The sequence below is a fragment of the Phoxinus phoxinus genome (assembly GCF_949152265.1).
Source record: "Phoxinus phoxinus genome assembly, chromosome: 21".
NCBI classification, from domain to species: domain Eukaryota; kingdom Metazoa; phylum Chordata; class Actinopteri; order Cypriniformes; family Leuciscidae; genus Phoxinus; species Phoxinus phoxinus.
In genome coordinates this window covers 17,103,666-17,246,832 of record NC_136896.1, presented here as the reverse complement: position 1 = coordinate 17,246,832, position 143,167 = coordinate 17,103,666, and the positions used below count along the sequence as shown (strand labels likewise).

The window sequence follows — 143,167 nt, the reverse complement described above, 5'->3', positions numbered from 1 at the left end:
AATTTTGTTAGCTTAATTTTGCAACCATTAGCACTGAAACAAAGGTGAATATAACATACACTGCTGTTGAACACGTAGTTTGCCACGCTTACAGTGAGAGCGGTTTAATGGAGGATCCTGTTCCATGTCAAGCTGCACTTCATCAGAGGATACAATTTAATATAGGCTGTAATGAGGACTGACAGGAAATAAGTATGAATTAAATGAGATCAAAAAGTGCTCCAGCACATGCCTTGATTAAACTTTTAGCGAATGCGTAATTTGGGTATAGCCTATACTGCAATTCGGAAAGGGGAAATGTTGTTCTCCGAGTGTCTTCTAATCTGTTTGTGTACGTAAAATGGTGTTACTACAGGCTAATGGCCCAGCAGTCAAGCGCCAAATATCAGCTTTCATAGCTTTTATGAATTTTAAATTTCGAAATTAGCTCCAGCAGTCACATGAGTGATATCCATTTCATCTGTTTCGCGAGCGGTATCCATTTCATAGGAATGGATCAGCATCCTTCTTTTGATGTTCCCAGCGGTTTTCTGATTGCCATTCGCCGTGTGGATTTTCCATTGTTTATTGATTAGGTGTTCATAAATTGTGAAAGAATATCGCAACGATGAAGTTGTTAAAAGCATTTTTAAATCGATTACTGTTGGCAAGTGGGAAAGTGCTAAAGCAGAGGAGAACTTTAAAATGAGTGAGGGCTTACTGCAAACCCCAGAGTCACATTGAGAGATTACAGGCAGAGCAGCACTGGAGCAGTCAGGATTTATTTCCTGTCCCCTTTGGTTGCAATATTGTGTTTTTAAATTGAATATGGTTATGGTAATGTTTTTGATCAAGGCTACAGATAATTGAGTTGTTTAGATTAGAAAAAGCATTTCTCCACGCCATTATGACATGACTGCCTGGATGGCTAGTGCACAACGTGGCTCGGTCGGCTGTTGCTATAGCCGTATAGAAAATAATGTTTGAATTGTAATGCTGTTCTCGTGTGTCAGAGTCATTTGTCTTTGTTCTGTGCGCTTGTGTCTCGCTGTGTATCACAGGAAAGATGAATGCGGCTAATAGACTGTGACACAACCATTAACTACAGCTGTAATGAAAGTGTAATAGAATCAAACAGTCATTTCTCTGCAGAGCCCCAGAAGATACAGGTAAACGTCTGAAGACCGGACACAAAGGCCTATGCTTTGCCTCCACATTTCGCCCTTGAACTCCCATCAGCCTCACTGGAAACATCAAACACCTGGGGAAAAAAGTGGCTGACTGATCAGCTCCTTTACATATGAAACAAATCCACTGACTGCATTATTCTTTCAGTCTTCGACAAAGGAATAAGGTGTTCTTTCATGTGTGATCTCAGCTTTTGTGAGCTTTTGTCCTTGCTCTGTAGGAAATATTGACTTTAGAGATATTCACTTATTTCATGGAAATGTTACGCATAAGGGACAATAATAAGCTCTTATTATTAAAGGCTGCTGGCCCTCTTCTTTGGACCTGCAATAATGGAGGCACGAGTTTGTCTGGTGAACAATTGTCTTGTCAATGGGGAAATAATTCCCAGAACTAATTTTAATGTTTTTCATATCATTTACATAATATCAATATTTGTAATTACCCCTGGGTTATATCTATGTTTCATGAGATAAAATAAAACCACTTAAGCAGTGCCTCCCGTGTCCAACTGTAATAGTGAAGTGATTTTCACATTGGCTTGACAGATATACAAATGCAAATCAAATTATTGAACTATTATTATTAAAGTCCTAAAGTGATCATCACACTTTAATCAAACAAAATCTAATAAGTAACTTATTAAAGATACATTACCAGTTACAATTCAGTCCCCAGAAAATGTTGCTTGACCATATCTCAATATAATTGACAGGTGTGTTTCGATCACTTGTTAGTTGTCATGGTTAGCACTTGAGTTGTTTCGTGTGCAGTTAATCCATCCTCTGCAAGATTACATGGAGGAGTTTCTGGATCTAAGGCCCTGTTTAGTATTAGCAGTTCCATCTTCGGGATCTCTTTTGATCAGAAAAACCATCAGCTTTACCCATGGAGTAAAAACTCATGGATATGGAAAATGAAAATATGCATGACTGTCTTATTGACATTTTGGTGATATTAACTTGGTGACGACCACTATTGTCAAATACGATTGACAATTAGCATACAGTTAGGATTGGTGGTATGGTTCTGTTCTGGGCAAGAACTCCCTGCACATCCATGCAGCCTAGCATGGATAAGAGCAGGGAGAGCAGCAATAACCCCCTTTAGGGTGAACAGAACAGAACCAACATGAATGTATTGCAGATATCATTAATTCAAGATTTTAAAGTACAACATAATTCGAGAATTTATTCTGATTCAAGGGGAATCAGAATGCCAAATACTGACTGGGCGAGAGGAGGAGCTGGGGTTGGAGGAGGGTATTTAGCTCCTGAGAACGCGGTAGCTGCTGATAATACTGAAGGAGCTTATATACAGTGATAGGCGTCGTATTCCTATAGGTAGACCTGGTTCAGCTGAGAGTCAGCTGATGCGAGCTTGACTAACGTGACCTGCCAGAACTGACGCTATGCTTAATTTTTCTCAGGTATTTACAATCTCTCCAAACTTTATGCTACTCTCCAAACTTTACTACGTGCAAAACAATAAGCAGCAAGAACCAACCTACGAGAATGATTTTGAACTTAAGAAAGCTAATAAAAATATGTTATATATAAAAATATATGCTGAAGCCAGCAAAACATAACGTCCAAATACATCTGTATTAACCCAGGCCCGCTCTGGCCCGCTCTGTCTCGCTCTGTCTCTCACATACACGCACTGTCACCATGTAATGCACTTGTTTATGCCGAATCATTCAAAAACAAATGCCGCAACGTAAAAATCCAAAATCAGACATTTTCCAGAACAGGATCCGGCAAGATCTGGCTCAAATTAAGCATTGCTAACAGTGACAAAGGAGACGTGGAGTTGGGCGGAACCAGTGGCGACTAGGAGACTTGGAGCTGGGCTAAACCAGCAGATACAATGATGACTTGGACTGAGCTATCACAGCAGAGATAAAGATGACTTGCGATTGACAGGCTGAACCAGTGATGACGAAGATGACTTGGGACTGGACGGGACAAGAGGAGACTGCGTAGAACATAAAGTACTACAACATCCAACTCATCTAATAGTACCTCAGTGGGGACTCAGCTTAGCACACTCACTTCAGTGGTGGGAGGATGGGCGGGACTCCACTCCATGCCCTCAAACTCCACTAACTATCATCCATGAGGAAAGTTGTTGCCGGCTCTCACATGTGGTCAGACTCCGAGGTGGGCTCGGGCTCCGGGACGAAGATGCTCTGGCTTTGTGGTGGGCACGGGCTCTAAGTCAGCAGTGGGCTCTGGTTGATGGTCCAACATGGTGGCCATGGCTGAATGCTTGTTCAGCTCCGTGGTGGGCTCCAGTGTGAGGACGTCCTCTGGGTGGATGGGCCCTGGAACGTGAGGAGTGGGCAAGCAGGTGGTATTATTAAATTAATCTTAAACTACCCCCAACTATTGGATACATCTACTGATGCTTACTAACTCAGTCACTGACTGAAGTGCATGACTGTGTAGCTTTCAGCCAGGAGAAGATGTCGTCAGGTGGCGTCCAACTTCCATGGGGTGTTTCAACCCTTAACCACAACAACCTCCAGTTGGCGGGTCGGCAGTGATGGCCAGTCACTGCCCACCTCCTCCTGGCCCCCAGCTAGATTCCTCCCTCCTACTCCAGAGCCAGCAAGACGCTCTTTCTGCTGCCTCACCCAACCTACGGACAGCTGCCTTCCTCTCCCTTCCTACTATACCCAGAGCTGTGAGTGTTTTCCACACAGACTGCGCCGGAAAACCCCTACACCCGACCTCAACCGGGAATAGCCAGGTCTGCCACCCTTTGGCCCTGCACTGCTCAACGAGGTCCTGATACTTGGTGGCTTTTCGTTCATAGGCCTCCTCGCACCCGTCTTCCCACGGGACCGTCAGTTCAATCAGGATTATTTTCCTTGCCTCCTCAGACCATAAGACCATGTCCGGTCTCAGTGATGTTTGCACAACCTGGGGGAAGACTAGTTTCCTTGCCAAGTCCACCCTCATCTCCCATGATTGTGCTGCTTGCAAGAGGCTCTTTTTGTTCTTCTTGTGGGCTGATGGTTTTTCCCCTTCTCTGATGAACTGAATGACTGTTGCCGGCCTTGTACTGGTCTTACGCTTTTTCTGCCTCTCCTGCTCCAAGATGTCCGCCAGTGCACCGAGAACCTTGTCGTGGCGCCACCTGTATCTTCCTTGGCTAAGAGCTGTTTTGCATCCTGCCAGTATGTGCGCCATTGTTCCCCTCCCTCCGCATAGCCTACACAATGGGTCTTCCCTCATTCCCCATCTGTGGAGGTTTGTTGGTGATGGAAGGGTGTCGTACACTGAGCGGAGCAGGAAGGAGATACGAAAGGGCTCCAGTCTCCAGATCTCAGGCCACGTGATCTTCCGCTTCGGCAGGTCCCACTTTGTCCAGGCACCTTGTGTTCCAAGTTCAACGGCCCTAGACCTGCGCCTTTCTTCCTCCAGATGGCGGACCTCGGCTTGAATCATACCCCTTCTCTGCCTTGGGTCTGCTTTTCCCCACTGCTGGAAGTGGGTGGATCCAAGACCTTGCCTCCCTACGCATGGGTTCCCAATGATGTCCTTCAGCTTCAATGCACTTTCAGCTTGTGCCACTGATGTTTCAACCGCCCATTTGCGTCCTGATCTTGTAGTGACACCTGCTCTTCTGACTTTTTCATCAGCGGAGTCTTGGTACATCATCACAACCCGACACTTTGCCACCTTGAACTCTTCCACCACTGATGATAGGGGTAGCTGTACCTGACCAGACCTGGTGTATAGCCCTATTGACGTGAAGCTTGGCGGGATTCCGAGCCACTTGCGAAGATGTTTGTTCACTCGCCTCTCGATTCCTTCCACTGCTGTCAAAGGTACTTCATAGATTGTCAGTAGCCACATGAGTCGTGGTAGCAGACCGTGCTGGAAGAGCCATGCTTTAAACTTCCCTAGCAGTCCTGACCCCTCAATCTTGCTCAGCCACGCGTCTGCCTGTTTCTCGGTCCTGGAAAAGTTTCTACAGGGTTAGGTTTTCAACATTATGATGAAACCTAATAGACACAGTGCATAATCAATGTACTGCTGCAGCATGCAGCCGGGGGTTCCTCGCCAGCATTACTATCAGGAGGTGGTCGTCGAGCCCACTCCTGAAGCAACTCTTCATTGCGTTATTGTTCCAGGGCACACAATAACTAGCCCTGTTTACACCTGGTAATAAGATGCGTTTTGGTGGATCGAATCACAAGTAGAAGAGGGAGACATACCTATTTACACCTGGTGTTTTAATCCGTCTCCCTTTCAACCACTTCTGTCCCAATTTCGTTGAGGGGAGGGTAAATGTATGGTTTTTTTTCAGATCTTTTGGTGTAATGGACAAAATTAGCTTGCGCAATTTACGTATGAACACGCACGGAGATGACGTGAAAACATATGGAGAGTATCATCTTTCGTTTCTGCTCTGACAGTACGCGGAACTCTGTGAGTGCGAGGTACAAATCAGGAATGGTGAGAGAACATTGTGCTTGGAACGTTTTCATCTTCAACCCAAACTTGGGTCTTAATGCTGACAACGTTTAAATTCCTGTCTTGCTAGTGCACTTACCATAATGTTTTTTGTGACTATTCAAACGCAATCCGGTCAAATGCGTTTTCGACTACCTCTGGAAGTGTTTGAAAGTGAACCAGCTCAAAGTGTTTTAGACCCCGTTTACACCTGTATTTAGTGTTGTCCACACCAAAACGCATCTTATACTACTAGGTGTAATTAGGATGGCGGGAGACACAAGCAACAGGAGTTAGATCAGTCAAAATCTGAAATTGATGTAGTGGAAAAGGCAACTGTGTCATCGGTCAGAGAATATCACTGAACAACTGAATGGTTTTTGGTCTCAACATAGCTATTTACGTGACAGAATAATACACTAGGCTGTAGTTAGGCCCCTGTAGAAACTTGTGAATCCGGCAATTTTTCATTTACAAATTAAACATTGGCTTTTGGTCCCGTCCAGCCTCCCACTCCCTCCTCCTCTGCAAATGCCATCCAGTTCCTCCTTCACTGGCTCCGCCCTGCTGCTTAGACCTCCAGGTCTCAAGCTCTGCCCTGGTTTGTCGACCCCCACCTCAGGCCTCCGAGCCCTGGACTCAACCTCGGCAAGTTAACCCATCGGCTCCACCTCAGGCCTCCGAGCCCTGGACTCAACCTCGGCAAGTTAACCCATCGGCTCCACCTCAGGCCTCCGAGCCCTGGACTCAACCTCGGCAAGTTAACCCATCGGCTCCACCTTGGCTCCACTTTCCCTCGGCTCCACAATGGTACGTCATCCCTCAGGCTACGCCAGGCTCTTTCAACCCTCCGGCTCCGATGTTGTCTTTATGTATTATGTGAAACCCTTGAGATTTTTTGTTAAATAAAATTAGACGTCTGTTGCAGCGATTTTTCTCCTCACTGTCATTATGCTCCTCATTCACTAAACCTGACTATAATATATTTTATTATGTTTTTTATAATTATATCCCCAGCTCTTTGAAATACTCGATTCTGATTTGTCATTTGCTGCAGTCAGCAGTCTGATATTTCCTAACATTTCTTCTGATATTTCTGATAGGCTACGTCTTCCATAATAACGCTGTGTAAAACCAGTGTCACACTAGATACTTTTTACTCCATTGACCTCCATTCATATTAATTTGAACACGGCAGACTTCATTCTGAAAGGTTTTGTAAACTCTGACCAATAAAAGATCTAAACATCACACCTCTTGGCTAAATACAAATTACAAAATCCTCTGTAAAGTTGTGTATTTCAAATTTTGAATGTATTGTTTCATTGTTTATCATATAAAAAAAACAAGCCCTAGGACATGACATAATTTCCTGTTTGTGTTGTGTCTAAAGTGATTTTGCAAGTCGTGGCTTAAAGTCTGCATGAAACGGAAGTTGCATATCCAAGTGAAATGGCTTCTCAAATGTGAGAAAATGTTGGGTGGGACTTGATTTTGTCTACTGGGAATTGATAGTTGGATCGTTGTCATTTGCTGGATCATTGAATTTAATGGTTTTGAACAAAGAGGGCACATGAATTAAAAAAAATTATGTGCTCGGATAAATCATTGATAATAAACACTACAACATTCCTTTTAAAAAAAACTGAAAAAGAAAAACAAACAAAACTAATGACTAATTGAAAACCGCAGCTGCTTTCCTGCCTCATATACAAACATAATTTTGGATTTTGGATTTTATTGACAATGACCTGTCAGGGTTTATTTTGTGGACTGACTAACTGGATCCCTTACTTATTATAGTCCTAAAGTTAACCTCACATCTTAATCAAACAAAATCTAAATCATTATTTAGTATCTTAATTTAGTAATTGTCTAAAATCTAATGTAATAATTTGAAATTTTATTAAAGGTGCATATACTAGTTCGACTCGGTCCGTGTATCATCCGATCATTTCATTTCCTATTTGGAATGGAATAACGAGAAATGAAAAAACAGCTCGTTTATTCGTTATTTTGTTTAGTTTAAAAAACGAAAAATTCGATTTTGGCTCGATTTTTTATTTTTCGTTTGTGGTTTACAAATCGGTTTATGGGTTCGATATTTCGTCCGCGCATGTGGGCGGCGCTAAAACGCCCCTTTCATCTGATTGGTCAAACCGCTCCGCCTTCAGGACGAGCTTTTCTTTCTGTCGGCAGAATAAGAGTCAGTACGAGTGCGGCACTAACATTATTGCACTTTAATCAAATAATGTCTGAAACCACCACTCACTTTTAAGTTACTATGCACAATATTTGAAGCAGAAGTATGTTCCAGCGACCCCATTAATGTGAGCTACAGTAGGCTATGACAGATTATTTTAGCATGATGTATTTCTCATTGATAAATAGTGCAAATAGCCTAGTTCCGTCTCTTTGGATAAAAGGGAAGTAGAATAAAAATCAATAATAGGCTGAACTGTAGGCTACTATTATATGTAACACCATTATAGTGTGTAACATTTACCATTCTCGTCTTTTATTTACATCAAAAGGCAGGTGACACATGTAGCCTAAATAATTTTGAAAAATTGAATAGAAATAAAGTTTATATTTATGAATGTAAGCATGTGTAGCCTACTCAGTTCACATGAAAATAAAGAGAAAGAAAAGAGAGAAGCTAAAATCAGTGAACGTTAATACTGTCAAAATTAGCAGGGTTTGGGATTGATTAAAATCATGTCGGTTGAAGAGCACAGCACCTTTAAAATGTTATTAGTTTTATTATAAAACTAATACGATTTTATTACATTCTGAATTGGTCGATGTTTCTCTGAGTTGACTTGAGAAAGCCATGCAGCATATTTTAAACATTATCATTGTTTATTATGAGAAATTGACTTCACTTTAATGCTTCACCAAACTCAGCTCAGACCTCCAGACTGGTCTGACTCGCTTATATCATTTATAACTGGTCAGACATACTTTCCCAAAAAATCCATTGACTTGCATTATCAATGAAGGCCGTAATGGTTAATGCTCTCCACTAGAGGGGGCGACAGGATAATATGTCTTTTCTACTCTCTTTTCCTGTTTGCATCAGTTTAAATGACAAATAAATGCATGAATTTCATTCATAAATAGGCCATATCTGTGTATGCGAAGAAGCTTTATACTTCAAGCTGTACAACTAATTAAAACTTGAACCCTACTTCAAAGTTTGCCACTCTTTGACGTGACAAACTTTGCAAAGTTTGATGTTGTTATTCACACTGGTTTTTGCGTTTAAATTTGTCCATCTGGAACTTTTATTTGTCATGAGCTCTATATTTTAAGATATACTAGAAAAAATATGATTCAATAACACAAGCTCTGTTTTTACTCAGCAAATTTGTTTTCCTTTTAAGTAGGCTATATGGCTTGCCATGTTCTGTTTAGGCTATTGTAGTTTGTAATACTTGTTATATGTGCCTAAATTTATATAGGCCTAACACATTTAAACTTCTGTCTGTCTGTCTGTCTGTCCATCTGTCCGTCTGTCTGTCCGGACATTTATGCACAAATATTTATGCACAAATATTTATGCACAAATAATCTGAAATAACAGATTAAAAAAGGTGGTCTGCTATATTTCTCAAAGGAAGCGGTCGTTGGCATTATACGAGGACATTCTGAATATTATAGCCTATAAAATTAGCTGTCTTAAAAATGCGGATTGATCATTGCAGTTATTCCAGACGCCTCCTGGTGCTATTCGTAGCCTATTGAAATGGTATAATCACGGATTATGAACAGATGTTTTACACAACAAGGATATTATCCCATTGGGTTGTTGGGTTTTCATGTTTTATGGGAACCATGATGATTTTATTACTGTACAAACTGCGTTATCCCTGACGTAGCTAACAGTTATAGATCTACGGACATCTAATGTTAAGGACATGGTAGCCTACAATTCAGCCTATAGGCCTATGTTGATTTTTATTTCCACTTCCCTTTTATCCAAAGAGACGGAACTAGGCTATTTGCACTGTATTTATCAATGAGAAATACATCATGCTAAAATAATCTGTCATAGCCTACTGTAGCTCACATTAATGGGGTCGCTGGAACATACTTCTGCTTCAAATATTGTGCATAGTAACTTAAAAGTGAGTGGTGGTTTCAGACATTATTTGATTAAAGTGCAATAATGTTAGTGCCGCACTCGTACTGACTCTTATTCTGCCGACAGAAAGAAAAGCTCGTCCTGAAGGCGGAGCGGTTTGACCAATCAGATGAAAGGGGCGTTTCAGCGCCGCCCACATGCGCGGACGAAATATCGAACCCATAAACCGATTTGTAAACCACAAACGAAAAATGAAAAATCGAGCCAAAATCTAATTTTTCGTTTTTTTAAATAAACAAAAAAAACGAATAAACGAGCTGTTTTTTCATTTCTCGTTATTCCATTCCAAATAGGAAATGAAATGATCGGATGATACACGGACCCGACTCAACCTTCAGTGGTATTGATGGACTATATTCAAACTATAGTTATCCAGGATGAAAACAATGATTTATCATATTTTCCATTTAATTGCATTTAATAATTGTTGAGGAGAAAAACATGTTTTCCTGCATTAACACATTTCCAATATTATGGATTGCTCAGTTCACACACATTCGTGTGACACATGCAGATGAAGACACATGATTCACGATTAGCATGAAAGAAGAGTGACTGTCACTCATAAGTCGTGATACACTCGAGTGGCTGTTAGAGAAAAGTGACATTTTTTTTCTCTATAGCTATGAGAGCCATAGACAGCAAATTACAAATATCCGGCTTACTAAAGTCATGCAACGCCAACATACTTATATTGATCTTGCCTTCGCACCGAACCCTCATGACAGACAAGTTATAATAAAGATATTTACCTTCAAATGATTATCTCTCTGCTTGAACACACAAACACGCAATTGGATAGATCCAATATATCAAAGAGGGGTCTGGTGATGAAATTCCAGCTTGATGATGAATCTCTCATGGTTGTATATCTGGGGAAATAATACAACCGAATTTAGTCTGATGAAGAAGCACTCCACAATCTAATGATTTAATAATAAAAGATATATAATGTGCAAACCAAAGGGCTTCAAAAGCTCAGATTAATTTCCTTTGTTTAAAATGGTAGATGATTCACCATTAAACGAAACCATAGCAGGTGACTAATTAATTATAAAGCTTCATTACAATATGATAAGCTCCACTGAGAGACATTATTTCTCATTTAAATCATGAAAAGCGAAATACATGAAAACAGAAAAAACATGATAATACACAATCCAAGTGTATCAATTTCTTTGAAGGAAAGCAACATTTTAAGGAAAGTACACTTTATAACTGAAGGACCATGTATCATATATCATTAGAAATATACAGTTCAGTCCAGTATAGCTATTTTCAGTTTATGGAGCTGTAAGATAGATGTGTCACATCTTCTCAAGTATTGTGGGGTCTGCTCGTCGATACCAATCCAACGTGCCAAAAATGGCTGAATTAGAGAATCTTTCTCTGGTTCTTCAAAGGTATTCTAACAATTTTCAAGACCAGCAACTTTAAAGTCTATAAAAATTGATTTGTTTGCCATGGGAGCAGACCCATTTAGACTCTTTGGGGCGTGAAATCTTTGTGAGAAATGGGTTTATCAATCAGAAACACGAAGAGATAGAAAGAAATAGAGGTTTGAGTTAAATATAGACATTGTTTGATGTACCGAATCCCTGCAGTATAAAACAAAGAAAAGAAATACTGCAACTCCACAGAGATAGGTCTGTCCACACTTATGAAATCCAGTAGAAGAGGTTTCCTTAGCAGGGCTAATTATCCGAAATTATTCTGGTGTAGAGTGCACTTTTATTTAATCTACAATAAAAATTGGAAATATAATTCAAATACAAATATTTTAAATAACATTATTATAAAATACATCCCAAGGACACATGCTCTCTATTGTTTAACAAGTTGAAATTGCACATCAGGTTCAGGCATCCTTATGACCCGGAGCTCTGAATTCTCATTCCATCCATCATGTTAAAGAAGAAACCGGGAGAGATGTGAACAGATAGGACATTGCAGACAACTGAAGCTGAAAATATAATTGCATTTTATTGTCTTGCTATTTAGAACTAATTTCAATTGTGAAGGTAAAAAAACGAGACAATGTTTTGATCTACCGTTATAGGGTGTCATTGAGGTGGTGTACAGTCGAGGCTACACTTGAATATAGTTGCTGAGTGAATATATTTTGGCTGTACTGTATACCATCACCCTAATCTCAATCAGGGTGACAGTATCAAATTAACAAATTTAAACAAGGGCATTTATACTAAATATAACAAAATCAATCTAATTTATTCTACAGTAGAATCAAATCAGTGAAGCATTTTTGTGAATTTGTTCATAGCATATGTCCATCCCTAAATTGAATCCTCAGTGTTGCATTGTACAAAACATAAAATACAAATTGCCATGGCCACTGTTGGAAAGAACCAATTCATAGAATGAATCGAACTTTCTGCTAAATATGAATGAGAAGACCCCTTACGGAAATTAGGTGTATAGCGTCAGTTCTGGCAGGTCACGTTAGTCAAGCTCGCATCAGCTGACTCTCAGCTGATCCACGTCTACCAATAGGAATATGACGCCCATCACTGTATACATATATAAGCTCCTTCAGTATTATCAGCAGCTATCGCGTTTCTCATGCAGGAGCCAAATACCCTCCTCCATCCCCAGCTCCTCCTCTCGTCAGTCAGTATTTGGCATTCTGAATCAGAATAAATTAATACATTTAAAATCTTGAATTGATGATATCTGCAATACATTCATGTTGGTTCTGTTCTGTTCACCACTAAGCGGGGTTATTGCTGCTCTCCCTGCTCTTATATAGGCTGCATGGATGCGCAGGGAGTTATTGCCCAGAACAGAACCATAGCACCAATCTAACTGTATGCAATTGCCAATCGTGTTTGATGATAGTGTCCTGACAGGACAAAAATATATGGGAATATTAATGTTCTATTATTTTGGAATTTAAAGGGTTTTCTGGGATGTCTGATTTGGTGGGGTTACAGTTGTGCTGAGTAGAACCTGTGGTTCGGTTGAAGATTGGCCGACATCTACAATTACTTTATTTTAAAAGTAATGGTTGTGCACCCCTCAGCACATTGACAGTCTCGTGGCTGAATACTTTAGTACATGCAGGTGTGCTTGTGTGGTGTTAACTGCTTTGAAAATTGTAAATAATTGAAAAAAAAAAAAAGAAATATATTACATTACATATCTCTATGAGTGTTTATGCTGCATAAGTAAATATGTCTGCAATATATACACATGCAGTACCATATCTGATCACATATACATCTATATATTATGAAGTGTATTACTGAATATAAAATTATATATTAGTAAATACATTGTCACATATATTTCAATATATGAAAAGCGGCAATTCCTTATGTATTATTCAATGTACTGTAATATATTAACACAATATATTATTCTGTAGATTTTTAAATATACTGTTAAACCATTTAATATATTAACGACTCATATATAGGGAAATATATTTTCTTTTCACAAGGGATTCACAGATTCTTTCCATTCTGTAATCTCAGATGGCCAGTCAGTGATTCATCTTTATTGAAACATTAAAATATTGTTGTCCGGGATGGTGTGAGCCCAGAGACTGCAGTGTACAGTGAGTTTTTAGAAGCTTAGCTTATGTGTGATATGAATAAATAGTGTTCATAAACAGCTGTTGAGAGAGTATTCTCAATTGAAACGAGTAGAGGCTTGAACACGGAAACAGTTGCTATTCCTTATGTCACGACTTAACAAGCAGATAAGGGAGAGAGGGGCCATTTAGGTGAGTATACAATAAAAAAAACATGTTTTAGCATTTGGTTGCGCTAATGCTAGCTCTTGCATAAAGTAGCTTGTTACTGAAAAAGTTAGACTGTTATGAAAACAGCTACTTTCATACTACTGAAAAATATAGCATCTCTACTTTTAGATTCTCCCCAACTCTGTATTCCACGATATACAGTCGGAACTGCCCGTTTCATATAGTTTTTAACCTTCATTAACCATTAATACATACAACAGATAAGATTCCAAGTCATTTAACTAATATATGAACATATAGCACGGTTCAGCGGCATCAGTGCTCAGTGGGTTCTCAGACATTGCTCTGAACATTGTGATGTGTGTGTGTGTAGTGGAGGTGGGGGTTGCTAAAGCGATTTGATGAATCACATGTCATCATTTTCCGTCTTGAATTTCAACCCATAAATCTTCTGATCTCTGTCGCCAGTAATTGTTGCTTCATACCAGTGTCCCAAACCTCAGCCCCTGAACTAAAAACCCAATTACTCTTGCATGAAAGCCAGAGTAATTAGCCTTGACTGATAGGTTACCATACCATTATGCTCCTAATTAGGTCCCTATCAGACCCAATAATATATAATATTGTACTTCAGACTCTACATAATCAACCCGGATGACATAACTCAGTGCATAATCATCTGTCTGCAGGAGAGATAAAGCTGTTAACTGATGCTAATGTACTTTTTAAGCAGCTTGGTGTTGACAGGGATTTCCAGTACTGTAAATGGCAACAATTTACTAAGCATATATTTGACATGTGACTGACGTGCCAAAGCACCAAATGGTGTCCGTATCTAAGGGCAAAGAGGACACCGGTGCTACCTAGCTATAACAAAAAACATGTTTTAAGAAATGTTTTGCTAAGTTAAAAATGTCCATGACTCTAAGGAAGCTCAATTTGATAATTTTTCAAACATTATAGAACATTCTTCAACTCTTGGCGACTAGTAAAAAACTGCGAAATAAACTCTCAGCTGGCTGGCTTTTAAAAAAACGTGGGGCTCCCATTGAAAACAATTAGGGAAAAATACGCTAGCCTATAAAAATGCTTTGGTGGACACACAGCCTTATAGAGAATTCCTAGCCAGAATGTTAGCCAAAGTTCTGAGAACGTTTGCTGGGTTACAACCAGTTCTACGCTTGCTAACAGCATTGTGTGCTTTGTGGGCACTTAGTAAAATGAGCCCAGGCTAATGTATCTCAAACGTACCCGCCTGGGACACACAAAGTCACTGTCAGACAGATAGCTTTATTAGCACAGAATTGCAGAAAGGAGAAAATTGATTTAAATTAGGGTTAATAGAACTTGCAGAGAAATCTAAAGCAGCATCCATTAAGTGTCTTTAATTCTCCTTTCATTTTCTCTCTAATCCACCTCCTGGCCTCCAGCCTCTACCCACTGACATGGAGGATAATGAGTACTGGCAGGCGTTAATTGCACCGTCCATTTTACAAAGACCTCATCCTCCAGCCTTGACCATTAGCTCCTCTCTATGAGTGCGAGATCAGGACTGACTGACTGTGTTTGGGGCTGACGACATGTTGGCCACAGAGAACACAGTATTCTGTCTTTCATGTATCCCTCAGGGTTTCTTTACATGGCAGATTTCAGGCTAATTAATATAATTACCGAGCCATTGACCATAAGTTAGACACAAGACTCCCCTCTGTTAATGAAATGCACACGCTGTGTGAAAGCTGAGGAGTCGGACCGGGAACCGCGCTGCAGGAAGATGCTGCTGATGTGATTTTCTTTCTTTTTTTCCCATATGGCACAACATTCTGTTTGGAATCTTCTTAAACATCATCACCATCTGTTTTAAAAGAAGAAAAACAGTTGAGTTGCAATTTATACACAACCGTTCAAAAGTTAGAAGGCAGAAAAAAAGGGGGAAAAAAGAAATGAATCATTTTATTCAGAAAGTAGGCTATGCATTTAATTAAAACATATATAAAAGAGTTCTATTACAAATATATTCTGTCGCACTGAACTCTCTAGTCATCAAAGAATCATGAAAAATAATAATCATGGTTTCCACAAAAATATTAAGCAGCAAAACTGTTTTCAATATTGATATTTAATAAGAAATGTTCCTTGATCAGCATATTTGAACGATTTCTGAAAGACTGTGTGACATTGAAGACTGCAATAATTGATCTTTGCCATAATTAAAATTACATTTTAAAATATATTAAAATATTTGAACATAAAACTGTTGTTATACTATTTCATAATCTTATAGTTTTTAGCGTTTTAGATCAAATAAATGCAGCCTTGGTGAGTGTAAGAGACTTTTAAAAACATGGAAAAATTCTTACCGACTGTCCAATTTTTTTAAATTAAAAAGTATAAAATAGTAAAAATAGTTTATAAAAAGTTATGTGTATTTCCATTTGTAAGACATGCCTTTATCCTCGCAGTATGTTCCTTGCAAAAAGAGTTCCCCCGAATCCAGTGTGCAGATCTTTGAGAGCAGATATGATTACTCTGGGATGTGAAGAGTAATGCGGGGGAACAATAACACAATTCTCTCAAAGGTCTTGAGAAAGCTCTCCACCATCTGCTTCAACCATATGGGTGTACTATATCAAATGAGATATTGCTTTTGAAACACAAATATCTCTACTGCTTCTTAACTAATTCTATTTGGCTTTGCAGCTCTATACCATTACCACAGAGTATTCACAGAGCAGGGCCGGAGTGGAGACAATTCCCGATAGGCTGTGCCTCATTTGGGTGTGATGTAATGTAATGTGATAACCAGCTATGATGATAGAATAAAGACGATTCTCTACAGAAAGTACAATAAGAACATTTTGTAATTTTATTATTATATGATCATTGCCCAATGTGTCATAGTAGGCCATGCATTTGGCAAGCCATGCTTGCAGGATGGCTTTAAGTTCCTTGAAAAATTTAAAAGTATTGTTTTAAAAGACATATAGGATTAATGCGTAGGAAATTGTTCTGTTTATATACACCAATGAGCCAAAACATTATGACCATCTGCCTAATATGCTGCCAAAACAGTGCCGACTCTATGCAATGGTCTCTACAAGACCCCTGTCAAGTCCTGCAACAACGTTTAGGTGGCATGCGTCAAATTTATGTCTGCATGAATAGCCGGACCCAGGGATTCTAGGCAGAACATTGCCCAGAGCATCACACTCCCTCTTCCGGCTTGTCGTCGTCTCACAGGGCATCCTGGTGCCATCACTTCCCCAGGTATATGGCACACACTTACAAGGTCGTCCACAGGATGTAAAAGAAAACGGGACTCATTGGACCAGGTGACCTTCTTCCACTGCTGTACAGGGGTCATCATAGGCACTCTGGTAGGTCTGCTCCATAAAAACAGCAGAGTGTGATTCGCTGTTACCCCTTTTCCACCAGCATGAACCGGGTGCTAGTTCAGAGCCAGAGCTATTGCCAGTTCGGAGTTGGTTCAACTTCCGGACCTTCTAAGAACCGGTTTGCCTTTCCACAGGCTAGAGAGCTTCCACAGAGCCAGATCTTACGTCACTGTATACATCTCATGTTGCCCAGCAACGCTAGCGTGGCAGCGGCAAACAAAAACACACCAGGCTTGTTCGAGATGCATCGGCTTCTCGCAGACCGATCGCCGCATGACATCAAAGCACTGCGAGAGCGATCCAAAAGCACAAGGAGTCGTATGCTCTCCAAACACTCCCACAGCTCTGATTGGTCCGCGCTGCTCCGATGCATCTCGAACAAGCCTTCCATCAACAATGGCGGTCGTGGTGTTACTATTGATGCTCATGGCTTTGCGAACCTAAATCGGCATCCAGATACGGCGAAACCAACATGTTTGTGCAGCTCGCCGTAACTTGCATAGACAGAGATTACAATCGAGCTGCTATTAGCTCGATTAGCTGCTATTTGACGTTAAAAAATGGCAGTCACAAGTTTCTGTTCATCTTGTTGGTCACGGTAACCCTGCCCCCAGTCCCTGATGCAAGCGATTCTTACTTCTAGACCAGCAATGCACTGGTGCTACTTAAGAACCACTTTTCCTGGTTCAGAGCTGGTGCTTTGGGTGTCGAAAGACAAAGAACTGATTTGAAACTATAGGCTCTGGCTCTGAACCAGCACTCAAACTGACTTGATGGAAAAGGGGTATGTGTGACAACTCCTATAACCATCATTACAATTTTTGTAACCCTAACCCACAGTAGACATTCTGTTGGCTCGGACTAGACAGGATAGTCTTCGTTGCCTTCGTGAATCGATGAGCCTTGGGTACCCAATACCCTGTTGTCGGTTTGTGGTTTATGCCTCCTCGGATCATTGTTGGTAAATTCTCACCACTGCTGACCGGGCGCAACCAACAAGCCTTGCCGTTTCAGAGATACTCTGACCCAGTCGCCTTTCCATAAGAATTCGGCCCTTATCGAAGTCACTCAGATCTTCCTGATTCCTGACCATTTGTCCTGTACAGTGATTATGAAAACTGATTGTTTGCTTACCATCTTACAAAGGACATTAAGCACACATCTTATTTTTGTATACTTAAAAATATTTTTGTTTCAAATGAAATATTTTATTGTGATTTACATCAGAACAGGTCGATTTATCTTGCTTATGAATCAGGAATGTATTTAATTTATGTATTATTAGACACATGTATCCAAAGCAACACATATATTATTTCACTTTGTAAAACTATGCTCTATTGCAGGGCTGGGCAACTCTGGCCCTCGAGATCCACTTTCCTGCAGAGTTTATTACCATGCCTTATCAATTTCATCTGCCTGTAATTTCTAGTAATCCTGAAGACCTTAATTAGCTTGTTCAGGTGTGTTTGATTAGGAGTGGAGCTCAAATCTGCATGAGAGTGGATTTCAAGTGCCTTAGTTGCCCACCCATGTTTGGTTGTTTGAGCTACAGCAGGAACAAGCATCTTCGGTCCTGGAGAGTTTAGCTCCAACCCTGATAAAAACTCACCTGCCTGTAGCTTTCTAGAAATCCTTAAGACGTTAGGTGTGTTTGACTTGAAGCGGCGCTGCGTAGACCAATACGTGTATGACATTAAAATACCCCAAAGTTGAACGCACCTATGATTAGCTTGTTCAGGTGTGTTTGAACATTAATGGGCCCCAATAGCCCCTGCTGGTAGGTACACTGACTATACTTTTAAAATGGCAAAAAACATGTATTTTCACAACTAAATATATAGATAAAAATCCAAGCATCATATAAATTAACACATAAATTGCTCATTTTATTGTATTGTATTTTATTTTATTGAAATTTTATTTTTGGAGGCTTGCAGTGTTGTAAATCTAACGGTGCGGATCCATTTGTGCGACACGACTGTTGCGTGGTGTTGCGACGCCTCCCCACATTTGTACTTTGAAATGGGCGTTGCTCAAGTTTACCGCTATAGGCGTGGTTTTGAGCCAGCGGCGAATGTTGAACAAAGAACCCGCGAGAGACTTCCCCCCCCGTCTCCATGTGCTCTACTTCTATTGGATAGTCGCGTCGCGTTCAATGGATTAATTTGCATAAAGATGGGCATCGGCCAGTTTTTTGACGCGCAGCAGTTTTTCAAATGCAGCGCCGCCTTCCCGGAATGCTTTGCGAGTGCGTCAAAGTCGCATGACGTCACCATAATAAAGTGGAGTGCGGCACGACAGAAGTGTCGCACGGACAAGTGGATCTGCACCGTGAAATTGACTTACATATTTTCCTGTCCACTGCCATTTGTCATGTGATCAGTCACATGACATATATTCCTGTAATTCAGTGCCCAAAAGCAAGATGGCATCCTCCATCCGGAGAACCCTGTGCCAACTGACTGATATTGAGATGAATGACAATGCTTACAGATACGATTACATTTTCTCCAGATATTATATACCTCCTTGGTAATATTTCACCAGGAATTCTGCACAATTGTACACGTCAAAATGACTTGACTTCAAGTGTGATTACAGAAGCATACAAGGTCATCTAAAAAATATTGGTAGGTCTCACGATAGGGCTGTCTTTAAGTTTACTTTATCACAAAATATTCTGGGATTTTTTTTTTTTGTACATTTATTGTCTGTGTATACAATACAATTTAATATAAGAATACTTATGTTTGGGGAATCAAATATTTGAACATTTGATTTGGATAATGTTGCAGGCTGATATAAACAGGCCTATCAACAGTGATTAATGTTATAAAAACTACAGCCATGCAACAGATTGAGGGGATCTTAGATTTTGAAATGAGTCGTCGTGAAATATGTCAGATAAGAATATTTAGCACATATCAGTGGTGTTGGACATCCTTCAAATGAGACTTTTTATCACAATGAGCTTCCCACTCAACTTTCAGTCCTCTGCTCAGTCTGTTAGATTAAAATTCAGTTGCTGATGTAGCTCCTTTTGAAGCTCATCTCAATTTGAATTTCATTTTCATGTCTTAACCTTGCAGTCTTAATCAAAACTGTGCTTTATAAGACACATCAGTGAACGAGAGAGCAGGAATCAGTGGCCAGCAGTTAATGTTCAAGTCTCTTCTGATCCACTCAAAGGTCAGTCAAAAATCACACCCCAGGCTTTCGAACCTCATAAAAGCAACCAGTTGTTTAAAAGATGAGATTATTAAGAAGATAATGAATACTGACATTTACTGACAGTGTTTTTTAATAACCTCTCAGGATAAGTGATGGATATTTTGTTTGCAAAAATTGGTTGTTTTGTGATTTTTTTCCTCTCTCAATTTCTTGATCAAGAACTCGTGGATTACTTGTTTGTACATATATATAGTTAGTTTATATTATATATCTCATCTCAAACATGGGCCATTTATAACTAAGCTTAGAAATGACCTCATTAGTCATTCAGGGTCAAAAAAGATGATATCAAAACAAACGAGGGACATTTCCTATTACGAGTGCATCATCTTTGACAGTAATCTATTCCCTCTTCTTGGGTACTAAGAAACCAAGGCCTGCTGTGGCCTCATTGACAGTAGTGTAAATGAGTTATAGATCCATTTCCTCCCTCTACACAAGATCACTGCCAGGTAATTGGGAGGCCAGATCATGAAGAAAGAAAGAAAAATCATTGGCTCTCGCAAACCGGACAGCTCTGTCCCTTCCCCCCTCGTCTCCGGGAGTAATATAGATATTATTTCAGCCTCTGCCCCATTTTCCTTTCAATGAAATTATGATGTCCTCCACCCAGTGTAAAGGGGAGAATTGGATGCAATATGAAAGCTTTATTGATGTAGACAATTACTGTTTGGGCACTACATAGGTCAGGTGGGGAGGAGCTGGAGGGTGTCTTTGTGATTCAAAGCAACCTGGGACTAGTAGGGGAAAGACAAATAATCTGCTAAATAATGTTAGCATCTGACAGATACACAACAGAGATATGTAACAGTACACAGAGTGTGTTCAAATAATGATTGGTTGTTTCTTGTCAAGTATAATAAACTTACTCTTACTAGTTTATTTCAAAAGTTTTTTTCCCCCCTTTAAGTAGGGCTGGCGATGTGGCAAAAAAAAAAAATCACAATATATTTTTCCCATATCACATGATATTGATATTTATCACAATATTTATTTACCATTAATGGGGAAGGAAATGCTTTCCACATATTTGTTAGACCTTGAGAATGAATGTAAACGTGAAAACTTGTTTGATCATAATTGAACTCATAGAGTATAGCTACCTTTTATTTATTTTATTTTAATTATTTTATCTGAATAAAAGCTTAAATTATCTGTTCATCATATAAAGCGATTTGTATAAACCACTCAATTCATATGGATTAGTCTTACAATATCTTTATGAACTTTTTGAAGCGTCAAAGTGGTAGTTGGGTGGACTGTCAATGGAGGGATAGAAATCACTGACATTATTAAAAATATCTTAATTTGTGTTCTGTCGATGAAAGAAAGTCTTACAGGTTTGGAGCAACATGAAGGTGAGTAAATGACAGAATTTTCATTTTTGGGTGAACTATTCCTATTTATGGGTTTAAACATTTAAATTTTGCATGAGATTTACATATTTTAAGACTGAACCGAAAAATGTATGCACAAAAGGATATGAAAAGTAGAAAAAGTCCATTTTAATGTGATTTTCCAACACGATCTCATAGCAATTCGTAAATATTTTAGCCTACGTTTTGGCTAATTGGTAGCTATTTGGTATCAGTTTGTGTGATCTCATATGGTAAAAAAAAAATTTACGGTCAGGTATGTTTAGGGGTGGACATTCATGATAATTTTTTTTCTAATAATTGTATATATCATTGATAAAAAAATCAGGTTGGATTTTCATCGAACAAAATTCAAAAGTTTGAGTTTTAGTCACGCAAAAAAATCAATACTTTGGACACTTGCTCATTCCAATGGACATCTCACGTCTAATTGTAGCAGTTTTATTAGTTACTGGAAACAAACAGAACATTTAATGATGTCATTACTCAAAACTCGCCCTACAGTGCACTAACCTTGAATATGTTTATTACAAGTACATTCACATAAAATGCATTTGATGGAGGGGTGGGAAATGAAAATGTATGCTGCAAGCCATCATTCTGTGTTTTCATCTTACATATATTTCTCTGAAATGAGCTCCATGGCATTTGACTGTGAACGTGTTGAAGGACCCATGCTGCATTCTCTGATGCCTGATCTAATATTGTAGGAGGAAAGTGAGCCTGCAGGGCCAGAGCTAACAGACAGAGGTTCAGCTCCCACGTGTAATGAGAAGTGACCGTATGTGTGTGTGGGTATCTGTTACAAAGCTCTAATTGGATGTTTGATATACCCTGACCTCCTGACAAAGCACACCTCTTCAGGTGAAGAGCACAGGAGGTGCATGCAGCAACATGCTAGACTAAAGTTAAAGGTCTTGTTAAACAAAGGTGGGTATGTTTGGGCGTTTTTTTCCCCGACTACCACATGAGGTAATGTTCTAATTGGATTTCTTCTGGAAAATTCCGCTCTCAGATTGCTGCCAGAGACAGCGTGACCTTTTTGGTCTTAACAATGTGCATTGTCCTTTCATTGAAGAAGGAAGGCGCTTAATTCACATACAGACATGAGGTAAATTGCTCCTTTTGTTTGTTCCATGTCCACTACTTTTGACTACTTTTGTTCTTCAAACAGAGTTCATTTTCATAGAAAGGCGATACTTCTTTTCGTGAACTGACAATGTAATAAGACTATTTAATTTGTGTAAATAAGAAAATTGTATTGCTAAAATATTACTACTATCAACATTTTTATAATACTTTTAAGTTTGCAACACAGTTAAGTCCAGTCCACAAATGTAATGAGGACTTTTCCTGGTTGTATCAGTCTGTGTTTGCACGTTCTAGACAAATTGTCCATCTGTGTATTAGCTGTGAGGATTTTTCAGTGAGTTTTTCTGCAGGTTACACCGTTAACATTGACAAGTGATTTTTAATGTAATATTACAATATTTTATTGCTACCCTTCCTCTTGCTGCCACATCTCTTATTCTCTAAAGATGTGTTTACTGGCATGAGAGCGACACAACCTGTCACTTACATGAGATCACCGCAAAAGCAAGCCACATCAATCAAATCAAGTCCTGCGCGCGCCTACATTTCTTCTTGTTCGAGAAGCTGTTTCAGTCGGATATACGTCACAATATAGGGAAGAAGGTTTGTTCAAAACGATTTCAAAAACAGGAATTAATTGCTGTGTTTGGAGATGCGCAACAAAGTTGACGTGGTTTCGTGTGGAACTAATTTTGTTTGTCAGATGTAGGTTACTCAATATTAACTTCTTGTTTATTTAACTTTTTTATATAAAGAAATATATTGTATGTTAATTGTTTGTGGATTGTTTATGTGTTCCTACCCTTATGAAAAGAAAATACATTTCTCTATATATGAATGATCAATATATTAAATGGTTCAAAAGTATATTTGAAAATATACAGAATAATTTATTGTGTTAATATATTACAATATATTGAAAAATACATTAGGAATTGCTGCTTTTCATATATTGAAAAATATGTGACAATATATTTACTAATATATCATAATGTATGTGATTTTAAATACAGTAATACTATATATGTATATGTGATCAGATATGGTACTGCATGTGTAATATATTACAGATATATTTACTCATTGCAGATATATTTACTCATGCAGCATAAACACACATATGAGAAATATATCATGTAATATATTTCTTCTTTTTTTTACATTATAAAGGTTTAATATTTTCAAGCTAGTTAACAAAAGCACAAGCACACCTTTACTAAAGTATTCAGCCAAGAGACTATCACTGTGCTGAGGAGTACACAACCATTACTTTTTAAATATAATAATTATAGTCTTAATGGAATTTTGGCCAATTGTCAACCGAACCACAGGCTCTACTCTTCAGCACAACTGTTACCCCAAAAACTCAGACATCCCAGAAAACCTTTTAAATTCCCTATAATAGAACATTAAACACTAACAGATCTCCCCCTATATTAATATTGAGCAAAAAAACAAACACTTTTTAACATTTGCTTTAATAGTCAGAGGCAAAGCATGCTCATTCAGTGAATGTGTGTGTATTTATGCGTGAACATACATTCACATTTATATGGGAACATGTATGTGCAATACACAATAAAGGATAACACTTTGTAAATATTACATGTAATGCTATTTTGTCTTCATTTATAAATATGTCATGTCATGTATATACAGCCATACATGGTCAATGCATATGTTGCAGTATATTGAAAAATATAAGCACTAGTTTAGCATATATTGAAATGTATTATGTTATATATCGCATAAAATTTTGCAGTATATATAGATATTTTTGTTCCGTACGGGTATACCATGGATATTTTTTTCATAGGCCTATCCATGATTGGAATACGTAAACTGTTCTGTTGAATGAAGACAAATTTCTCCCAAGGGAGACTTGCTTCTCAAACAAGAAAAAAATTATGCCCCAGGTCACAATTGATTGGATCGTTGTGGTTGATAAATACAGCAATATTCCATAAAAAAAAAAAAAAAAAAAAAAAAAAAAAAGTGGTGTCAATTTTTATTTTGTGGTGACATTAAGTGTTAGCATACAATATTGTTCACGTGTGTCCGTCTTTTGTTCTATTTAGAGTGCATCATTCATCGTGGTCTATGCAAACAATTCAAAAATTGAAGATCAAGATTTTATATTTCAAATGATTAAATAGCCTAATATATTCATTAATTCTGCTCAACTGAATAAATAGATGAATCACCCTCTGTGTAAATGAGTGTAATCATAAAATCAGTGCTTTAAGGAATTGATTATGACAGCTATACATATTGTTCAGACAAATTCTGATCATTTGGCCATTCAAAATCTGGATGCTATCTTTCAAAATGCAGGTCTCCTAAAAGTTAGCATCATGATTTGTTTGAGAAAACTGACACTTTTTATTATTTTATACTTATAAAATATAAAATATACTTAAGTATATTATATTTAGTATAATAAGTATATTTTATATAAGTATATTATATTTTATATAAATATTTTATATTTATATTTACTTTATTTCACATTTATGTAATATTATATTTCATATTTATAATACACAAATGCCTTTAAATCCTTATATCAGCAGTGGCAAAGAATGGAAGCTTGTTTCTGCCACAGAATAAAATAAAAAATAAAAAGGTTATTGCAACTTTTTATCTCACAATTTGTGTTTTTTCTTAGAATTGTGAGTCTCAAAACTCGCAATACTGGGGCTGGCTGCATAAACCGCTAAGACAGTCTTACAAGTAGTCATCCATTTTTTTTCTGTTCATAAAGACTTTTTATACATAAAAATGTAAATTAGTCTAATTTGATACTGAAACTGATTACCCCTATAACTAACTTTTAGTTGGTCATACTAGTTCATAGGACACAGACTTAACTTAATGGCTATGTTTATGCACCTGGCCTCTGCTGGAGACGTGAGATAGACGTTTTTGTGAGATTTCAAAAAAGTTTTTAAAAAGGAACAAATTCAAAATAAAAAAAGTCAGAATTGTGAGGTTTAAAGTCCACATTGTGAGATTTAAACTTGCAATTGCAATAAACAAGTCAGAATTGTGAGGCGCACTTACCTTTTCTATTTTTATTCCATGGTGGAAACAAGCTTCCATAGTAAAGGAAAAGGACACAACATGACATTAGATTTCTCGTGACATTTGATAAGGCAACTTGAGGACACAGAATCACAATCGCTCTTCAATAAAGCTTTTGTGCTGTGAGAGACTAGCAATGCTCCTGTTTACCCTCAGGGAAAGTCCCTCACACTTAAGCAGACAGGTCAGTCTACACTCGAGGAAAGCTCAACCTTCATGAAATCTAGCTCTGTCCTCCAATAGTCATGACACGGAACCTGCTTATATATGTAGCATGCATTTATGTAATAAATGTAATAAATTTATGTAAACATGCTCTGATTTTTAGACCCTTCGTTCTTCATACACATTGTCTCTTTGTAAGACTGATAACAGATATGACACCCGCGTTACACTTCTAGCCCACAAGCCCAATAAAAGACCTCACATTGCCAGAATTTGCATTTTGTCTTCAGACTTCTATACAAGAGACTATTTTTAATCTGGTAATTGGCAAACGCACAAAACCACTTATGTGTGAGAGTGAGACTATTAGGATCCGTTTAGAGTGGCCCTCAAAACATCTAGTTTCTCTCAAGCAAGACATTTCACACCCATTTAAACAATGCTAACAACAGACTCACTGTATATAGAGAGAAATACACAGTTCTCATTTAGTAGCATATTTCTATGAAATGATGAAGTACGTGCTGTGAAATATTAAGAAAAACGCTAAAGCAAGAAAAAAGGTAATCAAGATCTGCCGAGCACAGCCGTTTTACTGTACGGCAGCTGCACGCTGTGGTCGCGAGTATTTCACTGGTTTTCTGTTGCCGTGTCTGCCACACGGTGATGTACTTCATGTAGTGATGTACTAAATAACTGAACTATGAGTCAAGACACCATGACCTGACAGCTCCCTCGGCCTAACTCAGGCAGAACAGCTCTGCCAATGCACTGTAACCTCATGTTTATGCAGGTGTTTGTATCCAGCCTCCTAACAATACACCATGGTGACATTTTGCAGGGAGACAGCCCTGGTAATAAAGGTCTTAGCAAGCAGTGCTACCTGCCACAGCCAAGTGTCTACTAACTTATAACTGCGAGAAGCTGCTAGAAGATAACCTGCCGAGTCAGCATTCATATAATTGCCATATAGGAGCTGTGAGTGGTACGATTGTAGAGAGAAGGAAACAGTCAAGACAGCAGAGAAAAAGTTAGCCTTTTCGAAAGTTCGGGGAAAACTTCATAAAGTAAATTATAATAGCTGTACATTAAAAGCCTGCCAAAACATCCACAAGGCGAGTCTGACATGCTAATCAAGGGCTTGAAATTGTTGTGAATAATACACTATATATTTTAAATTAATTCTTCCTAGCTTTGACTTCAAAGAGTGAGGAAATGACAGTAGAAGAGAAAGGTATATGTGTTTGAGCATTCAAGGTAGCCTACACATCTCACAGATTATCTGAATGTTATTTTAGTATTGTTTATATAGTATTTGTTTATATATATATATATATATATCAGTGGTGGGCCGTCAGGGCCAGCAAGGCCTTCTCTGCTGGCCTAAACACTATGAGAATCACTGACTTGCACTTTATATATTTTTTATGAATGAGTATTACATTATTCCCAATAGTCCGTTCTCATAATTCCATAGCTTTTCTCTTGGTTGCGCTGCTTCCAGTAGTGTATATTTATTTTAGTGCTTTTATCCAATCATATTTCAGTCATCATGTGTTGCCAGGGTCAAATATATCTGCTTCGAGGCCTTCAGAATCGATAGTGCGGGCGCCTGTAGCTTAAATGAATGGCAATGAAACTGTTGCTTTAACCAATCAGATAATCGGTCAGATTTAATCAGCCAATCAGATATCGAGTTGATTGCACCGGGGCCATCTAGCAGGCGTACAATAACGTAAGCATTTTCACGCCCTTTGATTGGATGGTCAGAGCGTGTACTATTATTACTGGTAGTCAGAGCTAGCTAACCGCATCTGTTGCGAACTGTGTAAACTAAAATACCTGTAGATTTAATAGTTTTTCAACCCACAAATTAATGTTTCTTTCCTTCCTCGACCACCAGCAGGTTCAAACCTACCGGAAAAAATCCCTTATTCAGCTTACGCAGAGTCTCGAAACTCTAGCGATCTGTCCCGGGTAAAAACACAACTGACTGCAATGTAAAGTTATGCCAGGACTGATTTTGAAGGCAAAAGTCCCGCTGATCTCAATGATATCGTTCAAAAATCTGTGTGAGAGCTTGTGTCGGCTGTAACGTTACACATCGTCATGTTTTGCGGTGTTTTCCCTGTTTACTGCTTCTATCGAGCAGACACTCAGCACTAAAGCGAATTAAAACTTATGACAGAAATACGACGGGACAGACTCGACTTTCAGCACATTAGCCTCGATGGCGATAGAAAAGGTTGCTGGGACCGAAAAGCACAGACAACCTGTACAACCAAGTAATTCAAATCTTTTTGAGGAAAGAAATTAGGATGGATTTTGTGTAAAAAAAATCAGTTTTGGAGAGTATAATGCATTTTTTGCCCCTGTTTTTGTCCGTGCTGAATATGATTTTCTTCCTAATTTTTCTTGTAAATTTATGATCGAAACAACTTCTTTTTTCCAAACATTAATACTATAGCCATTGAAGGATAAGACAGGGATGAGGATCCGTTTCTGAATTTATAATCGGAACGCAAGAACCACTGTACACAAAAGCCGAACGAACTCGCTCGTTTCTCTCTACCCGGCCTTTCGCGAACTCACCGCATTAACCCTATAACTGCCGGTGCAAAATAAAAACAGGAATTTCACAACAATTATAGAGAGTATGTGCGTGCGCTGCTACACTATTAAAAGTTATTAATTCAGGGTGGACATCACTGAAGGCCTAGGTGTGAAATGCACGGCCCGCCACTGATATATATATATATATATATATATAGATATATATAGATATATATAGATATATATAGATAGATATAAATTTTAATTTGTTAAATGTTCAGTAATTTTAGTACAATGTAAAACAATATTTTTCATAGTTGTATATAAAACTAGAAAATACTATTTCAGTTTTTCTTCTTTGAAGCTAATGTCCGTAGCTTTTCCTCTTTGTCGCCATCTCTGTTCGAAATCTGCAATTGCAGTTATTCGCGGAATTATCAACTTAACGTGGGCTGTGCCTCGGCACGGCACAACGCGGATGAATCCAATGATTTGAGGAGAATGTGCGGCAGTCACCGCGCCGGTGGATACTGGCATTCAGAATCACAGATTCTACTTTTTGGAAGTAGCCTATGACCAAAATATTAATTATTTTTTCACCGGAAAATGTCATCTGAACAAGTAAGTAACATCCAGTAAGGAACTTTTGTTCTGACCAACTAAGGGGGAAAAACATTGCAGTAAATCGCGCTATTTACAAATAACTCTAACGATCGTTTATCACGTCAAACCGTGCAAATTATACTTTATTTTGTTAAATCGTTAACTTTAACAACACCAGCATTGCGTGACTACATGTATTTCAGTAACGTTAGCCTACTCAGTAACTAAATTAATTTAGCGAACAAGAGCGCTGTTACATAACGTTAATTGAACCGTTGAAATTTCGCAACTTACCTGTCCAGCAGAAAAAAAGCCGTCTCTGCGTCCGTTTTGAACCCCTTCCAAACACGGAGTTCACGCCACCTTTCAAATGCCCTTCCGATATCCTTGTTTTCGCATTGAGCCGGTTGCAGTCTCTTTTTTTCGGTAGCCACTCCGAAGTCTTTTGCATTATACAACGGGAGAATCTGCAGTTGTCACTGGTGATTGTCGTTTGAACCTTTCTGGATCCGCCATCAAATTGAAAAGTTTCATTATATCAAGTGCTTTAACTTTAGAAAAGGCTGCCTATAAATCTCCACCACCAGCATCCTCACGCAATATACACAGGTTTCTTGTATACAAACAATACCGGATGCGCGCGCATCCAAGAGGCAAGACCGCTATATGTTATGCCGAGTTCTGTAAAAGAACATTGTAATTAACGTAGATTTCGCATTGTTTGTAAATTCTTGTTGACTCAATAATAAACTGCAATTTCAGAGTTGAATCTGTTTGCTTGTGTTTCATTTGCATATTAATATAACATTATGTAAAAAGTTAGTTAGTTGACTAGTATGAAATTGTCCAACTAAGTTTGCGAATCATAAAAACATGACATACCCTATGCATTTAAGGTTAGTTTACAGCACAACAGCTCCGCGTCATCTCTGCTTCTGCTAGATATAGCCGTAAAGACGGTTGCTTTCTGCCTCTTAGATGCGCGCGCATCTACGTGATGACGTTGCACAGAAACCCGTGTATACCTAACTGTTACTAGCCGACACACCTTCTTTTTGTGTACAGATGTGACGTAATGACGCAAAGACATGCTCGAATTTCCCGCGAAAATCCACCAGCACTGGAATTAAAAACATTAATATTACAAGCTTACCGTTTTGAATCGAGCTAAGGCAAGCATATAGTGTTGAACACTGGCTGGTTATGTAGCTACTTGCTCAAAAAATTATTTTGGATAATTTTTATCCCAAAAAAGTTACGGACTAGAGCTTTAAATGTCTTAATGTTTCCTTGCAATTCTTTGTGAAGCTTGCTATGAGTGAAAATTGTTCATAACAATTGTATTCCACTTATTATTATTTTTATTTCAGTTAGTTGCCACGGCAACATTTCTTATTTGTATGTGTTTTTTAAGTTACATTTTTTTAACCTAATATTTATATTTTATCTTAGCTTTATTTTAATTAACAAAAACAGTTTTTAGGTTTAGTTAACAATAATAACACTGCTATCTGTATCCCTCCCTTAACAATGGTGATTTTTTTTTTTTACTTTTTCAGAGGTCCTAACTATCCAACAATTAAAGTAAAAAAAATTAGAGAGAGAGAGAGAGAGAGAGAGAGAGAGAGAGAGAGAGATTTATACTCAATGAATTGTAGTAAAACTTCTTTAATAGAGTGGTATAGTATTATTAGACTGGTAGAGTTAGTATAATAAGTTGAAATGTAGTTGCAAAGTTACTTAAAGTCAATAGAATATCTGTTGCAGTACCAGTTAGCAGATATTAAGCAGACAGCCTACTAATACTCTAATAAGAGTTAGTAGACATGTAGTTGGAAAGTTACCTAACAGAATGTTCAAAAGGGACCATCAAAATAAAGTGTTACCAAGCAAGATGTTTACCCCTGCTGTAATTACTTCATTATTTTTTTATAAGTTCAGGCGCTGTTCTGTAACCTATTCATGGAAAGAGTCGTCTATACTCAAGGGACCAACCCTCCGACCAATGGTGATCATCACTGACTCCTCACAAGGTTAAAATAGCAGACGGTGATGAATAAGAAGGTGAGTGGCCCACATTCAGCACCCTAATCATCAGCACTCACACAAAAAATTATTCCATTGAATAATACATAGCCTATTAATCTTCAACAGAATGATTAGCCAAAGGTATAAGGTAGATCTCACCAGTCAAAACTATAAGCACACGTCGTGCAATCCTGTTCGCACAATTAGAATTTGCTAATTGATGTGCTAATACAACAACCCCTCTTCAAATTATGAGATATGCAAATTAACTCTCAGATGCAACAGTAATATTCTCGGCTGTACAGTCGGATTCATGAGTGAATAAGTCCTACATTTATTCAAATCATCCAGCTGAGTTCCTTCGCTTAGCGATGCTAGTCTTATGACTACAAACAAAGAATACTTGGCTGTCATTTTCAGTTGAATATATATATATATAGTACTTGAGCAAAATAACAAACAGTGTGGCACAGATGACTGTTATTTGGACAGGGCAAGGAGGTTGTTACTATAATCACTGCTGACCAGCCATCCTTAGGGATGCACATTAAAACCCACACACTGGAATAAACACAAGCCTAACGAAATCATTTGAGCTAGAAAGCTTCACTGTCAAACCTCACACTCATTAAAACCATCCGCGCAGAGCTAATTATAGTTTTATATGGGGCCTGTAGTGCGCAACTTATTTCTCTGGTTCATCCACTCAAGACATAAACATTGCATGATTCGGTTATGTGACCTCTCACTTCACGACGCTCGCTTAAACAAACATATAGACGAAAGAGGTGTAGTTGCAAAATGTTGCTATAAATAAAAAAGGTAAAGACAGAAGGGAAACAGAGTGGGGGCAGCGTAAGAGTGCAGGGACAGGCAGATCTTTCATAATGTTATTGCTCTGGCTTATTTTAGTCTTGTGTGTTACCACATATCTGCTGGCCCAAGAGTACAATCTCTTCATGAGTACACTGTTTACCTCTTCTGCTATCATAAAAATCATCCTATTTCTAGCTATCATAAGACTGTTTGTTTATTGTAGCTGACTGCATATGAAGGTTAAACAAAAATATCCTGTTTTACTTTAGAAAATGTCAAAATGTATTTTTCATCTTTATAATCGTCAGTATCAATCAATCTGAAATCTAAAATAGTAATCTTTTCTATGTGTGTATATTTTTTTCTAAGTCGTGCTAACATATTTTTTTTTAAAGTTGTTTAAGTGTAAAACCCAAGATTGTCCTTTAATATGCTGCACTTTATGCACAAAATAATGTTTTTAAATTGTCACGATTATGTTCAGTTGGTTTTACTTTCATGGACTTTTAGTTTGTTTTTGTCTGTTTCCTGTTTCCTTTGTTTTAGTTGTCCCACCATTGATATTCATTTCATTATCACAGCTAATTATTATTAAGTTGAAGTTCATTATCATTGAGTATTTAAGTTCCTCATTTCCTGGGGGCTGTTCCATAAACCAAGATTAGAGTATAAGCCAGACTTATTTTGGTTAGTCAGACTTATTGTCGGTTGATTCTGTTTCATAAAGCAAACTTAAAATAGTTCAAACTCAGTTACCCTGGCAACTTATGCTGGGAAACTAGCCTGGTCCAGGGCAGGCTAACTGTCAGGCTAAGCCTCAGTTGTTGCACAGATCCTCTAACACTGACCAATAGGAACACAATTACTGACAATCTCTCATACCATTATTTGACTTTATTACCCACTATCAGTCCAAAAATAAATATACAGTAAAGAAAATCAACTTAAGGCTACAATGATAAATTAGACAATATAGACCTAAAAACATATATATGTCGGGGTTTATACATACATACATACATATATATATATATATATATACATAAAGGCTATATCCTACAGGTTTTCTTTTCTTACTGGCTGAATGTTTTGTGATTTAATTAGATAGTTTTAAAAATTTATGAAACACAACATTTAAAAGAAATCATTACAAAAGATGAATTAAGATGAATCTGAGCTTAGTAATTGTATTAACCTACACTTGATTTACCCCATTACAATAGTCCCTTTACAGTTATTATCCTAAAAATACACTAAATTGTAGGTTTAAAATTCTAAATAAGGCACATCTAATGTCCAACAACCAATATTTTAGCATATATATATATTTTTTTAATGTACTTTATTATGTCTTTCAATTCAAATACATTTAACACAATTATACAAATGGACAGTTCCTTTAAAGACATAATATTTTCCCCCAATAAATCTTATTTTTCCTTCTACTTTTTTCTTTTGTGATAATACCCACCAACACATAAAAACAATTAGAACAACAACCATTAAGTACATAGTTAGACACTTTTACATATGATTTTTTTTTAAAAAATCAAACATTCACATATTTATATTAAACTCTTATAATGACACATAATTCATAATAAGTTATTAAAGTAATATTGTTTAAATATTAAATAAGTAAATAAATAAAATAACAAATAACTAGAATTAAGGGAGGGAAGGTTATTTAGTTATAGGCTAATATGTATTCCTTTATTTTATGGAATATTCTTTGATTTTAGAGTTGCACATATCTTTTCAAAATGTATACTTTTGCTCTTAATTTCATGTTATCCTCTCCATAATACACTGTATAAACTAACTGTACAACTGTATAAATCTAACCAAACCTTCTCCAAAAAAAAGAAAGAAAAAAAGATTGCTTTAAAAGCTGTAATTCTCAGCATTCTAATTAAATAAGTATAAGTCATCTTTTTTAAGTAGCTTAGGTCCTAAACTCAAAACTATATTTTGTATCTTTATTATATTTGGTTTCTTAAAAATGTCTTCCCTGAATTAGGCCTACTTCTGTTCAATTGTTTTATTATAAGTATAAAATATATGAGTTTAATGAGATATAAGTTCACTGCAACTGATCCAACATCCTAAAGATAAATTATTATAATTCGAAGATATTTCTGGTGTTATAAAATATCGCATAGCCTATTCATTTTCCAAGCAAAATGTATATTAGTCAGAATTATTGCGCTCCGATTTGGCGCGCATGCGCGCAGCAGCGCTCATTCAATGTGAAGTTTACAGCAAAATGGAACTATTTGCACGACTTTCTAAGATTTTCAGATGGAGAATATTCCTGTGAAATGTAAGTTTTGCAAACACCATGTCTTAAACGCATAAAACAGCACAAAATATATGCAGTTTGATGGTGGATCGATTTGATCTATGATCGACCTCCAGGGCTGCTTAAGAAACGCGTGCACACGCAGTTATCTAGACTAGATAAACCTGGATCAAATTAGTGGGATTGCGTGAACTTGAATTACCTTTTATGAAACTGCTTTAGCCCCAACTTATTTGTTAGGTTTATTCAAGTCGGGTTTTGGACTTTAATCCCCGCTTTTTTAAGCGGCTTTTATGGAACAGCCCCCTGGTCTGGTATTTTTGGTGTTTGCTTTTGTTAATAAACCTTGTTATTATTTTGAAACTCTTAACCTTCATCATCTTTGGACTTTAAATGTTACAGAAATATAGTTCTAATTCAGTTATCATGTTTTGTCTCTTTTAATTTATTTAAATTTTATTTACACAATCTAAATTTGCACATTGATTCTTAAATTCCAGAGTGTTTAATTTACACATCCATGGTGTTTATTTCTTAGAAGACAAGTTTTAATTCACACCCTTAAATCTGTCTTTGTCGCAACCTTGGTGATAACATCTATAAACTGTTTCTCCCTCTTTTAGGGCTTCAAAACCAATTATTTTGTACAGCATTACTTATAAATATTCAAATTATGACACTTTTATCTGAATATTTTGAGTCATTATAAAATTGGTGTCTTTTTTACTTTCGTGATTTTCAGTGTATTTTTATCTGGTGCATTTTCTGCATCAGTTCAGTCCTTGCTACCTCAGCGTACACTGAAAACAAAAGGTGGCAATGTGCATAAATTATGTCCGTAAATTATACAGTCTCTTCAACAAAAAGCAGAAGTATAGCATTACTTAAATTGAAGTACTGTGATCATCTCATGAGTCATTATCAAGTTGTGTTTTTATACATTTAAGTATGCCTTATGTAATAAAGCAAGTCTCATAATATGAATAATAACTGAATGCAACAGAAACATGCTTTTGGGGAGTTTGGGAATTGTAGGTCAAGTAGAAACAGAAGCATTTTCCTGCCACTGAATTGTGTCTTACTTTAATGCTAATTTTAAGATGAAACCAATCCCATTACACCTCCTCACTGTTCCCTTCTGATCATTGACTGAAGTTGAAGCATATTGACTATACTTTAAATTCATTTCAACTTCCATCAAACCCACGCTCCCACTCTCTATCGCTATCCGAGCAAATTGTAGCATAAATCTCTGACTAAATAATGAATAGACATGTCAGCCAATGCTTTCATGCCCTCGCCCTATCTGTATCTGTATCTCTATCTTCAGTATAATCCCCTATCTCTGTCCACAGAACTGTATCTAATGGTCCACCCTGATACCTTGCAGAGACATACAGGAGTGGTCATAAATCTATTCAGCCTTATTTACAGCCTCTGCTGTAGTCAGCGCTTTGAAAGGAACAAATCCTCTGTGTTGCCTTTGCCATCTGTGGAGCTCTCAAGCCAGTGCCATTCTGCTGGCCTGCTCGCTATGAGAGATGCAACGGAGGTGGACCGAGTGTTGACACAAGCTGCGCATTCTGGTTTGAATGGCTTGTCTGTTGTCTCAGTCATTTTTGACATCCTTGCTTTTCATACGACTCATACTGTAGGCGAAGGACACGGCTGAGTTATTGTTATGAGGGAGTTATGGTTGTGTTAAGCCAGACCCCACACAGGAGGCTAACTGTTATGGTTTCTAGTGCCACAAAATTTCGAGCTCAGGTTCTCATCATAAGAGTCTTATCATAGGAATATGATCTTATCACAGGAAATGCAATGAAAGAACAGAAGCTCTCTCATAGTGAAATCAAACCTTGTTTGAAATCAGTGATCATTAATTAGCATTAGGCATGAACCCAAACAACACTTTTGAGAAAAAAATTGGGGGAAAATTTTCGAGGAATTTGAGAAGAACTCCTTCCGCAGACAATCAGCCATTCATTGTCATCTCTGACGGTTCACTTGTCTGAAATGTGACATTTGACCTAATATATTATAATTAAGTGATTAGTGCTTTTTACATGGCTCTGTCTTTCTCTGAACCTGCTCTTTGTATTTGGAGACACATGTTCATTCATGATCAGATCAAAGTAAATTTTAATTACATATTTTATTTTATTATATATTTATCGTCCCGGCCTTTATTTATGGGGTGATTATTGTTGCAATATTCCAAATAAATAGATTAATATTCACAAATAAATGTAAAGAGATTCACAAAAATGTATCGAATGCACAAATGAATAGATTAAGATCCACAAATAAATGTAAAGAGTTTCACAAAAAAATATAAAATTCACAAATAAATAAAATGAGATTTGCAAATAAATAAAATATTTACAAATGTTTTCTTATTTTACAAACACAACTCTGCCTGGCATTTATTTGTGAATCGGTTCCTGTGCATTTGTAAATCGCTGCACACATTTGTGAATCGGTTCCTGTGCATTTGTGAATCCCCTCACGCATTTGTGGATTTTGAAACACTTCTAGCGCAGACGTGCAGAGAAATCCACAAATAGGTGGACTCCACCCACCGCCTACTCAAGCCAATCAGATAACGGCCACATCGAGCTGGCCAATCGTAGCACGTTATCGCTTCAACCAATCACGTTAGGCTTTACGCTCGGGGCGTGAAGTGGGAACTGACTGATTCTTGCATCAATGAAAGGAGCACTGGAGCGCAGTAGTAGCGCTGAAGTGTGTGGTAAAAACACTCTGTTTTCAAAAGATTGTTGGAGTTTAAGGCCTCTTTATATTTCCATCAGGATACACTCAGGGAATTATGATAATCAGAGATCCCGAGCATCATGAACAGTCTCTACACCGGCAAGAGGCGCGTCACAACGCGTCAAAAGCAAATAGCCACTCACTGTCTATTCACTGCTGCCGTAGCAGTTTAAATAATGTAAAACTAGCATGTTTGAAATGTTAACACACATTCCCTATGTGACGTCTGCTTAGCTTTATATGCATAATCGTGCTCTTAACGGCTCTGATCGTAGCCTGCTTATTGACTAGTCCTGGTTAAATCATATCGTGATAGTGTAACGTTACTGGACGCGGGGCATTCATTGATAGTAAACGGATGTCCGCACTTCTGATGTAGCGGCTACTTCACGCAATTAGGACAAATGTTTTTGTATTTATACATTTGGGCTTATATTTGGTATTCTACATTACATTTATTTATATCCTATTGTTATTTGTCACTGCGATTGTGCTTTAAAAGGCAAAATCGTATAGTGTCATGCATCGTGCCTACCCTGTGCGAGGCAATCTACACTGGGCAAAGCGAATGTGCAAAAACATTTGTCCTAATTGCGTGAAGTAGCCGCTACATCAGAAGTGCGGACATCCGTTTACTATCAATGACTGCCCCGCGTCCAGTACACTATCACGATATGATTTAACCAGCACTAGTCAATAAGCAGGCTACGATCAGAGCCGTTAAGAGCACGATTATGCATATAAAGCTAAGCAGACGTCACATAGGGAATGTGTGTTAACATTTCAAACATGCTAGTTTTACATTATTTAAACTGCTACGGCAGCAGTGAATAGACAGTGAGTGGCTATTTGCTTTTGACGCGTTGTGACGCGCCTCTTGCCGGTGTAGAGACTGTTCATGATGCTCGGGATCTCTGATTATCATAATTCCCTGAGTGTATCCTGATGGAAATATAAAGAGGCCTTAAACTCCAACAATCTTTTGAAAACAGAGTGTTTTTGCCACACACACAGTTCAGCGCTACTACTGCGCTCCAGTGCTCCTTTCATTGATGCAAGAATCAGTCAGTTCCCACTTCCCGCCCCGAGCGTAAAGCCTAACGTGATTGGTTGAAGCGATAACGTGCTACGATTGGCCAGCTCGATGTGGCCGTTATCTGATTGGCTTGAGTAGGCGGTGGGTGGAGTCCACCTATTTGTGGATTTCTCTGCACGTCTGCGCTAGAAGTGTTTCAAAATCCACAAATGCGTGAGGGGATTCACAAATGCACAGGAACCGATTCACAAATGTGTGCAGCGATTTACAAATGCACAGGAACCGATTCACAAATGTGTGCAGCGATTTACAAATGCACAGGAACCGATTCACAAATAAATGCCAGGCAGAGTTGTGTTTGTAAAATAAGAAAACATTTGTAAATATTTTATTTATTTGCAAATCTCATTTTATTTATTTGTGAATTTTATAATTGTTTGTGAAACTCTTTACATTTATTTGTGGATCTTAATCTATTCATTTGTGCATTCGATACATTTTTGTGAATCTCTTTACATTTATTTGTGAATATTAATCTATTTATTTGGAATATTGCAACAATAATCACCCCATATTTATTGTTCCTGTTCATCTTTGCTGTTTATATTTTATAGTTTGTGTCAATCTTATAGATTATTTAAATGCCTATTTAATTATTAGACTTTTATCTAGACATAAGACATAAAAGACATAAAATTGTGGAATTGATAAAATGAAGATTGCATCTAGAGCAGTGCTTCTTAACCAGGGGGTTGCGACCCATAGGGGGCCACAGCACTTCTAAAGGGGCCTAAAATTGTTTTTAAACCATGAAAAATATATTTTTTTTTTTAGTTCTGGCGAAAGTGTGACCTCTGACCCGACACATGGCGTAGGATGTAGAGAGTAGATGCCTCTCGCGGTTCAAACAAATAGGGCTGGACAACAAACTCAAGTTCCTCCGACATTTCTCTTTACAAATTCTCGTTTTAGGCTTCTAATTCGTGACCAATGTTTTGTTTTGCTCTATCCACTCTTTAGCGTACGTCAATACGTCATGTGTCGGTTCAGCGGTCACTCTTCCGCCGGAACTAGACTCGCGTACGGCCATTACCGGAACCCAGTGATTATAGTTTATAAAGTTATAAATATGGATTTTTTTTCTTACAAAAACACACCGCTTCGCTTCTGAAGGCCTTTATTAACACCCTGGAGCCGCGGGGAGCAGTTTAATGATGGATGGATGCACTTTTTGGGGCTTCAAAATGTAAGGTACCATTCACTCCCATTATAAAGCTTGGACGAGCCAAGATATTTTTTAATATGACTCTAACTGAAAGAAGAAAGTAATATACAGGATGGCTCAAGGGGGAGTAAATTATGGGATAATTTTCAATTTTGAGTGAACTAACCCTTTAAATGAATATTAAAAAATTTATTTAAATTTTTTTTTTTCATAATTTACTCACCCTATAAACCTTAAAAGTATCACAATACTTTATCATCCCACAATGTGTGATATATTCCACATCTTCTGAAGCTACGCAATTGCTTGGGATAAGAAAACAAAGTCACATTGTGAGTGATTTACCAAAAATCCTCAAATCTAGCTTGTTGTGTTCATGAGAGAATAAATGACGTCTTAATTATGTGCTAATCAATGAATCAGATGATCCAGTTCATAATGCCCTGTCTGAACAATTTCTTCACAAATGAGTCATTCTTCTCTTTTGAGTTTCACAGGAGGAGTAAAATCATATGCTAGGAATAACACAGTAAACAATATACAATTTTCACTTTTAGGTGAACTCACTTCAATGAGTGTTCTTTCTTCTAATATTATTTTACCTCATCATTTGCAGTAGGCCTATCCCTCTTTGTCAACTACTCCATGACATGCCACACAGCATGGAGAAAGAGTCCAGAAATTTTCCACCGAAATAGGTGGTAGAGAGGGGCATGCGTGTTAAATACATCTTAAAAAGTCATTTCAGACCAAAATGGGTAGTAGTGTGTGTTCAGACGCCCTCTTCTTGCACAATTTGACGCTACAGGAAGCAAGCCTGGACTGTCTGTCCTCTGTTTTCAAGCTCAGCCAATCCTCTATGTGCGAGGGGCTTCAGCATCATGATATTTAACACACCCACCCTGAACTCCGACAGAGGTATTTCCTCAAGCGCCTGTCAACGGGCAGGCATCACCTTCATACCAGCTGGATGTTCAGGATGAAACGTTGAAACTTTCTCCACATATCACATTTATCGACAGAAGGAGCTCGATGCGATGCCAGACTTTTTCGTAACCTGCCATGCGTTCATCGCTTTCAACGACTGAACAGCCTCGATTTGTACTGGATAAGAAAAGCGAATGAACTTGTGCAGCTGTGAAACAGATTCCGTGCGTTGTGTAGCCCATGTAGCGTCTGTTGTGAAGTGGACCGCGGCATCGAGAACACGCACTTTTGTGGATAATTTATCTGACGAGGCTTGACTTAATTATATTTCGCAAATACTTGCAGCATAACAGCTATTAAATGTTAAAATAGACTATGAGCGATTGTGTCGAGACAGTTCTCGCGTCTCGTCAACTGACTGCACGGGAGGAATTTAATCGCGAGCGCACGTAAATAACTGGATTATTGTTTCGCAAGGATGTGGATGAGCGCTTTTTCTAAATAAAACCCCAGTTCTGCCCTTAAACTGGAAAATGAAAACGGTCCATGTGTTCTTCTCACAAAATTGGGAGCCCGTGTTTTATGTACTGTTGGCGATGTAGTGCGCTTGCTCACTTTTATCCCTGCCATTCCAAACAAGTCATTTCTCGAACAAGAGACCCTGAAGATGATCCTCTTTAGAAAATTCCGCGTCTTGATTCTGATGGTGTTTCTTATAGCCTGCTCTATGCACATTATGATAGACTTGTTACCGAAGCTGGAGAGACGGAGCAGTAGCGCGTGCTCGTGCTCGCACACACCCAGCGAAGAGCCGCAGAACTGGGCTAAGCATCGAGCCAAGCCGGGATCAGAGTCCGGCTGGCCTAATAAACACACACTCAGAATACTTCAAGACTTCAGCAACGAGCCGAACTCAAACCTGTCCTCTCACTCGCTGGAAAAGATCACCGTTGGGGAGAGACCTGAGGCTTTGAAAAGATTTGAGCAGTTGACAGGTGACGAGAAGAGGCACGCGACGCGGGACTCTACCCTGAAGAACGCAGTTGTGAAGGGTTCGAGGCTCTCTGCGCTATTTGACCATCCTTTGTACACCAGGCCATTGCCTACTTTAAATGACGAAGACACTTTATTCAATGTCAACACTGATATAAGATTTGACCCTAAAGCTGCAGAGAACCCAGAGTGGTAGGTTGAGGTTTCCCCAATTTATATTGATTTACTCATAACAACAATAATAAGTGTAGTGATAATATTATCTATTAAAATAATAATAGCTAACTGCATGATTTGTATTATCTTAGAACTTTTGGGCACTTTGATACAGTCACCTCACCTCTAGTAACAGATTAGGCTACTCTAAATTGTAATGTAGAAACATTATTTTTTTTTCTGTAAAGCTGCTTTGGAATGATATGTATTGTGAAAAGCCCTATAAAAATACATGTGAATTGCATTGAAAGTATTGTATTATCATCATGCATTTGGTCTTGATGATGTCAATAAACTCATGGCGTTCAGAACAACATATTATGATTAATCTCTGTAATGGCTTATGAAAAATGCCACATTGTTCATTGCATTTACATGTTGTCTTTCCGTAGGAATGGGGAAGGTAAAGATGGGGATTATGCTCCTACCGGAGAGATGTCCTCAGACTCATACCCAAACTGGCTACGCTTCCACATTGGGATCAACCGGTATGAGCTTTACTCCAGGCACAACCCGGTCATTGATGCAATGCTGAAGGATCTGGTGTCGCAAAGGATCACAAGTGTTGGTAAGACAGTATTTGAGATAATGATTACACAATTAAGTAGCATTAGAGTTAAACGTTAAATGGGGAAGTGATCTTTAGGATTGCAGTGGTTGTGATGCGTGATTTGAGTGCAGCGTCATCTTTCAGTCCTGCTCCTCCTAACAGATTTAAATAGATACTTTGAATGAAGTTTCTCAAAGATAATGGCTAGACTCTTCCTGCACTCTGGCTGCGGATGCATCAATAAAATTGGCCTGAGATTCACTGGTAGTGGATTCAAGCAGGGTAAATGAATGAGAAGAGCGTGCAATTTAGACTTAATCAAACGCCATGCTGTGGAAAAGTATCTCCTGCCAAGCATTCATATTGTCAAGTAGACTTGTGCTTGATGGGCTGCATTTATGTGAAGCCCCAAGGTCAATTTCTCAACTCATTATTAACAGGCTCTCCTGAATACTTGATTTTGATTGGATGATTGCTGTATTCTGTGGTCAGAATATTTTTGTATAATAACCACTAAACTGCATATTTGACCACTGTCCTTGGCAACCAATCTCACTCGTATCAACCCGCTCTCTCTTTCTTCTCGGATGATAAAATAATTCCTCAAATCAATATAATTGACTTATTTGCTAAGTAGCTGCGTAATAAGTTAATGAATGCAGAGTGACCGGGTCATTATCACAAAATAAATCCAAGGATGATCCATTAAGGAACAAAGACCCCCTGGTCGGGATCCGTGTTTATTTAATTCTATATCTAAAGGAAGTTGCATGTTAATCTACGGTGATAGTGATCTTCAAAAAAAACCTGGTATGGGCACCGCAGCCTAATAAGTGACTTGAGGCGATGTCCCCTTGTTTTCCTTCATCTGTTTGTGATTGCCTGCATATTCATTATAACAATTCATTACAGCTTTTAAATGGTCTTATCAACTTCCCTAAAAGGACAGTGTGTATGGCCAAAATACACTTGTTGTCAAAAACAAGACTATAACCATCTGCGATTACAGGACAAAGAATTTTCACTATTGAATTTTCACATTGTTATTGCCACTTGCATAATGAGTCTTATCTAAAATGGTTCATTGTAAGAAAGCTCAAGTTGTTTTCCTGAGACGAGTGTTTAGCGCCACTCTTGTTCTCTCTGTAGCAATGAAATCTGGAGGCACGCAGCTGAAGCTCATCATGACATTCCAGAACTATGGCCAGGCGCTCTTCAAGCCCATGAAGTAAGTGATGCAGTAATAGGAAAAATGTTAATGAAATGACTTATTTACCCATGGTTAAATATTATAGTTGTGTGAACCTCTATAATCTCAGCAGCTTTGATTTTTACATCTTCAGATTGTCTTATGGGAATATTTCCTGTGAATATAGTCGTCTATATTCTGTTATTAAATCTTCTGACGGACACCATTGTGTGGTACTTTTAGCTCATCTGCTCAATTCTATTTGGATATGTCTGTTATTATAATCGTGTGATAATATGCTGGGATCAGAGCTATTGAAAATGGATTTATAGTCGTCTGCGTAGTGATCCACAATGGACGGATCACATCCTGTTTGAAATGTAGGTTACAAAGGGAGGGAGGTTGTTTTTACGGATTTGACAACCCCTCAGCACAAATAATAGTTGCCTCCCTGTAATTTTCCGGATCTATAAATGGCAGCAAGTAAATCTTTGGTGTCATTGTCAGATTCAGAGCAGCAGCCCCTCCATCTGCATGCGCCTTAACTATCTGTTTCACAGACACTGCTTATGCTTTCTCTGGCAGATTAGTATTTAATGTCTTAGTGGTCTCATTACTATCATTGAGATCCTCTCTGTTTCCTCAATGGTTTTTCATAGCACCACCAGTTAAAGAGTAATGTATACAGGATGTGGGCCTTGGTGACTGAATCATTTCTAATGTGCTGGTCGACCGTATGTCCTGCCAGCTGAGTGCCTTTATTGGCCATGAAGCTGGTGTTCAGACTGCAGACATCCTGTATTCATAAAGACACGCATTAGCATTGACAAACTTTAATATGAGATGCGTTTCCGTGTGTGAGCTTGAAATCGAAGAGTTGATCAATATTCTTAAACTTTATATAGACGAATGTAAAATGTCCATGTTGTTTTCTGTATTCTTCGATAATGTTTTCAGAATTAAGGAAGCCAAATAGGAGGCACATGTGTCCCAGAGGATTCAGTCGTTCAGAGATGTTCTTGGTTTGTTCTTGGGGAGTATTTAAGGAGAGATGAGAACAATGGGTCTTTGGTGGCAAGATGCTGATAAATGTTATTAGAGAGAGGAGGTCTGAGCCCAGGCTGTTCCTGCTATAATTAGCACAGACCAACAAAGACACATTTCTTTTCCAGCCACAAGCGAAACATTTCACCCCCATCTTGCTTTTGAGATCATCTTTTCTCTTGCATTCTCCTTTTTCACCGATAGTTTGAAACCCAGGACTCGCTCGACCTTCTTTGAGGACACGATCTCAGATGTTTGCCAGCTAGCACATTGCTAATGTAATCAAAGTCAAGATGAAACTTCAAACGTCTTTACTCATCTCTGCCTTCGCTTGTAATTACATTTTGTAAATATTGTTTTCATGAACTGATTTGTCTACGTGCTTTCCATGCCTTCTCTGACTAGTCAGGCAAGGACGTGTTCTTGCAACACTTGTGGTTGAGTAGGACAAGTTTCTTTCGTTTTGATTCATGCCCACATGTTCAAATATGCCACACACTCAGATCTTCCTATATTACTGTACAGCTTGAGGAAATTTCCTAATCAGCTTTAATTCTCTTAAGCATATTAGCTGAGAAATTATAGAAAACTCATCATTTGCTCACCTTCATGTTGTTCCAAACCTGGATATTTTTCTTTCTTCCCTGGAGCACAAAATAAGATGTTTATGAGAATGTTCCTGCTGCTCTTTTCCTCCCAATAAAAAAGCGAATGGTGACCAGAGGCTGTCAAACTCTAAACACAAGAGAAAGATCATATGGTTCATATTTTTTGGCACATAGTTGCCATTCGCTTTCATTGTATGGAAACGAGCAGCCTAAAAACCATAAGTAACATCTCTATTTGTGATCTAAAGAACAAAGGAAACCATAGGTGTGGAGCAGCATTAAATGTTCAATTCATTTATAGCGTGTGTTTTTGGCAGAGGAACTGAGCTCCTGAAATAGAAAACCGGCTAAATTCGCTATGATCATTTGATAGAATAAAAGCAGCTTGATTGGTCTCAAAAGCAGGTAATTTGGTCTGGAATTCTTCTGTGGTTTCTGCTTAGGCTTGTACTTAGGCTATTTAACAGAATTAATGAAACTCTGTGATGAATGGGTGCGTGAGTGGATTAGTGGGTGGACAGATCAGAGGGAGTGATAGTTTTTAAGAACTTCCACAGTTGGGCTCCTCAAGGTTTAATAAAGAAAAGATACAAGAACTCAATGTAGGAGAGGCGAGCTCCTCTGAATGCATCATTGCTCAAGCACTATTTAAAGATAAAGGAGATTTCAATAGCAAACAGACGCGTCTTAAAGGCTGCTCTCTGAGGCATGAAATGCTTAAAAATGGATCTTCCTCTGTTCTGAGATAGAGGTGAATGGACAACAACACAATTGTTCTCATCTGCTTGCATTGTTTGACATATCCCTGTTAATATCACACGACAAGCACACAACACTGACTTTGAGCAGTGGTTCTCCACTGGTTTTGCTTTAGGACTCAGTTTGTAAGAGTCAATGGAAATCAAATGTCAATTCAAATACTGAAATAGTTTATTTGACAAAAGTTTACTGGATTTTTTACTGAAAATGTATTAATATGAACTGTATTGGTCCAACAATATTAGAGATGCACCGTTATGAAAATTTGGGCACCGATAATTGTTTAGTTGAAAGCCGACAGAGGTGGAAAGAGTAATAAAATATTGTACTCAAGTAAAAGTACTACTACTTAAATGAAATTTTACTTAAGTACAAGTAAAAGTACCGGTCTAAAAATCTACTCAAGTAAAAGTAAAAAGTAGCTAATTTAAAATTTACTCAGAGTAAAAGTTACTTAGTTACTTTTTTAACAGCGGGGTGGGGTGGGGTGGGGGGCTCTCCCGTGTAGGGTCGTAACGGTATGAGATTTTCACAGTATGGCAATGTCTCAGAAAATATTACTATTAAAGAGATAGTTCACCCAAAAATGAAAATAAGCCCATGATTTACTCAAGTCATCCTATAGGTGTATATGACATTCTTCTTTCAGAGTTATATTTAAAAAGTCCATTAAAGTGCCTCTATTCATCATAAAAGTGCTCCATACGGCTCTGGGGGGTTAATAAAGGCCTTCTAAAGCAAAGCAATGAGTTTAAGAAAAAAAATCCATATTTAACATGTTACAAAGTAAAATTCTAGCTTCCGGCCAAACGCAGTCTACTTGCGTCTAAAGCACAACTTATGACGTCGAAGTAGCGTAGTGCGTAATGGCGTAGCTTTAGACTTAAAGGGCACCTATTATGCCCCTTTTCACAAGATGTAAAATAAATCCAACACACATTTATGTTCAAACATCATGTTAAAGTGAATTTTGCATAATAGGTGCCCTTTAAGTGGAATCTGTATGTTCGTGTGGCCGGAAGCTAGTTATTTTACTTTGTAAAGTTTTAAATATGGATATTTTTCTGACACAAACTCATCGCTTCGCTTCAGAAGGCCTTTATTAACCCCCCTTTAATCAATTAATAAATAAATAAACGGTTATAATAAATTATTGTTATTATTATTATTATCATCAGTTAAAAAATGACAGTTAAATGAATGAAAACAGTTTTTTTGGTTTAACAATGCTTTTATTATAACAAACTTAAAATTATGTTTTTGTTTTGTTTATTAAAATTTCAATAAAACATGTCTAATCAACTAAATTCAATAACTGACCAATGACCATTAGATTAACTATTTTTAACATTAATAATTTATTAAAATGTTTAAGAATACTCCTATGAAATGTATTTTATTCAGAAAATGAATGTTTCTTTTTATGATTTAATACCAATAAATGTAAACTGTATCCTTTTATTTTTTGGGAAAGTTCTGCAGAACAGATTTATTAAATTAAACCATGGACCCAAAAAAAGATATTCCTTAAATAATGTTAAATCTTTTTAAATTCAAATTATTCTTGTTATTATTTTGAGAAGTATGTTCTATAGGCATACAATAGTAATATATTTCTATCATAATTTCTCCTAGTTACACTAAACTTTTATTTTGACGGGTTCTAGTGAAGACCTGTTTCAGAGTGTATTTGACAATGGTTTTTCTCAAACAAAATGATGAAAATGCTCATTAGGCGTTCTCTCAGAGCAGCTCTCTAAATGTTCATGTAGCCTATTCATGTCCTCATATTGTTTGTGAGAGGCTGAAAACACAATGAGCATCAGGCATACTTGAGTATGTAGTAGGCGCGACGCAGCTCATTCACACAGAGGCACGCAGAACAAGCATATTTACATAGCAGTCTTTTTGCGCTTTAATATTCAGAGACCATGTCGCGATTGGATTTATTGCACAGCTCTACTTTCAATTTATTAATATAGCCTACTACATCATTGCGTGTTTTACGTGGCACCTGCGTTATGTAAATTGAATTTTCAAGACTGGATTCCGGGATTCACTCTGCAAACGGGACATACCCTTATCTGCACGGATGGATGGTGTTCTGTTTCATCCTTTTGCAGCCACATTGCGTCCACACTTTTTGCACATTGGATAGGCTATCTATCCTCGAGGACAACCACGCGTTTTTCCTACATCTAAAGTAGCCTATTCACATACTGGCCATATGGTTCGCTTCATAAGAATTCGACGGCGTTTCACTTTCAGCTGCGGGTCTGCATCACCTTTTATGCGCGTTTGTTTTTCCCATAGATAGACGGTTCTCCCGCCCTTCAATCAATGCAGTAGTTTCCGGAGCGCGATTATTATTATTTTTTTTCCTTGAAAATTATTATTTTATTTATTTTTTACTCAGTAACGGATATGATTTTAAAATGGAGCGAATTACAATACTTCAAACAAAACGTACTTAAGTAAAAGTAAAATTACAGATTAAAAAAACTACTTAAAAAAGTAGAAGTACACAAAAAAACTACTCAATTACAGTAACGCGAGTAAATGTAATCCGTTACTTTCCACCTCTGAAAGCCGATAACCGATATATTGGCCGATAAATCTAGCTCCACATTTTTATATAATTTTTTTATTGTTTTGATCACAAAACAAAAGACTCACCATCAAAACCCATGTCACAAGCACACAATTATAATGTTCTCATTATAATTTTATGTAGCTTATATGACAGACTTGCGCTGCACGTGTTGCACTTAACTGTATTTTCCTTTTTAAGTGATTTCAATCATATTTTAAGCCATTCAAAACCATCCTGGTGAACAGTGAGCATCTGAAGTGTCTCCACTGAAGGAAATAATCCATTATTTATCGGCTTTAATATATCCGCCATATTTTTTTTTCTGGCCTATAACGGTAACATTACAATTTAAAATATTATAGCTGATACCGATATGGTGGCCGATGTATCGTGCATCCCTAAACAATATTTTTCTATTATTCACAGATTATTCTAATATAGCTTGAATGTCACATTTTGTTTTCTCTTGTATTTAGGTGTGTAAATAAAAAAATAAAAAACATTGTGTTGTGGCCACAAACCAAAAAAGTAAAGCATATTAAAAATGGTGTTTTTGTTACCATATGTAGTTTTGTTCTTAGTTTTTGAGGCATATTTGGCATATTTATTTTGTCATCCTAACTATGGTTGATTATACAGTTAAGTGCATTTTATTATTCACATTTAGCATTGTTTTTTTCCCATGTTGTCTGCAGCCACCAGTTGAGAACAACTAGATAGAGAACATCTTAGTCTGTGTGCATGACTATGAGTTTCAGAGAGTTTGAATTAAAAGAATCGGATGAATGAGTGTTTGCCTGTAATCTCTCACTCATGAAACCTCCATTAGTGTTGATCCACCATGAAGCTGACTGCAGCCCCACTTCCTCAGAAACACTGACATGCTTCATCCATAATTAGCTCCTCCCTGGTTACACTAGACAGGATTTTTGGACAAACATGCTGTCATTGATTAAGCTAATCTGAAGAGTCATTCCGTTGCTGCCCGTTTAGCTGTTTGACTGATGAGAGATGCTCATGTAAAACTTATTCTAGAGGTGAGAATTTCACCAAGGAGAAAGAGACAGACCACTTGTAAAAAAATATATTTGAGAATGGAAGTCCCACCCCTCAGTTAAGAGAACCAATCAGCTTTTTGTTAGTTGTTTACTGTGTAACATCTGTGTGCTTTAGCTGGACCACCCTGAAATATAGATTTTGCTGGATTGCATGGAAATCATTTATAATAAACACAATATTGCATAAAAAACAAGAATTGGGGACTTTAATATTATACTATAATGTAACAGTATGTTACTATAGTTAATGATGTATAAAAGACAGAAAACAGTTAAAGAATTTATTGTAAAATAATCCATTTGATTGAATTGCATAAATTACAACCTATATTTTCAATTCAAAATGGAGAAATATTAACAAAAAAACAAGTAGTTTGCATCACTGGATATTATGTTGTTTAACATTTCTAAAAAAGTCATGCTGCAATTCACGTTTTGGCTTCTGTGTAGAGTAAAGCCCGCCTTCTATGATTTGATTGGCCATCTCAACCATTTTGTCATTGATGAGCACTGTTAGACCTTTTAATCAGACCATCTTGAAAAGTCTATTTTTAAAACTTTTTGTCATCCTAAAAACAAACAGTGAAGGCGCTTTTCCACTACACAGTACCAGCTCGACTCGACTCGACTCGACTCGCCTTTGTTTGGTTTTCCACTGTGTAAAAGTTGTACCTGTACCTACTTCCAGATACTTTTTTTCGAATCACCTTCACCAACCACGAGGTTCTGAGCGAGCTGAGGCGAAACTAAAATGTGATGTGAAAACACGGCAGACTGCTGATTGGTCAGAGAGAATCGTCACTATTCACTGCGTCATCATTGCACGCGCCAGACGGAGTATCCTGAATAACCCCGTCACTTTTAAATAGTTTGGTCAGAGATTGCGTGATATACCCATTACTAATATTATGTAAAACAGCATACACTCGATTTCCTCCATTGTCCTGTGTGTGTGTCGCGTCGCTATGACGACCAGGTACTATTGTGGAGGTACTATCTGCAATGGAAAACGGAGGGAAAAGCGAGATGAGTCGAGTCGAGTTGAGCTGGTACTGGTAATGGAAAAGCGCCATAATAAAGTCCATGTGTTATTGAAAAGTGATCTTGACAAGACAAGCATTTTTTGAGATTTCATTATTTTCCCTTGCATTCCCATTGCCTTAAAACTACATGATTTCCATTCAGGAGTAAAAAATTATGGTAGGCCAGTGAACATTGGACCTAATCATCGAAATAAAAGCTTTTATTTCCTAATGAAGTTTCAGCATTTGCAAACATGGATGTCAGAGTCAATCATTCTTTTTATAAAACTGCAATAATCTAAAATAGCTCACACCCACTACTTGACAACCCCTTGTGCTGTCCATACTTCGAGAATTTGTTTTGCTGTAACATTAACTAGGGCTGGACTGGGAATGAAAAATAGCCTGAGCCTAATCCTGGCCCATGACAAACCAAAGCAGATACTCTCTCACTAAATGTATCACTTATGCATATAATACAAACTACTGCCCGTTGTACTTTCTTGTTGATATTGATTTTGTATTGTGTGTGAAAAAGACATGTTTACATTGAAAAGGCATTGCAATTAAATTACACAACAAATAAAAAAATCTATAAAGCTGAAGTGTGCAATTTTTTTAAATGTTCAAATACTTTCTTATATCCCAGATTTATATAAATATGTATTTTTTTTGAAGGATCACTTCCTGAGAAATGTTAACACTGTGGTTCTGTGCATCTCGAACATCACAACACAACCACATTGGCTTGGGTTCGGGTGGGACTATGTTTGACTGACCAGTTGGCGAGACACTCGATCTGTCCATTTGGAAAAGCCCCGGTGCCATTAACTTGTCTTTATGCGTTGTGTTTAGTAGCCACAGGATCTTGCTGAAAGCGTCTTAGTTATTTCATGTGGTTTACACCGATGCTTGATTCATAGTCTCAGAAGCATGTACTTCAGGGGTGTCTGTCATAAAGTATTACTGTCTGAATGCTCTGAGGTTTTGTGCATCCACAAGGTTAATGATATCTACCCTGGCAGTGCAGTTTACACAGATCTGTTCCCATCCCAGATATGTCTCTCATGACAGACCTTAAGTCTACCATAAGACAGCTCAGAGCTCACTCACATTTGTAGTGCTTTTGCTTAGTTCTTGTCCTGTCTAAGACAGTCTGTCTTTATCAAGGCCTTTTTGCAGGACTAAAAAAAAAGTGAATCATACCAGCTTAATGGCCCATGAAATTCCATGTCGCTTTAAATAATTAACTTTCTCAGTTTTGTTTGCAGTGTTAATTTATTAGAGAGAGGTTGATTTGACCAATATTTTTTACTGATACGTTTCAACAATACTGGGACCATCGATAAATAGCATAATTTAGTGGATCTCTAAAGATTTGCACCCAACAATGCAACTGTGCGTTCAAAAGGGAGTGTTCATATATGAAGTAACGTACTTAATTTAAGAAATATGTAACATTTTAAACTTAGCAGTGAGTCAACATATATGTATGAAAATAAATATAATGGCATACATCGTTGTTGTTTGGAAGTCTAAAATTTATTTTTAACTTTGTGTTGAATGAAGTCTAACAGCTAAGTGTAGTCTAATTTAAATAAAAATAAATGAGATAATAAAATAATAAAAATAATATTTATAATGCATAATATATTTAGTTGTGGTACACTGAAAAAATGTAGCTGTCTTCAATTTTTAAGTACAATCAACTTGGATGTTTAAGTCATTTCAACTTAAATAACATTAAACTGACTTAAAAAAAATGTAGTGTTGAATGTATTTTGAGTTAAAGCAATGTAAAAACATATGTTATCATAACTTATTGATCATATCATTTACTGTGTACTAAGGGTTTGAAATGTATTATTACTACGACTACTTTACTACTACTAATTATTATTAATTTGTCCGTTTTACCATTTTTTTTCTCTCCCAAAAACAAACGTTTACAAAAACAATATCAGCCAATCTCTGTTATGTAGTGTCTGTCTGTTGGTGTAGTTTTAAAAGCAGATGGGTATATATAAGCATCACAGAGCACAACAGCAGAAACGGATCTATTTTATAACCTGTAGTTACTGTCAGCCGAGCACCTCGGGGAATAATTATCTGATAATGAGGCACAAGGTAAAATACTGTTTTCACAGTTGTTAAAATTCTTGATTGTCACTCTTAATTATAACAGCACAGGCGTTACATGCACGATTTTATCTGTTCTCAGTAGGACAAATTCCCTAATTGGCCCTGAATGTTCCAGAGTGTCTGAAACATAACCCTGCATGAAAGGGATAATTGGGGGACAACAGAATGCACACACCTAGGGGACAACAGAGTACACTAATACTAACTCTGTGACGCATTGTAGTTCTCTGCAGTGTACTGCAGCTTATGAGCAACACCGAAGCTTTGAAGACATGTGTTCCACAGCTTCAGATAGAGCTAAACTGTGGAGGACGAGGACTGCTCGGCTGAATGGCCTTGACTTTCCTCTTTACTTTCCTCTCACTTGTGTAACGGCGAGGTTGGGTAGACAAAATAAATGATGTAACTGGCCTTGGATTCAAATGCCCACAACTAATCTGTGTTAGCAGGCGGACTCCCTCCCTCTTACCCTGTCTCTCTCGCTTCTTCCCTCACATTCTTTCTATTTCTCCTTCTGCTTCTTCCAGGATTACCGCAGATACTTGTTTGTGTTGTGATAAGCGCTTCACTATATCCAGGAAAAGCACGGTGCATTGTACCTCTTAAGCCTCTGCATCAGGGCTCTTTGCTCCTCTCCATAGACTTTCATAGTGAAGGATCAAGAGAAAAGAGAATAACATCGCAGGGTCATTCCTACTGTGCCGTACATTTTTATGTCTCCCCATCATATATGTCTTAATATATATTGGAACTCACAATGTTTGAGGATTGAATTCATATTAGTTCTATTTTTTTTTTTTTTTTTTATCATGGTATTACAGTTATGTGAACAAACATGGGGTAATATTTGATTCATTTCCCCAGTTTGCTTTGAGAAGATTCCACTTGTCTCCAGGTACACTAACTTCTGACATAAAAAATTTAGTTTATTAAAAAATATTCTTGATTCAGAATGAGAAATATTCTGGTTTCATCATATGAAGTCTCTTATGCTCACCAAGGCTTAATTTGTTTGTTTCAAATGCAGTAAAAGAAAGTTAAAAAATATATAAATTTTGAATATATGGTAAAATATTTATTTTATTATAAATATTATTATTATTATTATTTGTAATTTTTTTTTACATTTTAAATAACTGTTTTCTATGTTGATACATTTTAAAGTGTAATTTATTCCTGTTATGGCAAAGCTGAATTTTCAGATCCTGGTCCTCAAGAAAAATGTCTCATTACTATCAATTTTGAAAACAGTACTCAATATTTTTGAGGAAAACATTATTTTTTTTTCAGGATTCTTTGATGAATAGAAAGTTCAAAAGAACAGCATTTATTTGAAATACAGTTTTTGTATCAATGTAAATGTCTTTACTGTCACTTTTGATCAATTTGTTGTGTCCTTGCTGAATAGAAGTAAAAGTAATATCTTTCTTTAAAAAAAACCTTTACTTTTGAATGGTAAAGTATATATTTTCCTAATCTTTTGTAATAACCCATTAACTAACAGAAATCAGGTCTTTAATACTCCAGGAAGTGACATCATTTTAATTGAAAAACTACAGCCAAAACATCATTATTAGCTATGAATTTTAAAAAATTGCAATGTTCTATGGTATTTTATTGTTTTCACATTCAATCTGGGTATGTCAAATTGGTATGATAACCTTTCAAAAGAGAGTTAAAAAATATGTCAAAATGAACACAGTCATATAAGGCTAACTTAAGCTCTTTATTTCCACCCTGTTCGATTCCATCCTGTTCATTTTATTGTCCAAATTAATAAAGTGCAAGTAGCTGAGCTTGACCAGAGCATATCTTTTTTGTTGATAGCCTGCCATACCCTTTTCATAGAAATACTACCTCAAATTACAACTCAAATATATTACATTTTTAAAAGTCAAAAGGTACTGCATAACAGGAATGACCCAACAATAGATTACCATCTGTTGAAAGAGTGACAATTGTCTGCATCTTAGACTATAGGCATAGTGCTAATGTGCTGTTAGACTGGGAGATGTAGGCGAATAACTGAACAGCACTAGCAAAACAGCTTGCAGAACCCCATTGATCTGTTTACTCAGGATTGCAGAAATAGGCAATAGACCTGAGAAAACATGTGACCCCATTTGTGGTACAGCATATGCAAATATGAGCTTTGGAGTCTAATTTTTTGGTTGATGCACATGGTTTTGTGTCTAATCTCCAATGATGCAATGATGCAGCCATTATATTTCGGGCATTAGAATAATGCTGTTGCTCAGTTAGAGGATTCAGAGGCTTTTGTCATGCGCAGAATATTCACAGACACACCTTCACAAAAGCCAACACCCAAAAAGCTCTTATTGAGAAACCGTCTCAAAGTTCTCCATAATCCTTGTCTCTACAAACACAGTACCTCCTAAAAAGCAGCTTAACCAACACGCATTATATAATCCTAATGAGTCATTACAAAAGTAAAATGTATGATTTTTTATTTTATTTTATTTTTTGGTGGGGTCAGAAAGTTAATGAAAACTTGCACAACCAGTATACCTAAAAACATTATGTATGCACATACTGTATAAAGAGTGAGGGACCTGCAGGATATTTCTCTATTGTCTATAATCTATATATCCTGTAATCTACTCGCTCTTCGGAAAGGCAGTATGCCACGTACTTCACTCTACCAGTGGGACTGCTGAGGATTTCAGGGCTTGCAGCCTAGCAAATGTGTTTTTTTTCCTTCTTTCCCCTGTCTTTTGTGTCTATGCTCTGGGAATTATGAAAGGAACTTCTGTATAGTTGGAAAATCTGAACTCTTCAAACCAAGCCAGCATCAAAAGTGTAGTTAATCCAAGCTTTCTCTCACAAACTTGTTTTTTTCCCCGTCTATAAAGCATCTCAGACTGTTTCTATAAATGTTTAATGATTTCGATTCTGGCACTGCTTTCCTCAGTGTGGCCGATATGTTTCCTATTGTGCTACGGCCAGCTACTGGATTCCATGTTCTCACCGCACGGTCAATAGCGTGTGATTTCAATTGAATTTTAGAGTATTTTGACCCTTTGAACGGAGATATATTTCATTGTGTTAGATCTCAGAAGTGCAGAAGCCTTTGTCTCTTTAGTCTGTGTTGATTTAATTACAGTTGCCAGACTGCCATCTTTTCACAACTATAAAAAGAATCAGATAAACCTTAAAGGAATTTTCCAGGTTCCATATAAGTTATCAATCAACTGCATTTGTGGCAAAAAACACAAAAATAATTTCGACTTGAGGCACTTACAATGGAAGTGAATAGGGCCAATCTATGAACTTAAAAAAAAGTGCTTTTCTTTGTACAGTAAAAAAAATGCATAAAAAAAATGATTAGCACAACTTTACAACTCTAAGAATTGAACGTTTAAACAAAAAAAAATCTTATTTTTAACAAATACTGAAAACAGCTGCTTAATGTTGCCTAATATTGTTGTGAAAACCTTGATGTATAGTTTTTCATGATTCTTTGAAAAAATAATAGCATTTATTTAAAAAAAAAAAAACTTATTTACTGTCACTATTGATCAATTAAATCCTTTCTGAATAAAAGTAAACATTTTAAAAAGTAGTGAACAGTTGTGTGCTTTTACATTTTTTTCTTCAAATATTTACATTTCTGTTTTTAAATCCTCCCAAATTTGACCCCGTTCACTTCCAACATTGAACGCTTGTAACACTGATTTTTTTTTACAGAAAATGATGGACGAATCGAAGTGTGTTGTGTTAATCAGCATTACATACTATCGATTGATCTTAACTTTATATTGAACTTGGAATATTATTTTTGAAAACACTCCTGAAGGGGAAGCCCTCGCGGCACTATGCTGGGTTGTTTTAACCCAATTTTGGGTCAAATATCTAGACAAACTCAGCCGTTGGGTTACATTTTTATAATGCATTTTTAATCCAACGTTTGGGTTTGTCCATATTTGACCCAAAATTGGGTTAAAACAACCCAGCATTTTTTAGAGTGTAAGTGAGGAGTGAAAACGCAATGTCTGCGAACGCCAGTGTTTGTTTTACGTTAGACTGTTGTAACCAGGGCTGGGCCTTTTCTTGCCCTTTAATTTCTAGAGCTCTTCTTATCAACTCTCGCTTTACTTTTCCACCCACTAATTTACCTAATTTCATGGTGGGATGCTTACCACAGACTCAGGGAGTTTTTTTTCCTGTTCATTGCTTACGGCTGCATTTTTACCTGGGCATGAGGTTTGTTATGGGGGCTGGAAGGAATACTAAAATATTACTCTGGATTAAAGTAGTGCAATTGTGATGTGTTGACTTTTTAAACAGAAAGTAATCTAACGTGTATTTACGGAGAAGAGGTTTGCATTAGTCTCAGTTAGGGAGTCTGCAACTGTACTGCAGGGGGTCTGGCAATTATTATTATTAGATCTTTGAGGAAAAAATGCATCACATAAAATACAATATTATGTTCAACCACTTCTACCAATTCACTATGTTAAGAAGTTAACATTTAGCTAAATGTATAATTGTCCTTCAATTCTGTAATTGATTTGCAATGTGAGCATCATAGCAAATAATGTATATACATTAAGTTTACGCATCGTATTATAGGCCAGGCTTAAAATGTGACACTCAATTTTAGATATGATGTAACAGGGGTCTCTGGCTGTCCACCAAAGGGGTCAGTGGCCTCAGAAGGTTGAAGACACCTGGTCTAAATGATTTAAACATGTACAACAAAGGTGTGCTGCTTTTGCAATTAAGTATGAGAAAATAAGAAAACATTTTGGGCACAAGTCAGGCCTTGCCAGCACTGTTGCGACCAACAGCCAGACCAGACTCCAGCAGTATAATTACTCTAATTGTCTCGGCAATAAATCTGAAGCCAGACATGAAAGAATTCAGGGAACATCTTTAATTATACTCAGTGGGGACCAAATAAGCACTTAGCAACTTAAAAGATGTTTTATATAGAATTTATCTGGGGAACATTTGATTTTAAAACATTTGGAGGAACGCTTCAAAAATGGTGTCTCTTCAGTTTGTTGATGTGCCAAAGCTTAAGCCTCTTTTCACTTCAGAAGATCTGTTAAAACGGTGGCAAACAAGGAGACTTGTTCTCATGTCTAAATCATTCCCTGGCACAGGAAAGCTGATTGATTTTGCATTTGAAGCACTTCCTGTGCAATATGTTGTTGTCATCAAGAATTTCAGTGCGCAACCAGTCGGGGCGTCAGGAAACTGATCTTGAGGGTCCACCCCCCCTCCGTGGCGGGACAGAAGAGCGTCTCTGGTGCAGGTGCAGGGCTCTGCTATTGTCCGTCTTCTGATTGCTCCCCCTCAGGGCCTGAGGAGTGGGTGTTGACTGCACGCCTATGGGAAATGCACACTATGGTAGAAAAAGGAGACAGCGGGAGACAGAAGGGATGAAGATTTTAGCTCGGTTTCAAAACCTAGTCAGCGACCTTGTAAGTCTACATAGGCAGCAGTCTAAGTTAACTGAAATCGAACCACATAAGTGACTAATGTAGAATGCTTTACAGGTACACTGTAAAAATGTAAAATACATTGTATTTTGCATTCAAACAAATAGTGCTCTCTAGCGCCTCGCTTTTTCAAGTGCGTGTTGCAACTACGGTAGCCGTTAAGCTATGACAACATGTCTTCCAATAGCACTTCGTCGAGTTTTCTTTTGGGTGATTGAGGTTCGTTATTTCAAACAAACTGCAACTTGACACACAACGAACAAACATTTTTGGCGACAAGGATTCCTTCTCCTGTGGCTCGGCCTTTCAAATTTGCCGGGACAGTGACAAGCGCCTCTCGCTGATCTCCTTGTCAGTTTCAGCTGGGTTCAGTCACGTTATGCTGGCTCTGAACGAAAACGCGCTGTGGAAATGTGTTGGGGTAGGCTAGTGCTTTTTGTCCCTCTCTGCTATTATAGTTTTTCAAAATGGCGGAACGACATGGAAGCCTCCTTGGACTTACCCGTCCAATGTAAATAAATATACAAAATTATTCGCTTACGAGGATAAGTCAGATAATTGGCAGAGGTAATTTTACACCAATGAGGACATATTTATGAATAAAAACATTGATTTTAGCTAATAAAATACTTAAAAAACTACACAGTATACCTTTAAGGTGCTGCCACATTGGTGAAGTTTCTGTGACATTTCATAGTAAAAAAAGTTCCATTGTCTATTGTCAATAGTGTAGCTCACACACAATTCACTTTCAAACCAAGCAGCTTTCTGTTGGTTAACCCAGCGAATTTGTGTGACCAACTTGAACCCGTTTCAAAATATGCCTGAGGGAAACTTTCGCCCTTACACAAATTCCTGATCTCATGGATTCCTATCGTAATGACTAGATTTCGTCTGCGAAAATTCACTGAGCAACAATAAATGTCATACACATTTATACAACCATTCAAAAGTTTGGGATTAGTAAGATTTTATTAATGCTGCATTTATTTGATCAGAAATACAGTAAAATACTAGCCTGGGAAAACCCAGACCACTCTCAGTTGTAACTGAGTAAGGGTCTGGCAAAGCTCCATAGACAATTCATTTCCACAGGGGCGTCACCAACGGACGTCGGATAGATCTAAAACCAATCAGAGCGATGAATGACATGACGTATGCAGAGCGACGGAGAAACATCTGAGACTCTCAGCAATTCTCTGTTTGTGTTAACGAAAATGACTATTTTAAATCGCTTGAAACAGACGCGATAGCTGATTCGAACGAGTGATGTTGTGATGTTCCACGGCGGCATCCATCTTTGTAATGTACAAAATCTGCGTCACCGTCTCTGCTCTGTCGTCATCGTGTAAAGCCCGCCCCAACGTTTCTGATTGGTGCCACGATTTCGACGGATTGGAAATGGGTTTCAATGGGCTCTTTGCCAGACCCACTAGCAGAGCAAATCTAAATTTGCCGGAAGTGGTCTGGGTTTTCCCAGGCTAGTAAAATACAGTAATATTGAAATGTTATTACAATTTAAAATTAATGTTTTTTATTTTAATGTATTTAAAATTGTAATTTATTTCTGTGAGGCAAAGCTGAATTTTCAGCAGTTATTACTCTTCAATGTCAAATGATTCTTCAGAAATCATTATAATATATATAATATATATATAAAAAATATTTCATTTTGAAAACAGTTGTGATGATTCATATTTTTGTGGAAATGTGATATTTTCAAGATTGTTCAATGCATAGAAAGTTTAAAAGAACTGCATTTAATGAAATTATATATATATATATATATATATATATATATATATATATATATATATATATATATATATATATATATATATATATATATATATATATATATATAACTCTGTAGGTGAGTCTTTCCCTGTAGCCGATAGAGAGGAGTTAAACATGTAAAATATTTATGAATACTTTTCAGTATTTAGGGAAAACATTTTCTTTTGCTTTGTTTACCATTGGATCCTGCTTGGAGCACAGCTGTGATACCTTAAAAATGCTTGCTATTAGGAGCATAACAAAAGATGACATGTAATAGTGTGATAATGTTATATTGAGAGCAAAGAAGTTTCCTTGTCATAAACCGTACAAGGCCTCTTGTATGAGTCTTTCTCAGCAGTGACATTTTTACCGCTGCTGTCAGAGCACCAAGGACAGGAAACAACAGAACACCCTTCTGCAGGCAGATGTTTCTTCCATTCCCAGCGTGGCCTCAGTAAATCCCTTTGGGCAAAGTAGCCAAGCTGTTTACAAGGAAAATAGAGACCAGCATCCCAGCAAAAGAGGAAATGCCTTTTAATCGCAATCGCTCTTCTGAATTATCTGTGCAGCTGAGGTTGACACCATCCTGACCTGAGAAAAACTCTTAAAATGTCGATAAATGTCAAGTGCTTGATCCGAAGCCTGTTGAGTTGACAGGGTATTATAGAAGGAAAAAGCATTTAAATTCCCCTTTGTTTTATCGCCGGCATATTTCTGTTTCTGCATGTGGACGGCAGTTTTGCCATCCTTAGAGCAGCAAAAAATGTTTTTTATGCAAATTCTGTAAAGTAAATGAAGGTAAAGTAACATAAGCAAAAATAAAATGTTAAAGGCCTCCCTATTTATTTTGGCTTCTTCTGGGAGAGACTCACAAACTTGTCTTAATTAATATAATAGATAATGTCTTGGAAGCCTTAGTAATAATAGGTTGGTAATTATAAACAAATCAGTAATGTTTTGCAGAATATGCCAACATTTTCCTGCTGAAGTGATTAAAGCAGTCACAGTAATATTATACTGTAAGCATTATGTAAAAATTTCCAGAAGTATAATCATATTGTACAATAGGTGCATTGGCTTTTCAGTCATGTGAACTATTTCAGTCAAGAAAGGCATAATCTATAATTATTGAATTTGATTAAATTGTTACAATCTTATTGTTTTGCACATTTAAAAAACATTTGACCCTTGTCCCCTTCATCTGTTTGTCCTCAAATACTTCTGTTTGATCCTTCCTTCCTTCCTTCCTTCCTTCCTTCCTTCCTTCCTTCCTTCCTTCCTTCCTTCCTTCCTTCCTTCCTTCCTTCCTTCCTTCCTTCCTTCCTTCCTTCCTTCCTTCCTTCCTTCATTCCTTCCTTCCTCCTTTCCTTCCATCCTTCCTTCCTTCCTTCATTTGCTCCCCTGGGTTAAGCGGTAGTTCAAGAACAAGTAAAACTAAATAATTAGGGATATAATTTATTATAAAAAGTAATATTTGTCCCTTGATTTCTAGTCATTGGTGTTATCAATGTTAAAAACTTGTATTTTTAAAATGCAATAAGTTGTCGATAAATACTTCCAGGTAAAAGGTCTGAGTAAGAAGAGGCTGTTTTTTAATATGTGATTATGTCAAGATCTTCATTTCTTACCTAGAATGTTTTTTGACAATGACCCTTCACCCAGAACTTTTCCATTGTGTAACAGTTTCGTTCGCGTCTTTTGCAGCGTCTTGCACATGACACCCCATTCTAAAAATTTGACACTTAAGTTAAAAGAAGTTCAACTTTCCACTCTCCTGCATCTCACGTTTTTTACATCAAAAACGCGTTTCTGTGTAAAGAAAACATTTAATGAATAGTATAAATAAATTTGTCTTACACCTATTTGTAAACCTATTTTGTTGAGTCCTTATTCCCAGTGAGAGGTCTGGTGTATGTATTTTCATGTTCCGTATCTGGTGCCAAATCCAGCATCTCTCTATTCTCCACACCCATTCTCTCTTCCCGCCCAGATGGATATCACTGCCTTCAGAATGACCATCCCCTCCGGAGAGTTTTTTTTCTTCTCTTTCTCTCCCGTGTCCCACTCGTCCGCGTCTGTCTCGATCTCTCTCGCTGTCTTTCTGCCCTCATGCTGCGCTCTGGCCTCGGATCCTGTCCATTAAGCCGTTTCCAGCAGCTCTGTAATATGAAGGAATGGAGTGCCCTCGGCACCCTGACATTCTGGCTGTGTCATCATTAACCTGCCCGCCTGTGTATCTGCCCTCTGCGGGGCTTGCGTTTGCTGCATGGCTGAGGCGGGCGCTGGAATGGCACAAATTATGTGCTTTTTATTAGACGTTGGGGTTATCCTATTAAGGCGAAGGTAGAGTGGGGTGGATATGATATTGAGTGTAAAGCCCTAAAAAGCTCTCTGAATGCCGTCTAGAGATAATCCCTACCTTCACAACACAGACGTGCTCTTTTCTGAGCCTTTTTCCCATGCACTTATACACATTGATCCAAGAGCACTCCTAAACTGCTCACTAAATGCATGGTGATAGGAGAATAATTATTGCTTTTATATCAGCTAAACATTGACATTTTGTCAGCTCGCATATTTTAATAATCACCCAAGACTTAAATTATGTTTTAAGGGTAAAAAAATATAATAACTAAAAATAAGTTATGTCACAAACATGAAAGATGCTTTGCTACATGCTGGCCTTTATTTTATTTTATTTTATTATTTATGTAATTAATTTATTTTATTTAGTGCCCCTATTATGCTTTTTCAAATATAACCTTTCATGCCGTGTGTAATAACGCTGTTTGTGAATGTAAATGGTCTGAAAGTTTTTAAAGGTCAAAGTGCACAACAAATAAAGTTATTTTCACATAAAATAAAGAATTGATTTTGAACTGCCAAAATGAGTCATCATCAATTCCAGTCTCACTTGCTGTTATATACCTAGCATTGAGCATTGAGGAAGCCTCTGGAGCTGATATTCAGATATGGTAATGGTCATTTCGGTTCTGTCAAGCGCTGTAAGCGGTAGGCCAATCACAACAGACTGGGCCGTCTGACCAATCAGAGCAGAGTAGACCAGAAACCTTTTATAGACTCTTTGAGAAATTAGGTGATGTGCAATGTATATTACGGGAAAATTAAAATGTTTTTTTATCTTGGATGTATGTATTCTGAATTCTGTTGCTGCGTTAAACAGAGCTAAGAGTAGCTGAAAACAATAAAAATGGCCATAATGTTAAATAAATAAACACAATGTTGAGATCGTGTGCTAATTTCCGGAGCTTTCTTGCAGAACTGTGCAGGCACAGATTCCGTGTGGGTCTAGTTATCGTAAAATGTCTAGTTGACTCATCCTGTGCTGTAAATAATCGACCTTTAAATGCACACATACACACAACACACTCACAGCAGCTTATGACCATTAGGCTGTTGGAATGCTAGACATTCCTGGTAATGCCCCTTAAGAGAGGAGGGGGAATATGGGATATAAATTATGTAAAGCCTTCTCCCAAGAGCTCTGTCATATCCTGCTGTTTCGCTTTTTGACTGCGTTGCAGCAAACTCTGTGTTGTTTTCCCGTCAGAAGATAACACCTAATGCTGCGGACCGATATTCGCCTCAGTAAAAGGCTTTTCCACTGTAAGACAATGGCTAATGTAGTAGCTTGTATTTAACAATAAAGCAAACGTCCCCTTGTAAAGTCAAGAGTTGGTCATCCCCTGAGCAGTTATTCTGCTGTTCCCAGGGTTAGCATTAGCATTGTTTTCCTGCGGTTGAAGAATTGCCTTTGTGTTCTCAGCTGCAGGCTTTAGTCTGAGGAGAGACAATTAAGGTGTGCTACGTGCACTGAGAGCCAAATCCAAAATGGAGGACTCAGCCTGACTAATTAGTGCTAATTGCTGTATAGGCAAAGCAATTTGCTTGTTTTCTCTTCTGTACTGTAAGTCATACATCTTAAGACACCACTTTCCTTTCAGAGCTTTGCAGTGTACCATGAGAATGCTAACACTTATGATTGTTTTAGAGGCAACAGTGATTAATGGGCTTTTTGAAAAGGTGATGTATTGTCTGATCCTTACATTTCTGTTTTTATAAAGCTTTTTCACTTGACATTTTAGATACAGTAATCACTCGCTTTCAGTTCTTTGTTGTTGTTGTTGTTCCTTTTGAAAGAAGAACATGGAGTTGATTATGTCACAACCATGAAAAATGATTTGCTACTGTACTTGCTGGTCATTTGTATTTATTCTATTTTTCATTTATTTATTTTTTTCCTGGTTTTTTTTACAGTATTACAGCCATCCAATGTTGAGGTTGAGCATGCTTCTATGATCGTCATTCTAATTTCAATAAAGATAATAAAAATAAGTGGTCTTTGCGTGGACGGGGGCATCTATTTTTTGACAAATTTTAGGAGGACACTAGAATATAGATGACCTCAGAGCTAAAAATCTAAAAGCCATAAAAACTGTAATTGCATATTTTATGTAGCCTGCAAAACTGTTTAGTGAAACTTAGGTTTTAGATCGAGCTGTAAAAGCCTGTAATGGATGCCACTACTATCAAAACACAAGACAATAAAGAGCATGGAGGTTGCACCAGATACTGAAGTAAATCGTTAAAGTGCCTTGAAAAATGTTAAGGAGAATTTTTAAAATATTTTTATTGAGATCTTTGTTTGATGGGGATCACAATAACCTTATTATACTTGTTTTCAGCAGAAAGCTAAATCTCGGATGATGCATTTAACATTGACCTCGTCAGGGCTTTGTTCTATTTTTATTAGCAATGAAAAGGACATGTTTGCCTAGAAAAGCATAGCTGAGCACCGGAAATCAATGAGAAATACTCACCGATCCCATGGGTCAGTTGTAATTATAAATGATAATGGCAGATGCTTTCTCTCTGCTGGAAAGCAGTGGCTGAGATGGAGCAGTTACTGTACATGGAGGTGCTTGGAACTCCAGTATCGCACAAACTTGACATGACCCACAAGCAAAGTCGGAAATTATAGGAGCTTGGGGCAAAAATGCCACCAAAATGTCCCTATTAGGGGTGTAAGAAAATATCAATACACACGAATATCGCAATATTATATTTTGCGATACTGTATCGTTTCTCAAAAACACTGTATTAATCCTCAAAAACACTGTATCAATATTTATGTAACTTTAAATCCAAGATTCGTGTCAGTGGCTTTGTGTTTGGTTTAAACCCGACCGTCAGATGACAGTGTTATCTGAGAATGCAAACTGTGACGGGGAGACGCAAACAAGGGTGAATCGCTAGCATTAGCAAATCCAGCTCACAAGATGATACAATAATTCCGGCTCCCGCTGCGGTGATTAGTGCAAAAAAAATATTTTTTTATAGTGATATAAATGCAAATGCAGATCCCACTGTTTTTGAAAGATTAGTTCTGAATCAAAATTAGATGCACTTCCTAATAAACGAGAAATATTGCAATATATTGCCTGTCTTACTGTATCGCAATATATCGTATTGTAACCCCTGTATCCTGATACTATCGTATCGCCAGATTCTTGGAGGCCTAGTCCCTACACAATTAAACTAAATCTATTATGACTTTTTGTAAATAATGTGAGATGTGAAAATGAATTAAAAATGAATTTTTGCAGCGTTTAGCATAACCAATCACATGCATTTCTGTTGAGCGTATGAATGTAATGGCCAATCAGAGTCATTTAGTTTCGACAACAGTAATATGGAGATTTTTTAGTGTGTACGCTTCACTGAATTTTGCACTCTTGCGGATTCTCATCGTAAACAACGAAGTGCAGATACAATGTTGTTGGAGTGCATAACTCATGCTAGAGTCATGGTCCGCTTCAGTGACGGGTAATGTTTTTACTTGCTTTCTGTATTTATTCCCAGTTCGAAAACTTTTTTTCAGACAACTATTGTGAAGTCTTGATTTTCTAATGCATAAAAAGCAATAAACTGATTAATAAAGAGTTCTTAACTTGTTTTGTCTGTGTAGCCTACAAGGAAGAGACAATTCATGTATTGTATTAATCAACATTAGCCTAATAATCATTATTACAATATCTCAAACAATAATGATTTGTCTTATTGCAGTTCTGCCCTGTTCAATTCATGTTTATATATATATAGAAGGCTATTCGCACTTATTGCCCACCTGGAAATCAATTCCAGGGGGCAATATTGCCCCTAAATGGAAAAGTTCATTTCTGGCCCTGCCATAATTAATATTAAATTTAGCATGAACTTGGTTCCTTGTAGAGCATAGGCCCTCTGTTTTATAATTTAACCAATTAAACAATGCAGGTGAAAACAGTAGTACCGCATCACTGCATGTTTTACAATATATTTTAATTTAATAGTAGCAACTGACAAGTGGATGTTTGATTGTTTAAACTTTTATTGGTCATTTTGACAGATGTATTGGCAGTGTGATTCATCGATTTGAATCTCTTTTTGTCACCTAGTTTATGACTGTTATTCTTGGTTAACATTCAGTGTCACGTTTGATTTTAGGTCATTACAAATCATGTGTCCCATCTCACCATTTCATCATTAACCCACCCTGGGTTTTTTACGACCAGCAGAAAGTGATAAAGCTCGGTAATAGAGACTGACAGGGTCACAGCCTTGATCATGGATACAAGGCTCTATTTCACAGGGCACGCCACCAGAATTCACCCCTCACATCAGAGGCACCTAGGTACGTTATTCATGGCTGAACGCCCCATAGACCTGCTCTTAAACGATACACGTTTATGTTTGAATGACCAAAATAAATGAATAAAGGAGTGAGAGTTTTGATTCAATGCGGTCGGCCAGCCAATGAGAGAGGAGGCGTGCAGACCTGCAGGGCAGAGATAGGAGCCATTTGTCTCTGGATGTTAGGCCTGTGTGGATCATGGAGTTTCAGTACGCTGTCTCTCAAGGATGATACTAGGCAGTGCGGGAAATAGGAAATTGTATTTTTAAGCCCATTTTTTAAATCAAAGACTTTAATTAACGTGGGCATCTTAAATTTGTAAAGATGAAATACGAGTGTAAGATGAGAACATTCTGGGAGTTTCTGAGACCTCCAGTTAGACTTTCAGTGATTTCAGAGAGTTTGTGATCCAGTGAGGGTCTATGTGTATTGTTGCAATATTTCCTCAGAGCCTTATGATAATATAAATATATAATATAAATAAATATAAATAAAAAATGACAGAAAAAAGTAAATTAACAGCAGTAATGCATTATCGTGAATTATAATACATTACAGTCCGTTTATTGTTTATATATATATATATATATATATATATATACATTAGTATATACACTAAATCCCTATATAATTATATAAGTCCTTATTTTATCATTATATATGTACTTATTTTTTTCTTTAACTTGTATCTGGTTATCTTGTTTTATTTTGTATATCATTTTTGTTTTAACAATCCTCTGTTATAGTAAATTATAATAATAATAATAATCCTGACATCATTTTTATTATATTTTAACTTGTATCTAGGTTCTCTTTTTTTATTTTTAATAATTTTTTTAAACAGGGATTTAATTCTTGGCTATAGTGAATGATTGTGATTATGATGATAAGTACTCTGGCAACATTTTTATTTTCTATTTTTACTATTCTATTTTATTTTATTTTATATGCATTTAGGTATTCTTTGACTATTTATAGTGACCCATGAAATTGTCATATGAAAGTCTTAGTGCAGTCAAATGAAACAATATATATCACAATGCATCAGAATACTTTTGCGTCTCAAAACATCTCTAATCACTAAATGTATCATATTGTTGCCCAAACCCAGGCGATTCCCACCTCTGCCATTCCTCCACTTTGAGATGTGTGACAGCGGCCCCTTCAACATTGGAGAGCCCAGATCAAACCACAAGACTGAAAGCACACCGTCCACACACTGCACACGTTAACCTGATAGCGCAGCCATCACCTCCACTTGTCAGGCAGGAGGTGTGTGTGTGTGTGTGTGTTTGTGTGTGTGTGTGTGCGTGTGCGTGTGCATGTGGGGGGTGTTATCCCAGACCTGCTATCATACAGGGAAGCCTGTCAGCCCAGGCCAGTAAATCTGTCAGAGATTATGTGCAGATGATGGATTCCTCTTTATGGCTTGTTGATCTGGCTGGAATATTTACACGATGCCATTACAGGGATGATGCGCATGAGAAGCTGATGCTGTGGTCTCACTTATTTAAGCCTGCCTGTCTTTCAGCTCAGTGTGTGCTCTCTTTTCTCTCTCTCTCTCTCTCTCTCTCTCTCTCTCTCTCTCTCTTTCTCTCTCTCTCTTCATTAACCCCTAGATCTTCTTCTCTGACTCTTTCCTTTTTTTTGTGTGTGTGTGTGTGTGTGTGTGTGTGTGTGTGTGTGTGTGTGTGTGTGTGTGTGTGTGTGTGTGTGTGTGTGTGTGTGTGTGTGTGTGTGTGTGTGTGTGTGTGTGTTGTTTCCTGTGAGTGCCTGGGTTTTCTTTGCCGTCAAGATCTATTAGTTCATTGTCATCTCAGAAGTCTCATGTTCAGTGATTGTGAGAGCACTCAATGCTTATCTCAGAAACACAATACATGTGCAAAGGATCTTTCATTATTTTCAGCCTAGCCAAGTTTCTCATAGCACATTTTTTGCTCTGTGCAAAAAGCAGCCTGTTCCTGAGGGGGTGTGTTTTTTTTTTGTAGTCTCGTATTCACATCAAGCCATTTTTCACGCTTGTACTGGACTTAAAGAAAACAGCTGGCTCACGGAGATCCATCTAATACCCTTGAGCACATCTGTGAAAGTGTGAGAAAAGAGAGAGAGGTGAAATACAAACATTACACTTGATATTAAAGGTGAGGTGTATATTTTCACTCTTTAAAGTTTGATTCTAGATCCTAGAATAACCCTGTAAAGCCTGACAAATATAATTATATTAGTCAGAAAAATCGAATTTTTGAAATCGAACATTTTATTGAACCTTTAGACAAAATATTTTAAAACATCTTAAAAAAGTTTGCAATGCATGTGTATTTTATGTAGGGCTGCATGATATATATAAATTATCAAAATATCACAAATTTACATCATGATTTGCATATCAAAACGGCTTGCGATAACTGCAGGATTTTAAAAAAAGGTCGCCGCAGAGAGTAGACTGGACTCATGACTGCTGCATACGTGTGACATGCTTAATGTTAATAAATGCAATATGCAAAGTACTCAAACGCACAGAAAGCCGCCTCAGACAGTGCATGATCCCGAGTTCAGTTCTCTTCCACAGCTTATATGGCCAAATTCACTCACAGTTATGTCAAAATGCCTGTCTTGGTGAGTATTCATGTAAACACAGTCAGTCTTAAGTGGACTAAACAGTTGAGAAAGAAAGCACACGTGTAACAATATATTGGATCCATGCAGCTCTTAAAGTGACAGCAGCCTAATAAACCTGTTTCTATCTGTGTGCTTAATGTTAATCAAACAACAAACGAATAAGAGAAAATCACTCACTGCTCCTGACTAAAAAATGTTTGCAGCTTCAATTGTACAGATTGTAAAACAATCTGTATTGTAAAAAGCGCTATATAAATAAAGGTGACTTGACTTGACTTGACTTGACTTTAATAAGAATCATTTAATTCATACAGTGAAGACTAAGCAGTGTTTTATTTGTGCATTTGATCATTCAATTTCAGTTAAACAAACCGAATGTAGGCCTATCTGAAACCCTAAACCCCTGGTTTACACAGATGTTAAAATGACCATTTTTATGTAATGCTACAGTAAAACACTGCTGTTCACTTTCAGAATTTGTAAGGATACTTTCTTCTCACAAAAAGAAGAATGTTGTGAAACATGTATGTTGGTTATATTATTTTTAGTTTTTTAATTTTAAATATAATTGACATTTATTTTACACACTTAAAGCATTATTGAATATCGCATTATTTAACGAGTTATCGCATATCACATTTTATGTTATATCATATTTGATACAGCATGCTTTTTTTTTGGCTCATATGATATGGTAAAAAAATTTAATCAGTGAGAATTTTACAACAGTATATCAGACCACTTGCATAACATGAATATAAATATCAGTTGTCACTCAACAGTATATTTTACAATGATATGTCTTAGTAAGATGAAATCTCTGTAGTTTTCATTATGGGGGGCAAAACATAATGCAATGCAAGACAGTTTGTCCAGGCAATGGTAGACAGAGAGATCAGAGTACTGCACCATTCAGAACTTTTTAAATACCAGTTCAAATCATAATTTTGAATTGAATTTTAGCCCATTTGAATGTGAGGATGAAGCAATAAAATGAATTGCATGTACTAATTTTAGAACAGAAAAGTTTGTTACATATGTGATGAAGCGGATGCATAAACAGATATATATATAGCAGTTTGTAAAAGAAAAATTTTTTGGTTCTATGGATTTTAAGAAGGCCGTGAAGGCGAAAGTGAAGGCAGGTGAAGGTGAGCTTGCAGGAGCCAGTTTCAGCAGACTAAAGGATTGGAGAAGTCCTGCATGTTAAGAGAGAGAAGTCTGTTTCACTGGAAGGTCCAATAATGACATTTGGATGAAAAATTACAAGGTATAAAACTTTTTTTTTAAAACACATGGATTAATCTTTCACAATAAGATCTATACCGTGCATTTAAAAAGTAGATAAGGTGATATTTTTTATTTCATGCCAACTTTAAAAAGCCTTGAAGTTTGAATGTTTATAGCCCTTGTGGACAGAGAGAATGGTAAATAGATTAATCTATTAGTTTTTGCAGACCAGGATGGCAGAACACAGCATTTCTCAGAAGGCATCACCTGTGTTGAATTTCTTTGAATTATTGTTCTGTAAATTTCTCTTCTTTTTCATTCAAATTCACATTCAGGGAGCCAGATCTTCAGTTTTTCTGAATTTTGCCTAATCCTTCTGGCGTTGATGGATAGATTATAAAAAATAATAACTGCTTTCACAAACACTCATCCATTATTTTTGCATCCATCTCATTAATGCCAAAACACGAGTTTCACCAAACAACAAAAGTACATGTGGGAGTGACAAAATGATGACAAAACGTTTTTGAGTGAACTGGCCCTTTAACGCTCACAATTAAGCACATTAAATTCATAAAGCCTATATTCCAAAAAATACATGCTGGCCTTGTGCGTAAGCAAATATAGAAATGTGCCTCAATAAACCTGTCAGAGCTTTAAAATAAAAAAGCCGCATCCAGAGACAGAGAGAAAAGCATTTCTCTGTGGAATTTTTACAGCAGGTCTGAATATCCCCTCACATAAAGCAGGCTCAAGGCCGACGTCAGTCTCTTCTCTCACGCTCATCAACAACTCCGACGCAACACTAAATACCAGACGTCCCCACTGACCTGCCAGTAGCACTTCTAAGCCAGAGAGGAGGAATGGTTTGGCCTTAACTCAGGAGAGGTCGCCCTTCAGAGATGGAAAAGCATCAACCACTTACATTTTCAAACAAAGAAAAATGACACCGCCGTTTGCTTTGACAAGTTCCTTAAAACAATGATGCATGTCACTGGTGCAGAACAAGTAGAAAAAGGTAGAAAAGAGGCCTGGCTAAATATATACCAGCGTTTCTTTGCACTTTTCTGTCTTTTTTCAACTCTAATGTTATTATGCAGTGCTGTGAGAAACAGCGACTGCTGAAGTTTGTAATGTGAGCCGCCTCCTGACATTACCCGTTACCTGTTATCACAAACAAGCCACAGAATGCAGCTTTATTCCCGTGCTGGTGCCTCCTTCTCTAATATTTGCTCCCAACGCCATGACATTCGCTCCAAAGGTCGTTTCTGCATGCTTCTGCAGTTTAAACAATGCTCCGTTTGATCATTATTCACAGTCAAAAAGTCACAGAGTGGCTCTTGTGGAAAACAGCTTGGGAAGTGACCAAAGTTAGTGCTCACACCAACAGCTTTTCTTTTAAGTGAAAGTTCACCGAGAAATGATCATTCTGTCATCATTTACTCACCCTCATGTCGCTCCAAACCTGTCTGGAACAAAACAAATATATATATATATTTTGAAGAATGTCCAAGCTGTTCCTTTTTATGTAATGAAAGTGAGTGGGGACAGTGGCTGGTATTGTATGAAAAAGAGCAGCTTGGCCAATACTACTAGATAACTCATTTTGTGTTCAAGTCATTCAGGTTTGAAAATATGCGAGGATCAGTAATAATGACTAATCATTTTTTAATTTTGGGTGAACTGTCCCTTTAAGGCTCCAGAAGTGTCTGCTTGAACACAGTTTTTTCTTCTTTCGCCATCGCAGTCTGACCAACACACCTCCTAAGAATGCTGGGATAAGCTTTTACAAGTGCTGCAGCCATCAGGCTTTGTGAGATGAATTTGCTTTCATGGCTATTGTGTGAGCTTTTTCCGTGTTTGTCCAGTGTAAAGCCAACTAAGGGATTTGGCAGAATATAGTGTCCTAGATACCGTGTCCTGTTTGAATCATTTGTTTGCTCCTGTGTGTTTTCTTAATAGATCAAGGGTTTTTTTTTTTTTGGTTGTCTGTACCTTTTGCACTTTGTCCATCAGGAATTTTCTCATCTGCTACGGTTTTATTGTTTGCAATGCCAGCTTTTACATGTAGCCATGGCCTTGAAACCTTATGTACAGTGAGAGACCGATATCTCCTAAAGGGCGATTGATCGGCTGATAATTGGCTATTTCATGCCAGATTTGGACTTCTAATTAACAGAAGTTCCTAGCATCTGTTTAGTGTCAGCACCAAAATCTGGTTTGGTAATTGAATGTAATCCATTAGAAACTGTTGTACAATGACTATAAATTCTATATTACTCTAAATTTCACGTTCTATATATTTATATATAGTTGCTTGCTTGGCATCCTCAAACAGCCAAAAATTAAGTTAACGAACTGTTAATTCGTTTAATGAATAATAATAATTAGAGATGCACAATATATAGTATCGCTAATAGCCGGTGTTTGAGTTTTTTAAAAATCTTAAATATATATAGGCAGGCAGACAATGGATATGTAACTGCAAGCTAATTAAATGTTCAAGTCGGCAAATAAAAAAATATATATATCCATTTGTAATATTATACATTATAATGTTGTGATGCCTAAGTTCACTTGTAGCATTCATTTCTTTTTATTGTTTTATTTGAAATGTATTTACACAAAATAGTATTGAATTTCATCAGCCATTTATGGTTATTGGTCATAACATAAAATTAATTATTGGCTTATTAGAATCGTCCAGATTTTGTGCAATTTGGTGCATCTCTAATAATAAATTGGTGCTGCTTATTCCAATATTGCTGTTTATATTGCCATTATGTAAGTCGACGACTAGCCTGTGTCTTTGTGAGCCTGTTTGCATGAATCAATAATCTTTTGGCTTGGCAGTAGTAAACATTGCGTTTACCTTGAAGTGCAGGGTCATGGAGAGCGCTCTCTCAGCGTATTTTGATCACCAGAGACATTCTGCTCTCAGCTGAGTTGGTTTTAAGGTCCCAGAGGCCCATCTTGAGGCTCATTTAAGTGTACTTTAAGAGTGCCGACCATTCCCATGGCGTCTTTTATGGTGAACCACATCCACCGATCGCGCATTTGAAGAAAAGGAAAATCATCTTGAGCTTTCAATCTATATCCCAACAACCCCCACGCACACAGATTGCACCTGTTTTTCCTTCCGTTTATATTCAGTGCCTCATAAACTTGTTTTTGTTGGTTTGTTAATTGAATGAAATCCATTAGAAACTGTTGTTACTCTAAATGCTACGTTCTATATTTTTATGTTGTTGCCTTTAAATTTCTGTTGTTTTTAAAGAGGGATTTTTTTCCCTCTCTCCGAGGAGTCGTTAATGTCGAATGTAGGAAACTAAGCTTTACAGAAATCTTCGGAGGGATTGTTTTGACCCTTTGACAGGCTGGCCTGTGTCTGGTTTCTTTTGTTATAATTTTCTGGTCCAGCAGCCAGTCGAATGTTGTTTTCCTCGTGTCTCTCTGGGGTTTTACGGGAATAAATGAGAGCTCTCAAGCTCCAGCTTAACAAGGTTGTCTGGAGTGCCAGCGTGAGTGGAGGGAGTTTCGAGTTCTCCACCCACAGAACACTCCTCAGAGGGCTTTGCCATCAGCTGCGGTCTATGAGCTTTTAAAAAGCCTGTGTATTATTATTATTATTATTTATTTATTTATTTCCTGTTGGGACCATTTGTGTTATGGAGTTGATGTTAATCACTAATTTTACCTTGATGGAATCCTATTTGATGAAAAGCATACAGAATAGAGGCAGATGTGTGCAGATGCTAAGTGCTGTCACCGCAGCGGAGGCCTCGGCTGGGTCAAGTCCTTGGGCACAGTGGTGCTCAATAAGTGCTTAGAGACTTAATATTACTTTGCAGTGCATTAGACAGTGAGCTATCATAATAGCTGTGAAAACAGGCGGATGCGGTTCCCAGAGTCCTGAAATTATGAGCTAAAGCAAGTGGAATTGTGGTACACAGTCACACAAGTGAACGTCTCGGTTACGGATGTAACCCTCGTTCCCTGAGTAGGGAACGGAGACGTTACGTCGAAATGACGACGAATGGGGTTCGCTTAGAAGCCTATCCTCTTCGAATATTAATAAAACGAGCCAATGGCAAGCAAATGCCATGGGTCTGCTGAATTTGCATAGCGTAACTCCGCCCCACAGTGTGGGTATATAAGGAAGTGAGCCGGCAACATGCAGATATGTTTCTTCGCTGAAGGAGCCAAGCTGAACTCAGGCTGTTCCAGCGGTACAGCGGAAGTGGCAGGAAGACGTAACGTCTCCGTTCCCTACTCAGGGAACGAGGGTTACATCCGTAACCGAGACGTTCCCTTTCGTAGTCACTTCGAGTTACGTCGAAATGACGACGAATGGGGTTCCCAGTCCAATCACGCCACCTCGGCTGTCTTCCAGTGCCCTGCGTAAGTCTGAGCTCCCTGTCGTGAGACTAGCACGGACGAAGGACTCCTACTTAACACAGGAATACCAAGGTACACTGGGAAGCATATCACAGTGGAATATGCAATCAGTGCCCGCCCGAAGGGGGGGGGGACTTAAGAAAACACATATGACCCGGAGGGGGGAGCATACGGAGAACACTGGGGTGTCCAGCCCGTAGGGTGGAGTATTTCAACCCCAGGGGTGGCAGACTGGCTTGCCAAGGGAAAGACACCTGCTCGAAGGAGGCTTACAGTGGAAATACACACGTGGGGGTCGCCCAGCGGGGGAACCATGCACATGGTGGCACCTAGCCAACGCGAAAGCTGCCGGAGGCATAACTCTGGCGTTGACGTCAACAGCGCTGGAGGAACTCAGGGCTTATCAGGCTCACCTGAGGAGAATATCGCACGTATCCAGTCCGTGGAGTGGAATGGCGAGCAAGCGAAGACACCTGAGCGGGTCCTAGCACCGGCTGGTTGAAGCGAGTACTCGGGAGGACACTGGCTCCACTCGGAGATTGTAGAATCTGGCGAATGTGTTGGGTGTCGCCCAGCCTGCAGCTCTGCAGATGTCTGTTAGCGAGGCGCCATGCGCTAGAGCCCAAGAGGAGGCCACACTCCGGGTGGAGTGGGCCGTCACACCAAGGGGGCACGGTCGACCTTGCTGCTGGTAAGCCAAAGCAATGGCGTCCACTATCCAGTGAGACAACCTTTGCTTGGAGAGAGCCCTTCCCTTCAGCTTCCCACCATAACAGACAAAGAGCTGGTCTGAGGTCCTGAAACATTGCGTTCTGTCTACGTAAGCACGGAGGGCGCGTACTGGACAGAGCAATGCCAAGGCTGGGTCTGCCTCCTCCAGGGGCAGCGCTTGCAGGTTCACCACCTGGTCCCGGAAGGGAGTGGTGGGAACCTTGGGCACATATCCAGGCCGGGGTCTCAGGATCACGTGAGAAAAGGCCGGCCCGAATTCCAGGCACGCTTCGTCTACAGAAAATGCGTGCAGGTCCCCTACCCTCTTGATGGAGGCCAGAGCAACCAGGAGCGCTGTCTTAATTGACAGGAACTTAAGCTCCACTGATTGCAGAGGCTCAAAGGGAGCACTCTGCAGGGCAGTTAGTACCACTGAGAGGTCCCAAGAGGGAACGAGAGGAGGGCGAGGAGGCTGTAGTCTCCTCGCTCCTCTCAGGAACCTGATGACCAGGTCGTGCTTTCCCACGGACTTACCATCAACTGCGTCGTGATGTGCGGCGATAGCGGCAACATATACTTTCAGGGTGGAGGGAGACAGCCTTCGCTCCAACCCATCCTGCAGGAAGGAAAGCACGACACTGATCGGGCATGATCTGGGGTCTTCTGAGTGAGAAGAGCACCAAGAGACGAAGAGGTTCCACTTCAACGCGTAGGCATGTCTAGTGGACGACGCTCTAGCGGAAGTGATGGTAGCCACCACCGCTGGTGGTAGGGTACTCAAACCTGCCTCGTCCCGTCCAGGAGCCACACGTGGAGGTTCCAGAGATCGGGACGAGGGTGCCAAAGGGTGCCCCGTCCCTGAGAAAGGAGGTCCTTCCTCAGAGGAATTGGCCAGGGAGGTGCTGTCGCGAGGAGTACAAGTTCGGAGAACCAGGTTCGGGTGGGCCAGTGCGGCGCAACCAATATGACCTGCTCCTCGTCCTCCCTGATCTTGCACAGGGTCTGTGCAAGAAGGCTCACTGGGGGAAACGCATACTTGCGGAGGCCCCGGGGCCAGCTGTGCGCCAGAGCGTCCGTGCCGAGCGTGCCCTCGGTCAGGGAGTAAAACTGGGCGCAGTGGGACGAGTCGTGGGAGGCAAACAGGTCTACCTGTGCGTCCCCGAACTGATCCCAAATCAGCTGGACCGCCTGGGGATGGAGTCTCCATTCTCCAGGAAGAGGCTGAAGCCGTGAGAGCTCGTCGGCTGCACAGTTCAGGTCTCCCGGAATATAAATGGCTCGAAGCGACCTCAGATGCTTCTGACTCCATAAGAGGAGGTGGCGGGCGAGTTGCGACATACGGCGGGAGCGTAGACCACCTTGTCGGTTGATGTACGCTACTGTCGCGGTATTGTCTGATCGGACTAGTACGTGCTGGTTCTTGAGCAGCGCCCGGAAGCGGTGCAGAGCGAGACGTACTGCCAGCAACTCGAGGCAATTGACATGCCATAGGCGGTGGGGTCCTGTCCAGGAGCCCGCGGCAGCATGTCCATTGCACATGGCACCCCAGCCCGTGGAGGAGGCATCCGTTGACACAACAACATGCCTGGAAACTCGTTCTAAGGGCACTCCGGCCCGTAGAAAGCTGAGGTTCGTCCACGGGGAGAAGGTCTGACGGCAGGTCGGAGTAACTGGAACTCGGAGCTTGCCCTGGTGCCATGCCCACCTCGGGACTCGATCGTGAAGCCAGTGCTGAAGCGGTCTCATATGAAGCAATCCGAGCGGCGTTACCGCGGCTGCAGATGCCATATGCCCCAGGAGCCTCTGAAAAAGTTTCAGTGGAACCGCACTCTTGCTCTGGATTTGTCTCAGGCAAGTCAGCAGTGACTGCGCGCGCTCGCTCGTAAGCTGCGCGCACATGGCGACCGAGTCGATTTCCATACCGAGAAAAGAGATCCTCTGCACGGGGCAAAGTTTGCTCTTCTCCCAGTTGACCCGAAGGCCCAGACGGACTAGGTGCCGGAGCACTAGGTCCCTGTGTTCGCAAACCTGGTCCCGAGAGTGAGCTAGGATTAGCCAGTCGTCGAGATAATTCAGGATGCGAACCCCGTGTTGCCGTAGCGGCACAAGGGCTGCCTCGACGACCTTCGTGAAGACGCGAGGAGACAGGGCCAGCCCGAATGGGAGGACCGCGTACTGGTATGCCTGCCCCTCGAAAGCAAACCGTAGAAACGGCCTGTGTCGAGGAAGAATGGAGACATGAAAGTAGGCGTCCTTCAGGTCGATCGCTGCAAACCAATCCTGTGGCTGCACACATTCGAAAATGCGCTTGGCCGTGAGCATCTTGAACGGAAGCCTGTGAAGGGAACGGTTCAAGACGCGCAGATCCAGGATTGGTCGTAACCCACCGGTTTTCTTGGGGACAATGAAGTAGGGGCTGTAGAAGCCGGACCTCATTGCGGCTGGAGGGACAGTCTCGATCGCACCCTTCGCCAGCAGGGTGGCGACCTCCGCTCTCATGACAGGGGCATTGCCACCGACCATAGTGAAGCGGACTCCCCTGAAGCGGGGAGGAGACCGCGCGAACTGAATCGCATAGCCGAGCCTGATGGTCCGCGCGAGCCAGCGGGACAGGTTGGGAAGCTCTAACCAGGCTCCCAAGGACTGTGCCAGCGGGGTCATGCGGACGACAGACGTCCCCGCGGGGGTGCAGCGAAGCGGAATGACCGGCCCGGACGTGGGTGGCATAGCGGCCCGGTGTGGGGGCACGGTCATTAGCCGCGTCCTGCCAGAGGGAGCCAGGGAAGGACCAGCGTTCCACGGGGGCGTGCTCTGGCAGGGGTCTGGCGACAGAAGGGGATGAGAGCGGCGGGGCCCGTGGGCGGCGCGCACTGTCATTCCCTTCTGGGGGCTCAGAGATGGGGATATCAGTTCTTTCTTTAACCACATTAGGGTGCTGCCCACCCGTGGGTGAGCAGCGGGGAGTGGAGAACAAAGGATTCTCCCCCGGCCCTCCACCGGGGGAAGGAGTGGTCCTGCTACCATCTCCTGAGAAGAACTGATGGCCATCTCTGAGCAGCCCGTCTCAGGAGCGCCGCTTGGCCTGGCGTTTAGCGGGGCGCGGGGCTGGAGAGGGCTGGGGCGCCTGCCTGCGGCGTCCTCCACGACGCGGCCCGGGTGAAGGCTGCTGCTGGGGCCGTGCGGGAGGGGCGGGAGCCGCGGGAGGGCGCCCTCGGCGGCGAGCAGGCTGAGGCGTCTGAACCGACGGCTGGGTGGAGGCAGCAGCGGGCCGTCGGGGCAGAATATGACGAATAGCCTCAGTCTGCTTCTGGGCGGTTGAAAACTGTTGGGCAAAATCTTCAACCGCTCCGCCGAAGAGGCCAGCCTGGGATATGGGGGCGTCAAGCAGACGAGTCCGCTCAGCGTCCCTCATATCGGCCAGGTTGAGCCAGAGGTGTCTCTCCTGGACCACACTAGTGGACATCACCTGGCCCAGGGAGCGTGCGGTCACTTTCGTCGCCCGGAGAGCGAGGTCAGTGGCGGCACGCAGCTCATTGAAGAGCCCTGGGTCAGTCCTCCCCTCGTGCATGTCCCTGAGCATCTGGGCCTGGTAGACCTGCAGAGTGGCCATGGCATGCAATGAGGCGGCTGCCTGCCCCGCAGCTCTATAGGTCTTCGCCACCAGGGTCGACGAAAACCTACAGGCCTTGGAGGGGTGCTTAGGATCACCACGGGAAGAAGCACTCTGTGGACACAGTTGCATCGCAACAGAGCGTTCAACCATAGGCACCCCAGTGTACCCGTAAACAGCCGCCTGATCGAGAGGAGGAAAGGCGGAGGAGGTCGCCGAGCGATCACGGGAAGACAAGGGTGCCTTCCAGGACCTCGAGACCTCCTCATGCACATCCGGGAAGAAAGGCATTGGGGTTGGACGCCGACGTGAATCGGCGGCCGCGCCCAAAAACCAATCGTCCAGACGCGAGCGCTCGGGGCAGGGTGGCGGATTGCACTCTAACCCGATGCTCGCGGCTGCCCGGGAAAGCATGGCCGTCAGCTCGGGATCAGGATCGGGCAATGCTGACGCGCCCGGAGGCGGCAGCACAGCCGATCCCTCATCTCCCGAGGACTCCTGCCCACCTTGTGATGCTGTGATCGACATAGCATCGTCATTAGGAGCGCCAGACGGCGCACTCGGTCCGCCGCCGACCGTTGGCCGGGACTGATCGAGCGCATCATCTGGTCGGCTCGCGGGTTGCGGCACTTGAGAGGGGGATGTGGCCCGAGGACGAATCGTCGGTTGTTGTTGCCACACCGTCACCCTCAGGTCACCCTGGCCACCAGCCGAAGTACCAGCTCTATTACTAGAGGGGGTAGATCGGGGTGTGGATGAGGGGACTCTCACTCTTTCGAGATCACTGAGTCTCGACCGTAGTGTCGCGATGGTCATGTTTCCGCAATGAAAACATGAGTCATCCACAAGCGCTGCTTTGGCGTGCTCTAAGCCCAAACACGCAAAACAGCGATTGTGCCCATCTAAATCAGACAGCCAGTGACCACAACCAGAAGGGCACGGGCGATGCATCTTTAAAAAGACGTGCCACGCGCTTTGCTCTTTTAGAGAGAAGGAGAAATCCCCGCAGATGCTGAAGCGACCAGGGAGAGAACACACACACACTGGCAGATCACTGCTCAGATCGCAGGGAATGTGCACTCGCTGGAACTCGCTGTCACACCAACACCTGGAGGGAAGCTCGTCTCGAAGAGGAATAGAGATGATACTCAGGATGGCTTGTGGAGTGAAGGATAAACTTGGCTCCGAAAGCGAAAACATATCTGCATGTTGCCGGCTCACTTCCTTATATACCCACACTGTGGGGCGGAGTTACGCTATGCAAATTCAGCAGACCCATGGCATTTGCTTGCCATTGGCTCGTTTTATTAATATTCGAAGAGGATAGGCTTCTAAGCGAACCCCATTCGTCGTCATTTCGACGTAACTCGAAGTGACTACGAAAGGGAACAGGTGTTTCCTTCAGAGAGTTTTATGTCCAACTATGATTTTTATGAAAACAGCTTTGTTTTGAGTTTTGGAAGGTGTTTTTTTTTTCCGTTGTTTTTATTATTATTATTTTTTAAATGTATAGAGATACACTATCGTTCATAAGTTTGGGGTCGGATTGAAATGTTTTTGAAAGAAGTTGGCTGCATTTATTTGATCAAAAATATTGTCAAAACAATAATATTGTGAAATATAATCATTTAAAATGTGTTTTCTGTTTTGATATATTTTAAAATGTAATTTATTTCTGTGATGCAAATTATCTTTATTGTCTTTAGTGTCCCATGATCCTTCAGAAATCATACCAATATGCAGATTTTGTGCTCGAGAAACATTTAGAATATTATTATCAATTCTGAAAACAGTTGTGCTGATTTTTGTGGAAGCCAGCATGATATAATATTTGTAGGATTTTTTGCTGAATATTAAGTTTAAAAAGAACAGCTTTTAATTGAAGTAGAAATCTTTTGCAACATTATAAATGTCTTTCGCTTTTAATCAGTTTAATGCATTATGCTGAATAATGGTAATTTCTTTGAAAAAATCGAACTATTGTACAGTAGTCTATTTTTTTCAATATTAAAATAAAACTTTTTAAATGACAAACATTTTTACCAGTAATGATATTAAATGTAATTTATCACACAAATTACAAAAGCGAAGAGCTTGTGTGTGAATAAATATCTCCTACGAGATATTTTATTAAGATTTATATTGTGCATCATTTCTAGTCAAGCTGTAATTTCGTTACACAATTCCATGTGTATAAATAAATATTTAATATGTTTTTAATCGTAAATACTGTCAGGCGTTGCTAGTGGACAAAAAAAAATTGTGAGAGTGAAAAGTCCTTTAGGGGAGTTTACTTTCCACACACACAAAAAACACCCGTACACACTTCACTGCCAATTAAACATCTGAGCGTCTGAGGGCAAGCGTCCAATGGGTTCATCACCAGGACGCTTCTGGGTTTGTTGCAGAAGTAGGCCTGTTTCTTCCGGCAGAAACACAAATCCATTTTAATTCTCTTCATGCCTGAAAAGAGGTTCACAGTTGGCGAGTGGAGCGATATTATCCGGGGCTCTGAGGAGCGAACTGCAGAAGAATGTGAAGTTGGAGACTCTCGTTTGGCAGGTCTCATGCTGTGTTATTTAACGATCGGTGAGCGTGTCAGTCTCACAGCTGCGCCTTGAACGACTGCCGCCAGCTGAGGACGATACTGAATGCCTGATTTCGCCAAGATAAGGATCTGTTTCCATTACAGAGCTGGCACTCCTCCCGCCAGCTACCTTGCCCTCGGTTTGCCACAGAGATGTTGGGATGTGACAAGATTCAGTTCCCAGAGAAGTCATTGTTTTGAACCGTCCTTACATGATTAAGGCTGTTAAGAAAGGCGAGAAACCCAGCTGGATTTAATTGTTCTGACATTCGGACAGCATTCAGAGAGAGAGAGAAGGGAAGAGCAAAGAGAGAAATCTCCAGTATGTTTGAAATGGAGTCTGGCTGCTGAAAACATTTCAGCGGGACCGTATGAAGTCGGCCCGGGTTAAAAATAGTTTCTCTGGCTCTTGTTGTCTGTGGAGAAATGTTTGCCTGGAACTTGATATGTCCTCCATTGACCTACAAGTATTGATTCAATTTTATTGTTTCCGTATTGTTTGCCCTGTTATTAACTGCTCATGTACAATATCATCATTTTGGATGTTTCAATGAAACCAAAATGGAACTTCTGTGGCTTTAAGTCCATCTCAGTTAGCTTTAGAGCCATTAGAATGCTAGTGTACTCCTAAACGCTAACAAAATTAGCATTTAGAAATATAACAATGGGAAAACAGACTGGGAAATGATTGATGACTCATCCTGCACTACACAGTTTCTGTCCAATGAAATGCTCTCTTAGACAAAAATGTCCCTCCCCCTAAAACGTCCTGCAAATTCTAACAATAGCAACTATACATAGCAGATCATGGTCCTTTGATTGCTGTTAAAAAAAAGGACAAGCCATTTGAAATGTCCCATCCAAACATACTCTTTCCAAAGGAAATAAGGGGCTGTTTACACGACAGCGTTTTCAACTAAACCTGTAAAACTTTGTATGCGTTTCTGCCGTTTGTTTACACAACAATGACGTTTTGGGTGCCTGAAAACGCAAACTTTTGAAAACGGGTTTTAATGTGCAAGTTTTTGAAAACGGTCTCCGTGTTAACAAACTAAAATACGAATCTCTGAAGATGATGACGTCATGCACGTGTATTACGTGTTCAATCGTGTTCATCGCCATCTCACAGCTTGGCAACTGAATACAGCGTTTTAGACGTTTTCGTGGATCCGTGTGAATGGGAATCGTTTTGACAATGGTGTCGTCTGTATACGGAAAACTCAAAGGAAAAACTTCTCCGTTTTAAGCATATCGTTGTCGTGTACCCGAAGTCAAAACAGGAAGGAAAACTGTTCTTCAAGCAATTTAGTGATTTTTAATATATAAGTTTTAAGGTATTTGCATGAAGACAGTGCATATTTGGATGTCACTTAAAATGAAAGTTATTGTCAAGTCAAGTCACCTTCATTTATATAGCGCTTTAAACAATATAGATTGTATCAAAGCAGCTTTACAGTGATAATAGGAAATTAAAGTAACAAGAGATTGTTTTGGCTTTACAGCAGCTCTAGATTCAAGTTAATGTCCAGCTAAAGTTAGATTTGATTGATCACTTCCGTCGCAACGATCATTAGTTATTAACTTAGGGGCCGCTAACACGAAACCTTTCTAACAGAAAACCATTAATGCGATCTGGCCGCTCATTTGCACAAAACAGTGCCTGGTGTCTCGAGAACGCAAACTATGAAATAAGTTCCAAGGTTCCTTGATTAATACCGATTTTTTTATCGTTTCCGCATAGCCAAGTGAACCGATTTTGATATTCTAGGTATTTTCAACTGGCCTGATTTTTGAGATCGCAAGAGACGTGAAGGACTTGCTCAATAACTGTGGAGCTAAACCATTTAGCGCTTTGTAAGCAATCAGCAATAATTTAAAATGTATATGACGATATTTAATAGGCAGCCAATGCAGAGTTGACAGAACCGGGCTATGGTCATACTTCCTATTTCTGGTAAGAACTCGAGCTGCTGCGTTTTGGACCAGCTGTAGTTTGTTTATTAAGCGTGCAGGGCAACCACCCAATAAAGCATTACAATGATCTAGCCTTGATGTCATGAATGCATGAACTAATTGTTCTGTATTTTTCATTGAGAGCATATGACGTAGTTTAGATATATTTTTAAGATGAAAAAATGCGGTTTTACAGTTTTTACGGTTTTATGTGACTTTCAAAAGAAAGATTGGTATCAAAGAGCACACCCAGGTTCCTAAACGACAACGAGGACTTGACAGACAGTATTCTAGGATATTACGTGAGGAAGTTTTTTGTCCAATAATTAGAATCTCTGTTTTTTCAGAATTAAGTAGTAGGAAGTTGCTAGTCGTCCAGTTTTTTATATCAGCTATGCATTCCGTTAATTTTGTGAATTGGTAAGTTTCGTCAGGGCGGGAAGAAATACAGAGCTGCGTATCATCAGCATAACAGTGAAAACTAATGCCATGCTTCCTAATGATATCTCCTAAGGGTAGCATGTACAGAGTGAACGGCAACGTCTCTGTCTCTGTCAATTATTTTAGTAATAAATAAAATAAGGTATTTTTTCAAAAATATGTTAAGAAAATATATTTTCTTCCAGACTTCAATCCAGAAATAATGGAGGGGCATCTCTTAAAGTTTTCTTGACAGGGTGGCTTTAGTTTCAAGGGCTAGGGCTGTGATTATGGCTTTGTTGATGAAAGGGGCTCACAGAAGATTAACCTTTGCCTTGCAGGCAGACACGGGAGCAGGAGACACCCCCAGACTTCTTCTACTTCTCAGATTTCGAGAGGCACAATGCCGAGATCGCAGCATATCATCTAGACAGGTAAAGCGCCATAAATGTCAGCCTCTGGCATGAATAGAGTGTGTGTGTGAGATGTTTGTCTTCCTCTGAATATATGTGTATGGATACATGCACCACATGCTACTTATAAGTATGTTTCCTGCTTGTGTATATGAACCTGTGGGGCCGCGTTTGTTTGCACAAGAATGTTTTGTGTGCGTGTGAATGTATAACGCTTGTGGTGTCCTGCATGTTTTCAGCACGTTTGAACTTGTGTTTGTATGTATGTGTGAAAGTACAGTATGTGAGCCTATCTCAGGGCAGTAAGCTGTCTGAAACCTGCAGTTTAACACTCATAAACACCGAATCCAGAGAGAATATAATGACTCACTGTGAATGAACGCAAACACATCCGTCAGTATCTGATCACCGATCGAGCTCCATCCAACAATGTCTGCTTATTGGTGATTACCCTTCTGATGAATGTCAGTTAGTGATTGAGAGGCTTTAATTTGTGTCAGCCACAACAACCCATGTACATCTGTCCTTGTCAGCTCATTTCAGCCGAGCTTATTGGTTGTTTGCTATATGAGTCAGATTTTCCTCGATTGGGATCTGAGACTCTAGGATTTATTGCCATTATAGGTTATTTCCATTCTCATCTCGTTTTCTCCTCATTATTGTTATGGGTGTGAACAGCCGGAAATATTGTCCCAGCCCTGTCGACGAGGAGACCCACTGGACAAAAAAACATTTGAGAAAAAAAGTATAATATAATATATTACAGTTCAAATGTTTGGGGTCACTAATTATTTTTAAATAAATAAGCAAGGATTCAGCAAGGATCCACTCCCACTACTGTCTAGCTGTTTTTTTAGAACAATATCCTGATGTTTATGCAAACCAGGCGGCAATACAACATTTATCATGTAAATACATATTATTTTATACAGTATATATTAAGTATATACAATAATTAAAGCTGCAGTCCGTAACTTTTTTGGGTTAAAAATTATCCAAAAGAGTTTGAGCAAGTACATAACCAGCCAGTGTTCAAAACTATCTGCTTGCCTTAGCTCGATTCAAAACGGTAAGCTTGTGATAATGTTTTTAATTCCAGTGGTACTGGTGGATTTCCACAGGAAATTCGAGCATGTCTTTGCGTCATTACGTCACATCACAAAAAGAAGGTGTGTCGGCTAGTAGGTATATTGCGTGTGAGGGTGTTGGAGGTGGAGATTTATAGCCTTTTCTCAAAGCACTTGATGTAATTAAACTTATCAATTTGATGGCGGATCCAGAAAGGTCCAAACGACAATCACCAGTGACAACTGGAGATTCACCCGTTGTAAAATGCAAAAGACTTCCGACTTCAGAGTGGCTACAGAAAAAAAAGACTGCAACCGGGCCCATGTGAAAACAAGGATAATTAAGTTCATTAAATGTAGTCACTCAATGCTGATGTTGTTGACATTAACAATTTGAGAACAAAGTATAATTTGCCCGGTTTGACGTGATATGATACGTTAGATTTAATCAGCGCAATTTACTGCAATGCTTTTTCCCCCCTAGTTTGTCAGAACAAAAGTGGATGTTACTTACTTGTTCAGTTGACATTTTCCGGTGAAAATTATTATGTTGGTCATACTTCCAAAAAGTAGAATCTGTGATTCTGAATGCCAGTATCCACAACGGCGCGGTGACTGACAGCCGCACATTCTCCTCAAAACATCAGTTAATCCGCATTGTGCCGTGCCGAGGCACAACCCACGTAAAGTTGATAATTCCGTGAATAACTGCAATTGCAGATTCCTAACAGAGATGGCGACAAACCATCGGACTTGGAAAAACTACGGACTGCAGCTTTAATGTGAACTTTTAAGCACACTCCATCAACTCTATATAGATATACATACTTTTGTATGTATATTACTTTAACTTTTGGTTTAATTCTACTTATTTCATTCTTTCTCTTTATTCTCTTTTGTATATTTGTATGTAAGTAAGTATCAAGATTTTCTGGAGACCAAATTCCTTGTGTGTTTGTGCACTCCTGGAGAATAAAACATTCTGAATTTGACCAAAAGTGACAGTAAATAGATTTATAATGTTACTTTTGAACTTTCTAAAGAATGCTGACAATATATATATATATATATATATATATATTTTTTTTTTATATATATATATATATACACATATATACACACACAGTATATTCGAATTTCTGAAGAGATTTCTGAAGGATCATGTGACACTGAAGTAATGGCTGCTGAAAATTAAGCTTTTCCAACAGAGGAATAAATTCTATTGGTATATAATACATTATATACCAAATAAAACAGTTATTTTAAATTGTAATAATAGTTCTCAATATTATTGTTTCACTGTATTTTTGCTCAAATAAGATAAACAAAATGAATTTAAGAATTGTATAAGAAATAAATGTAAAAAAAATATATATTAAGTCTTATTATCTTACACAATTTCGCTTCTCACGTATTATTTTGTTTGAATATTATTTATCTTTATTATTTTTTAAGAATGCTTATTTTAGCTAGAAAACAAATACTCATTAAGAAGATTTTTTTTTTTCCTGTTTGATGTAGTCTACTTATAGTTTCTTGGGAGAGGAGGCCCAACCATACAAATCTGAAGGTCCCTCACATGATTGGCGTGTTGTCTGGTCCTGTGCTGTTCTCTAGCCGGCACTGGATCCTCCTCTCCAGCAGTGCGAGCGTGAGTCAGACTAAACCCAGCATGAGTCTTGGGCACAGTATAATCATTCAGCAGGCCCAGACCGGCCTGGTCCGCCTCGCTTCTGCACATCTGGCCGGGAGTAAAATCTAGTCAGAACACACAGGCATGTGTGTGGGTAGAAAACGCAAACCAAGAACATGAAAAAAACACCAGCTTTTCTAAATAAAGTTCATCTGGGTTAGACAAAAGTGCAGGTTGTTATTTCTATTTTAAAGCGCCATCACCCAGTGGGCCTCTCTGTCCTCGCAAGCCCACCACGGCTATATCTGACAACGTACCATTAATTATCTGATTTTAGTTGATGGGAAACGCTTATTGTAGCGTGGCTTTGGGGAGGAAGACGGGATGAGGGAAAAGAGAGGTTTGAAAGGACAACTTTTCATTTGCCCCACAGTTCCCACTGAGTTATGCATCGGACAGTGAAAACGCTCCCGCACACAAACTCTCTCTGTCATCTCTGTCAGCATGACTGGGCAATTAGTAGCTTCAAGTGCTTTTATCCCTTAGGCCCCGTCCATTAGTTGTTTTCAGGGTGGGTTTTTTTCAAAGTTGCCCTGTCAGCAGAGAGTCTACACTTGCACGCAGGGTGAATATGTTTTAAAACATGGATGAGCAGACCACGCTCACAAATGACCAGGAAGAAAGCCAACACATTTATGTTACATTCAGCAATAAATTCAGCTTTGTGCTGAATTTACAGTAAATTCTGCAAAAACGTATTATTTCCTCAGTATGAAATATGAAATACAGTAAGTAAAAGGGTTTTGATATGAAACAAATGTTTCATCCCTTGACAGGATAGTGATTTATAATCTGTGAAGTGTATTTTATGTAGTGTACTTTGAGCGCCATCTACTGGTGAAAGTTATTACCAATTTCACCTCCCATAGTTTCTTCCCACAATTCTCTATGAATTTGGTTTGAGTGTTTTAATTTAGTTGAGCAAATCTGTACATAACTTTTTTTGGGCTGCAACATTTTTATTGAGCTTTAACAATCTGTATTGATATCCATGTAAAAACAAACTTATGTCTCCTTTGATTGATGATCAGGATCCTAGATTTCCGCCGAGTGCCGCCGGTGACTGGGCGACTGGTGAATATGACCAAAGAGATCAGAGATGTGACCCGTGACAAAAAACTGTGGAGAACCTTTTTCATATCACCAGGTACTCAACATCCATCCAGCAATCACTCTCTCATCCTTTCTATCGTTATTATCAATTTACTGACTAAAGAGGATTTATCAAAATCAATCGTTTTGGCCCAAACAGCCCTAACTGAAGCAGGATAGTCTCTTATCACCAATTCAAATGATGCTCTTTCTGATCTCTTTTGTGCTTATCTTTCAACATTTTTAAGTGGAATTTATCCCATTATCTAATCAGAGGATTCTGGGATTTTCTCTAACTACTGCAGACCAGTAGATGGCGCTGTTGGCCAATTAATGTTCAAGTGAGACCTCATTAGACACCAACTTCAGATTTGTGCCAAATCCCCTTGATAGGCTGGAAATTAATATATGTACACTACCCTTATTGTGAAATATGTCTTTTATTACAATTAAAATTAAAAACTATTTTCTATTTTAAATTATTTTGATGGCAAAGCTGTATTTTCAGCATCATTACTCCAGTCTTCAGTGTCACGTGATCTTTCACAAATCATTCTGATATGCTGATTTGCTGCTTAAGAAACATTTATTATTATCAATGTTTGAATAATGGTTGTGCTGCTTGATATTTTTGTGGCAACTGTGATACATTTTTTTCAAGATTCTTTAAATACAATGTTTAAAAGAACAGCATTCATTCGAAATAGAAATCTTTTGTAACATTATAAATGTCTTAACTGTCACTTAATGCATCATTGTTGAATAAAACTATGAATTCCTTACGTTCTTTTACTAAACAAAATCTTTCCTCAAACTGTAGTGTATATTAACGTCACATGACAATAGTTTTTGTTGATTCTAATTTAAATCATTATCAGTCAATGTGTAATGCTAATTACTACCAATACAATAATGTGATAGGTTTCCAAGTGAAACCAAATATTCAACCAAAACTATTTGATCTCAATATTTATTTGCCCTTAAACTATTAGATTTTTCCTTTCAGTTAGAGGAACCAAACAGCCAGTGTTGTGAAGTAGACTTAAACAACACATTCAATTTTCATAAAATTTATAGTAATCTAGGCACATTTTTTCACTAAATGTTTAAGAAGGATGCGTGATAATTACTCATTTTCATTTATATGAAACAATATACCAATACGGAGCAATACAAACAGCAATTCTGAGCTAAATATATATTTAAAATTTTTAACATTTAATTTCTGGAAATTGGGCTTAATAATGCTAGGAACATGCATTTGGATTTAATGTTGACTTTAAAATCATCATTATAAATATATTGGTCTGTTATCATCCCTGCAGCCAATAATATCTGTTTCTACGGTGAATGTTCGTACTACTGCTCCACTGAACATGCTCTGTGCGGGAAGCCTGACCAGATCGAGGGCTCTTTAGCAGCTTTTCTGCCTGACCTGGCCTTGGCCAAGCGCAGGACCTGGAGAAACCCCTGGAGACGATCCTATCACAAACGCAAGAAAGCAGAGTGAGGAATACACAGCACACCTCATTTAGAGAAATACAACCCCAAGAAACGTTCATATATCTACACATTACTGTTAGGCTGCTTTCACACTTGGTCCGATTGCCTGGTTTGGACCCGAGTTCGATTGCTCCCCCCTCCACCTGCCCCCACTGTAATAATGTGTGTTCACATTATATTATTTGGGTCCGAACCGTGGTGGGTTTGCATCATCAAAGCAGCAGCTGTTTGACCCTGTCTCTTGGTGACGATGCTGAAGGAGAAAACTGCGTTCACATTATCCAAACCAACCGAACTCTGACGTCAATCCAACCAGAGTGAGCACCAAAAGTGCTAGTGTGAAAGCACTCTTAAAGGGATAGAATTTAAATTATACCGTGATTTACTCACCCTCAAGCCATCCAAGGTGTATATGACTATCTTTTTTTAGACGAACACAATTGGAGTTATATTTACAGTAAAAAATATCCTGGCTATTCCAAGCTTTATAATGGGAGTGAATGGAGGATGAGATTTTGAAGCCCTAAAAAAATGCATCAATCCATCATCAAAAATAATTTGAACCCTAACCCAAAATGTAGGACATATTCATTATAAAACTCCTTAATAGTAGTGTAGTTGCTCACTTCTAATCGTCCGGTTTCCCCTCAGATTATCATGATAGCCCTCCAGTGTCTCATTACATTGAGCTTCAGCATGTTTTTCTTTGTACAGTGTGTAACCGTGACACTAACGAGGTGTGTGTGTGTGTGTGTGTGTAGGTGGGAGGTGGATCCAGATTATTGTGAAGAGGTGAAGCAGACGCCACCCTATGACAGCGGCACACGCCTGCTGGACATCATGGACATGACCATTTTTGATTTTCTCATGGGTAAGACGATTTCACAGAAGTGCACATTTGTACCTGAACACAAAACTACAGTAAAGCTGAAATTCAGTCAGGGTATTTATAATAAATGTTAATATGTATGTCTTCAAAGGAAATATGGATCGTCATCACTATGAGACTTTTGAAAAATTTGGAAATGAAACTTTCATTATCCACCTTGATAATGGAAGAGGGTAAGACGTTATCCTCTTTTTTTCTCATTTGTCAATGAAAAAAATGCTTCTTAAATGTATTACTATTAATGTGTTGTTGTTTTTTTCTGAAGCAAATTCATACACATGTCATTTCTATCTGATTTGTCTCTTAATCTTCAGCTTTGGTAAACATTCTCACGATGAGCTCTCCATACTGGTGCCTTTGAGTCAGTGCTGCAGGTCAGTATTAGCATTATTATTATTTAGTATTCGGTATTTGTCATATCACTGCAAGAATCTCCAAAAGTTGTTTAGATCAAGGCTGTCAAACTTAACGTGTAAATTTGATTGTGGCGTTTAACAAAAGTCATTTCACTTTGTATGGTAGAAATTCATTATCAGTTCACTAGTTCGCCTGCCCATTATTAGTTAATGGTAAACGAACTTGGCTTGCTGTCCTTGAAGGAGGCTCGAAACCAAGACTCGGCTCAAGCTCCGAGCTCTGAGCTAAACCCCCTATAACGGTTCTACATAATGAGAGAAATAGAGGAGATGGGGAGGTGGAGGGATGCTGGAAGAATGGTCGCTGGGGCAGCAATATATGCTCGTAATGATGATTGACAGACTGAATGATAAGGCTCCTCCCGAACCTGCGTTTGAAACTTCATAAAAGCTCTAGAAATATCAAATGTTAAATTGAGAGATAGTGCTGTGCTGCAAACAAATATTGTGCTGCAAACATCAATAACCGCTTAACATGTCAATGCTGTCAAATGACCATGGTATAAGTGGAATAATCCACTGTTCATTAAACAATTTTTCCGCTTAATGCACAGCTAGCTGTGGATTGTCCCTTACTTATTTAATCATGTTTTGAAATATATGTAGTTATATAAATACATAACCCTGGACCACAAAACCAGTCACATGTCATTTTTTTAAATTGATATTTATACATAATCTGAACGCTGAATAAATAAGCTTTCCATTGATGTACGGTTTGTTAAGATACAACTATTTGAAACATCTGGAATCTGAGGGTGCAAAAAAATCGACTTTCAGTTTCAATCACCTTTAAAGTTGTCCATTTCTGTTTAAGGTTTTGCTGCATTCACTCACAAAAATAAATGTTTTATATATTTACGGTAGGAAATTTACTAAATATCTTTATGGAACATGATCTTTACTTAATATGATTTTTGGCATAAAAGAAAAATCGATAATTTTGACCCATACTGTATATTGTTGGCTATTCCCACAAATATACCCGTGCGACTTATGACTAGTTTTGTGATCCAGGGTCACATTTATAAATATGAATTATTTCTATGAACTATTATTATAAATATTATCTGATTCATTGAAATGAAAAATATTTTGAAGTCCACAAAGAATGTTCTGATTACTTTGTAGTCGTTGGTTAGTGATTTTGTCTGATCTGTTTGACTCAGGATGAAGAAGTCCACTCATTTACGGCTTCAGCTGTTGGCTAAGGAGGAGTTCAAACTGAGTGTTCTGATGGAGGAAAGTCTACAGACAGACACGCTGACGCCCATCCTCATTAAGCCTCATCTGGAGGCCATGGACCGCCGGCTACGCCTGGTGCTTCAAGTACTGACCGACTGCATTGAGAAGGAGGGCTACAGTAACGTAGTAGAGGATGACCTGGGCACCGAGGGCTTGAACACGGGTACAGTCCCACAGAGGTAGTGGGCGCAGACTGATCAGATGCGGGTCCTCTGAAGTCCCGCCACAGCTCTATAGACCATGAACGTCTTGCAAGAGATGACTTTTCTGAATTCAGTGAATTCCAAAGACTCATTCCTCAACCAATGGACCATGTGTTCAAATAAGGACACACCGTAGACAGAGAAAGCAGACCAGCATTTATTTGATCCAAAATGTAAGATGATCTTCACATGTAACAGCCGGTGTGTTATAAAGCAGTGGTTCTCAACTGGTGCAACGTCACCTAAAATGGGGTCACAGACTTGTTCTGATGTAGGATCATTATTATTTATATACGTTATATAAATAAAAATAACGTTTTAAATGGCCATTTTTTCTATTCAGCCTATTTCAGGTTAAAAATGTGGCATATTATTGGGCCACAGGCCTAATAATAATTTTCAGTGTAAAAATTATATTTTTATTATTTTTTTATGGTGAATAACTTTGTTTCTGTGTTGCGTTGCTACTTAATGTCTTGTGTGAGATGTAAAGAAAAACCAGTTGAGAACCACTGTTGTAACAAATCTAAATACATAACAAAAACCGCTTATATTTCCATGTCTTTGCAGAACATCATTTAACCAGTATTTGCTGTCCCTCTGGGAAAGTATTTGAACTTTAGAGATATATCAACTTATATCATTTTTTTTATTTTTAAAGAAATGAGCGAATGCTGTGCAGGACAGGTCAACTGCTACAGTGAATGTTTGGCTAAAGAAGGTTCAAACTACAGCTTCACAAACTCTTTCGCCGCTGTACATGACGTGCATCTGTCTGAATATATGTGGACTTTCTTGTCTTCAAATAAAATTCTTTATACTCTCTCCAAACAAGGAGGAATAAGAGGGACTGTGCATTCATACAGCAACGTATTTTTCTTGACCTTATTTCGGACAAAAAGCTTTGAGTGAACTTGAAAAGTGTCCCAACTGTCATGTTATAGCTGATCAGAGGTTATTTATTGAGTTTCATATTTATTGTTCCAAACATGCCACTCATACATTCTGTTACATGAAATCAAAGAGGTAAATTCATCTGGTACATTAAACCAGTTGCAGTATTTGTACTATAGCGAGTAGATAAGTAACAATGTGCAGTATATGTTTGAAAAAAGTTGATGGTTTACTGCATTTCAAAGAATTGTCCTTAACATTTAACAACTCGCATCATTCTGGCGTTGCCTACTCTACCCGCACATCAAGATCTGTTTTCAGTGAAATATTGAACAGTTCAACATTGTCAGTGACTGCTGCATTTTCACCCACATGTGACCTATAAATGTATCCTTTAAATTGCACAAGGATGCTGAATAATGTCAGATGAATGGCTAGAATTTTCATGCTATTAAACAAACATTTTGAAAACAATGTGAAAGTACGTGAATGTTGTTCCTTAGATCTAATGGATGATATACGCATCTTTTAGTCCTCTGTGTCTGAGTTCCGTAGCTTTCCTAGACTTTTTGACCACGCTACATAAAAAAATCATTTAAAAATCATCAATTAGTTTTTTTTTTAGATTTTGAAATTGCACAGCTCTTAAAGAAACAGTACATGACAGTTAACTGATGCATGAATACCACTTGGTTTAGTCGTAGCACAGAGGTCATGTTATGTTTGCTGATTGAGCTTTTTTCTTAGTATAATTTTGTATATATGATATGCTGCAGCGTATGTATGGACATGCATGTACATTGTAACATTCTTTTTAGTTCAGGGTGGGAAAGATGTGGGTGTTTATGTCCAGCTCTCTACAGCCTTTGTTGTACTACAAAACACATTTCTATTTCTACTAAAACTGCTGTAAATACCGTGTGAATCCAGTGCCTGTGCTATTAGAGAAATACTTGAATACTCGGTTGTGGAGATGTGAGAGTAATCCGCAGAATAAATGTGGTTTATTATATTATGGCTACATTGCAATTTCATACGTTTTGTTGTTTTCTTCATACCTACAGTTAGTATTTCCACATTTTCAAAGGTTTACAGTATGTTTTGCTGTTGCTGTCATGTTTTGTCTCTTAACGGGATCTTTTTGTTTCAGTTTGTCCGTTGGTTATGGTGCAATAAACAGAGATTAAGCAAATGATGGAATACAGATCATCTTTTTTTAATATAACCTATATAATAATTCCAGTGTAGTAATCATAGACTCTTAAATATGGACTGCTTTGCACATTTTTTTATAAAAAAAAATTAACCGATCATTATGTAACGCTTTAAAATAAGTCTAATTTGTTAACATTAGTTAATGCATTAGCTTACATGAACTAACAATTAACACCGTTCTTAAAGGATTTATTAACCTTTGTTAATGTAAATTAATAAAAATTGTCATGTTCATGTTAGTTCAGAGTGCATTAACAAATGTTTAATAGATAGACTGTTGATCATAAAAATGTGTTAGTAAATATTGAGATAGCATTAGATGAATAAATGCTGTAGAAGTAGTTCATTGTTAACTAATGTAGTTACAAAAATTTAACCAATTATTGTAAAGTGTTATCAGTTACACTTTATTTTCTGTTTTACAGTGTAATTATATATTATGTACTGAGTAATATTAATTAACTACATGTTCTTCCTATAGGGTTTGTGTTATGAATGGGGTTTGATTTAGGGTTATTTGCATGTAATTATGCATAATTTAGTACTACAGTTACTACATGTAACGTGTAACAAGGACACTATAAAACAAAGTGTTACCTTTATCACTAAAAAGTAATTACAGAAAACATTTGCTTCAATTGAATTGCTACAAAATCGCCTTTAGAGCAATTGTTTGTTCTAATAGCGACCAAATATAGAAATTTGTTGAAATCAATTACCATAAATGACCAGCTTGGTCCAGCTAAAGGCATATGTTTAAAAGTAAATCAGTAACAAATACAGTGATTAGACTATTTCTGGTCTGTTCATATGACATGGTTATACATTAGCTCATAATGGTATTAATTAATGATCAGTCCATCTGAACCATTTGAAAAGCTGTGCCGCTGTACCTGAAGCCCACTGTTCCACTTTAACATGAGAAGCTAAAATGGGACTTTAAATAGAGCCTCAAAAATCATTGATTAGGTACATTAATGTAAGCACTGCAGATGTTAATAATGTTTTCAAGTATTTTATGAAGTGTTACTGAGCACAGGCATTTGTTTTATTATATTGGAGATCAATGAGTTTGCTGAGGTTCCTGTAAAGAATTTCAGAATATTAAAGAAACAAAGGTATTCTTTGAAACTTTTTTTTTTCATTCATAACAAGTATGACTTAATTATAGAATAAACATTAAAAGTAGCTAAAAAGGAACTGATATACGGTGATGCAATAAATACATTACATTAATGTAGATTTTGTAATTTAAAGGGATAGTTCACCCAAAAAAAATTGACATCATTTACTCACCCTCAAGTTGTTCCAAACCTTTTTTTTTTTTGCTGAATACAAAAGAAGATATTTTGAAGAATGTTTGTCAAACAGCCATTGACTTCCATAGTAGCAAAAAAAGAAAATACTATGGAAGTCAATGGGTGGCGTCACCTGTCTGGTTACTGACATTCTTCAAAATATCTTTGTTTGTGTTCAGCAGAAAAAATAAACTCATATTGGAACACCTTGAGGGTTAGTAAATGATGACACATTTTTTGGGGGGATAGTTCACCCAAAAAAAAATGTTTCATCATTTACTCATCCTCAAATTGTTCCAAACCTGTATGAGTTTCTTTTTTCTGACTACAGTAGCCTATATATACTGTAAAAGCCTAAACATGTTAAAAGTCTAATCGGAATCGGACAGCTGCAGGTCAGCTATTCATAACAACCATATTGTAAATGAAATATATCAAATCAATGTTATTATACGCCAATATCATTTGATACAACAAAACATTTTGATACACAATAGCTACACACACACACATTTTAAATATCTGGGGCAGTTTTGCCTCAAGCGCTGGCTAATGTCTGTCCCTGACGCACAGTGTTGTTGTGCTGGTGCAGTAATGGTCTTGTGGAGTGGTCTGGTCTGGTCTGGTCTGGGGGGACAGGGACTGCAGTAATCAGAGCAGCCGCAGACGGTCCGGCAGAGGAAACGGCGTCATGGGAACGGACCGGGATTCCGCAGGGAACGTTATCAGATCGCACTCTCTGTGCACTCAGAGTCAGACAACGCCACATGAGCGCAAATATCTGTGATCATGATTCATTGCTCGCGTTTGTTAACGAAACAACGCAAAAACAACTGGACTTTAATAATTGACCTGTTTAATTTTCACCTGTTAAAATATCAAATCATAGCCAACTTTTAACAAAGCGTAGACTAATAACAAAAACAAAACAACGATTTTTGTCCGAGCTGTTCAAACATGGCAGCGAGATCGATCTCAGGCCACACACACATCTCGCGCCGCGGGCTGTTTGCTCGTGTTTCTCAGTCCCTTTTATGCCACTTAATGTTCTTTTGAACACACATCCCCTTTTTAGTCACGGAAACACAATTTATGGCTATTATGTCGCATTATAGATTGCATCTACAGAAGCCAAGAGTTGTTGCCGAGAGATATGTGATTCAAGGGGCCACAACTTTTTGAGAGGAACACAAACAACCTGAAAGAGTTAAGACCAAAGAGACGAGAAACATGTTTGTTAATGTTTCATTCGTCGTTCAATTATAGTTAAGAGGGCCAGACTATAAAAAGAAACACGACAAAACAAAACAAAACAACCAATTCAGAGTAGGACTGGACCACCCAGAATCAAAGAGTGAATGAGTGACTGGAGTTTGTTGATCACGCCCCGGGTTCAGACGTTTACAGTAGTTCCAGTCATGTACGCCCATTACATGAGCATCTGAGCAGCAGCCGGTCACTTACACTACACACACACACACTTCTCATGAGAGCTGCTCATTTATCTTGGCCAGCTAGAGCCTTTTTATTATTATAAATCACAAAGGCTTGCCACCCTGGACGTCTGATGATGTTTGACAGCTCGCAATATCCTTATAACTGTTTTAACTATGATGGAGAAGGATATCCCTCTTGTGCCACAGATGAAGAGAAGAAAGTGTGTCGTCCGGCTTACAGGTATTTCATTATTATTATTTATTATTATTATTATTATTATTTATTTTTTTATGATAGAATAAAAAAATTATTTGAGCACTTTTAAAATCATTTTAAATTAAGTCAAATACATTGTTGTAAAAGTTGTTGATGATATTTTAAATGATTTTTTCTTGCATTGTTTTATTTTATATTTCAAATTATATTTCTTAATATGCTGAATTAATGGTGTTGAGCATTACAGAGGGTAATACTATTTATAAGTAATGAATTAAAGTTTATTCTATTCTATTAGGCTATCAAAATATTAATATAAAACATTTTTGAAGTTATAATGTATCATATAGGCTATACTATGTAAAATGTAAGCAATATGTATTAATATGTAGTAATGACAGTATTTTTTATGAAATTATGACAATAAATTTATGCTGTTGTCTGGGATCAGTGAAGACTTGCAATAAAGCTTTTGCAATGTTAGCAAGATTAATACGTGTTTTAGAAAATTCAAAGCATATTATGTGTGAATGATAACAAAAGAGCATGTAGGGTATATCCGATACAAGCTACTTTGAAAGGACACATTTTCTCTAACATGCGTTTTCTGTCTCTATTAGTTACATTGCACTAATAGCGATGGCTATACAGCAGAGTCCAGAGAACAAAGTCACCCTATCTGGAATCTACGAGTTCATCATGAAGAGATTTCCTTATTACAGATCCAACCAGAGGGCTTGGCAAAACTCAATTCGGCATAACCTCTCTCTAAACAGCTGCTTCATAAAGGTATGAGGATGGAGGCTGGATGTGCTCAAATGTAAACAAAGTATCTAGATTTAAATAATAATAAAAAAACTAAGTGGATGAACAATTTTCATTATACAAATATAACCAGATTGTTTTGTTATGCTGTGCAACCAGGCATGGCTGGAAGTTCTGAAATCAACAAACGTTTTAAGAAAAAGTAAAGAAACCCCATAATTATAATTGTAAGGGCATTATAACTAATGGTTTTCTTAACTTTAGGGTTTGCTGTAACTGGCTGCTGATTATTTGTTTTCCTCAGGTGCCCCGTACGGAAGGTAACGAGAAAGGAAAAGGTAATTACTGGACGTTTGCCACGGGCTGCGAGTCCATGCTGGACCTCTTTGAAAATGGCAACTTTCGTCGCCGGCGCCGCAGACGCAACTTAAAAATGGGCCTGAAGGAGCCAGCCGAAACCTTTGTTGCCACGGACGCTCATCAGGGCGTCACAGTAAGATCCACAGAATCAGATTCGTTCTGCCCCGTGAACATCAGTCACAGACCGGCCCAAAACAACCCAGCCCTCAGCAAACCTGAGCCTGAGATCAAATTCAGCATTGACTACATTCTGTCCACGCCGGACCCTCTGCCGGGGTTCAGAGCCCCTAACAGTATAGCTGGAGCTGTGATCCACCACCTGGAGCCACAACATCTCAATCTACACTTCTGGACCATGTAACCTAAACCATAGAAGGCAGAACAGATTCAGTAAATACCTGAAGAAAGACAAATTAAGCTTCAATAGTGTGCCAAAAGTCCTTCCCATAATGCAAATTGGCTTGTCAGTATAGGCACATGCTGTTTATTGTGTGCTAGTGCTCTCGTCAGTAAGTCTGCTGTCGCTCATGTTAGCAAAGCTGTTAAATAAGAATGTAACTTGTGAATATATAATTATTTAATGATTAATAATTGGAGTTTGAATATATATATATACAGTATGATCATTTGAAAAGGTCAAAATGGTCAAAAAGGTCGTATATCAGCATGAATTTTTTTTAAAGCATAGACGGTTGATTTTTATTAAATCAATCAATTAGACTGTTCATGTCAAACAGGTAACACTTTACAATTAGGTTACATTTGTGAACATTAGTTAACAAAATGTTTTAATAACATGGAAAATACTTCTAAAGCATTCATTAATCTCAGTTAATGTTAATTTGAACATTTACTAATGCGTTATTGGTTACACTTTATTTTAAGGTGTCCTTGTTACAGTGTAATTATACATTTAAGTATGAGTAATGTTACTTAGGGTTAGGATTTGGTTTAGAGTTTGTTGCATGTGATTATGCCTAATTTATAGTAACGTGTATCATGGCACTAAAATAAAGTGTAGTAACACTATTTTACAGTCGTTACACTGTAACTCTAACCCTATATATACTGTATATAGTACATGTTGTTAATTAATATTACTCAGTACTTAAACCTAAAGTGTTACCGCATTACTAAAAACAAAAAACATTATTTAATGGACCTGAACATGCACAGTTGTATTTTTATTAACTGACGTTAACAAAGATGCATTGTTCGTTAACGCATTAATACTCATAACTACGTGCCTTACTGTAAAGTGTTACCAATACATAACTCACAATTTCGTTTTCCCCCAGTAAAAACGACAAATCTCATGCTCACCTGAGGTGTGTTGGTGTTGCGGACACGGGTTTGCTGTTAGGGAAGTGTTTGGTTAGGTTAGTGTAATCAGCATTCCCTGCTCACTGCACAACTGCTGAACGACTCTATTGTTTACATATGTTGTTTATAATGTGTATCATTGGCCCTTGACAGTCTGTGATCCGTATCAATCACTGATAGACTGAGAATATGCTCCCCTGGGCAAAACCAGAGCCCTCCATATCTAAAGCCCTCCCCGGGGTGTTTTTTTGCTTTTGATGTCTGAATCTCTGTTTATTTTAAAGCATCTTTAAACTTTGTACAAAGACGATATAAGAAGGAGAGTTTTTCAAAGGAAAAAGAGAGATGTGCTACACTATTCTCAGTCCTAATTGTTTGGCTGATTCAATTGCAATACCACATTGGTTTGGTCATTCGTTTTTAGTTAAAATCAAACCTGCGTATATATATATATATATATATATATATATATATATATATATATATATATATATATATATATATATATATATATATATATATATATATATATATATATATATACGCAGTAGTATATGTATGCATATATATATATATATATACAGTATATTTATGTATGTATGCATGTATGTATGTGTGTGTGTGTGTGTGTGTGTGTGTGTGTGTATATATATATACACACACACACACACACACACATGTATATGTGTATATATACAGTATATTATATATCATAGCATCTGTTAAATTAGTAGGTTTATGAGCAATGCTGGGATCTATGAAATATTGTTTAAATGCCAATATAAGGCAAGGAAGCAGTAATTATTGAATATAAGGCCTCACTCCTTTCAGTCACCAACATTCATTATTCGAGATTTGAGAAAATATTATATGCTGTATATGTAGTAATCTCCTAACAAACAGTAGTTAAAAAAAATTAACAAAATAAAAAAAAACAGGTTATAAATAAATAACTCTATATATCTCAGCCAGCTTTAATAATAGTGATTCCTTTTATGATATATATATACACGCATTTCTATTTTCAATATATATTCTATGTAAAAATGTCACATGCCATTTCACGTTCCTTAATGGTATAGAAATGCATTTGACATATTTGAATAGACATAACTGAATATTAGCAAACTGTCAGACAAGTGCAGTCTAACCTTCTCCAAATCTCCCTAATCTCTCTGACTGACCTTTTCCATTTATATGAAGTCCGACTAAATGCGATCCAAACACTCTATTAGAATAGATATCACTCATAAAGCTGGGAGTTTAGAACGGGCAGCCTGTTAACATTTATTTTCCTTCTAAGGTGTATCAATCATGGCTTGCATTGTGCTCAGGAGGGGACATTTTTCAATTTAACCTTTATATTACGGAGTGACTGCATCAGAAAGGTTTCAACACACTTAACATGAGTGGCATTTAATATAGCATTACACTTGCAAGGTTAGCCAGAGATGTGACCTTATTCAAATCCTGCTGCCACTACAACACCTATCCTGATGCAATTATAATTAAACGCCTTATGCCGGCTTGCAAATCCTCTGATCGATCACTGATATTAAGGTAAATATTGCACTGCCCCCAGTGAACATCTAACTCTAAAAGTGTTATGGATCAGCAGGTTTCTATTAACAGCATTGTTGATGTTGTGTGCTCTGGTGTGGATATATTTGGGTAAATTAACTTAGCATAAAGTGCTTCAAGGCTTGATCTTAAAAGGCACAAGATCCCCCCCTTCCCAAAAAAACTCCTCAAAGCTCTGGCTGCATTCCTTTACCCTGCCATGGCGTACGGATTAATGTTAGTTTAGGGAGTAAACGTTCATTTTTGCTTCGCTTTTTAATTAAAACCAGTTTACACTTCATAGATTAATGTGTCTCTGGAATATTGTGACAGTGTTGTTCACTTGCCTTGTCTGTTGTTGTTGTTGTACAGATCTTAAGATAAAATTGTATCTTTCCCCCTCATATTTGTAAATAAACCCTCTTTTTGTGCATATATTTATTGCGTTATACTGAAGCATTGTCAGCGAGGTGAAATGAAAGGCTTAGGGCTAGGTAAACAGCACTGAACGAGGAAATTGGGAAATCAGTGATGTGCAACGATAATAGCACCCATATAATAAACATAAACAGCTAATTTGCTCAAAATGTTTAGCTTTCATTGCCTTTTCCCCTGTTTTAAAATTGGATTTTGGCCAGGAAATTATTACAAAAACAAGATAGCGATGAAACCTTTAAGAAATACTTATAATGCAATAATAAGTCCCTGATTAACAATCATGATTTCCTTAAGGTGTGATTTTTAGTGCACGCTAAGGATGTAGCGTTCATTGAATAACTCTCAATCTAATGAATCAGGCTGGATGTGCACATGCTTCTGAATAACCTGGAAGCTAAAGAGAGCTCTTTAAATAACTATAGGTTATGAGGTTTGCTACTGTATGTTTTGGACTGACTCCAGTTAAAGCTGCAGTCCGTAGTTTTTTCTCTTTGTCGCCATCTCTGTTTGAAATCTGCAATTGCAGTTATTCGCGGAATTATCAACTTTACGCGGGTTGTGCCTCGGCACGGCTCAGTGCGGATGAATAAATGTTTTGAGGAGAATGTGCGGCTGTCAGTCGCCATGCCGGTGTGGATATTATCATTCGCAATCACAGATTCAACTTTTTGGAAGTATGGCCGACATAAGAATTTTCCAACACAATCTCATGAAAGTGCGTATCTATACCACAAATGTTATATTTCTTGTGCCATTTATACAGCAAAAATGTTTTTTTGCGTGCATATGTACACACTGAAAACCCTTGGGTAGGATTAGGGGTGGGGAGTGCGTGCGTATTAAACGCCATAAAGTGCGTATCATATGCACGCGAAAACTATTTTTGGCGTATAAATGGCACGAGAAATAACATTCGTGGTAGATACGCGCTTTCATGAGTTCGGCTGGAATTTTCACCAGAAAATGTAATCTGAATAAGTACGTAACATCCACTTTTGTTCTGATGTGATCCGCCATCAAATTGATAAGTTTAATTATATCAAGTGCTGTGAGAAAAGGCTATAAATCTCCACCTCCAGCATCCTCACACGCAATATACCTAGCCGAGACACTTTTGTGTACAGATGCGACGTAATGACGCAAAGACATGCTTGAATTTCCTGCGGATGAATAAATGTTTTGAGGAGAATGTGCGGCTGTCAGTCGCCATGCCGGTGTGGATATTATCATTCGCAATCACAGATTCAACTTTTTGGAAGTATGGCCGACATAAGAATTTTCCAACACAATCCACCAGTACCACTGGAATTAAAAACTTTATTACAAGCTTACCGTTCTGAATCGAGCTAAGGCAAGCAGATAGTTTTGAACACTGGCTGGTTATGTACTTGCTCAAAAAATCATTTTGGATAATTTTGAACCCAAAAAAGTTACGGGCTGCAGCTTTAAATGTAAGATTTTTTTTATATTATCATGTTCACAAATTTAGTGATCAAAATATTTCAACATCCTCTCTAAAAAGGCTACCTAAAATTTCTATCTCACGACCAATTCGTACGAGAATTACTCGTACTGATTCTTTCGTACGATTTGTCAAAACCCCAGTGACGGTTAGGTTTAGGGGTGGAGTCAGAGGTAGGTCATTCGTACGAATTGGGCAACTCGTAAAATATAGAGGTTACTTGTACGAATTAGCCACCTCGTAAAATTCGCACAAATTGCCAATGCCATGAGATCGGGTTGAAAAAGACCATAAACTAAACAGGCCATGTCATAAAAATGTACAGTCGTCATACCTGCATTTCTATCAATACAAAGCCATGTTTTTTTATGCAATAGGCTACTTAGTCATTGAGGTTATCACATTAATTACAGAGCTCAAAAAGCGAACACGTTAATGGGCCGTTGCACTATGATCAGGAAATAATTAATTTCCATTGCCCTTGATGAAAGTGTTTATGCACTTGTTGCAAGTGTTTACTACAGCCTTTCTAACACAAGAGGTTTTCATTTTAACCCTTAGTCAGGAATGTGCCACGCGAGCCTGATTCTCATTGGTGCTTGCATCATTTCCTCTAAATTGTTGTCAAATTTGTCTACATGCACAGAGGATTCTTGTCTTCAAGGGTTTACGAGAAACAACGTAACCACTTCACTGGCAGTCATGAAATAATGTGGTTATGATAAAGAGACTCACCTTTTAGATCTTGAGTTGCTCTTCACTCACTTCTGCTTGAGATCATTTCCTGCTGAAAGTTGTACTTTCATTCAAACTAGATGTTTTATAGTCTGCAAACAGGTTCTCTCTTCTTCCTTCTTCTCCAGCCTCTTCTAGGTTGTCTGTGTGTTTTGAACTGTTCAAAAGTTGAGTCTCATATTTATGTATTTATTTGATTAAAAAATATAGTAAAACAGTGTAGTGAAATATTATTATTATTATATCGAATGTAATATATATATATATATATTGGATGCAATAATGATCCAATAATAGACAGTGACTCTCTATTATTGGATCATTATTGCAGTGATTAATATGTTTATAACATGTTATATGTTTTTGTTCTCCTGCCCCTAATTGACGGAGTGTGTTAATTTCCTACATGACAATTTCAAATTGTCCAGAAAGACAAAGTCAAATTGTCTCAAATTGTGAAAGAATGGTTGGGAGAGTGAGCATGAAGAATAATTTTTACACATGAGTTGGCACCTATGAGTCCAGACCTTATCATTGAAAGTGTTTGGAATGTGCTGGACTACACTTTACAGAGCGCTTGAATTTCTTTTAAATTTCTCACAGGCCTCTAGTCTAGTCCCAGCGAGTTTTGTTCCGATAGACCTCCATTAACCTTGTCTGAGAGCTGCTCAAAATTCATTGGCCGCCCCCGGCCGCGTTTTCAGGATACGCGAAAGTTTGATGAAAATATCTCGTTCTGTTCAAGGATTCCAACGATATAAGAAACTTGACTTGAGCCTACGCTTAACGGTTTAGGAGTCATGAATGATTTCGTAGGCTACTTTTGACCGCTGTAGCGCCCCCGTCAGGCCGATCGGGGTGAGCTTTGGTGACGGTGTGAGTACTACCAGCCCTCAAAGTCTCTAAAGCCCGGAACACAACAAGCCGACGCCGTCGAACTAGTGGCAACGAAAGCAGACTGCAGGGTCGGGTAAAACTTACGGTTTGGTCTTAGGGGAGAATGCTGATTTGAAATTTTAACCAACACAATAATGTTTCAGTGCTACGCGCTTGAACCCTTAATTAAAACATTGTTTTTAAGAAATAAAACAAGTTTTCATTTGTTTAAATTTAAACATTGAACCTGCCAAAAGGAATTATTACATTTTAAAAGGACAACTAAATTGTTTTGTTAGTTTTTTCTTTATACCACTTTTATAGTAATTTTATAAATGGATTTACCTCCATTTTTTTAAGTAAATTTGTTTTTGACACTGCAATGTTTACATATTCTATGTACTCCTATGTAGCCTACTCAAGGTCCAGCCATGAAAAACAAACAGTGATATAGATTTTTGGGCATACCACCCCCCACACTAGTTAGATCTGTAATTCAGTTAGAATAGAAATACATTTTATATGACATACAGTTTTACAATAGACAGAGTAACAGATCACCATCTTGGTATGTTTTATTGGAGTTCAACACATGCATGAATCAAACAGTACAGAGAGCAGCTTGAGGTATAACAACAGGTAAGCACACAGACCAACACCAGTACAATCTGTTAAACCAAGATTGACCAGAGAAATGATCACCGATTAGAGTACAGCTTACGCCAGTCCTTCACACTCACACACACACACACTCTCACACACACACACACACTGCAGTTTCACTCTCTTTATAGAGATGTGTCATGTTGGAAAGCTAGATTCTCCCCTTCCCGTCCCTTGGTAAACACAGGATAAACACGGTGTCTGCAGCAGATATCAGGAGCGGTTGTTCACACACACACATATAGATAGACACACACACAACTCCAAATACATATCAAAGAGAAGAAAAGTGCCGTACCTATAAAGAATTGCTCTCAAAGGTACAAAAGGGTTTCTTTACTGAAGACATTGGCAAAACCTGACCACATGCTGGGGAAATTTTTTGTCTGCCTAAAATAAGTCAGTGAAACAGTTTCACTCCAAACTGCAACATGAAACAAGAGCGGAAACGCCAAACCTATGATTCTGAGCTTTACAGTTCCTTCATACTAATATAAAGTTAAAATAACCAATACTGACTTCTGAAATAAAAGACGCAAAATAAATGTCTTTTACATTCTCAAACTGTACATTTCTGAGACTAATTTACAGCCAAAACCATTTCAAATGAAATCAAACTGTAGTGCAGCATTGATAGATGAAATTGCACATATGCTGAGAAATTGAAGGTAGTTTGCTAATAAAGTGATAAATAACTCAAAAAGTTAACATTATCCATGTCAAGATGAACCATATCAGCGATAGAGTCAAAAACAATAACAACAGCATTTAAATGAGATGGTTAACATCCATGGGAGGTAAAATCTGTATGTTTTTTTTTTATACATTGAATTTAGTGTACATTTTAATAATGCATAGGGGGATATCTAAATCTCTTAAGTCAATTCTGAAAACTAACAAGTCCCCACAATTGTCGTGTCCCTCAAGTCTCCTGTTATCAACAGAACAAAGCCACAATATTATATCAATGCTCGTGCATTATCAGACGGCATCCCTGCTACAGCGAACCTTTACTTACTGTAGCTCTTCTAACAAACCAGACATTATTGCTGCATGTACAACAGCTTCAGCTTTTCATAGCTCCTTAAACAGTTTCCCTTAAAATTGCTTTAACAGATCCACCAGTTTAACATTTACAAACAGCATAATGAACTCCCAATAAGTTTTCGAACTGAAATTATGAGTGCCAAAGCTTAGTTACTCAAAAGATCTGGATTTGTTTTCATTTGTAATACAATTTTTTTTGTGTAGTGTGACAAATCATATAAAATTATTAGCCATGCAAAAGTGCACCGTCCCTTTGATTAGTGCTCACCTATATCAACAAATAAAATCTTGCACAAATACAAACACAACTAAAACCCTTTTGGATGTTAAAAGCAATATATGTCTCAAGTTAGTTGACTTTACACTTAAATTATTTGCTAAGGTTAAACATTTGGTCCGTCAAAACAGTATGTACAGAACAGCGAGACACAGCACTCGAACTAAAGATATTACGTCAGCACATTCACCTCACTAAATCAAATGTCTGGTGTGCAAACATGAGAGTACCGAACGTTACATGATCATTAGCGGACTACATCTTAAACTAGCCACAATCTGTTCTTTAAGGCAGATTCATTTCATTCCTTAATAACAACGCTAAGCTTGACACCCTTTCTGCAGCAGTTGTGAACGTAAAATCCAATTTAAACTGCCTTGCAGTCACCATCAGTTCTCTAGAAACTCCATTTGTTTTTCGGTCTCGTAATAGACAGCGTTGAAATGAAGGACAGCTTAAATTTTGTATTTGAACAAAAGCTCTGTTAACACAGCCGAAAGGCGAATAATTCTTTCAGTGCAAATTAAATTGAAATACATACTTTTGTTCCTATTAATGCTTTCTAATAGGCAATGCTTTTGCAAAGTAAAATAATAACATTAAAAGAATCCAGTGAAATTATAATCATATAATTTTCCCTTTGATGTGACCTATGTAGTGAAGTCCTTCTGCCTTTTAAATATTCTGTTTTAATCATAAATTATAAATATACTTAAAAATGATGTCTCATTCAATAACTGATTCAAATATCCGGTAATATGACAAAATTCTCAATTCTGAAAGCTGAACTGCTACCATCATCTTTCTGCTATGGTATGTCTTGTCAGAGGTATTAATTTGACATTTTAAAATAAATAATCCTATATATATATATATATATATATATATATATATAACATCCCTTTAAAGCAAATCTTCCGGTAGATAAAGTTGAAGAAAAAAAAGAAGAAAAAAAACTAACAATTGTTAGCTCCCTTTACAGATTATCCTTGAGGAAAGAGGATTATTCAGCTGTTGCATGCAGGACCACAGTGAACACAAAAATTAGACATGGCCGGATCTGGTAATAGACTTTTACATTGATTTTCTTGCTTTATACCATATATCAATTAAAAAAATAGACATTGACCTCTCGAACTCACACGGAACGGTATGCTTTAGGCAGGGAGTTCTCGCTGGAGCATTTTCAATGGAATGAAAACTTGGTAAAGTAAGAAAATGTCCATTATGAAAATGTCTAGATCATGAAACAGTTCTGATCACTTCAGCTGTGATAGTGTTGATTGTGCTGGAGAAGCAGGAGAGAAAGAGGGGATGCTGATGGATCTGCAAAGGGACTGACCCACCACTGCCACAGGAGCAGAGCTGGGCCGCCCTTCAGGATCTGACACTTATCTACAAGGCAAAGAGGGCGTCCTCGGACCTGCCTGGCTTTTTACTTGCACTGGCAGAAGCACCGGAAGCAGCAGGAAGCTCGTCACTCGGGGGGGTCGGCAGTGCGGGCACCATCTCTGCTGCTTTGGCTCTCTCCTCTAGAAACTTGTCAAACTCTGGAAGAAAGTTTTCATAAAGTGTTTAAAGTCAAAAACTGCCTTTAAATGCTGGGTCTATGAATAGATGTACTACCACTCAAAAGTGGAAAAAACTGTAATATTGTGAAATGAAAAAATTATCGGAGAAAACCCAAGAATATACCGCAAGCCCAGACGTAGTACTGAAGGAAAATTAAAATTGAGCGGAAGTACGTAGGAGGGCGGAGCCAGGCTACTATCCGACACCTTGTAATTATTTAATTGTATGTATAGTATGTAATAATATGCAAGTAAACCAGAAATTATTTAAAATAATATGCTATTTTGATATCCTACCCATTCTTACAATTTAAAATAACTGTTCTATATTTTACAATGTAATGTAATATAAATGTAATATTTTTTTTTAAATGTAATTTATTCCTGTGATGGCAAAGCTGAATTTAGCATTACTCTAGTTTTTAGCGTCTCATGATCCTTCAGAAATCATTCTAATAATATGCTGATTTGGTGCTCAAGGAATATTACTTATTATTTTCAAAGTTGAAAACAGTTCTGGTGCCAAATATTTTTGTGGGAACTGATGCAATAAAAACAGTATTATTTTCAGGATTCTTTGATGAAAAGAAAGTTCAAAAGAACAGCATTTGTTTAAAATAGAAATCTTTTGTAATATTATACATGTCACTTTAGATCAATTTAATGCATCATTGCTGAATAAGTGTTAATTTTTTTTTTTTATAAAACCTTTTGAAAAATAGTATAAATCAAGTAATTCTTCATACCTTCACTTGTCACACCCTCCTCTCCTTCATCTCCTTTCTGAAGGGAAGTAGAAAAAGTGTAAGATATTTCAGCACATAAAGGCTTTTTTTTTTTTAAAGGAGCACCATTTATTTGCAGCCACATCAAACATTATAATTTCCCTTCAAAATATCAATAGAAGTTCTTGAATTAACAGATCATCTAAATGATATTACCCACAACATTCAAAGGCATTAGTATAGAATATCAAAGTGTTAAAAGCATGTCAAGCAAGGGTCTGTTCACTACGCACTCGGTGTATACTAAAATAACTGACAGAATATCCCAGAAAAGTAAGGAACGCAGCAAAACCATTCAAGGAGAGTTGTTAGTGACCCAAAAAAGAGGGTACAAGGTAGTCAGCCAGGAATAAAAAGGCAAACAAAAAGAAATATGCAGTTACATATTTCTTTTCAAATAAGTGAGTTATGTCCTGAAGAAGATGGAAAAAAAATATTAAATAAAAATAAACAAAAGGAAATCTCACCACATCAGTACAGAGCCACTCCTCAATGTCATCCATGACAGAGGACTGGTCAAGAGCTGCCTATGGGCCCAAACCATGGGCCGGAGCCAAGCAAATAACAAATAAAAATAATAATCCCAAGAAAACATGACAAAACAAACAAACAACAAAAAACAAAACAAAAACAATAAGACTTGAACATAAAGTCTTAATCCAATATTAGTAAACTACCCCCATATGGACAAGTGAAACATGCACAGCGCGTCACCGCAGAAAACAGCCGTTCAACACTCTATTGAGCTGCACTGACTGAATAATATTGGTCAAGAATTACTAATAAGTAAAAATAAAAGTATATTCTGAGCTCCTGCTTCCAGAAAGAATTTCTTGTCACTCAAAAGTTTACGTTCCTCAACTAGTGTCATCTTCTGAGCCAGGAGCATGGTACATTACTGTGAACTACATACTTAGCATAACAGTAATATTCATCTTTATAAACCACTCCAAAATAAGTATTTCAACATCCAGTCTCCTTCCTTGACATGAAAACAATCAGTCCATACGTACATATGCTGATGGAGAAGGCAAGAAACTGTCCTAAAATAAAATGAAAACACACACAGTCAGTCACAGAAACTCACCCCAGTGTTTTGCTGTCTGACATCCAAAGTCGGGGCCACTCCACTTGAAGCCTTTGTGTCTTCGAATGGAGCACTGGGAGTTCAAAACCAGGAATGTGTGAGCAATGTGTGATTGTTAAATGCTAACAATATAATATAAAACATTTTATTATTTTATAGGATGTAAATTCTAACATACTATAGGGTATGATGCCACCCCCCCACATTTATTGTAATTGAATTAGTGATCTGTGAATATATTAATTGTGAGACCTTATTCAAAATAAAAACAAATACTTTTTTTTTCTTCTTTCTTTAACTAAAGTAATTAGGGATAAGTTAACGCTGTGGGGTATTACAACTAGTACTCGGCTTAATGTTTATATTTATTTTATATTAATAACATATTGAATGATGTATCATCATAAAGTCATCTTTAAATAGGATAAAATTGACATAGCACATCAAATATGGTAAACATGAGAACCAATGAGGATTGTTTTAGCGCGAAACACGCACAACGCACACACAAGCTTCCATGTTTGCCATAAGTTATGAGCTCCATGTATGTGTGTTTATTAAATTAAATCTGTTCATCATAAAAAGTGATAGTACTGTATCTCTTCACAAGATGCTTGATACATATGGATTCATTTTAGATCTTATATGTTTAGGTTACCTGGACTTTCAATGGAAGAACAGAAATCTCTCAAGTTTTATTAAAAATATCTTAATTTGAGTTTCGAAGATTAACCAAAGATGAATGGGTTTGGAACAGCATGAGGATGAGCAAATGATTTCTGGGTGAACTATCCCTTTAAGGGGGCATTTAACTCTATTATATATTATAATCTATTGGTTGCATGACATTTTGATTTGTTTCATACTTCTTCCGCTCAGGAATGGTTCCAGTCCTGGTCTGGGCAAACATGTCAAAGTCATCTTGGGGTTGACAGGTAGTCAAAGAGCTCAAGGTGCCAGTCACACTGTCAGAACCCACATCTGTGAAGCAACGGTATTCTCACATTAGTGCAGGCAAACAAAACAGCATCTCTCTAGATTTCAAAAATGAACAGAATATTGTGTATCCAAGGTACGAGACTCACCCAAAACCGCCAGTCTGGAGGAGAGTGTGACTGGAGAGGCAGAGCGAACAGCAGTGACGGAGGGAGGCAGGCTGGACGGAGGAGTAGCGCTGATCCTGGGACTGACCACCGCAGGAGACCCCGGTCCCAGGTCAATCAGGTTATCTTCTGTCGCCTCGCTCAGGACCTGTTGATATGCAACACCATTTCACATAGACACACATTGGTTACAGACACTTTAGGGAAAAATTAAAGATTATTTGTTTGCTATCTTACCTTTACATCATGAACATTTTCAAACTGGTTTACATACTTTTTTTTTTTTACTACATTTTTACTTTTGCTTAAAAGGAATAGTTCACTTCAAAATGAAAATTCTGTCATTTACTCAGCCTCAAGTTGTTTCAAACCTGTATGAATCTTTCTTCTGCTGAACACAAAGGAAGATATTTTGAAGAATGTCGGTAACCAGACAGTTGCTGGACCCCATTGACTTCCAGAATAGGAAAAAAATTAAAATACTATGGAAGTCAATGGGGTCCAGCAACTGTCTGGTTATTGCCATTCTTCAAAATATCTTCTTTTGTGTTCAGCAGAAGAAAGATTCATAAAGGTTTGAAACAATTTTCATTTTGAAGTGAACTATTCCTTTAAATGTTTGCTTTAAAAAAAAAAAAAAAAAAAGAAGAGTGCCAGCAGTCAGTTCTACAGGTTGCGAAGAGTTAAGACAAATAGTTGGGATGTAATACATACGATGCTTTCACAGGTTTCACCAACTCTTTTGTGAGAGAAAGTCTAATCTTTAACTCAAAGTACACTAAGAATTGATGAAAAGGTGAAATTGTGAGACTGTACAGTAACATTGACTGGGCACGAGAAGGATGGCTAATGGATATTCCCAGAGTAATTATTACTCAGTGTCTGTGAATGTTACTCATAGTCTTTGTTTCTTTGCCACTTAAAAAATATATGTTGCTGTATTTCAGAGGAGTTGTGCTTAAATGTGTTTGAATTCTCTATTTTACAAGTCAAAAGCACTTAAACAAAAGAAACAAAAATTACGTCAAAAACACCATTTGTTGGTGTCGGCGTGGCACATTGGTACTGGACATGCTCGTGACAAAAAAATGTATTTATTCCAAGGCAAAAGACCATAAATAATAATAATAATAATAGACACATGCTGTCAAAATGTGATTTGTCAGAGGCCATAGTACATCTGTGCTGTATAGCTGTACTGTGTAACAAAGTAGAAAAAAGCACATTAATTATCTGTGATAACTGGCTTCATATTCTATGACAGTGAATTACGGTACATAATATGTGCATATCGTCGCCTTTCCGTAGTACTAGACACCACATGAGTAAATTCAACAATTGTTTTTAACATAAATACCCAAAATACATACCTATTCAAAAGTTTGGAGTTTTTAAAAGTCTCTTATGCTCACCAAGGCTGTATTTATTTAATAAAAATACAATAAAAACAGTAATATTGTGAAATATTATTACAATAATTTTTTTTAAATTCTACTTTAATGTATTTCAAAATTGTATTTATTCCTTTAGGAGCAAAGCTGAACTTTCAACAGCAAGTCTTCAGTGTCACATGATCCTTCAGAAATCATTCTAATATGCTTATTTAGTTCTCAAGAAACCTTTTTTATTATTATCATGTTGAAAACAATTGTGCTGCTTAAAGTTTTTGTGGAAACCGTGATATATTTTTATCGTAAAATATATCTTACTGACCCCAAACTTTTGAACGGTTGTGCATTTCTCTCAGGAAATCCTGAAAACTACTAAAATAGCCTAAAGTAGCATATTATTGCTGCATTATGCTATTAAAAATCATATATCCATTACATAAAATGCACCGTTCCTAAATCCCCATGTAGCCTATTTTATTTAAAGCAGTGGAGGGACTAGTACTAGGGTAAGCAGATGGAGGGAATGGCAAGCAAAGGTCACAGACAGCAGGACAGGCATTCTACATGCTAGTGGAGGTTCAATGGATGCAACACGGGACTGGGACTGCACCGGCCAATACTGACACAACATTCTTTAGCATCTGCATGTCCAAGTAAAAAAAATGAGATTAGATGACTCATACTTGCCTCCCTCAGCTAGCAATACCAAAAAATAAAAATAAGAAAAACAAATCACAAAACAGACCAAACCACACAATAAGTAACACCGACATGCAATAACATTTTCAGTTGAGAACCGCACACGATGAAAGTGTTTGCATCTCAAAGCAAACGTACCATGCTTTCTCAGAGCATACTGTATATTATAGCAAAAAGCAAGCAATGAGGGGAAGAGAAAATGACAGGTGTGACTGAGCTGTGCTTTTGGCATGAACAATTTACCTTACATGTGTTTGGAGGAAGAAAACACACATATTGATGATGAACTGATGCTAACACGCAGATAAAACCACGCTCTTAAAAAAGACACAACCCACCCCATTGTTTATGCCTTGCGCAGTTCGGCCAGAACGGAACCTCTCGTATCTAAAGGAAAGTGAGCAAACAAAATCATTAAAACCTTACCCTCGCTTAAAAGAGCCTTTTCTTGAAGCTGTAAGAGGATAGTTCACCCAAAAATGGAAATTCTGCTATCATTTACTTACCCTCATGTTGTTCCAAAACCATTAGACTTAAACAAATATATCGAAACAAATATATTTTTCAATGAAACGGGAGATGTTTCTCCAGTGAATGTCCAGGTAAACAAAAAAATCCATAAAGGCAGTAAAATTAATCCACATTACTCAAGCGGTTTAAAGTCTTGTGAAGTGATACGATCGCTTTAAATGATAAACAGATTTCATTTATACTTTTATTCACATACTGTATAAACACATAGAAGCTTGTGTGTGCATCACATGCTAAAAAAAAACTCATGGGTTTTTGTGCATCAACACTCACATTTGAGCTTCTGTGTTTAACATATGTGATGTCCTCAATGTATGCGTGTCCATAATTGTTTAGATGTAAATAAAAGTCTAAATTAAATCTTTTCATTATATAAAATGATCATTTCTCTTCACAAGACTTGAATTAAACTGCTCGATTCATATGGATTCATTTTAAGCCTCTCGGGTTTCATTAATAAGATCTTCATGTTTCAAAGATTAACCAAAGTCTAATGGGTTTAGAACAACATGAGGGTGAGTAACTGATGAAAAATTTCAGGTGAACTTTCCCTTTAAAGAAAAGGCAAATTCCTCCTGCTTGTTCACACCTCTCATATCTTAGGAAAATGTTGTTGAGGTCGTCGTTGACGTGCAGGAGCTCCTCAGTGACTTCCTCATTGGACACGCGTGAGATGAGCTCAACTATCCTCTGCTGCATGGCCCTGCACGTCCGGTTCAATTCCTTCCAACAAAGCAAACAAACCTTGTAATACTGAATAATAAAAATGGCCAACACAATCCTGTACCAACACTCCCTCTAGTGGCCTTACGTAGCTCTTTCAAGACTAGCAATATAAACATAAATTTAAAAAACTGAATGAGAAACCTGCAGAAGCTCGTGATCAGATGGATCCTCTTGACCAGGAACCATCTCGGTCAACATCTCCGACATCACCTTAGTGTTCCCGCGCACAATGTCGAGCTCACTGCGCAGCTTGCAAATCTAATCAATGATATTTTATGACATCATTAAGCAATCTGTGGAAACAAATGTTGATCCATCCCATTTAAAAGAATGAAACAAGGAGGTTCTGTAGTACCTGTTCTGGGGAAGGGTTGATGGGCAGATTGGGGATCTGTGGAGGAGTGTGGGTCACAGGGGCAGAGAAGGGAGGAGCGGAGGCAGGGTGAGGGTGAGGGTGAGGTTGAGGGTGAGGCTGTGGCTTGGGCTGGACTGGGGCACTGTATTTCGGCTGGTCCATCTCTGGAGCACTTTGCAGCTATTATCAACAGAGCGAGACAATGAGAGATAGTGCAGAGATAAAGAGGGAAGGTAAAGCGATAAAGTTAAGTAAATGATAAGACCAATTATATTTTAGAGGAAGCCACCATAACCTCTGTGACAAACAAACCATAACATACCTGGAGTCAACACCTACCCGTTGTGGTGTGTGAATGGGGGACAAGGTCTCCAAGTCAGACGTTGGAAACTCTATACCCTTCCTCTTCATTTCTTCATAGACGTGGACTACTCCTGTTAAATCTGGACTACTCCTGAAGGCATCTGCCCATGCCTGATGTATAGAGTACATGCAAACTTATTATGTGAAAACATGACATAAATTGAATCAGAATAGCTAGCTATTAATATAGTTTATAACTGGTGTTGCATACTATTCAACTTTTCTATAGGAATGAGCATTCGGCTGCTCTTCTCTACTTGAACATTCAATACCTTATAAAAACAAGCTACACTACTGTTAAAAGTTTTGGGTTCAGTGAGATTTTTTAAATCAAATTATGCAAGACTCCAATACCAAATCTGTATTGATTTGATCAAAAATAGAATATAACAGTACCATTTTATTATTACAATTTAAAATAACTGTTTCTATTTTCATATATTTTAAAATTTAATTTATTCCTGTAATGGCAAATGTGCAAGAAGGGGAGTTTGATTAGAGTTGGAGCAAAACTCAGCCGTTTCAGACTACCAGTCTTCAGTGTCACATGATCCTTCAGAAATCATTCTAATCAGCAGATTCTGTGCTAAAGAAGAATTTATCATTATTATCAATATTTTTGTGAAAACTGATGCATTTTGTTTTCAGGATTTTTTTTGATGAATAGAAAGTTTAAAGGAATAACATTTATTTGAAATAGAATTTCTTTAAAGTAACTTTTGAACATTTTAATGTGTCCATGCTAAATAAAAGCATTACCTTATTTAAAAAAAATTCTAAACCAAAACTTTTGAAAAGTAATGTAGTTAACTACAATCAGGTGACTGTTTTAAATAGTTGTTTGAATGGCAAACCAACAAGCAAACCACAAACTTCACTTGCCTAGTTTCTTTGGACAACGCCATTCTAGAGATTCCATCTTAATAATTTTATTATGAGAAATGTATGGCATCACATTAAATGCAAGACCATGTAAATTGAAGTTACCCTTGGTCATTGGAGCCAAACTTGGTAACCTGATCCCCTAGGTTGTAATGAGCACAACTTCAGAGCCAACGAATCAGCCGGATCTCCTTGACTACCGAGCATCAGGTAACCAGCCCCATGATGCAACTCCTCCTCTCTCTCTCTTTCTCCCTCTCATGCTCTCGCTCTTGTCATTTTCCTTTCCTCATGGTGTGTTTAAACCATAAGGCAAATGCCTTTTTCTTAACTGATCATGAACAATCAAAATAAAAATAAAATCCAGATTTTTTTCCCCACATACCTGTATCAAAGCTAGTACTTTGTCCTGTACTATGGCTGGTGGGTTGTTTTTAGGAGATATAATTTTCACCAAAACGCCATCTATGAAGTCCCGGGTGGTGACGAGTGCGTGGAACCGATAGCCACAGTTCTTTACACATGTCTCAAGAACCTGAACACATTATGAAAATCTAAATAAACAGGACAATTTAAAAAGGAATTATCAGCCGTTAGTAAGACAATAAACAGAAAAGTCTCCATCGACTGTTGCCCACCGTCAATGTAAGCATCACCTCCCTGTAGTTTTTATTCCCATTAAGCCTCTTCTTCACAGCTCTTATAGCATCCTTAGGCCTATAAATCAGATAACACATATATGCAGCTAAAAAGCAATTCATTATGGAGTTACTGTCAAACCAAAAATTATTCAGACACCAGATATAATTTTTACTAGTGAGTGCAGGATACTATAGTTAATTTATGTAAGTGAGGATAGCAATATAAAGTAAACTGTGACATATTATACCCAAAATTCTTCATACAGTGGACTACCATTAAAATTTATAAAAATTGGGGACCAAAAATTATTCAGACACTTTGACCTGACCATGTTTTGCTTCCGTGTTTTTTCTTTAATTGCTAATGTGAGCTTTTTACACCACAGACTGAACAAAATTAGGCATTGCTTGGTAATTTGGTTTACCTAAATTAGTATTATCTATTTGTGTACTTAAATTTAACAGCTGACAGCTATTCAAGTGAATTCATTTGTGAGACCGTTAGTTATTTTGTTAAATAACTAACAGAAGGATGGCCAAAACAAGTGAAATATCAACTGATTTGATAACTTTAAGTTCTTGTCATATTTTAATACCATTTTCTAAACTATACAGAATAAACAGTGATAATGTGAGAAATATTGAAGGTGTCTGGGTTTGACTTTACAATGACACGGTCAAGTGAATGAATCATGTTCTGCTAGAAAGCATTACCAGATTCCATAAATAGCACATTGTTGAAGAATAATCATTTTATGTAACATCCTGTACTTGATCCTTCAGCCATAATTAAACATTTTAATGACAATGACAGCAACTTCTGGATTTGTGTAACAATGTTTTTCGTTTCCTAAGGCTTACGGAATATGTCAGCAAAAAGGTTAAATGCTATGAATCATGCATATTTCATGTCTCACCCATCTTCTGTTTCATTGATTAAGTCGCATATTTCCATATTCAAAGTCCAGTCTTCACTTTGCAGGGAGCCATCTGTGGCCCTTTCTGGAGAAGATCAAAAGGCAAACTGATAAGAGAATCGGTTACTGCCTGTTACTAAAAGAGAATCTGGAAAAACATCGGCACTAATGACATTGCACTGATCTGCAAACCGCTGTGCAATATGTGCTTGATAACGCTGGGTGTCTTCCAAAGCAAGCGGTCATGTTCCTCACACAGAGTGCACATTTATAAATGTTGATCATTAGTATGATTCATTTTACACACATTACCTCAAGCTTTAGCTATGAAACTGGGTGTGAGAGATAGACGCAATGTAAGTTACTGTGGCTAGCAGGCTAACGTTAAGTAACGTTACTTCAGTTTACTTAAACTCATTTCAGCATTTCGCCTCCCTGGAATTTGTCATTTAAAGAATTAAGGAAATTACTATTTCGCAGCACATTTTGAGAACTAACTGTGAGTTAGAGCAGCTAGCATGAATGAGCATTAGCTGTTAGCCAGCTAACTGACATATGGTGAGCTTCTGTACAGCGGCTCAGCTAAATGCATCGCTTTAGATGTTAACTTGTTGTGACACAATGTTTAAGCATCATTTAATTTCTGAAAAACATACCAATGCACTGTCCCACCGGAGTACTGTATGGGTTTCCCAGCAAGAACTCCATCTTGTCAACATATCCAACGATTAACAGTCAATGAGACAGTAAACACTCAAGTCCCGCCCATGAATGACTCCTATTGGTTGATTTATTCAGGGCTGCAAAGCTATTGGCTGGACCTGCTGTCTGTATTTGAAATGACACGCCACCTACTTAAAGGGACAGTAGTGAACTCGTTGACACGACTGCTTTATACGGCAGGTTTGATACTTTATTACTAATGGTTATGTATCAGTTTGCCCTTTCAGACTATGCACTTAAGAACCAGACATTTTATATGTGACATTGACCTTTAGGTAATAGCTTGAAAAGCGTATGTCTGGGTGACCATGTAGCAAAAACAAATAAGCTGACTCGATCAGACATTTGCACATGATTGTAATTTATCAAAAAGTCTCCAATTTGTTGTTTCTAACATATTTTCTAAACTGTTTCAAAAACTGAAATTAACATACTAGTAGGATTATGCATTTACAGTTTTTACATGCTGCAGCTGTTATAACTACAAATACATATCATGACCTAGATATTTATATTATTACTCACAACATAACTGGACAGCAACATCGTTTTACTGGTAAGGTGACTGGTGTCACCACTGTTTACTGTAAAAAGTAAACAAAGACAGATAACAAAAAAAATCTGTTTCAGTCCCATTAAGAGCCGTTTGGCCCTTTTCAATCCTGTAAAATTTTTCTTTTAACGGCTGTGCTTTCAGAAGACAGATGTACAAACATTGCACCAGCAGCTGTCCGTGCCTGCAACTCATACATGTCATAATCATGGGCCCATTCCACATTTCCCCAGAACTGGATCTAAAACAAAACAGAACCGAATGTACAGTAATCATAAACATGGGGGAAATTGTACCATGCTAGAATCATTAGACATATGGAATAAAAAAGAAACCACCATACCTGGTATTCTTCCTCAAGTCTGGACAGCAGAACCGCTTGTTCCACGCTTAGGTGTCTGTCAATCAGCCCAAGGGACAAGATCAACGATTTCAGCTGAGTGATCACATACTCAAGCCCTGTAGGAACATTAGAAACGACTGTTCAAACAGGCCCATTCACATTTGATGCAAAAGCACCAAACAATATTTACCTGTCAGAGACCAAAAATTGTAGGAATGAAGGTGTTGACGAAATGTCTCCTTAGTCTCTTCTGGGATTTGAGGGCCCATTATATTGGAGGATGAGCCAATGACTACATTGTATCTAAAAATAACAAGAAGTTCATATACACCATTTATTGTGGCTATATATTTTGAGATATTGTCTATATATTTTTATTAAAACCTAATCTAGCCAAAATGTGTAAATAATCTAGCCAAACCGACTAAATATCACCTTTGTTCTATCCAGTTCATTACAGGCTCCCATTCATTTGTCTGCAGTTCCACAAGACCTGGAGGTTCTTCTACTCTGTAACTGCAAGCAGGGTAGATCGGATTTAATAAAATCATAATACTGTCAGCAGGTGTATTTAGGAGAACTAATACAATTTACCTTTCATGCAATTTTATGGCACAATAATGGCAGAGAAGGTCTAGTAAGATCTTGGTTTAATTAATTAAATACCATCAAGTAATAAACCAGCAAACCTCACCAGATAGTGTCAGTATCCAAAAACTTTAAAGCTGCTGAGATAATTTGTTCTTTCGTCCTTTGTGTTGGATTATCAAGAGCTGTGTTGCAAAGTGTGGTCTATATGGACAGAAATAAGTTGTATTAGCATATATACCATTTAAAGCAGTTCAATTGTTTTGTATTTACAATATATATAATATCTTATTTTCTTCATGCTTTATAATTGCACTTAGCAGATTAGAGCTGGGTAATAATATAGTTCACATTTTGTGACAATATAAGCAATCAAGCAGTTGAAATCTGCTACATACTGTAGTATATATACATTCACGTGAAAAAGAAAGTACACCCTCTTTAAATTCTATGGTTATAAGTATCAGGACATAATAATAATAAAAAAAGAATCTAGTCCTTAGTAGGTCTTAAAATTAGGTAAATACAACCTCAGATGAATAACAACATATGACATATTACAGTGTGTAATTTTTTATTCAACAAAAACTAGGCAAAAATGAAGCCATGTGTAAAATGAAAAAAACTAAATACACCCTTATTGCTTCCATAGGAATTAAGAGGGTAAATAGCAACGAGGCGCAGCTAATCAAATCCCCTTGATTATTAGGTTCTTCGAAACTCATCCCAGAGTTGCTGTCATAGCAACAAGTCTGTAAGCTCAGGAGCAGGGCTTATTTCTTAAAGGGGATACTTAAAGTCTGTCCCAGCCACTGCTACTTTCTTACAAGAGTACCCTATTGAACCAGGGACAATAATAATACAAAATTAATAAATAATAATAAAAAAATATTATAATATTGTGTTGTGTAGTCCATCAGTGATTTTAAACAACTTAAACCAGATATTATAATCAAATTCACAAATTTGTTAGAAAGAACCAAATTAGCCAGAGATCAGTTATCACGATTAGAAGATCTGGCACCTGTTCAACCATCTCTGATGTATTAAGCAAGGTTCGAAGAATGGACCCCAAATGTGTGTTTACCCAATGCCAAGGAGGAATTCAAAAGGGTTTGTAAAGTTGCATCTGAACAAACCACAAGACCTCTGGAACAGAGGTCATAGAGGAAACCAAAGTGGAGATGTTTTGCCATAATGCACAGTGCCACATTTTGGGAAACTAAACAACGCATATCAGCACAAACACCTCTTTGAGTTGACTAAGAGATCCTCTGTATTATAGAGTCAAATGTGAGGCCATCTATCCGACAGCTAATGCTTGGCTGAAATTGGGCCGTGCAACAGGACAATGATAACAAGCATGTCAGCAAATCTACAACAGGATGGCTGAAAAAGAGAAGAATCAAGGTGTTTCACTGGCCAAGTCAAAGTCCAGACCTCAACCCAATTGAAATGCTGTGGCGGGACCTTAAGAGAACTGTGCATAAACAGATGCCCACAAACCACAATGAACTGAAGCAACGTTGTAAAGAAGAGTGGGACAAAATTCCTCCACAACAACGTAAGAGACTGATAAAGTCATACAGAAAACAATTACTTCAAGTTATTGCTGCTAAAGGTGGTTTTACATCGTATCATAGGGTGCACTTCGTTTTTCACACATGGCTTCTCCATTTTGACTTTATTTTTGTTAAATAAATAATGTGATTGACAGTCATTATATATATGAATACAGTTGAGTTTTATATGCAACTTTGAACATATCGCTGGGTGATGATAATATAGTTAATATATACAATTTAGAAACTTTAACTTTTAATAATAATGGCCTACTAGGTGCATGGTGTAAAACTTCAGTGTTTCCTTCTGAACGTCCCACTCTGTTGCAACAGCAATGGCAAGAGCTTCATTGGGAACTGTGAACAGCTTTCCACCTGGAGTCTTCAGCTTTCGCTTGTCAAGGTTTATTTCAAACAAGCCCCCTGTAGACAACACAAAGACGATTTTCAAACAAGCATATTTTTTCTCTGGTTGAAAACCTACGTTTATTATTTTTTAAATTGCAGATGTGTGTTGCTATGCTTAATGACGCTCACCATCTACTTGAGATATCGAGACATTCTCGTAGAACTTCTTTCTTTCTGCAAAATGCGATGTAAGAACAAGAGATCATGCATCAATATATTAGGTTTGTCATCATAGGCTAAGGCTATACATTTCTGTAATGACCTTACCCGTTATGGCACTGGCATATTTTGCCTTTTGTAGGTGTGTTGATAAGCTAGGAACATGATGCCCTAGAGGAAATGGCCAAATGACCTGGCCAAATTGTCTGTGATATCTACAAATATTCCGTAACATCATATGTTTCAAACTCTATGTAGCGTTATTCGCATTAACGTAAGTTAACAGTTCAACTGTGATCAAATGCAGACAAGGTTAGAAAGCTGGATCAGCCGTTCAAGCTAATTTAATCAAATCATCGTTCCTGTTTCAGGAATAATAAAAAAAATCACACGTTTTAATTATAATTAAGGTTAACTCGGTTATTTAAGAAGGTGACTAGAGATGTCACAGCATGCAGCAACGTGAAACCAAACCGTGAAGCTGATGACTGTGTGACCTACACAGTAAAGGACAATTCAAAATAAAAGTCCCAGCAGGTCCACCTGTAGACTACAGGGATTTCGAACATTTATTTAACGCCGATCCGATGCCACCTAATTCAGATCCAAATGAACGTCTAAATAAATAAGAAATACAAATATGTTGTCTATTTGCAGACAATCGAATATAATGACTTCGTATGTCCGTCTTTTAATGAAAATATTAAACATTGCCAGTCCCAGCAATTCGTGTAAGTTACTATTTTTTATAGATTAGGCCTACACATGTTTGCTAGATTTCTTATTTAACGAATGCCTTCTTATGAGGATCAAAACAATTATGAGTAAGAGAGAAAGAAAATAAGAAAATGATTTCACAAATAAAGCCTTTATGAAAGGTTAAACAATCCGAGTAATCATTATTCTGGAAAAGGCGGGGGGAAATATTTGTATTAATAGTAGGCTAATACTAATTTATTTATATAAACGTTCTCTTACGAGAGATACTCTCGTACTGCGTAGTATAGGCTACTACGCTATGGGAAAATCCTTTTCCACGAGAATACTGAAGCCAAAAATTATCCTTAATTTTGTATAAATGTAAAACGTACTCGGTTACTAACGTAACCTCGGTTCTCTCTAGGAGAGGGAACGAGTACTGCGTCGAAAGAACGCTACGGGAAAGATATTTCTTTGTCGAGATTGAAGCCTAAAATTAATCCTTAATTTTGTAATATTGTAAAACGCTTTTCTGAAGCATACAACCTAGGCGGAGCAATACAGCTCACCCATTGGCTGCTCTGCCAGAAAAGCACAGCCTATGCGAGGCCAGAGACGGGTCATTCCACGAAATCAGTGCCTTTTCAACTTTGAAAAATTAAAATATAAAATAAGTTTAAACAATTTTTTTTAAATATCCATTAAATGAAGACAGCATAAAATAACAAGAAATCGTATTGTGCCATCTCAGGCTATGTCATTTTTTATTTTATGACTATTTATCTACCTCATGTTTTGATATTTTTGTCATGCCTGTTACAGACACATGCGTTACTATATACTATAGTTTTAATTATAAATATGTTATAGTTTTCACATATATGAGCAGTATTTTAGTCCCTCTTTTCACTTGAATTGTTTCAAAATTTAGATTTTTTTTTTCAATCTTATATTTGTCATTCAGATGACCAAGAACATACAAATTTTGGAGGGTGATCACATGTCAATTAAGAAAAATATATATTTTTACAAGAGAGATCTTAAAAGAAGGGCTTTGTCAAAAATACAATATAAATAGGGTTACAATGGAAAAACTTGGAAGGCCATTTCAAATATAATTTTTATATTTTTTATGAAATTAATGACAGTAACAGGATTGACATCATAGTAACAGGACTGACCAGAGTAACAGGGATGACAGGACACACATTCTTCAGCGTACACTGCACATATTTGTTTACATAATTTTGTAAAGTTGTACCTTTTTAAATTGTATTACTTGACATAGTTGTATTAGCGAAGCTAATTATTTTGAATGTTTTCTTCCTGCTCGACGTTGCCTGAAATGTAAGCATAAACTCAAAAACTGACGCTGAAAAAGAAGTATGTCCAAATTCACAGTATAAAAGAGTAGGCAAAAGTACCCCGGATGACCTACTTCTTCCGGTGAGATTCTGAAGTGTGCATACGATGAAGTGTGTTTTACTATCCCATGAGGCCACAGGAGAAGATTTATGTATGGCAGTGAAGCGACGCAACTGACGGTGGTAGGTCACATGATAATGACAACATGGTGAATGTAGTACGTCCAGATTATATTCATACTACACACATTCATACTATATAAAACATACTTTTTTAGCGGTTATGAAGTAATTACTTATTCAAGAGAGTATGTAATTTCGGATGCAGCCTACATCTTGTGTAGTGTACTTGTTCTATGTCTATTCTAGAATGCATTGTCCCATGCTTCATTGCACTGCTTATACTGTTTGTCTGTGTATGTATAGCATTTTTTTATTTATTTTTTTACTATTCTGACCTTGAAGGACTAGCTTCTTGTCGATCTGGCTGTAGTTCTGGGCTCACTGGAGGTGTGGACAGGCTGCTGAGTGCAACTGAAGCTGCCTTTTTAGCTGCCCTAAACTTTGCCTGGGCTGCTCTCCATTTTCTTCGCTGTATCCTCTGCTCCCTCTCGCTGCACTCTTGTATGTTTTTTTTCTTCTCCTGCTCTCTGTCTCTCCTCCTTTTCTGCTTCTCCCATTGAAGGTATTTTGCCCTTCTTTCAGGATCTGCATCTCGGCGAGCACGGTAGCGCCTTTGCTTTTCTGCTGCACTTAATGGCATACTACTATCATCTGTAAAAGTGTATAGTGCAAATATAAAATAAAATATAAATCAACACAATAATGTTAAAACTATTTAAATAGTTAATACAAAAACAGTGTGGCAGGTGACACCTAATCTATGTCATCCCTGTTACCCCACATGTCAAAACCTGTTACTATACAAAAGTAACAGGCCTGACAGTAACAGGTTTGACAAATTCAAGCTAATTTGCTAATTGCTAGCTATTAGGGCAAGGCCACAAAAGCACATGTTGTACACTTTGAAAGGATATTACTTGTAGATATTGATTACATTAAGATAAATAAATAATTGTTTAAATTTATACTTTAAAAATCAGTAACAGTTTTGACATTGCATGGTGTCCCCACCTCAGTTATACCTAATAAATCATCAAAATAGAGCATTATAGAAGAGAGAGAGAAACTTACTTGTGTTTTAACTGTTGAAATAATAGGCTTGTTTGAGATGCGCCTTGCCTCGCCTGAATTGTAGTCGAGAGTAGGCGGCTGCAGTGAGGGGAGGAGTGAAAAAAGCGCAGGCAAGCCGGACAATTTTCTCTTCTCGCAGTGGATCTGACACCTGTGAGATCAAAGATGGATATCGCGGGATTCACGGGATTCACGCTCGTGCACAGTATTGCTAATAAACTGGATGTAATTTAAGTTCTGTTGCTTTTATATGAAAATAAATATAATGAACAAGACACCCAAAGCACTTGTTTAATCCCATTCCAAATAGGCTACTTGTTTATCAATCTTTTTCTTTTCTTTAATACAGACATGTTATATAGCCTATAGGCCTATATTTTTGATAAAAATTGCATAATCACATAATCCATAGAGATCGCACTGTCAGAGAGTTTGGGAATACTCACACATAATTTGTACACATAAAAACACGAAATCAGAGTTTTAAATTCAAACATTTTAAAAGAGAACAATACGTCAAGGTTGTTTAAACCAATGAGTATTAAGCTGTGTCGTCAGCAAGTCGTTTCCCATCATGCTTTTGAACCGCGCAGTCGGTGGAGAGCAACTGCGCGCAACTGCAGAATCCGACAGGTGTGCCTTGCGCTCGCGAGAGATTTTTGACATACGTCAGCATGACATCAGAGCCAGGCGGAAGGCAGTCGGACACATTTCTAACCGGCATGCATCTCGCGCTGATCACCGGTGATCGGTTCTGCTCAGGTTTTGCTCATCTCAAACAAGCCTATTGATTGAGAGATGATGTAACTTCCTGGAAGTGATGTCACAGGAATGTACCATTATTTTACAAGGGGTTTTTGGTGAGGGTAACAGGCATGACATGAAATCAGGGGACACCAATAAAATGGTTTATATTTTATTAAAAATAATGTATATTTATGCCAAAACATTGCTTAACAGTGACACTATACTTAGAACAATATGAAAATGTGATTTTTGTATAATTTTGCCTTCAATTTGCAAATTAAAAGTCCTGCTGAAAAAGAACAATCACAGGGAGGGACAGGCCAAAAACCATACCCTTATCAGCATAAATGCAATTTTAATTATTTAAAATAATATATAAATGACTTTAATTTAATGTAATATTGAGGAAATAATACATAGTACTATTATGTTTTTAAATCACAAATTTATTTGTTGTTATAGTAATTCTACGTCTGATTATTTCTCAGGGACACAAAGGGCACCAATTTCGTGGAATGACCCGCTGACCAATGAGGACGCTTCGCGCCCTTCTGCGTCACCTCCCGCCCAAACAGGCGTGGCCTAGGCCTATAAATACGAGCATAGCTGTCTAACACGCCGATTTTCGTCAATGAAGCGACGCAGCGTGGACACGCACGGCCATGAGACGCAGTACTCGTTCCCTCTCCTAGAGAGAACCGAGGTTACGTTAGTAACCGAGTACGTTCTCTTACGTAGAGTTCTCTCGTACTGCGTCGAAAGAACGCTACGGGAACCCTATGCAAACCGCCGTGCATGTTCTTGGATCGACACAGACACCTAAGGGCGCGCGCGCCCTGGTATACAAGCGCCTACCCCAAGAAGTATAGGGAGAGCGGCTAAAATAGCATCATCCCTTATAGTAGTGCCTCTTAAGGCATAATAGCATATATATGTAATATAGATATATATGAGGGGTAATAGCATGCTCATGGGACACATTGTCAGTGAGTGATGCTTAAACATTGAAGTGACCTGGGCCGCAGCGCGGGGCAGGAACACTTATACATATTAACATTGAAGTGACCTGGGCCGCAGCGCGGGGCAGGAACACTTATACATTTTAAACATTGAAGTGACCTGGGCCGCAGCGCGGGGCAGGAACACTTACACATAGTCTTCTAGACCGAGAGCAGTTTAGCCTGCAACGCAGGAACCTCTAGGTTATAGAACCTAATAAATGTAGACGGGGAGGCCCAGCCTGCCGCCATACAGATATCTTGTAACGAGATTCCGCTATACCAAGCCCATGAAGAGGCCATGCCTCTCGTGGAATGTGCTCTGATGCCCAAAGGGCATTCCAAGCCTCTAGATGCGTAGGCTAGCGCAATGGCGTCCACTACCCATCGAGACAGACTCTGTTTCGTTGCGGCTCGTCCCTTGGAGCGCCCGCTGAACGAAACAAAGAGCTGCTCCGTCTGTCGAAAAACAGCGGAGCGGGACACGTAAGCTCTTAATGCCCTGACCGGGCAAAGGGAGCTATTTCCGTCCTCTGAGGCCGGCAGGGCCGACAGGGAGATGACCTGAGCCCTGAACGGTGTGTTGAGGGACTTAGGCACGTACCCATGCTTCGGTTTCAATACGACTATAGAGTCGTTTGGCCCGAACTCCATACAAGAAGCTCTCACTGAGAGCGCTTGCAAGTCTCCCACACGCTTCACTGAAGCGAGAGCCAAAAGAAACACGGTCTTGAGAGACAGGTGTTTCATGTCAACTGAGTGAATAGGCTCGAAAGGGGCCCCTTTCATAGCGTTCAACACTGTAGAAAGGTCCCAAACGGGGACTGAAGGAGGCCTTGGAGGGTTTAACCTCCTGGCGCCTCTCAGGAAGCGGACCACCAGGTCGTTCCTGCCTAGTGAACGGCCAAGCGTTGGATTAACGAACGCTGATATGGCAGCCACATAGACTTTGAGCGTGGATGGGGTTCTTCCCTTATCCAATAGCTCTTGCAAGAAGGAGAGAATCTCCGGTTCTCCACACTGAAGTGGTGACAGACCTTGATCTGAACACCATCCAGAGAACACCGACCATTTGGAAGCGTAGAGCCGTCTAGTAGACGGAGCCCTAGCTTGTTCGATCGTGTCTAACACTCCTCTTGGGAGGTTAGCGGGTACCCGTTTATGGCCCATACGTGTAGGGACCAAAGCTCGGGGTGAGGATGCAGAATCGAGCCCTTGGCCTGTGAGAGGAGGTCTCTCCTCACTGGAATCGGCCACGGGGCAGTACTTTTCAGTCGCATCAAAGCTGGGAACCAGGTCTGATTTGTCCAGAATGGAGCAACTAGCAGTACTGAGCATCCGCTCTCCTTGATACGCTCCAGCACTTGAGGCAGGAGTGAGACAGGAGGAAAAGCATAGAGCGGGCGGCGGGGCCAGACTCTGGCCAGCGCGTTCGCGCTCTTCGAAAAGAATTCTGGGCAGTGAGCGTTTTCCTGGTTTGCAAACAGGTCTATTTCCGCTCTGCCGAACGTTTTCCACAGCAGACGCACTGTCTGTGTGTGTAGGGACCACTCTCCCGTAGGAACGTTGTCCCGTGAGAGTCTGTCCGGGCCTACGTTCAAGTGGCCTGGCACGTGCATTGCTCTTAACGAGCGCAGGTTGTGCTGGGCCCACACCAGTATGCGTTCCGCTAACCTGAATAGGTTCCGGGATCTCACGCCACCCTGGCGGTTTATGTAGGCTACTACCGACATGTTGTCCGAGCGGACCAGGACGTGGTGTCCTTTTATCCGGGGACAGAAGCGCCTCAGCGCAAAGTCCACTGCCATCATTTCCAGGCAGTTTATGTGCGGTAGTTTGGCTCGCTCTGCCCACTGGCCAAAGAGCGGTCTGCCGTCGAGCAGTGCTCCCCAGCCTGAGGTGGACGCGTCCGTGGACACCACCTTCAGGCTCGAGGAAGTCCCCAGGCTTACACCTGACCGGTACCAGTCTGACGCTCTCCATGGTGTCAGGGCTGAAATGCATTCCTGAGTGACCTTGAGGCGATAACGACCGTGTAACCATGCTCGGCGCGGTACGCGCGCTCTCAACCAGAACTGTAGTGGGCGCATGCGCAGCAGGCCCAACTGCAGCACTGTTGAGGCTGAGGCCATGAGGCCCAGCATTTTCTGAAATCTCCTGAGTGGCACTATGTGGCCGCTGAGGAAGGATTTCGCCATTTGCAGGGTATTTCGCCTGCGCTGTGATGACAGCTGTGCTGTCATAGACAGTGAGTTCAGATCCAGTCCTAAAAAGGAGATCCTTTGACTGGGAAACAGTGAACTTTTCTCCCAATTGACTCTCAGACCTAAGCACTCGAGGTGATCGAGTATTAGTGTCTTGTGGTGAGCGAGTTCTGACGGCGATTGAGCCAGAATTAGCCAATCGTCCAAATAGTTCAGAATTCGAACGCCCCGGAGTCTCAGGGGTGCCAGCGCCGCGTCCATGCACACTGTAAATGTACGAGGTGCTAGAGACAGGCCGAATGGCAGGACTGTGTACTGATATGCCCGGCCCTCGAAGGCGAATCTCAAAAATCGCCTGTGACGTGACGCAATTTGTATGTGAAAATACGCGTCTTTCAGATCTATTGCCATAAACCAGTCTCCTCGGCGAATTTGCGCGAGGATACTTCTGGTCGTGAGCATTCTGAACTTCCGCTTTGTTAGCGTTTTGTTCAGACGCCTTAGATCTAAAATGGGTCTGAGACCCCCGTCTTTCTTCGGTACCAGGAAATATCTGCTGTACAGGCCCCCTTCGCTCTGAGCTTGAGATAAAGGCTCTATGGCCCCTTTGCTCAATAGCTTCGCTATTTCGGCTCGAAGTAGATGTGCTACTTCTGTTTTCACCGTGGTTTCGACTTTTTTCCCTTGAAACGGGGAGGGCGTCGATGAAACTGTAGCGAATAGCCTCTTTTTATAGTCTCTAGCACCCATTCTGAGACCCCGGGTAGTCCTTCCCATGCATCTGCACGTGTGACTAGGGGTTGAATGTAATCTGGGCTCTGGTCGCGAAATGGCGGCGACACGAGAGCAACCGTGTGCTGTAACATGGACGCCGTGGCGTCTGAGGCGGGGGACATGTTTAACACAGTATGCGTCCCGCGCGCGCTCGACTCTCTGAGTTGAGAGAGAGAGCACGCGGGGCGAGCCCTACGGGGCTCGTTATGTTTGTGAATAAACGTGGGCGCTTGGTAGCGGGCACATTTATAACACCGGGGACACTGTGTTTGTGTACTGACTGACCGTTCGTCAGTTTCGTTTTTACAGAAACCGCGGAACGTGCAGTGTGTAGTGGTTGTGGGCACTGGACAGTGGGCACGCTCACTACACTTAAAGCACAATCGGTGTGAGCCGATTTTATGTGTGCAAACCCTGTGTTGAACGGGGCTGTGCTTGCACGGGTTGAAAAACCGGGCTCTGGTCGCGAAATGGCGGCGACACGAGAGCAGTCGTGTGCTGTAACATGGGCGCCATTGCAGCGTGATGCGGGGGCGCGCTTAATCGAGCGGGCAGCCCGCGCGCGCTCTCAGCTCTCTCAGCTGAAAGAGAGAGCGCGCGGTGCGAGCCCCGTACGGCTCGGCATGTTTGAGAATAAATGTGGGTGCGTGAACGCGGGTACATTTATAGCACTGGGAAGTACTGTCTATTAGAACTGACTGACCGTGCATTGGTTTCGTTTCATAGAAACCGTGTGACATGTAGCTTGTAGTGATTGTGGGCGCTTGAAAACGGGCACGCTCACTACATATAATGCACAATCGAAATGAGTCGATTTATGTGTGCAAGCCCTGTATTGTGCGGGGCTGTGCTTGTGTGTACAGATGGGCACTGGGTCGTGGGCATACAGTTACACACATTACATCATCGGCCATGGCCGGGACACCGTGTAGCACAGAGAGTACTGTCTATCAGAACCGACTGACCGTACATTCGTTTCGTTTTTACAGAAACCACGGGACATGCAGTGTGTAGTGATTGTGGGCACTGAAAAGCGGGCACGTTCACTAGCTTACATGTGAAGCACAACCGACATGAGTCGATTTTATGTGTGCAAACCCTGTATTGTGTAGGGCTGTGCTTGTGTGTACGAATGGGCACTAGGTCGTGGGCATTACGGATACACACATTACACCATCGGCCGTGGCCGGGACACCAGTAAATACATTTTCAGATTTACCTGGGGCGTCGTGAAAACGGCGTCTGTGTGCAGGCAAACGGGCATTGATGCCGATTTGGTGACTGCAAAATACACTGGCACGGTCGCGAATGTTGGGACTGTGCGAGCGAGACATTTTAGTGAAATCCGGCCGCGGCGGGATTTTAACACTGTAGCTTTCCTCGAAGCAGAAATGCGCATCCTGGCTGAAAACGGGGCTTTCCGGGACTCCGCGATTTCTTCGTGAATTCAGGAAGAAAAAGGCGCGGGTCGTGAGGACGGTAACGTACGTTCCTCTGCAGAAAAGCAGCCGTCCAGCCGGTAAGCGCATCGATGCTGGTCTTTCTCCGTCGACGCTCACGAGCGGCGGGGGAGGGGAGATCCTCGGAGCTCGCCCATCCCTCGCTACCCGAAGCGAGGAGAGAACAGCAGTCGTCCTCCACAGACACGGCTTCATCTTCCTCGTCCATGACGGACGCGGCGGCACACAGCGGCCCTTGTCCGTCGGTCAGAGAGTCCAGCGAAGCGGGCGGAGGAGCTAGCGGCAGCAGCGGCGAGCACCTCGTGGTGGAGGGAGGTTCCGGGCTCCGCTGAGCACGGCGCTTTTCACGGCGCGGCACTACAGCGGGCGGAAAAGATGCAGCTTCAGTAAATGAACGCCAGGCGAGTCCGCAGAGTCACCGTAGGCATCAAATCACAGTGATGGCAGCCGCCATCGACGAGAGCTGAAGCTGCGTGATACTCACAGGCAGGAAACACAAGCACGTGGTCCCCGTCGCTGAGCGGGGCTCTACACGAGCCACAGGAGGTGCGAGACATCTTGAAAAAGACGCTCGGCTCTTTTAGTGTGGAAAAACTGTGTGACGCGACGGCGAACACACACACAAAACACACACACATAATGTAAAGGATATTCCACGCCGGAGAAGCGCAGCAGGGAACGGCGGCTGAAGGCGGCGATGACCAGCGGCTTCAGGTAAGGGCTCGTCCTGCTGAGGTGCTTGTATCCAAACGGCTGTGGCGGCTCGAATCAATCCAGCGATGCGTGCAGCTTCGTTGAATTTAAGAAAATCGGCGTGTTAGACAGCTATGCTCGTATTTATAGGCCTAGGCCACGCCTGTTTGGGCGGGAGGTGACGCAGAAGGGCGCGAAGCGTCCTCATTGGTCAGCGTCTCTGGCCTCGCATAGGCTGTGCTTTTCTGGCAGAGCAGCCAATGGGTGAGCTGTATTGCTCCGCCTAGGTTGTATGCTTCAGAAAAGCGTTTTACAATATTACAAAATTAAGGATTAATTTTAGGCTTCAATCTCGACAAAGAAATATCTTTCCCGTAGCGTTCTTTCGACGCAGTACGAGAGAACTCTACGTAAGAGAACGCGTTGCCGCAGCATACAGACCTAGGCGAGACAGCTCGCGCGCCGATTGGCTGCTGTGCGGGCAACTGCTTAAAGGATAATTCCGGTATTTAACACCTTGAGTCTATATTGTAGTTTGTTTTGGATGAACAAGAGGTGGACAACATTTTTTTGACAATGGTTCCTCTCTCGAGTTTTTGACTATAATAGAATTGGTCATGGACCCATTAACATTGGAGTCAATGGCCATGTCCGAAAATGTCATTAAAACAGCCAATAATGTTCGTTTACAAAATTGTTAAACTCACCGAGTGGTTAGTGGTGTTCGTTGATGATTATAAACAATATATCGTCGCAATATATGATTCCAATCCGTTTATTTTGCTATAGTGGAACTATTTTTTCAGACACTTCACAACCGTGTAACTTCCGCTCAATATTTGAATCTGAAGCGTTAGCACACTCCCGACCACTTGATGGCGATAACCGATGTTTATGTCTCGCGGGACACTCACGGTCACAGTCGAGTTCAACTTCATATTGCACTGGTCAGTGGTCACGTCTTTCAATATGGTTAGAATTTGTGCGGTCAAAAACTGCGGTAAAGAGCTCTGCTCGCTAGCCTTATGAGAAACGGAAGCGAGCAAAAAGACTACATCGACCAAATGTAAACAGCCCCCTTTCCGTTTCCGTTAGCGCATTTATATTAACGAGCACTCAGTCCTTCAAAAGAATTCAATGGGATTTTACAAAATGACGAATAAAACACGACAGAAACTGTATTTCGCAACACTTTTTGTTTCTGGAACATCAACTAACATCACTAATCACTCGGTGAGTTGCACAGTTTTGAAAACTAATGTTAAAGGTTGTTTTAATGACATTTTCGGACATGGCCATTGACTCCAATGTTAAATGGGTCCATGGCCAATTCTTTTATCGTCAAAAACCCGAGAGAGGAACCATTGTCAAAAAAATTTTGTCCACCACTCTTGTTCATCCAAAACAAACTACAATATAGACTCAAGATGTTAAATACCGGAATTATCCTTTAAGCCTATCGAGCGAGACCCTGAGTGACGTCACACCCAATGAGGGCGCTTCATGTGTCACGTCCCGCCGAAACGGGTGTGGCTTGGGGCTATAAATTGCGCTCGCAGGCTTAACTCTGTGATTTTTAACAGTGAAGCAAAACAGAGTGCATGCACAACAGGATACGCAGTACTCGTTCCTCTCTCTAGAGAGAACCGAGGTTAGGTTACGTTAGTAACTCTTCCGAGAGTTCTCTTACGAGAGATACTCTCGTACTGGGTATTATACTACGCTATGGGGAACTTGATGTAAAACGTCGTGCGTGCTGGGATCCGACACCATAGACCCAAGGCGACCCGCCGGGGTACATACAGTGCATAATCACCCAGGGGACTCACAGGGAATCCTGGAAGAAGAGGGATTCAGCCTCTATCTTCCGAAAAAAGGCGGCTAGAGCGGCCCTGCTATTTATAATAGCCATATATAACATAACATAGATTTTCCCATAGCGTAGTATCCTACGTGTGTATTTTTCTACACAAGACAATATATACATTATTCAGCTCAATTTAGTTCAGTGTTGTTTCAGTTCGGGTTAATCATCAATTTCATAAATTATGAAGTTAGATATCAGCAGCACAAAGGCAACAGAATATAGTAGCACTGGCCAAGTACGGCATAATATTTTTAACTTTTACAATGTAATCCAAATAATTTCTAAAATGTTTCCTTATATAATAAAGAGAAACACAGACATAGATAATCAGCCTGTGCATCTCAACAATGGTGTATTTGATTAATTAACAATGGTGACAATTATAAAGCATGTTGCAGTGCATTCTGGGTGCCACCAATCAAAACTCATTCATGGCTCCCATCATGCATTGCTGCATGAATAAATAATGAGCTTATGATCAGAGGTGATCTGTTTGTCACCATTGCTGAGATTCATACGATAAATCGTATAACAAAGGCAACAGTCTCATTATTCAACTCAAGTCAGTTCAGTGTCATGTTGCACATTTGTGTCATTATCCAGCTATATTCAATTAAAATGTTGTTCTCATTCGAAAGTGTCAGTGCAGTTAAAGCAAAAAGTTTGGACTTGTTATAAATTGACAATCAAATTTATTGATTGTTTGCACCAGACGGTGTTTGTTAAACATTGAGGAAGTTAATACTTGTTTTTTGTACTTGATTGCACAAGTACAGTTGTTTGTAGTTACAAAAATACCAATAAATTTGTGCTAGACAGTGCCAGTCTTTTGGCGTAATAAAGACCCAAAGAACACTCCTCCTTTGTATGTTCTCCCTCCATCTGATGCATCTCAGGCAATTATAGAGTAATTAAGAAAAAAAATTTAACTAGTAATATAACTAGTTACTTTCTCCAGGGAGTAATCAAGTAAAGTAAGGCATTACTATTTTTGAGAGTAATATGTAATATATTACTTTTTTGATTAACTAGCCCCAACACTGATTAAAACAGATGTAAAGCCATTAGTTCTCTTAAAATAGCTGTTTGGGAGGGGTTAGGGAAGAGAGCATGCGGTAACATTTCTGTGTTTAGATGTTGCAACTAGGCTTTCATTGAAACTAGTTTCACTTATTGTTCCTGTAACACTTATGTACCAGGAAAGCGCAATGTAATAGGGAAATAAATATGATTGATAGCTACACGTCTACCTTCTATTAGTCATAAGAGGATTAAAATAGCTGTTCAGCTGAGACATTCAGAATGCAGGAATTAAACTTACGAAAAATAAGTTTATTCAAGTGTGCTATTAGTATACTTCTTTTAAACAAAAAAAATAAGAAAGTATACTTTCAGTCTATTTTTTATGTACTTCTCAGAAATATAATTTATATACTTCTCAGAAATATACTTCAAATTGCACTTAAGTATACTTGATTTATACTTATGGGATGAAATTAGTATCTAAATGATTAACTCATGCAAGCACAATTATCAATGAACTTGATACTTGTTGCAAATATGTTTTATCCATGTCTTTCAACTTGCGTGTGCAAAATTAAAAATTGAATGAATGTGTAACAATTTGTACAAATGCAGACATTTTTGTGAATACAAATGTTTTCTTTTCTATTAGTGTATCATAATTTGCGCATGCAAAAAAGAAGATGTGCATGTGTGGATCAGATGACACGCATGCATTCATTGACGTCTTTTCTGAGTCGATCTCATTTGATTCATTTGGATTTTGAGACTTTCTTTTCGCTGTTTTTAAGCATTTCACAACACACACACAAACAACTACACATTAATAGGCCTGGTGCTAATAATTAATGTGTGCACAACTACCCTTCTATTTAACAAATTCACAAATGTGCGTTGCTACATTTAAACTAATACAATACAACTTGTGTGTGCAAAATCCAGAATCACAAGAATGTGAAGCATTTTGTACAAATAGAGACATAGTTGTTAATTCAAAACCTCAATTTTGTATTAATGTAGGTCAGAATGTGTGCATGCAACAAGTATAATGTGCATTTGTGGATGAGGTGACACGCGTGCATTCATTGACTCGTTTCTGAGTCGATCCTGTTTGATTCATTTGGATTTTGAGACTTTCATTTCGCCGGTTTCGCCTGGCACGATCCACACACAGCTGTCCGAGAAAACCTGCTACCACTAGATGGCAGTATTCTGCTAAAACCGACAACGGCAGTGGAATCAAGCGTTCTTCCCCATTTAAGACGCTTAATGGATTTAAGTGATATTGAAGTGATTTAGTACACAATATAGGCCTACCTTATTAATACAGCATAGCCTACTTTATAGAGGCAAACAGATTAAATCAGATTATGAACAACCCATATTGCTAACGTGCAATAGCGCGTTGCATGTTCAATGAGGTGTATCGGCTACTGAGTTATAATATCAGCGTCTTACTGTAGGCTATTGATGTTAAGCTTTTTCGTAATAATCGGCTCTATGGGAGGAAAACTTTATAGCCTACAGACAAGAGCCTACAGTAGCCTATATGAACGCGACGCGCAACGTTTCACGTTTATGGCATTTTCCTTCCTGAGCCTGTTAAAATTAAAAAGCTTAACATGAAATTCTGCAGTTGCGTTTAACTTTGCATGTGTATGGGAGAGCAACCGGTCCGAGAGCGCAGTGAGGTAGGTTTTAGGTTTGATATTCGCTGCATTTTCTAAAGGGACCATCAGCAAATTCCACTCACAGTCAAAAAAATATAAACGTCCAATCATTCATTCAAATGAACGATACTTCCAGTGTTATAGTCAATGCCTGGTGGGCAGACTGACTTAAACTACTGTATGTCCAGCCAATATCTCGATTGAACAGTACATTGTTTTTTAATTTTTTATTACTGTAAATTGTTTTTCTATTCATGTTCCAAAGTTTTAGTACATTCCTAGTGATCGTCAGGTGAGATTTTGCATTATTCACCTGTAGTAAGTCACCAAAAACCCTTTTGGTGAATTACAGTAATTTTTTATTTTAAAAAAATTGTTTACTGTAAATACATTAAGGGTGGTATTGGGACCATTTCACCTGTAGTAAGCCAGTCTAGTCACTAGGAACATACTACCACCATTTTGAACATGAAAAAACCCTTTTGGTGAATTACAGTATTTTTCCTCAGAATACAGGCTACATACATGAAGGGAAGTATTGTACAAATTTTACTTGTAAGTCAGTCTTACAGGAACCTTCTACGAGCTTTGGAATTTGAAAATGTGATTTTAAATATTAAAAGTAATTTTAATGAAAACAAATTATACGTTTTAACGCAGTTAGTGTAATTGGCAGACGTTCCCTTGTGCATCATGAACAGTGGTAGCGCGTCAAAGCATTCTCATGTATGCAGCAATACACACGTAGGGCCTAGGTGATTTTCAATGAATATTTCATGTCGATATACAATGGTTGCATATTTTTAAAACTCATCGTGCTATAGAGCTGGTAAGTCCCGCCCCCTCCGCTAACCCCGCTGGACCTCAAAGTTGAAAAAGCGTCAATGCAAGTGAATGGGAAAAAATAATTATTTTCTGGTCCCGTTTGAATTGTGCCATGAATGTGAACATATGTTGTCAGTGTATTTTTTATATAATCTTTCGTGTGAAGAATGCTACAATTTAGCGGGTAGAAGTTTGATACGGGTAGACTTTGTGTGAGAGCACTTTGTGGACTACAACTCTTCGCTGCTTTCGGCGCGTTTGAAACGTCAACACCACTAGCTCACGGCTCTAGCTCACGGATCCCGCTAGACATGGCTGTGTCTTTGGTGCACTTCACCGCCTTCTTTCAGGGAGAGGACAAAATCGTTGAGGTTGGCGAAAACCACGGGTAAGTCAACTTTATAGGGTGACGTCACATAGGCGACATGTAGTCTTTCTCGTTATGTCTTTTCCACAACTGCTAGCCGACGAATCATACCATATACTGTCAAACTTGTAACATGAAAGATTATATAAAAAATTCACAGACAACATATGTTCACATTCATGGCACAATTTAAACGGGACCAGAAAATAATTATTTTCTCCCATTCACTTGCATTGACGCTTTTTCAACTTTGAGGTCCAGCGGGGTTTTACGGAGGGGGCGGGACTTACCAGCTCTATAGAGTATAAAGTTGACTTACCCGTGGTTTTCGCCAACCTCAACGATTTTGTCCTCTCCCTGAAAGAAGGCGGTGAAGTGCACCAAAGACACAGCCATGTCTAGCGGGATCCGTGAGCTAGTGGTGTTGACGTTTCAAACGCGCCGAAAGCAGCGAAGAGTTGTAGTCCACAAAGTGCTCTTAGGCCCTGTCCCAAATGGCACACTCCGGACTTGTGGACTTCCTCAGAGTCCACACTTTGCTGACGTCATGTAGTGCAGACCTAAAGGGCCCTTGGCGCGAGTCCACGAGGGCGCATTGAGAGGTATTTTTGGGACAGACTCGATCGTCACGCCGGAAAAAGGAAGACGGTCCGGTTGTTGTTTAAATATTATATTTCTACATTTATATATGACTAAGTAAAGCCCTGCCATTCGGTTCTATTTATTTAATGAATCATAATGCGATCGTAGCCTATTATTCAGCAAGCTATTTATGTTTATAAAATATAAATATATATTTATATTTATGTTTGAGATATCAACCACTGGTTGATGATCATAATGTTTGTATAAACTGTAGGTAATAACTGGTAAAATGTACACATAGGTCATAAAAACCATAATGATATTTACACTTAAATATTTTCTTCTCATCCATGTTAACGTGAGCGAAAGCTCCTCCCATTCGTTGTCTGATTGGCCTTTCGCAAATTCGCAAGGATTCCTGCGTAGTTAAAGTGCGTGAAGCCTGCATCTATGCGGGCTTCGCGGAAGACCGCTTCAAGGGTACAAAGGGGGCGCTGCTGAGCACACTTCAGAGCGGTAAAGTGATGAATGGGACGGCCTACGGACTCGTAGACTCAGCGAGCACGCGCAATTTAAGTCCACGAGACCGAAAGTCCACATCAAGTGCGCCATTTGGGACAGGGCCTTACACAAAGTCTACCCGTATCAAACTTCTACCCGCTAAATTGTAGCATTCTTCACACGAAAGATTATATAAAAAATTCACTGACAACATATGTTCACATTCATGGCACAATTCAAACGGGACCAGAAAATAATTATTTTTTCCCATTCACTTGCATTGACGCTTTTTCAACTTTGAGGTCCAGCGGGGTTAGCGGAGGTGGCGGGACTTACCAGCTCTATAGTAGCCTAAGACTATATAACAGTGGCAAGGGTCAAGGGAAAACCAATGTCCTGCGAAAATCGTCTTTTAACATTTAAAAACAGACATTTTCAAATTCCAAAACTTGTATACAATGTGTAGTCAGATAAAAATAAGCCTATAATATGAACTCGACTGCGAAATTTCACGTTCTTTTTAACAGGCTCAGGAAGGAAAATGCCATAAACGTGAAACGTTTAACATCAATGCAGTAAGACGCTGATATTATAACTCAGTAGCCGATACACCTCATTGAACATGCAACGCGCTATTGCACGTTAGCAATATGGGTTGTTCATAATCTGATTTAATCTGTTTGCCTCTATAAAGTAGGCTATGCTGTATTAATAAGGTAGGCCTATATTGTGTACTAAATCACTTCAATATCACTTAAATCCATTAAGCGTCTTAAATGGGGAAGAACGCTTGATTCCACTGCCGTTGTCGGTTTTAGCAGAATACTGCCATCTAGTGGTAGCAGGTTTTCTCGGACAGCTGTGTGTGGATCGTGCCAGGCGAAACCGGCGAAATGAAAGTCTCAAAATCCAAATGAATCAAACAGGATCGACTCAGAAACGAGTCAATGAATGCACGCGTGTCACCTCATCCACAAATGCACATTATACTTGTTGCATGCACACATTCTGACCTACATTAATACAAAATTGAGGTTTTGTATTAACAACTATGTCTCTATTTGTACAAAATGCTGCACATTCTTGTGATTCTGGATTTTGCACACACAAGTTGTATTGTATTAGTTTAAATGTAGCAACGCACATTTGTGAATTTGTTAAATAGAAGGGTAGTTGTGCACACATTAATTATTAGCACCAGGCCTATTAATGTGTAGTTGTTTGTGTGTGTGTTGTGAAATGCTTAAAAACAGCGAAAAGAAAGTCTCAAAATCCAAATGAATCAAATGAGATCGACTCAGAAAAGACGTCAATGAATGCATGCCTGTCATCTGATCCACACATGCACATCTTCTTTTTTGCATGCGCAAATTATGATACACTAATAGAAAAGAAAACATTTGTATTCACAAAAATGTCTGCATTTGTACAAATTGTTACACATTCATTCAATTTTTAATTTTGCACACGCAAGTTGAAAGACATGGATAAAACATATTTGCAACATGTATCAAGTTCATTGATAATTGTGCTTGCATGAGTTAATCATTTAGATACAGTACTAATTTCATCCCATATATACTGACAGAAAAGTCTACGTATATTTGGCCTAGCATACTTGTTGACCGAGATATACTTAAAAGTATAATTAAGTATTCTAAGTATTCTTGGCTTGTACTTGTGTTTACTATTTTGATTGAGTAGCTTTTTAAATACTTTAATACTTTAAAACACAATATTACACACTGTCTTATAAACTAACATGTTCAAGTTTATATAGTAACTGGTGGAATAGATTATATAGTAAATAAAATAAGCATGGAACGGAACCTGATCGTGTACACAGCGATATATGTTTATTCAAGTGTTCTTAGTATACTTCTTTTCAACTAAAAATAAGAAAGCACTTCTCAAAAATATACTTAAATTACATGTTTATTTGACTCATACTGAGAGAAACTATGACACATCTTAGGATCAAAACACAGGAGAAGAAGAAGCTGAAACAAGTGATAGAAGATTGCTCACTCAAATGTAAAATAACGTGATCATCAAACATTAAACAGTGTGTAAATCAAAACTGCTTAATGTTTCCAAATTAAATGAAGCGTAACACATGAAGAGAAAACGACTTTAGCTTTGGGGTTGTTGGACTCGATCTACTCCATCTGTGTTTTGATCATCGTTCTGAATCTGATCAAGGCGTAGTCTTGATTTTCTCAACTTTTTTGTTTAAAATGTTGCCTTTCTTTATGAAACTTACCAACATTCAAGTGTTGATAAAAAAGGATGCATGAAGCTAATAATATGTTTTTTAAAATAAAAGTACAGGTATTTTTCAAGTATAAAAAATAATATTTGAACATATATAGGCCTACTGCAAGTGCCAAAATAATATATAAATAGTAAACTATAAGTATAATGTTAAGTTCACTTAAATAAAACTTGTAGTATAAAACTACTAAACTAGTAGTTTACTGAGAGTATACTTCAAACTTTAGTGTACTTTCATAAACTAAAAATTTGCTACAAGTATTAAAATAGTAAACTACTACCCAAGATCACTTGCAGTACAAATGAGAAACGTAATTAAGAACTAGTTGTGCAGTTAAAATTTACTACTGTTACACGTATAGTAAGCAAACTAGTAGAATTACTGTAAGGTCCATTCATGCCATAATATTGACCAAAGAGCTCTAAGCAAGGGTTTGACCAATAGAGCTGATATGGCAATGGTTACCCTTACGAAAAATAAGTATATTTCAAGTTAATTTTATGAAGTAATGTTCAAGTATATTTTAAAGCATTATGCAGTAAGTATACTAATGTCAATATGTCGTAGTAAACTTGTAAGTGTACTATTTTAATACTGCTTGGGACTAAATTGGCCCACTTTAAGAATATAAAAGTATATGTTTAACAAGAATTTGCTCATTAGTACTGAAAAAAACCTTGTTTTGTTCAACAAGTATATTATTTAACATCACTGAAACACACTAAATACTGTACATCAATTCATACCAACATAGGGTAGAATATAGAAAAAGCTCTATGGTTACAATTGTATGTTACACTTTTTACACTGTTGCACTGTAAATGAACTGTAAAGGGCATCACACCATGAACGATAACTATAACCATACCGTTTTAATAATCATTCTAATTCTATGAGATCTAATTATTCTTGGTGTTAATATGTTAAACATGTTAACCATTAAGCAATAAAGAAATTAAGGCCATGTTGTTTTATGGATATCACAGCCTAAAGTGTTGTAGGTTTGCGCCATGAATCTAATTTCTATAGAAAAAATTTTGTTTGACAAGAACATTGTTTGGATTGTCTTTTGTTTAGCAGTTATTCTGAAGTTACATTATAATATTACTGATTTATAGTTTACAGAAACATCCTCTGATGCACAACCTTGGACACATCATCAGTGTTGTTTCCAGGAGTCACTGGGTGTTTCGGGTCTTACAACAGACACCCTCGTCCAGGCGACCCGACCGAGGCTGATCAGACCCCGGCCTGTGTCCAAGTGGCATTCTACTGCCCCCACTGCTCTCCCCTCTTTAACCAGAGCCATCTGGATGCTTTTTCCGCTGCCTCCACGTTGTTGCCTATGGCTCTTCTTCGGTTAGCACCTGTTATGCCCAGCGCGCCGTAGGCCTTGCTCAGGGAGTAACTGGCGAATCCCCTACTGCCCACCTCTACTGGCATACACCTGGTCCTCCATCCGTTCCTCCGACAATCCTCCACCAGTTCTTGGTATTTCTCCCTTTTTCTCTCTTGAGCTTCCTCCATCCTCTCCTCCCAGGGCACTGTCAGCTCTAACAAGATCACGTGTTTTGTGGCCTCAGAGACCAAGATGATGTCAGGTCTCAATTTGGACTGGGTGATGTGTGTTGGGATTTTCAGTTGCCTTTCCAGGTCGACTGTCATCACCCAGTCTCGGGCCGTGGAGAG

At 38.7% G+C, this 143,167-nt stretch overlaps 4 protein-coding genes and 1 long non-coding RNA gene across 7 annotated transcripts; 2 read left to right on the top strand and 3 right to left on the bottom strand.

The window, feature by feature from the left end:
• Nucleotides 1–967: 967 nt before the first annotated feature.
• LOC306989578 lies at nucleotides 968–29,472 on the bottom strand. The gene is made up of 3 exons (XR_013795664.1): nucleotides 29,301–29,472; nucleotides 10,533–10,652; nucleotides 968–1,240 (listed from the first exon to the last, which is right to left on the bottom strand). It is a non-coding gene; the product is annotated as an uncharacterized lncRNA (long non-coding RNA).
• Nucleotides 29,473–39,929: 10,457 nt separating this feature from the next.
• On the top strand, nucleotides 39,930–94,379 carry fam20cb (FAM20C golgi associated secretory pathway kinase b). The gene is made up of 10 exons (XM_079595428.1): nucleotides 39,930–41,300; nucleotides 41,717–41,892; nucleotides 43,024–43,102; nucleotides 84,100–84,192; nucleotides 87,963–88,078; nucleotides 89,349–89,529; nucleotides 90,288–90,397; nucleotides 90,507–90,588; nucleotides 90,730–90,789; nucleotides 92,001–94,379. Exons 1-10 carry the CDS (start codon nucleotides 40,783–40,785, stop codon nucleotides 92,257–92,259), a joined length of 1,674 nt encoding a protein of 557 aa, XP_079451554.1. The 5' UTR covers nucleotides 39,930–40,782; the 3' UTR covers nucleotides 92,260–94,379.
• A 2,377-nt stretch (nucleotides 94,380–96,756) lies between these two features.
• On the top strand, nucleotides 96,757–100,042 carry foxl3 (forkhead box L3). Its single transcript, XM_079595946.1, has 3 exons — nucleotides 96,757–97,363; nucleotides 97,960–98,128; nucleotides 98,409–100,042. The coding sequence occupies exons 1-3, from the start codon at nucleotides 97,254–97,256 to the stop codon at nucleotides 98,823–98,825; spliced, it is 696 nt and encodes a 231-aa protein (XP_079452072.1). The 5' UTR covers nucleotides 96,757–97,253; the 3' UTR covers nucleotides 98,826–100,042.
• Nucleotides 100,043–107,719: 7,677 nt separating this feature from the next.
• On the bottom strand, nucleotides 107,720–118,700 carry tom1l2b (target of myb1 like 2 membrane trafficking protein b). Of its 3 annotated transcripts, XM_079595323.1 has the most exons (15): nucleotides 118,553–118,662; nucleotides 117,897–117,981; nucleotides 116,977–117,055; nucleotides 116,724–116,873; nucleotides 115,433–115,567; nucleotides 115,094–115,273; nucleotides 114,880–114,996; nucleotides 114,602–114,735; nucleotides 113,820–113,868; nucleotides 111,374–111,539; nucleotides 111,155–111,269; nucleotides 110,289–110,361; nucleotides 109,669–109,728; nucleotides 109,163–109,199; nucleotides 107,724–108,395 (listed from the first exon to the last, which is right to left on the bottom strand). In XM_079595323.1, the coding sequence occupies exons 1-15, from the start codon at nucleotides 118,602–118,604 to the stop codon at nucleotides 108,241–108,243; spliced, it is 1,587 nt and encodes a 528-aa protein (XP_079451449.1). In that variant the 5' UTR covers nucleotides 118,605–118,662; the 3' UTR covers nucleotides 107,724–108,240. The 3 variants fall into 3 exon arrangements, with proteins under 3 accessions (XP_079451450.1, XP_079451449.1, XP_079451451.1); XM_079595324.1 differs by lacking the exon at nucleotides 109,669–109,728 and having other exon boundaries at nucleotides 107,720–108,395; nucleotides 118,553–118,700; XM_079595325.1 differs by lacking the exon at nucleotides 117,897–117,981 and having other exon boundaries at nucleotides 118,553–118,619.
• Nucleotides 118,553–122,779, bottom strand: atpaf2 (ATP synthase mitochondrial F1 complex assembly factor 2). The gene is made up of 8 exons (XM_079595327.1): nucleotides 122,341–122,779; nucleotides 122,203–122,247; nucleotides 121,940–122,088; nucleotides 120,210–120,307; nucleotides 119,951–120,031; nucleotides 119,706–119,818; nucleotides 119,516–119,631; nucleotides 118,553–119,413 (listed from the first exon to the last, which is right to left on the bottom strand). Exons 1-8 carry the CDS (start codon nucleotides 122,468–122,470, stop codon nucleotides 119,276–119,278), a joined length of 870 nt encoding a protein of 289 aa, XP_079451453.1. The 5' UTR covers nucleotides 122,471–122,779; the 3' UTR covers nucleotides 118,553–119,275.
• Nucleotides 122,780–143,167: the final 20,388 nt, after the last annotated feature.

Coding starts and splice junctions, on each gene's coding strand:
- fam20cb (XM_079595428.1), top strand. CDS start 40,783: ATGATCCTCTTTAGAAAATTCCGCGTCTTGATTCTGATGGTGTTTCTT. Junction 90,398..90,506: donor CATTTTTGATTTTCTCATGG/GTAAGACGATTT, acceptor ATGTCTTCAAAG/GAAATATGGATCGTCATCAC. Junction 90,790..92,000: donor CCTTTGAGTCAGTGCTGCAG/GTCAGTATTAGC, acceptor TGTTTGACTCAG/GATGAAGAAGTCCACTCATT.
- foxl3 (XM_079595946.1), top strand. CDS start 97,254: ATGATGTTTGACAGCTCGCAATATCCTTATAACTGTTTTAACTATGAT. Junction 97,364..97,959: donor GTGTGTCGTCCGGCTTACAG/GTATTTCATTAT, acceptor TGTCTCTATTAG/TTACATTGCACTAATAGCGA. Junction 98,129..98,408: donor TAAACAGCTGCTTCATAAAG/GTATGAGGATGG, acceptor TGTTTTCCTCAG/GTGCCCCGTACGGAAGGTAA.
- tom1l2b (XM_079595323.1), bottom strand. CDS start 118,604: ATGGAGTTCTTGCTGGGAAACCCATACAGTACTCCGGTGGGACAGTGC. Junction 114,997..115,093: donor TCAACCCTTCCCCAGAACAG/GTACTACAGAAC, acceptor ATCATTGATTAG/ATTTGCAAGCTGCGCAGTGA. Junction 108,396..109,162: donor GGAGGGTGTGACAAGTGAAG/GTATGAAGAATT, acceptor ACTTTCTTCCAG/AGTTTGACAAGTTTCTAGAG.
- atpaf2 (XM_079595327.1), bottom strand. CDS start 122,470: ATGATGTTACGGAATATTTGTAGATATCACAGACAATTTGGCCAGGTC. Junction 120,308..121,939: donor AGTTTTACACCATGCACCTA/GTAGGCCATTAT, acceptor CTGTCCATATAG/ACCACACTTTGCAACACAGC. Junction 119,632..119,705: donor CAATTTTTGGTCTCTGACAG/GTAAATATTGTT, acceptor ATGTTCCTACAG/GGCTTGAGTATGTGATCACT.